We start from the raw sequence: 122,508 nt of genomic DNA on the forward strand, positions 1-122,508 counted from the left end.
TCCATGAAGGCAGTCATGACTTGTAGACCCAGGTCAGTAATGGAACCGTGTTTAGACAAGGCTGTATAAAACAACAATCTTTCCCTCAGCCGACATGTGGTCATATAAATGCACCTTTCAACCCTAGCGTCGCATTCACATTTTGAGTTGCATTGTCTTTCAAGAACTAAGAACTCATTGGGGAAAAAAGCTTTCCCAAGATTAAGATCAACTGGAAGATATTGAAGTGCTGGAACACTAACTGTGTGCATAATTTAACCATGTGAATCGCCAGTTTCATGTGAGGAACTTTTGACTAGTCCAACAAGCTCGCCGGACCGTGATTCTTGTCATCAACATCTCAGACCGAAAGGCAGCTTTGCAGCACATGGAGGTCAATGTCAACTGAGCAGCATAGAACATCAAAGGTTCATTCTGCCGTCTTTTACAAGTCTGCACAAGAGCATGTTTGTCCAGCACAGTGAATTGTACAACAACACAATAGCCTCCAGAGCAAAGACTCTTAATGCATCAGTGCAGAAGAGAAGTCTGGGCTTCAAGCGCAATAGGCATCAGTCGTCTCTGCGTATAGTAGTAAAGACAGACAAATACCAAGGAGAAAGGGAAGAAATAAATGCCTATTGGTTAGATTCTCTTTTAAACCTTTCTTCTTTAAATGCTGAAGCTTAGCATGTAATTACCTAATGTCCAGTTGGTGGAGCTTTGATGTGCTTGTGTAAAAGACCATGAACTTGTGTGCTTAAACGGGTTGTTTCCAAAAAAAATTATTTGGTGCAGTGGAGGCTGGTGGGAGGAGCTATAGGAGGACAGCCTTTTTGTAATGGCTGGAATGGAATGAATGTAACAGAGTAAAACATGTGGTTTCCATGTGTTGGATGTGTTTTATACCACTCCATATATTCCATTCCAGCCATTACAATGAGTACATCAAAGCTCCACCAACTGGACACTTCCTCCTATAGCTTCTCCCACCAGCTTTGGTGATAATGGTTACCAGCACTATTGTACTCATTGCTGACCAGGTTGGATGCTGTCCAGCTTGATGTTGCCTGAGGACAGAGAGCTTGTATCTGGAAGGGATGTTTTCAACCCCCCAGTGCAGAACATGAAAAACAAGAAAAACCATTGGAGGGAAATGTTTACTACCAATGTTATTCACAATTCTGCCCAAGTAAGTCAAAGGAAAGTATGGTTAAAAAAACCAGGGACTGCTTCATAGAGTGATTCCTTAAGCGTGACATGGATCAAAAAGACTGTGTGGGGACTTATTGCAATACCTAATTTAGCTTGACAACTAGAATTCCTCATGTGTCACAACGACAAAAGACGAAAATTCTCCCAAAGCACTTCAGATTCAACAGAACAAACACACACACAAATAGTACAACTATCAGATCAGGCCTGAGCGAACAAAAAAGTCCCGCACAACAACAGCACACATCAGCAGGGAGTCAGCAGCAGTGTTTTGTCCTGCTAACTTGTGTAACGTATGTTATTAATCCTGTCTACTTCGCCGGATTGTTTACGTAGAGCAGGAAGTTGACCTGTGCTGGTGCAGTGTTAATAAATATTATCTGACACATCCCTTCACGTAAGTCATCTCAATATGAAGCTTGGACACAGTCCATACAATATGTTCAACATACAAAAGCACACACGCACACACACACACACACACACACACACACACACACACACACACACACACAGTAAAGAGGCAGTGCAGTGACCAGTCTGCTCCAGTGGCAGTAACATGTGAGAGTTCAGGTTACCCACCTACACCTGTGGAAGAGAACATGTTCAGGCACACATACACACTTACACAAGCCAGACAGTGTCGTCGTAAGCAGCTTGTATCCCGATGCTCTTATAACACCACTTACACAATACCGTATCTCACACACACAGACACACACACCAGGTAGCTGAGACCACTGGGCTTTGATGCGTGTCCTGAATGGAGGGGCCAATAAGAGTTAAACTCACAGGACGTCTGCTTTTACACTGAGAACAACCACCGAATGTATATACAGTATACTTCTATAAGGGCTCATGTTACATGAATGATAAACAGCTGAAGAACAGATGTTGTGTCAACCCTTGCATGCTAAATAGGCATTAGGGTCTCTTGGTGCAGTGTTCTGAAAGCACACACACATACACACAAACATGGGCACAAATAGACACATTTCGGGTTTTTTAATACATGGAGGGTCACCATTGAGACCAGGATCTCATTTGCAAGGGAGCCTTGTGAACATGAAAATACAATAAATATGCTGTTTTCACTTTTAATCACAGGTCATTGACAGTAACACAGTGTCAGGCGGGTTCTGAATGTCCCTGTCTATTTCAGAATGTTCAAGATCCCACTATCACAGTTCATATCCAGACGACATTCCAGCGTTTCTGATATGATAGGATCTCAGACAGAAAGATCAGCAGGGAGAGGGAAGGAGGACTGAATAAACACGCACGTTGCCGTCTTTGTGTGCATTGCAATAGCAGCAAGACCCAGTGATGTCATCGTCCACAATGTGGACGTGAACAGTGATTTAAAGAAGAGAGAGAGGCGTGTGATTTTGATTTGATTGGATGTTAAATGGGTCATCATAAAGGTCAACCTACCTTAACACTACGAAGTCGGAATTTCTGCCAAAACATTGACCAAGCAGTCTGTCCATGCCACCAGAACCAAGAAGCTCAATCCTATTCATCTCCTTTATTCATCACTACGTGGCTAGAGAGAACCGTCCCACCTTACATTTCAACCTTCCGTCATCTGAAGAAGAACCCAGATGACACAGGTGAGTGTGTAACTAACATGTCTGTCTGTTTTACAGGTGACCTCACCTGGGGAATGTTTCCCTCCAACGGTGATATGATGTCTGTGGTGGATGTGGAGATAACATTCCCAGCAGCTGCAATACGTGTCTGAAATGATCTGCAGTGTTGCACACTGATACGACGATTGTAGCAGAGGTGGTTTGGTGAGCTATGCTCGCATGATGAATCAACTTGCCGGTAGACCTGAAGATTCTTGTTAGCTCCCATTGCTGATGCCTAGCTTTGTGTTAAAGCAATCTGGGGTCATGCAGATAACCCAAGTTGCATAACCAGTCAATCATACAAAAATATATTTAAATATATATGCAAATATATGCAGGTAAATGTAAAATAGACAGAAACCCACTGGGCACAGGCGCCAATTCAACGTCTATTCCATATTGGTTCCACGCAATTGCATTGAAATGACGTGGAAAGAAACGTTGATTCAACCAGTGTGTGCCCAGTGGGAAGTAAACACGACGACAACATGTTTGGCTCAGGCTTTAATTGTTCCTGTTCGCAATAAAAAAACATTTAAAAAAGATCAACCCAGACAGGAGATGCAATGAGCAAATGTCACTGATAAGTCAATTCCCTTTACATAAACCAACTGTCTGTGGCATCAGCCAGAGTCCTCCATGTCCTCATGTCAATCCTTGTCCTTATCTCCTTAGCAACAGTCTTGTCGGACAATGGTCCTATTCTCTATGCATCTTAAAGCCTCCTTGTCAGGCAGGGCCAGACACACAAAGACACTACAGGAAGTTGCAGAGGGGAGGAGATAAGGAGGTTAGGAGGACGATATTGTTACAGACACAGACATAAACACACAAACACACACACACAAACACACAGTGTATTGGGCCCCTATCAGATGAGGCTCAGTGGAGGGCTAGTATGCTGGGTGTGTTTGCACCACTGCCGTCCTCCACAGGGTAACGAGGGCATCCTGTCTGATGAAGCATCCTGTCTTTTCCTCTTTATCTGACTGTCCCAGGGAAAGATACGGAGATGTTTACAGGAGGTAGATGTTGTGTGAACTGAATTGAATCATGTCATGGAGCATGATACACTACATTTTCTATTTTCAAGTTGCAGTCTATTTGTTTTAGAGCAGTCTTGCCATTTGAAAAGATTATACCCTGTGTGTTTTTCCTCCAGAAGTGGAGTGGAAGAGCTGTTTTAGTCAGAGAGGAGGCTTTTCTTTCTGTGAACGTGGTGTACTGGATTAGTCAGTGAGTGCATCGCTTGGTGTCGGTTAGATGAGTGGACTCTCCTTCTGTCTCTGACAGTCAAACTGTCCTTGACTCATAAGTCGGGTCGGGTGTAAAAGGGGGGGGGCAACAATTCTTTCTTTTTACTACTTGTCCATCACCAACAGTATAAAAACCACATGAAACCAAATCTTTTTCTGGGCAGCTGTCGCGTGCAGCTGGTAACCGGAGACGCAGAGCTCTGAGAGTCCCTTAATGTCCCACATGTGGCGTTACCTGTCCTGCAGGGATTGAAGGATTTCACGCAAGTGGGGCAGCTGCTGCAGCCCTTAAGACTGAAAAGGAGAAAAGAGCGAGGGAGCGAGGGAGGGAGGGGAAAACTGTAAAAATGCCCCTCTGAGACCCATATCATGCAACATCCATCCATCCACTGCTGGTGATTAGCACCATCCCATTGGGCAAAAACTGGTTGAATCAATGTAGGTCTTTTCGACCCCAAAATGCAATGTGATGATGTTGAATCATCGTGGAAAACTGATTGGATTTGAAAAAAATCATCAACGTAAGGGAAGTTTGTATTTTCTTCACCAAACCTTTAACCTAAATCCAATGACACGTTAGTTAACAACTCAGCCAAATGTAAATCAAAACTACACGTTGAACTGACGTTTCTGCCCAGTGGGATGTGTCTAGCCATGTCAAGGCCAGGCCAGAAGAGTAAGGGGAAGCTGTCACCTCCAGAGTTTTTGTGTTTATGAAACATAACGACTCGCTACGCACTCAAGGGCTTTGGAGACAGACAACACGGGACAAAAGCCTATGGGGCAGAGGGGTGGGGTAGAGTCATTTTGGAACAATTTCCTGGTGGTGAAAATGTTCCTGCAACGGCCCCTGCAAATTGATTGTGTGTAACATTGTAACACCAAATCAAATCAAATTTTATTGGTCACATGCACATGGTTAGCAGATGTTATTAATGTGAATGTAGCAAAGTGCTTGCGCTTCTAGTTCCGACAGTGCAGTAATATCTAACAAGTAATCTAACAATTCCCCAACAACTACCCAATGCACACAAACCTAAAGGGATGGAATAAGAATATGTACATATAAATATATGGATAAGCGATGGCCAAGCGGCATAGGCAATATGCAATAGATGGTATAAGATATAGTATATACATAGGAGATGAGTAATGTAAGATATGTAAACATTATTAAAGTGGCATTGTGTAAAGTGACTAGTGAGTCTCTATGTAGGCAGCAGTCTCTCTGAGTTAGTGATTGCTGATTAGCAGTCTGATGGCCTTGAGATAGAAGCTGTTCTTCAGTCTCTCGGTCCCAGCTTTGATGCAGCAGTGGCTCGGGTGGTTGTTGTCCTTGATGATCCTTTTGGCCTTCCTGTGACATCGGGTGCCGTAGGTGTCCTGGGGGCGTCCCGTCAGAAAGTCCAGGACCCAATTGCACAGGGTGGGGTTGAGACCCAGGGCATCCAGCTTAATGATGAGCATGGAGGGTACTATGGTGTTGAATGCTGAGCTGTAGTCAATGAACAACATTCTTACATAGGTATTCCTCTTGTCCAGAAGGGATAGGGCAGTGTGCAGTGTGATGGCGATTGCATCGTTTGTGGACCTGTTGGGGTGGTATGCAAACTGAAGTGGGTCTGGGTTGGCAGGTAAGGTGGAGGTGATATGATCCTTGACTAGTCTCTCAGTGAGTCCTTGACTAGTCTCTCAGTGCTACAGGGTGATAGTCATTTAGTTCAGTTATCTTGGGTACAGGGGACAGCAGACTGGGATAGGGAGCGATTGAATATGTCCGTAAACACACCAGCCAGCTGGTCTACGCTTGCTCTGAGGACATGGCTAGGGATGGTAGGTTTTAATAGTCAGAGTGGGTACAACATCTCCAGTGCACTTCCTTATAAACTCACTCACCGAGTCAGCGTATAGATCGATGTTATTCTCTGAAGCTGTCCGGAACATTTCCCAATCCGCGTGATCAAAACCATCTTGAAGCGTGATTCCGATTGGTTAGACCAGCGTTGAATGGTTCCAGTCAAGGGCACATCCTGTTTGAGTTTCTTCATGTAGGATGGTAGGAGCAAGATGGAGTCGTGGTTGGATTTGCCAAAGGGAGGGCGAGGGAGGGCCTTGTATGCATTGCGGAAGTTAGAGTAACAGTGGTCCAGTGTTTTGCCTGCGCGAGTGCTGCAATCAATATGCTGATAGAATTTAGGTAACCTTGTTCTCAAATTGGCTTACTTAAAATCCACAGCTACAATAAATGCAGCCTCAGGATATATGGTTTCAGTTTACATAGAGTCCAGTGAAGTTCCTTGAGGGCCGTCATGGTATCTGGTTGTGGGGATATATAAACAGCTGTGAGGATAACTGACAAGAATTTGCTTGGGAGATAATATGGTCAGCATTTGATTGTAAGGAATCATAGGTCAGGTGACCAGAAGTACTTGAGTTCCTGTGTGTTGTTATGGTTACCCCATGAGTCGTTAATCATGAAGCATACACCCCTGTCCTTCTTCTTCCCAGTGAGACTTTTATTTCTGTTGGCACGACGCATGAAGAAACCCGGTGGCTGTACCGACTCCAACAACATATCCCGAGAGAGCCATGTTTCTGTGAAACAGAGAATGTTACAATTCTGAAGTCTCTCTGGAATTCTCTCCCTAATTTGGTCCACCTTGTTGTATGGACATTGGCGAGTAGTATACTCGGAAGTGGTGGGCGGTGTGCACACCTTCGAAGCCTGACCAGGAGGCCACACCGTCTACCTCTTCTGCAGCGACACTGTTTTGGGTTGGCCTATATCCACTGTCCTGGGTGGTGGTCCGAAGAAAGGATCCGCTTCGGGAAAGTCATATTCCTGGTCGTAATGTTGGTAAGTTAACATCGCTCTTATATCCAATAGTTCTTCCCGGCTGAATGTAATAAGACTTAAGATTTTCTGGACTAACAATGTAAGAAATAATACATAAAAAAAAAAAAATACTGCATCGTTTCCTAAGGACTCGAAGCGAGGCGACCATCTCTGTTGGCGCCATCTACATCTACCACGTATATGTAGACTACGTGTTTGTGTTTGTGTGTGTTTGACTATGTGGTTGTTGTTTGCGTGTGTACATAAGTGTATTCGTACGCGTACTTGTTCGTATGCTTGTGTCTTTGTGTGTGGGGTGCGTGTTGGCATGCATTTGTTTTACTAAATGCTTGAGTATTAGAGAGAGGGTGTGTATGTGTAACTGTGTTTGGCCTCAGTAGTGTGCAGCTGGTATAGTATGTATTCAGCTGGGCTGAGAAAGGCACTCTGCTCTCACCCACACCTCCAGTACTCTCCTCTCTTCTCTTTTTGCTTCGCTGGCTCTGGTCTTGCAGCTAGGGAGAGACCAAGTCTATCCGTTCTTCTCACAGCCCAGGAGAGAGGGGGGAGAAGACATAGAGGGAGAAAGAAAGATCGAGAGAGCGAGAGAGGTTGGGAGAAAGAGAGAACAAGTGAGACAGAGAGAGAGTCACCTGTTGTTTTTGATGTGGTTATTCAACTCAGTATACAGACGGTAGTGGACCCTGTGAACCCCAGTCTATCCTAGTCAGCAACAGGCAGGTTCCCAGGCCTTCTCCAGTCCCGGACAGCCGGATGTACATGCTCTTTCTTGAGAGAGTTGGCAAGCTGAATATAACAGGAACTGACCTAACCCTTCTCTGCTGATGCAGGCTTTACATCAAGGGTCTCTGGGTTAAACACACACACACATTGAAATGTTCAAGTGGTTATGATATCAAAGAGTTGATTCCTTGAAGTAATTAAGTGGTCTCATTTCTTTAAACCTTGTCCTTTTGATGTGTTTTAAAATGTCTCCATTCAGTGGCACAGCAGACAGCAAAATCTGAATATGAAGTGTAATGAAGTGTAATGACACCGATCTAAGGCCGGTTTTGCATCCCCCCACCCCAATGGTTAAATCAAATCAAATACAACATTGAAATCCTTACTTACGAGCCCCTGACCAACAATGCAGTTTAAAAATATATGGATAAGAATAAGAAATATCAGTAACAAGTAATTCAAGAGCAGCAGTAAAATAACAGTAGCGAGACTATATACAAGGGGGTACCGGTACAGAGCCAATGAGTGGGGGCACCGGTTAGTTGTGGTAATATGCCCAAGTAAGTAGAGTTATTATTAAAGTGACTATGCATAGATGAAAACAACAGAGAGTAGCAGCGGTGTAAAAGAGGGGAGGTGGGGGGGAGGGCAAGGCAAATAGACTGGGTAGCCATTTTAGATGTTCAGGAGTCTTATAGCTTGGGCGTAGAAGCTGTTTAGAAACCTTTTGGACCAAGACTCTGCTACTGCTTGCCGTGCGGTAGAGGAGAGAACTGGGGTGGCTGGAGTCTTTGACAATCTTTTGGGACTTCCTCTGACACCGCCTGGTATAGAGGTGCTGGATGGCAGGAAGCTTGGCCCAAGTGATGTACTGGGCCGTTGGCACTACCCTCTGTGCCTTGCGGTCGGAGGCCATGCAGTTGCAATACCAGGCAGTTATGTAACCAGTCAGGATGCTCTCGATGGTGCAGCTGAAGAACCTTTTGAGGTCTGAGGACCCATGTCAAATCTTTTCAGTCTTCTGAGGGGGAATAGGTTTTGTTGTGCCCTCTTCACGACTGTCTTGGTGTGCTTGGACCATATTAGTTTGTTGGTGATGTGGACACCAAGGAACTTGGTCCACTGCAGCTCTGTAGATGAGAATAGGGGCGCACTCGTCCTATCCTTCCTGTAGTGCACAATCATCTCCTTTGTCTTGATCACATTGAGGGAGGGATTGTTGTCCTCGCACCACACGGCTAGGTCTCTGACCTCCTCCCTAAAGGCTGTCTCATCGTTGTCGGTGATCAGGCCTACCACTGTGTCATCGGCAAACTTAATTAATGTGTTGGAGTTGTACCTGGCCGTGCAGTCATGAGTGATCAGGGAGTACAGGAGGGGACTGAGCACGCACCCCTGAAGGGGCCCTGTGTTGAGGATCAGCGTGGCGGATGAGATTGAATCATCTGTGGATCTGTTGGGGCGGTATGCAAATTGGAGTGGGTCTAGGGTTTCTGAGATAACAGTGGTAAAACATGTTGGTATTACAGACTCGAATAGAAAGAGGTTTAAATGTTAATGAATGTTGACCTGTTTAAAGGTCTTACTCACATCAGCTGTGGAGAGTGTGATCAAACAGTCTTCCGGAACAGCTGGTGCTCTCATGCATGTTTCAGTGTTATTTGCCTTGAAGCGAGCATAGAAGTAGTTTAGTTCGTCTGGTAGTCTAGTGTCACTGGGCAGCTCTTGGCTGTGCTTCCCTTTCTAGTCTGTAATGGTTTGTAAGCCCTACTCACATCCGACGAGCGTCAGAGCCGGTGTAGTACGAATCGATCTTAGTCCTGTATTGACACTTTGCCTGTTTCTTATAAGCTTCAGGGTTAGAGTCCCACTCCTTGAATGTGGCACCTCTAGCCTTTAGCTCAGTGAGGATGTTGCCTGTAGTCCATGGCTTCTGGTTGGGGTATGTTTGTACAGTCACTGTGGGACGACGTCATCGATACACTTATTGATGAAGCCAATAACTGATGTGGTGTACTCCTCAATTACATTGGAGGAATCCCGGAACATATTCCAGTCTGTGAAAACAAAACAGTCCTGTAGTTTAGCATCTGCTTCATCTGATCACTTTTTTATTGATCTAGTCACTGGTGCTTCCTGCTTTAATTGTTGCTTGTAGGCAGGAATTAGGAGGATATAATTATGGTCAGATTTGACAAATGGAGGGCTCGGGAGAACTTTGTATGCATCTCTGTGTGTGGAATAAAGGTAAAGGAATAAAGTTTTTTTCCCTCTGGTTGCACATGCTGATAGAAATTTTGTAAAACAGATTTTGGAGGAATGAGCGACTTCTGGATCCCAGCAACATTATAAACTTAGATTAGAACAGTATTCCTCTCAGCCATAACATTATCTTGAATTCTTTCTGTCAGGAAATCTGATGTTCAAATGTGACTCACTAAAAATATCACACTAACTACTGTATGTGCAGTGTAGACTTAAATGACATCAGACCACTTAAGTGAGTCTCAATCATCTCTCCGTCTCACAAAGGGAAAGGCTCCCCTGAAACAAACATGAAAGGGTCTGTTGTGGATCTTAAGATAATGTTTTCTGACTCAAAGACTCTTCAAAGACATCTACTGTGTTTCTAAAAAAAGACAACGACAGAGAGGTGAAAGCTTACATGAACATGACTGATAATATCTCTCTCTCTTCCCCGCTCTCTCTTTTTTCTTTCTTCTTTTTCTTTAACTAGGCAAGTCTTTTCAGAACAAATTCTTATTGACAGTGACGGCCTACCACGGATGACGCTGGGCCAATTGTGCGCTGCCGTATGGGACTCCCAATCACGGCCACATGTGACACAGCCTGATACCTCTTGCAGTGCCTTAGACCACTGCACCACACAAGGAGTCTCTCTCTGTTTCGCTCTCTCTCTCTGTTTCTCTCTGTTTCTCTCTCTCTCTCTCTCTCTCTCTCTCTCTCTCTCGCTTTCTCTCAGATTCTGTTCAATTGATGCCTTGCTCTGCAGTTGAAACTGAGTTTGAGTATGACAGCATGGTGAGTCATCCTGGACTTTCCAGAATCTTCTCTGATCTCTCTGGAACTCACCTTCAAACAAGACCCTTTTCATCTGCTGCACACACATATACACACACACAAAGCCACACACTTCAGATCGCACCTAAGGCAGAATCACTTGGGTTAAAATAATTGAACACAGGGGTACTTAGTCTACCTCTCACGTTTGAAGCTATGTTGAAAACATGGAGCTGTGTTTTCGACGTGGTGTGAGAGTGTGCCACGGTAGAGGCAGGTTTCACACTCATTGTAACATCGACCTGAGACATGGTGAGTCGCTCTCAAATATGACCCCTCCTCGGTGCACTGGTGAAAGGACTGTGAAACACCTATGCCCCTTACTTTAAACCTCTCTTACCCAATTCCCTCAGGTAAGGGGAAATCTAAGCAGTTTGATGCAACTGGTATCAGGATCCAATAGGTGGATGTTTTTCTCCGTGTTGGATCCCAGAGGCGTGTCTTACCGGAGTGATGTGATAAAGCCTTCATACACATGAGTGTTTGCTCAAGACGCCGGCACACATACACAGAGCTGACACACTCCCTCACTCCATAGACTCAGTGGTCAGATGTGGAGATACAGTGCCTTGCGAAAGTATTCGGCCCCCTTGAACTTTGCGACCTTTTGCCACATTTCAGGCTTCAAACATAAAGATATAAAACTGTATTTTGTTGTGAAGAATCAACAACAAGTGGGACACAATCATGAAGTGGAACGACATTTATTGGATATTTCAAACTTTTTTAACAAATCAAAAACTGAAAATTTGGGCGTGCAAAATTATTCAGCCCCTTTACTTTCAGTGCAGCAAACTCTCTCCAGAAGTTCAGTGAGGATCTCTGAATGATCCAATGTTGACCTAAATGACTTATGATGATAAATACAATCCACCTGTGTGTAATCAAGTCTCCGTATAAATGCACCTGCACTGTGATAGTCTCAGAGGTCCGTTAAAAGCGCAGAGAGCATCATGAAGAACAAGGAACACACCAGGCAGGTCCGAGATACTGTTGTGAAGAAGTTTAAAGCCGGATTTGGATACAAAAAGATTTCCCAAGCTTTAAACATCCCAAGGAGCACTGTGCAAGCGATAATATTGAAATGGAAGGAGTATCAGACCACTGCAAATCTACCAAGACCTGGCCGTCCCTCTAAACTTTCAGCTCATACAAGGAGAAGACTGATCAGAGATGCAGCCAAGAGGCCCATGATCACTCTGGATGAACTGCAGAGATCTACAGCTGAGGTGGGAGACTCTGTCCATAGGACAACAATCTATATTGCACAAATCTGGCCTTTATGGAAGAGTGGCAAGAAGAAAGCCATTTCTTAAAGATATCCATAAAAAGTGTTGTTTAAAGTTTGCCACAAGCCACCTGGGAGACACACCAAACATGTGGAAGAAGGTGCTCTGGTCAGATGAAACCAAAATTGAACTTTTTGGCAACAATGCAAAACGTTATGTTTGGCGTAAAAGCAACACAGCTGAACACACCATCCCCACTGTCAAACATGGTGGTGGTAGCATCATGGTTTGGGCCTGCTTTTCTTCAGCAGGGACAGGGAAGATGGTTCAAATTGATGGGAAGATGGATGGAGCCAAATACAGGACCATTCTGGAAGAAAACCTGATGGAGTCTGCAAAAGACCTGAGACTGGGACGGAGATTTGTCTTCCAACAAGACAATGATCCAAAACATAAAGCAAAATCTACAATGGAATGGTTAAAAAAAAAACATATCCAGGTGTTAGAATGGCCAAGTCAAAGTCCAGACCTGAATCCAATCGAGAATCTGTGGAAAGAACTGAAAACTCTTGTTCACAAATGCTCTCCATCCAACCTCACTGAGCTTGAGCTGTTTTGCAAGGAGGAATGGGAAAAAATGTCAGTCTCTCGATGTGCAAAACTGATAGAGACATACCCCAAGCAACTTACAGCTGTAATCGCAGCAAAAGGTGGCGCTACAAAGTATTAACTTAAGGGGGCTGAATAATTTTGCATGCCCAATTTTTCAGTTTTTGATTTGTTCAAAAAGTTTGAAATATCCAATAAATGTCGTTCCACTTCATGATTGTGTCCCACTTGTTGTTGATTCTTCACAAAAACATACAGTTTTATATCTTTATGTTTGAAGCCTGAAATGTGGCAAAAGGTCGCAAAGTTCAAGGGGGCCGAACACTTTCGCAAGGCACTGTATAATTCCGCCCTCTCAAAGAAAGCATATGGGCATATGGTCCTGTCATGCAACTCCCTGATATTCATTCATTATTCAAGTCATTAAAACTAATGTACATTGTGTATGAACACACACACACTGAACTGCTATGATAAGAGAAACCATTAGCTACGTAAACCTGGGCATATGGTGCTGTTTACACTGTATGAACACGCACGCACTCGCACTCGCACACACACACACGCGCACGCACGCACGCACACACACGCACACACACACTCGCGCACACACACACACACACACAGACAGACAGACAATCTCTCTGTCTCCTCAGCCCAATGTGTACAAGCAAAATGTGACTGTTTCAGAGAGCCACTGTTAACAATCAGTTCTCCTGTCTCCTCTCAAAGTTTTTCATTGTTCAATAAGAAAGTAATGAGTGACATCCCCGCCCAGATGGTTATCTTTTTAAAGTTGTAAATATTTAACTGTTTGGTGTTTTATGGACTTTCTGACACTAAATTATATTATGTATTCTGAACTGCAACGATTAAAGTTACTTGTTGTAGTGAACACAAATGTAGGGTCCCTTAAATTATTAACCTTAAAAGAAAATGCCAGTGGTTGTGTCTTAATGTTTAACATTGTTTTATGCATTTAAAGGTTTGTCAATTTAACCCACCTTAACAGTCATTGTTGAGCACAGTACTCATACCTCTAGCAGTAACTGGGGGTAGAGCTGTAACCAGTCATTGTTGAGCACAGTGCTCATTCCTCTAGCAGTAACTGGGGGTAGAGCTATAACCAGTCATTGTTGAGCACAGTGCTCATTCTTCTAGCAGTAACCGGGGGTAGAGCTGTAACCAGTCATTGTTGAGCACAGTACTCATACCTCTAGCAGTAACTGGGGGTAGAGCTGTAACAAGTCATTGTTGAGCACAGTGCTCATTCCTCTAGCAGTAACTGGGGGTAGAGCTGTAACCAGTCATTGTTGAGCACAGTGCTCATTCCACTAGCAGTAACTGGGGGTAAAGCTGTAACCAGTCATTGTTGAGCACAGTGCTAATTGCTCTAGCAGTAACTGGGGATAGAGCTGTAACCAGTCATTGTTGAGCACAGTGCTCATTCCTCTAGCAGTAACTGGGGTAGAGCTGTAACCAGTCATTGTTGAGCACAGTGCTCATTCCTCTAGCAATAACTGGGGGTAGAGCTGTAAACAGTCATTGTTGAGCACAGTGCTCATTCATCTAGCAGTAACTGGGGGTAGAGCTGTAACAAGTCATTGTTGAGCACAGTAATCATTCCTCTAGCAGTAACTTGGGTTAGAGCTGTAACAAGTCATTGTTGAGCACAGTGCTCATTCTTCTAGCAGTAACTGGGGATAGAGCTGTAACCAGTCATTGTTGAGCACAGTGCTCATACCTCTAGCAGTAACTGGGGGTAGAGCTATAACCAGTAATTGTTGAGCACAGTGCTCATTCCTCTAGCAGTAACTGGGGGTAGAGCTGTAACAAGTCATTGTTGAGCACAGTGCTCATTCCTCTAGCAGTAACCGGGGGTAGAGCTGTAACCAGTCATTGTTGAGCACAGTGCTCATACCTCTAGCAGTAATTGGGGGTAGAGTTGTAACAAGTCATTATTGAGCACAATGCTCATTCCTCTAGCAGTAACTGGGGGTAGAGCTATAACCAGTAATTGTTGAGCACAGTGCTCATTCCTCTAGCAGTAACTGGGGGTAGAGCTGTAACAAGTCATTGTTGAGCACAGTGCTCATTCCTCTAGCAGTAACCGGGGGTAGAGCTGTAACCAGTCATTGTTGAGCACAGTGCTCATACCTCTAGCAGTAATTGGGGGTAGAGTTGTAACAAGTCATTATTGAGCACAATGCTCATTCCTCTAGCAGTAACTGGGGGTAGAGCTGTAACCAGTCATTGTTGAGCACAGTGCTCATTCCTCTAGCAGTAACTGGGTGTAAAAGCTGTAACCAGTCATTGTTGAGCACAGTGCTAATTGCTCTAGCAGTAACTGGGGATAGAGCTGTAACCAGTCATTGTTGAGCACAGTGCTCATTCTTCTAGCAGTAACTGGAGGTAGAGCTGTAAGCATTACAGACAGCTGCATTAATCTCTGTCATTAAGGGTCGTGCACATTACCTTGTTGACGGTGGGAATGGCTTGTCTCATTATTGTACGTCAATTTGCCCAACGGATTTGATATTCGTTCACCATGATCAATTAGGGACAGATCAAAATGTACTGGGGGACGGTCCAAAATAAGTGAAGGTTGTGAAACTTTTCTTTTTGCCTCGGGGAGGGTTGTGTTGTTGTTTTTGGGGGCAGAGGGGAGGGTATTGCGTTTTTCCCTGGTTTACGTTTGCTCTTCTGCTCGTATTTTCCCTATAAACAATGGCTTGACTTTACTTTTGACGTTACCCTGGTAAAGTTTAGAAACGCTTGTGAAGGTTTGGTGTGGTGTGGCTATTATTAAGCTCTAGCTACTGCAGGCCTAAAATACGAAGGCAGTGCGCCCTGGAGCTTCAACGGACGCCGACAGTTGAACTTGAGGTATGGAAGAATGTTTCAGCTGTATCAGTTACTCCTATAATCTAACACTATAATGCTAATCTTTATACAAAATATTCTGATCGAAAATGAACGAATTACCCTCCTTCTGTACGTCTATATCTATACAGCAGACTCAGTAGCCATCGGACATAAAGAAATGCATGTCTCTAGCTCCCTCTATCTCGCTGGGATTAGGCCTAAGCTTCTCTTCCTTTATATAGACTATATGTATCTATAAATTAAAATGTCAATATCATTCAGTGGACACCTAAGCCTACAGGCCTATAGGCATGCAATGCCCTGATACATGTACTGTAGTGCTCAAATCTCTGACAGCTGAACCGTGAGGTGGACAATTATTGTTTTAGGAAAGTAGCCTAAAAAACTCAACAACAAAAAATAGGCAAAAAATATGTTTTTATGAACAAAAGAGTGAGGTCTACACTCTTAGAAAAAAAGGTGATATCTAGAACCTAAATGGGTTCTTCGGCTGTCCCCATCGGAGAGCCCTTTGAAGAATCCCTTATTGGTTCCATGTAGAACCCTCTGTGTAAAGGGTTCTACATGGAACCCAAAATGGTTCTACCTGAAACAAAAAAAAAGGTTCAACCTGGAACCAAAAACATGTTCCCTTATGGGGACAGCCAAATAACCCTTTTTGGAAGCCTTTTTTCAAAGAGTGTAGGGAAGCTAGGAAGGGATGCTAAGATTCAACCTCCATATTGTGACACATTAGTAGAGGAGGGGAGATACCCCCTTACAAAAGTGCAAAAGTGCCATAAATGAAACTCATTCAAAATGATGACTAAATCAAAACCACTTTGATCTGTTTCAGCAAAGTAAATAGTGTTTAAGCACACAAAATGTGTTGAAAGCGCAAAGAGAGCGAAGAACCAACGGATGTAGCACTCCGACCTCATACTCCTACTGCCAAGGTTTTAAACATTCACACAAATCTACAGATGTGTTAAAAGGTGCAATGAAGTTTGGCATCTCACGCTCTGGTCCGGTGCAGGAAACCTCAAACATTTACTGGACTGCCAGGCAGAAAAATCCAGCCACGAACACGCAGACATCAGAGACACACACATGAGCACACACACTCACCCAAGCACGCGCGCCCAAACACACACACACCTTCTACAGGGTTTTTTCAGGTGACTGAGGCCACCGCAACCCAAACCTTATTTATTTAGCTGTAATGCTTTGAGATACAAGTTCTGTTATTTAGGTGAACACATTAACATATATTATGTCCTGTTTACTTGGTCATTTCCTGCTTAATAGTCTAGTTTCTGGTTAGGTATACTGTATGTGCCAAAGGAGCAGAAGAAAGGTCCATGTCATTTTGGATGGATTAGAGTACAGAGGAAAGTTTCAGATGAGAGATTAGCAGTTAATGAAACATTGCTGATACTAGAATACAACTCAACAGCTTGAGACTTGACACGGCCAGAAAATTAATGAACAGTCTATCCCACTCGCATATAACAGTGTGTGCGGTTATTGTTCTGTGACATGTTAAATACCTTGCACCTTTAGGGGAAAACATATAGAATACAGTAAGTCCTTGTCAACACATAACAATCACAAGCAGTTACTGTAACTGGGCTCACATGACTCCTAAAACCATCCTGGACTTAACTTCATTTATTTTTTCGATGCTCAGACTATCAACAAACAAGACATTTGATGTACAATGTCAGCTGTACTTTAAGCCACCCTAATAGTACAAATAGTTGTTAAATAGAGCCAAAACATAAATCTTAAGTTGGCTTGTCATACATGTCAGACACTGTGTAATTACAGTAGTTTAACCCTTCAGATAATTTAGATGTTGCCAGGCTGTTGTGTTTTATAAACAGGTAAGTAGACTGGTGCTTTCTAGAACCACACAGCCTGACCACATTAAACAGACGTACAGTATGCTTTGGAACGTAAATGTGTTCTCCTCCATTTAGTATGATATGTTACATTATGCTGCAAATGCAATAACAGTCTGGTTACTTGAGGCCTACAAACCTGACTCAGAGTCTAAAATAGGGAGGTTGGTCGGGGAGGATGGCTGGGCGTATACTGGGACCATCTAGCAATCCAAAGATTGGATGTTCGAGTCGCGCCTGGGACAGCTGGACCATTTTAGCTAACTCTTCCCCTAAACTAACCATTTCCTAACCTTAATCTAATTCTCCAAACCTGCTCCGTAAATTCTCCTAACCTGTGTCGTTAGTTCTCCTAACTAATGTAAATTATCCTAACCTTTGCTGTTAGGACGGAACAAGCAGCCTGGTCTCAGAACAAGACCTACAATACTATATGTCCTTCAAGATGTATGGTATGTAATGTATTCCAATTAGTATGATATTGTCTGACCGGGTAAGACGTATGAAACTATACAGTTGAAGTCGGAAGTTTACATACACTTAGGTTGGAGTTATTAAAACTTATTTTTCAACCACTCCACAAATTTTCTGTTAACAAACTATGGTTATGGCAAGTCGGTTAGGACATCTACTTTGTGCATGACACAAGTCATTTTTCCAACAATTATTTCACTGTATCACAATTCCAGTGGGTAAGAAGTTTACATACACTAAGTTGACTGTGCCTTTAAACAGCTTGGAAAATTCCAGAAAATTATGTCATAGCTTTACAAGCTTCTGGTAGGCTAATTGACATCATTTGAGTCAATTGGAGGTATACCTGTGGATGTATTTCAAGGCCTACCTTCAAACTCAGTGCCTCTTTGCTTGACATCATGGGAAAATCAAAAGAAATCAGCCAAGACCTCAGAAAGAAAATTGTAGAACTCCACAAGTCTGATCATCCTTGGGAGCAATTTCCAAATGCCTGAAGGTACCACGTTCATCTGTACAAACAATAGTGCGCAAGTATAAACACCTTGGGACCACGCAGCCGTCACACTGCTCAGGAAGGAGACGCGTTCTGTCTCCTAGAGATGAACGTACTTTGGTGCAAAAAGTGCAAATCAATCTCAGAACAACAGCAAAGGACCTTGTGAAGGAAACAGGTACAAAAGTATGTACATCCACAGTAAAACTAGTCCTATATTGACATAACCTGAAAGGCTGCTCAGCAAGGACGAAGCCACTGCTCCAAAACCGACATAAAAAAAGCCGGTCTACGGTTTGCAACTGCACATGGGGACAAAGATCGTACTTTTTGGAGAAATATCCTATGGTGTAATGAAACAAAAATAGAACTGTTTGGCACTAATGACCATCGCTATGTTTGGAGGAAAGGGGGAGGCTTGCAAGCCGAAGAACACCACCATAACCGCGAAGCACGGGGGGGGGGGGGGGGGGGCAGAATCATGTTGTGGGGGTACATTGCTGTAAGAGGGACTGGTGTACTTCACAAAATAGATGGCATCATGAGAGGGGAAAATTATGTGGATATATTGAAGCAACATCTCAAGACATCAGTTGGGAAGTTAAAGCTTGGCCGCAAGCATACTTGGCCACAAGCATACTTCCAAAGTTGTGGCAAAATGGCTTAAGGACATCAAAGTCAAGGTATTGGAGTGGCCATCACAAAGCCCTGACCTCAATCCTATCGAACATTTGTGGGCAGAACTGAAAAAGCGTGTGCGATCGGAGGCCTACATACCTGACTCAGTTACACCAGCTCTGTCAGGAGGAATGGGCCAAAATTCACTCAATTTATTGTGGGAAGCTTGTGGAAGGGTACCCGAAACATTTGCCCAAGTCAAACAATTTAAAGGCAATGCTACCAAATACTAATTGAGTGTATGTAAACTTCTCACCCACTGCGAATGTGATGAAATAAATAAAAGCTTAAATAAATCCTTCTCTCTTACTATTATTCTGACATTTCACATTCTTAAAATAAAGTGGTGATCCTAAACTGACCTAAAACAGGGAATCTTTACTAGTGTTAAATGTCAGGAATTGTGAAAAACTGAGTTTAAATGTATTTGGCTAAGATGTATGTAAACTTCCGACTTCAACTGTAGGTCCTTTAAACTTAAAGGTCGCTCCACCATTTCCTACTTGCGAAAATTCTTATTGTTCGCCTAATTTCAGTTTACGTGACTAAACCGCTGTGAAATATATTTTCCATATCCCAAAATATTTGATTTTCAGCTGTTAAAGCTGGTGTAGAAAATCGAAAGTATAACGAAACTTAAGAACAGGGAGCATAGAAATAGCGAAAAATAGAACAGATCTACCACATCTTAGAATTTCTTCCAATGAGAATTACATATCTATAACTCATATTTATATGTGAATTTGATCGGGGTGCCCAAAAAGTTACATATAGTAGAATATTGTGCCTTCAGACAGTATTCACAGCCCTTGGTATTTTCCAAATGTAGCTGTTTTACAGCGTGAATTTAAAATTGATTAAATGAAGATTTTTAAAAAATCTACACATTCATATAGAATGAAAAGCTTAAATGTCTTGAGTCACTGAGTATTCAACCCCTTTGTTATGACAAGCCAAATAAGTTCAGGAGTGCACATTACCTTAACAAGTCACATAATGTGTTCCATGGACTCAATCTGTGTGCAATAATAGTGTTTAACATGATTTTTGAATGACTACCTCATCTCTGTACCCCACACATACAATTATCCGTTTGGTCCTTTAGTCGAGCAGTGAATTTCAAACACAGATTCAACCACAAAGACCAGGGAGGTTTTCCAATGCCTCGTAAAGAATTGCACCTATTAGTAATATGGGTAAGAATAAAAAAGCAGACATTGAATATCTCTTTGAGCATGGTGAACATATTAATTACACTTTGGAGGATATATTAATACACCCAGTCACTACAAAGTTACAGGCGTCCTTCCTTACTCAGTTACCGGAGAGGAAGGAAACCGCTCAGGGATTTCACAATGAGGCCAATGGTGACAGTTACAGAGTTTAATGGCTGTGATCAGAGAAAACTGAGGATGGATCAACAACATTGTAGTTATGCAACAATACTAGCCTAAATGATAGAGTGAAAAGTAGGAAGCCTGTACAGAATAAAGATATTCCAAAACATGCATCCTGTTTGCAACAAGGCACTAAAGTAATCGTTGAAAAATGTGGCAAAGACATAATATTTTTGTCCTGAATACAAAGTGTTATGTTTGGGGCAAATCCAATACAACACATTACTCAGTATCACTCTCCATATTTTCAAGCATAGTGGTGGCTGCATCATGTTATGGGTATGCTTGTAATCATTAAGGACTGGGGAGTTTTTCAGGATAAAAATAAATGGAATGGAGCTAAGCTGGGAGCTGGGAGCTAACACTGGGAGATTGATTCACCTTTCACCATGACAATAACCTAGAACACAATGCCATATCTACACTGGAGTTGCTTACCAGTGAATGTTCCTGAGTGGCCGAGTTACAGTTTTGCCTTAAATCTGCTCGAAAATCTATGGCAAGTTGTGGAAATAGTTGTCTAGCAATGATCAACAACCAATTTCATAGACCCTGAAGAGTTTTGAAATTGAATAATGGGCAAATGTTGCACAATCCAGGTGTGTACAGCTCTTGGAGACTTACCCAGAAAGACTCACAGCAGTAATCGCATCCAAAGGTGCTTCTACAATGTATTGACTCAGGGGTGTGAATACTCACGTAAATGAGATATTTCTGTACTTACCTTTTAGTAAATTAGCAACATTTTCTAATAACATATTTTACCCTGTCATTATGGAATACTGTGTGTAGATGGGTGAGATTTATATTTGATTTAATCCATTTTGAATTTGAGGCTGTAACACAACAAAATGTGGAATAAGTCAAGGGGTGTGAATACATTCTGACGGCACTGTTTCATTCTAAAGGGAGACAAATATATCTCCATAATCTTACGAATTTCCCTGAGGCCATGTTGGATCACAACACTCCATCACCCTGCTGTATGTTTTTGTATTGCTAATTTACCCATGGCTTGGAGGGCGGACCATATCTGACCATTGTTTACTGTTGTTATAAATGTTGTTAAACTGCTGTTAGTGTAGGGTCAAACACTGTCAATAGTGACTGACTACATGGATAAAAACGCTTTAAAAATGTTGACTGCATTTCAAATCAGATGCATTGTACGTGTCCCTCTCTGACTGTGCAAAAGAGAACAGTCAGTCACAGAATTAGCATCACTAAAGTGTAGAAAAGAATCATCAACAAATACCAGTTCTCATTCTACTGCATAACTCTGCTGATTCAGAGATTAAGAGAGAGACAAAGAGACAGAGTTAGACAAAAGGTCTGAAAGAATCAACCGCCATTTGAGTTATTGGAGCATCTTTTACACTAATTAGACGGTTGCTGTCACGAGAGACAATGTCAACCTCAATGGAACTGTCAGTGTGCATCAGACTGAAGCATTGCCGTGAAAACAAGGCTGGGAATAGAGAGCGGGATTTTTGGAGAAACGTTGGGAATGAGGAAAGAAGAAGAGGAGCAGGAGGGAGAGATTAGGCGGAAAAGGAAGATGAGATAAAGTGAGAGAAGGAGAACAAGTAAGAGATGGAGTTGGAGGAACATGTAGCTGAGGGCAACATGCATCCAACCACATACACCATACACAAACACTCAAGGCCAAATCAGTGACAATGGGTCTAACTTGAGAAACACACATAAATGTTTTGCATCAATCAACATTTCCCTGGAAATTACGATTCCAATTACTCTATCATAGATAGATAAATTCGTCGCCAAACCCACTGGCTCCAGGTCATCTATAAGTCTTTGCTAGGTAAAGCCCAGCCTTATCTCAGCTCACTGGTCACCATAGCAACACCCATCCGTAGCACGCGCCCCAGCAGGTATATTTCACTGGTCATCCCCAAAGCCAAAACCTCCTTTGGCCGCCTTTCCTTCCAGTTTCCTGCTGCCAATGACTGGTACGAATTGCAAAAATCACTGAAGCTGGAGACTTATATCTCACTCTCTAACTTTAAGCATCAGCTGTCAGAGCAGCTTACCGATCACTGTACCTGTACACAGCCCATCTGTAAATAGCACACTCAACCACCTACCTACCTCATTCCCATATTGTTATTTTTATTTTTTTGCTCTTTTGCACCCCAATATCTCTACTTGCACATCATCATCTGCACATCTATCACTCCAGTTTTTAATTGCTAAATTGTAATTATTTCACCACTACGGCCTATTTATTGCCTTGCCTCCCTAATCTTACTACATTTGCACACACTGTATATAGATTTTTCTATTGTGTTATTGACTGTTTGTTTATTCCATGTGTAACTCTGTGTTGTTGTTTTTGTTGCACTGCTTTGCTTTATCTTGGCCAGGTTGCAGTTGTAAATGAGAACTTGTTCTCAACTGACCTACCTGGTTAAAGGTGAAATGCATTTTTTTTTTAAATAGCAAATAATGTTATGGCTCTAAAGCATTTACAATTTCTCTTAGCGTTTTCCATGCTCCATTGGCATCATAAACTAGAGTTTTCAAGCATGACATAGTGCTCTTTGAGCCTTTTAACCATCATCTCTGTATCCTTTATGAGATGTGTAGGAAAGTCAAACTGATTGTGTTTGACTGTGTTTGTGTTTGACGGCCAGATTACCATACGGCCCATTACCCTGTATTGCAGGGTAAATATCAGTAGCTGTTTTAAAGAACTCAATAACTCCTTTATGTCAACATCGACTCTGTTCAGGCATCCTTTTTTGTTTTAGCAGATTGACATGGACAAAAACAGCAACAGTGAACCATTGTTTATTTCTCAAGAAACGCAATGTGTTAAGTTTTTAAAGTTTTAGTAAATGTTCAAATGTAAAGCTGCTTTTTAAGTGTTTACATGGACTTGCTCCACAACCCTTAGGTAGTCAACTACTTTACTATCTACTGTATACTGTCTACTTTACTATCTCAAAGTCAACAGTGAAGAGGCGACTCCGGGATGCTGGCCTTCTAGGCAGAGTTGCAAAGAAAAAGCCCTATCTCAGACTGGCCAATAAAAATTAAAGATTAAGATGGGCAAAAGAACACAGACACTAGGACAGAGGAACTCTGTCTAGAAGGCCAGCATCCCAGAGTCGCCTCTTCACTGTTGACGTTGAGACTGGTGTTTTGTGGGTACTATCTAATGAAGCTGCCAGTTGAGGACTTGTGAGGCATCGATCTCAAACTAGACACTCAAATGTATTTGCCCTCTTGCTCAGTTCTGCACCGGGGCCTCCCACTCCTCTTTCTATTCTGGTTAGAGCCAGTTTGCACTGTTCTGTGAAGGGAGTACAGCATTGTACAGGACAGGTCTTCTGGCCATTTTGAGCCTGCAATCGAACCCACAAATGCTGATGCTCCTGATACCCAACTAGTCTAAAGAAGTCCAGTTTTATTGCTTCTTTAATCAGGACAGTTTTCAGCTGTGCTAACATAATTTCAAAAAGGGTTTTCTAATGATCAATTAGCCTTTTAAAATTATAAACTTGGATTAGCTAACATAACGTGCCATTGGAACACAGGAGCGATGGTTTCAGATAATGGACCTCTGTACGCCTATGTAGATATTCCATTAAAAATCTACCGTTTCCAGCTACAATAGTCATTTACAACATTAACAATGTCTACACTGTATTTCTGATCAATTTGATGTTATTTTAACGGACAATAACGTGCTTTTCTTTCAAAACCAAGGACATTTCTAAGTGACCCCAAACTTTTGAACGGTAGTGTATGTTTTGTTGTACATTGTCCCTTTTCGAATAAACTTAGGGATCTATTCAATCCGTATTACAGAAGTTCAGCGTTACAGCGGGATTTAAATTTAACGGCAATGTTAGCGGAAACTGCATTCACGGTAAACGCTGCATATGTCGGCTCAATCTGAGATTAGCTTTAAATTTCTATTGTGCAATCTGTAACACTTCAGCAATACAGATTGAATAGAGCCCTTAATAATAATGATAACACTAATAATAATAATAGTAACTCTTCTTTAGGTGGTGAAAGTCTTCCTCCCCCCTTCCCTTTCTCCATCCCTCCATCCCACCCTCGTCCAGAACACTCTTTTCATTAGTAAAAGAGACATTTATGTCTGTCCAGACCCACCCAAAACCCATTGTACCCAACCAAAACCCATCGCCTCATAACACACACACACACACACACATACGCACACCTCGCCCCTCTCTATCCCTCAGACCCTTGTATTTGTGAAAGGAACCGTCTCAAATATCTCTCTGCAGGAGTAACAGCTGCCACAAAGCCACCATGGCCCTCTCAGCACCCTACAGAGGCCCAACTCTCCTCTGTCTCCATCCCTCTATCCTCTAAGCCGCCTCTGTCCTGTCTATCTCCCTATCAACATCTATCTTCCTTCTATGCCTAATTCTCTTCATCTGTAAGGAGGAGAGAGAGAGAGAGAGAGAGAGAGAGAGAGAGAGAGAGAGAGAGAGAGAGAGAGAGAGAGAGAGAGAGAGAGAGAGATATTATGTTAATTGGGTTAATATTTTAAATCTCCAAGTAAGCTTTGGCAATATGTACATTCTTACATCACGCCAATAAAGCAAATTTAATTGAATTGAGAGAGAAAGAAAAAAAGAAAGAAAGAAAGAAAGAATGAAAGAAAGAAAGAGTGAAGAGAGTGAAAGAGAGAAAAATAGAGAGGGATAAGGACTCCTCTTCCATTCATCCATTGTTTGTCTCCAGAACAGGCAGCACGTGCCCTCAGCCCTCTAATCTGCACTGTTCAGCCCTGAGGCCTGGGGCAGTGGCAGCTGCTATTAACACTGCCAGACACCCAGCTCTCCTTACACACAAGCAGAACCTCCTATACACACACATACGTACACAAACACTGAATCTCATCAAGCAGACACACACCTACCTATACACCCACTCCTCAATATCGTGCGTGCACACTCACACACACACACCCCTCCACCCCCTCATCCTATTCATGAGGGACAATGGAGCCAGGATAGGGGGGGGGGTTGCTGTCAGAGTGTGCCGTGGCCAGGGGGGTCATTTCACAGTCAGTAAAATGGTTTTATGTTAGCTGAGTTTCAGCAACTGTTGGCAGCACGTGTCTCAATGATACGCCTCCCTCTCATATTGTTTACCAAGACAGTGGTTGAAACACACAAAGAAACACAAACACACACACACAGACATAGCCACTCATGCATACACACACATGCACATGCATACATAGACATTATAAAACATTTTTACACTCATGATCATTTGGAAGCTGTATTTTGGTCTTTAGCACTCAAACAATCGACTCTTAATAAGGTACACAATACCACTCAATCTTTCTCTCCTCCCTCTCTCTCTCTCTCTCTCTCTCTCTCTCTCTCTCTCTCTCTCTCTCTCTCTCTCTCTGGTCAGATACTCATGCTGCAACTGCAAAGAAATCCTCACTGATTGGCTCTTTCCTTTGTTGGTTATCGCAGTTTGGTTCACAGAATGCTCTGCCTCAATCTCTAGCTGCCTAGGGCTGCTGCTGGCTCCGTCATTGGTTAGCTCTACCCCTCTCTTATTGGCTCAACTTCCAATAGGCTGTGTCTGTGATTGGTTATTTGATTGTGTCTCTGGTAGCGTGTGTGTATCCTGAATGGTAGAGGAGCTGAACACTGTATACTGAACTCAACAGCAGCTATGGAGACTGGAAGAGTGGCTGATGAAAGTGTGAGTGGGTGAGCAAGCGCGTGGTTGTGTGCTGTGGGCTCGTGGGTGTGTGTGATAGAGGGTGAGGTGTGTGAGGGGGTCAGGACAAGTGGGCCATATGGCTGATGACTAAAGTACACACACACACACACACACACACACATCTTACTGCAGCTTCGCACCTGCCACGCTGTCTATGGATGACTAAGTTACAGATTAAAGCCAACAAGCCCTGAGGGATCTTGTGTGCGCGCCTGTGTTATGTGAAGTCTGTCTGCGGCCTGCGTGCCTAAACAGTGCACAGTTCATTATTGTATATTTCAATTGTCATATTAGTGCTGCATAACACAGGGTATGGCTATATATCCATGTTTCTGTGTGTTTCTGTTGGATGCTCTGAATCCCAGCCAGTTGTGTGTGTCTATGTCTCTTTGAAGATGGCACATGTCTGATTGAGGCCTCTTCAAGATGAGTAGCCTGTTAAGCTGAATGGAGACATTGGGGATGGCTGCCCCAAGCTGCAGACAGACTACACACTCACACACACACACACACACACACACACACACACACACACACACACACACACACACACACACACACACACACACACACACACACACACACACACACACACACACACACACACACACACACACACACACATACACACACACACACACACACACATTCCAGTCAGAGACAGAAACCCAGATCTGGCACACTTACATAGACAGTCAGTCATGGACAGGGTGTTCAGGAGGTGTGGTACACAAGATGGAGGGAGATGGAGGGAGAGGGGTTTCATTGGGTCGGGGTGAGGGTGTTGCAGAGTGGATATGCAATGAGTGTGTCAGGGGGTTGGTGGGGATTCAAGTGTCTGTTAGAGTGAGCCATGTGGTAGGTACCCTCCATGACTGAAGGGTACAAGTTATCACCTATAGAGAAAGATGAACCTGGAGAAGAGTCCCCTAAGCAAGATGGTGCTGGGGCTCTGTTCACAAACACAAACAGACCTCCCCAGAGCCCATGGATAGCAACATAATTAGACCCAACCAAATGAGAAAACAAAAAGATAATTACTTGACATATTGGAAATAATTAACAAAAAAACAGAGCAAACTAGAATACTATTTGGCCCTAAACAGAGTGTACACAGTGGAAGAATACCTGACCACTGTGATTGACCCAAAATTAAGGAAAGCTTTGACCATGTACAGACTCAGTGAGCATAGCCTTGCAATTGAGAGAGGCCGTCGTAGACAGACCTGGCTCTCAAGTGAAGACAGGCTATGTGCACACTGCCTACAAAATGAGGTGGAAACTGAGCTACACTTCCTTACCTCCTGCCAAATGTATGACTATATTAGAGACACATATTTCCCTCAGATTACACAGACCCACAAAAAAATTTAAAACAAATCCAATTTTGATAAACTTTCATATCTATTGGGTGAAATACCACAGTGTGTAATCACAGCAGCTAGATTTGTGACCTGTTGCTACAAGAAAAGGGCAACCAGTGAAAAACAAACACCATGGTAAATACAATCCATATTTATGTTAAATCATTTTCCATTTGGTACTTTAACTATTTGTACATCGTTACAACACAGTGTATAGCCATAATATGACATTTGAAATGCCTCTATATTCCTTTGGAACTTTTGTGTAATGTTTTATATAGTGTATTTCACTTTTGTTTATTATCTATTTCATTTGCTTTGGCAATGTAAACATATGTTCCCCATGTGAATAAAGTCCATTGAAGAGAGAGAGAAAGAGAGAGAGAGAGAGAGAGAGAAGAGAGAGAGAGAGAGAGAGAGAGAGAGAGAGAGAGAGAGAGAGAGAGAGAGAGAGAGAGAGAGAGAGGGAGTAAGATGGAGCACTGTTGCTAGGGACCCCTTGGTGTGTTAGTAGGGCAAATGAAAGAAAGATAGACAGAGAAACAGAGAGAGAGAGAGCGAGAGAAAGAGAGCGAGAGAGAAGGCAAGAGAGAAGGCGAGAGAGACCCTGGTCAATTAGGTCGCCCACTGAGGACCTTGGGGCAACAAGCAGACTCCTTGTGCTTCCCTGTTGGACCTCAATGAAAGTTGCCTTGTGCTGCGATTATCCATTCAGCTCACCCACAAGAGCGCGCACGCACACAAGAACACCCACCATATACGCTATCCCCGTATACCCACACACAACCCCCATCAAACACACATACGGCTCATCATAAACACACAAGAACATCACACCGCCCATCTATACACACACACACGCACAGACACACAGACACACATACACACGCACCCACACACGCAGTCCTTTTCTCTGTTCCTTTGTGTTGTGCAGCAGATGGAGAGGAGTGGAGTGTGGTTGCTGGGTAGACTAAGTGGCCCAGGAGTCACCCAGCCAGTGGTTGGCTTTCATGAACTGTCAGAGGACAAAGAGCCAAGCCAGGCTGTAAACTTCGATTACTTATTCGATTACTACTGCCCTCCTTTTCCTCTCCTGCCTCTGCTGTTTGTTTCTATCTGTCAGGCACACTTTGAGTAAAAGTTTTAGGTGGATGACAAGATAGCATAGAGTGGGGCTTAGAGAGAGAACACAAACAACACAAACAAGCAAGCAATTTACATTTGAAGAAACACAAAAGGCCCCATGGAGACACATACAAACACACCCTCTCCAACTGCATCTGCAGCTGCATCCTACATGGCTGAATGCACAGGGCTCTCTTGTCATAGACACACACAAAGGTCTTTGTACGCACACACTGCATGTTTAAACCTGTTACCCCTCAAAAGGGAAAGAAATGTAAAAAAAAATTAAACAGCCAAGACAACTGCCAAGAAGCAGCAGACACAAACCACAGACACAAACCACAGACACAAAGGCATCATGATGAAAGTTATGAAACTTCATTTGATTGATAGGTAATCATGAATTAGCTCGGACGTCAAAGAAAATCTCCACACATGAAAGCCTCAGTTGTAGATGATCCTTTGTCTGGCTGATCCCAAGTCTTTTTAATCTTCGTGTAATCTGAGCAGATGATAACATCCTGTTTGATTACCATGTGTCAGATTAATAATCCACTCTGCCCGTCAGGAAGTGTTGCTGCCTGTTTGAATAACGGGGTTTTACACTGCAGAGTATCCTCTAATTTTATGCAGAATAAATACGAAGGCTTTTACACGTGATAAACAGACAATATGCAGGCAGTTAGCGAGGGCAGTTAGCGAGGACAGTTAGCGAGGGCAGTTAGCGAGGACAGTTACTGTAAAGTAACTGAGGGACAGGTGTACAGTTGAAGTCGGAAGTTTACATACACTTAGGTTGGAGTCATTAAAACTCGTTTTTCAACCACTCCACAAATTTCTTGTTAACAAACTATCGTTTTGGCAAGACGGTTAGGACATCTACTTTGTGCATGACACAAGTCATTTTTCCAACAATTTATAGACAGATTTACAGACAGATTATTTCACTTATCACTGTATCACAATTCCAGTGGGTCAGAAGTTTATATACACTAAGTTGACTGTGCCTTTAAACAGCTTGGAAAATTCCAGAAAATTATGTCATGGCTTTACAAGCTTTTGATAGGCTAATTGACATCATTTGAGTCAATTGGAGGTGTACCTGTGGATGCATTTCAAGACCTACCTTCAAACTCAGTGCCTCTTTGCTTGACATCATGGGAAAATCAAAAGAAATCAGCCAAGACCTCAGAAAGAAAATTGTAGAACTCCACAAGTTCATCCTTGTGAGCAATTTCCAAATGCCTGAAGGTACCACGTTCATCTGTACAAACAATAGTACGCAAGTATAAACACCATGGGACCACGCAACCGTCATATCGCTCAGGAAGGAGACGCGTTCTGTCTCCTAGAGATGAACGTACTTTGGTGTGAAAAGTGCAAATCAATCCCAGAACAATAGCAAAGGACTTTGTGAAGATGCTGGAGGAAACAGGTACAAAAGTATCTATATCCACAGTAAAACGAGTCCTATATCGACATAACCTGAAAGGCCACTCAGCAAGGAAAAAGCCACTGCTCCAAAACCACCATAAAAAAAAATGACTACGGATTGCACATGGGGACAAAGATTGTACTTTTTGGAGAAATGTCCACTGGTCTGATGAAACAAAAAATAAACTGTTTAGCCATAATGACCATCGTTTGGAGGAATAAGAGGGAGGCTTGCAAGCCGAAGAACCCCATCCCAACTGTGAAGCACAGGGGTGGCACCATCATGTTGTGGGGGTGTTTTGCTGCAGGAGAGACTGGTGAACTTCACAAAATAGATGGCATCATGAGGCAGGAAAATGATGTGTATTGAAGCAACATCTCAAGACATCAGTCATGAATTTAAAGCTTGGTCGCAAATGGGTCTTCCAAATGGACCATGACCCTAAGCATATTTCCAAAGTTGTAGCAAAATGGCATTAGGACAACAAAGTCAAGGTATTGGAGTGGCCATCACAAAGCCCTGACCTCACTCCTCATAATGTTTGGGCAGAACTGATAAAGCGTGTGCAAGCAAGGAGGCCTACAAACCTTCCTCAATTACACCAGCCTTGTCAGGAGGAATGAGCCAAATTCACCCAACTTATTGTGGGAAGCTTGTGGAAGGCTACCCAAGGTAAACAATGTAAAGGCAATTCTACCAAATACTAATGTGTATGTAAACTTCTGACCCACTGGGAATGTGATGAAAGAAAGAAAAGCTGAAATAAATCATTCTCTCTACTATTATTCTGACATTTCACATTCTTAAAATAAAGTGGGGATCCTAACTGACCTAAGACAGTTTTACTAGGATTTAGGAATTGTGAAATACTGAGTTTAAATGTATTTGGCTAAAGTGTATGTAAACTTCTGACTTCAACTGTAAGTAAGATACCAGATACTGAGACGATACTAACAACAACATTGATATACTACAACTTTGTAAGGAGAGTGACAAACGTTTGTGAGACACAAACACACACACAGCCACACACACACACATAACCACACACACATAACCACACACACTTCTAGCTGACCCTTGATGCCAAGATTAAATCAGAACCAAAGACAACTGAGTTGCCACATTCAGTAACAATAACAATTGTATTAAAACACACACTCACTCACTACCTAACCCCTGATGTCCAGATTATGACTACGGTATTTAATTGGCTTAGCAGCGTTTGTTTATTTGATTCTCGTTCTTATTCCCCGCTGTGCATTCTTCCTTGAGTGAGCAGATTTTAAAAAATCACCTTCTGTCAACATGCTGTTTGATAGCGCTGTTTGATTCACACACACTCATTATAATCCTCTCTGCCCATTGGCCGCTGTCAGAGCCCTGTCTCCAAAGCAACATCGGAATGCCGGGTGAAGCTCCGCCCCTTTGAGGAAGGAACGGTACGTAAACATGTCAACAAACAGTGCATGTGTCAATCCCAGCGTGTGTCAGCGCTGTCTTTGAGGGGTCAACAGAGTGTTGCTCACACCTGGGTTGACCTCTAGGATTGATCTACTGCTCTAGGATCAGTGAGATTATGATGGTTTCACGCTGGACATCTCATGCTTGGAAAACAGAGCTCTCCAGAGGCTCCAATAGTCCAATAACATGTTGATCCGATATGAATCCGTCCCATCCATGCAGAACAGAGATGGGGAAATGGAGATATGAATAATAGAGTTTAGAGGGAGGCCCCATGCCACATGACCTTGTGCTGCAGAGGGACGAAAAGTACATCGTGGTCATAAGTCAGTAGTGGTATACGGGAGATGCACACAAACACCCACACACTCTTTCCCACATGAACACTCACACACATGCGGACAAAGCTTTAGAAATCAAATTATCTTCACTGTACCGTCACATCCTCCTCTGTGAGAGATAAAAACACAGAGAGAGAGAGAGAGAGAGAGAGAGAGAACATGTAAGAGAAAAAATAATTACAAGGTTATTAAACACCAGTGGACTAGGTTAACACAATCATAACAGTGCTCAAAATACCACCATGCTCTGGGACACCTATCCAATTGTGCAAGACCAGCGTCAGCCAATCACATCTCTGTTACCAACAGCAACAATCCCTGTTTGAGCTTGTGATCTGATTGGCCACTGCCACCCCAGCCCCTAAGCAGAGGGCCCCACCCCCTCTCTATATTTCACTGTGCTCTTCCCTCCATCCCTACAGATTAAGTTACACCACCAAAACAAAAAGAGATTATTTTTGTTTTTCATTAATGGCAGAGCACCCATAAACACCGGGCTTGTTTTGCTTGAACTTGCTGATATCTGAAGGCATGAGAGAGAGAGAGAGAGAGAGAGAGAGAGAGAGAGAGAGGGAATAAGATGGAGCACTGTTGCTAGGGACCCCTTGGTGTGTTAGTAGGGCAAATGTGACGTGTTGCTATGGAAAAAGCCCATGTGCAACCAAGAGGGGACAATTGCATCAGTTCCTTCAAAAACCTTACTGCACCCTATGAGCAAAATGCAACTGTTATCCTCAGTTCTTCCTTTGAGTGATAATGGATGGAATTCTAAACGTTTCACATGCGTCTCCATGCAGACTCAAAACACTTTGTTACTCAGTCAGGCGTGGGAGAAAATGCTAAGTTTATTGTTATTGTTGACCGCCACTGTGCACATGTTAGTGATGATAACGGTAGTGCATTGTTCTCCCTAGGGATGGAGAATGTGCGAGTATGAACACAGCTGCTGTTTGCTTGTCCTCTCACAGTACTGAGTTAGTCCGCAGACTGTTCTGAAAGTTCATGGACCTGTAGATAAGATGACGGTGCAGGTGGCCAGTGGGACTTTACAACAATAAGTAATGTAGACATGGTTCAGGAGGCATGGCTTCAGCGTATTCTGAAGATCATACCCTTCCACCCGACATTCCCTACCCTACGCAACAACATGTTATGGCCCAGTATTACATCAGTCTATCTTGCATGTTTTTACATTCTCATCACACTTTCGAGGGGAAATAAGCTGTGTTTGTGTAAGGAGCCAGTGCATCATCATTCCCCTAATAACCCTGACCTTGGACACACAGCGACCTGAACACAAACAAGGCCTCTCTCTTTCTCTCTCTCTCTCCCCCTCTCTATCTCATCTCTCTCTCTCTCTCTCTCTCTCTCTCTCTCTCTCTCTCTCTCTCTCTCTCTCTCTCTCTCTCTCTCTGTTCACTCAACGTCCTTCTGGGTTTCTCATTAACATGGTTGGAGGGGCTACTGAAGAAGAGAGAGCGAGAGAGAGAGAGAGAGAGAGAGAGAGAAAGAGAGAGGGAGAGAGAGAGAGAGAGAGGGAGGGAGGGAGAGAGAGAGAGATTGAGAAAGAGAGAGTACTCTAGTCATGCTGTTTACTCTTTTAAGTGTGCTGGCCATTCTGTTTTTGTGTTACTCACCAGCCAAAACAACATGCCTGCCTTGACCACCTTACCCTCACAGAACTCTCACCCCAGATCTAGCCTGGTCCCAGATATTGTGTTAGCATCAATAGATGCAGAATGAGAACCACATGGGGAATCTGGAAAACAGTGAGGCTCTTTACAGATAATAGCATTACCGGCTTCCTTTGATACTTTCTAAAGGATAATCTCATTGTATCTAAGGAGCAACTTATTACAACAGTGTGTGTGTGTGTGTGTGTGTGTGTGTGTGTGTGTGTGTGTGTGTGCGTGTGCGTGTGTGTGTGTGTGTGTGCATGTGCGTGGTATGTGTGTTTGTTTGGAGGGGTGGGGGGGAGGGGGGGGGGGGGTTATAAGAGTCCGCATTGCCTTTTCGGATAGTCTCCAAATAGATCCTTTAGCCTGACGCAGCCTTTCCCATCAGATTTACACCTTCTAAACAGGCATGCTCTCATTTCTCTCTCTCTCCTTTCCCTCGCACCTCTCTCTCCTTCTACCTATCCTTTCTTCCATCCATCCATCCATCCCACCAAATTGTACACCAGCCAATATGCCTGTAAGTCTGAATACCCAGGCACCAGAGCCTGTCATCAAATGAATATGCAAATGAAGCAACAGACTGCAACGGCAGGGCAGCTGTCTCCTACAGCATGTGGATGAGCCCATTGATGGGTCAACCGTTGCAATAGCATTTTCACTTCCGTGTGTCGTACTGGCATTCAGTAGCATCCATGAATCAAATGATCATGAAGGCATAACTGCATGAAAGTCATGTGTTCTTATTGTAAATGTATGTAATTCTGTGATGTACTTGTCTATTAATGTTATGTCTCATGTCATGTTTTATGTTTTGTGTGGACCCCAGGAAGAGTAGCTGCTACTTTAGCAGTAGCTAATGGGGATCCTAATAAATAACTAAAAAAATATATATATGTATATACGTATATGACATCGCTCCCCAGAACCTACATCTAAAGGCTATGAGTGGCTGGGGCCTGGGGATTCCTGGCATGGCCTAGAGACTTGTTCCTGATGGGCTAGGCTGAACTATGTCAGTAATGTGTGAGGCTTCATTCTGAGTGTTGAGGCTGCACTGCACCCCATATCTGGGCAAACACTTAGCATTTCCTCGCCAGTGCAAGACTGGCATCCACGATAAACTGGCAAAAATGGATGGCATGTGGGGAGAGTTGGAGGGTGGAGGGAAAAGAAAGCACTTTCTCCTTTAAAACCAGAACTGCTTGCTCCCACTACATGTTGGCACCATACCACTCCGTGTTCAAACATTTCACGCGTCATTCATCTCAAACTATATGCATGTCTTTGCTCAGTTTTCCCTCCCCTCTCCATACTTCCGCTGCCAAGCTGTCTGTCTATACCAGGAGGTGCAGGCCAGGCATGGCTGTGTGGCCTCCCTAGGCTATTTAAGGAGCCCTTTCTCATTTACACTGATCTCATGTCGGCTTACGTAAGGGGACAGGCCTGAACCCTCAGCCTAATTTGATCAACAGGAGGGGAATGTGTTTGGCTTGACAGCATCTTACTGTATGTACTAAGACCCTGCATAAACTAGATTGGGTTCAGTTAATGAAATGTCACTTTTCAACGTTTCACATTTTATTGTGTTACAAATCATTCTGTTTTTTGTTTTATGTGCTTAAGATTTTTACAATTGCGTGAGTAAAATGCACTAACCTGAAATGTGATACGCCTGGTCTTAGTAGTTGGCTTGCGAGGTTGTTTGAGGTTGTTATGCCTTGTGCATTCTTGGTGCGTCTCACCGTTTGCCTGTCCCACATCAGTTTGCCTGTTTGATATTTTCCTCATTTGCATTTGATAAACCCACAAACGTTATTGTTTGACATAAACTTTGGTTGGTGTTCTTAAAGTAAGGGGTGTACAACGACAACACGTACAGTACGTCTACAAAACAGTGTATTTTCATGGAAATAGGGACTAGGCGTTTATTCACCAAGAATATCACACGTTTCATCCATTTCAAAACGTGATTACCATATGAAGAAGCCCCTGATGCAATGACTATGCAATGTTAAATAAATCCCCGTTGATGATTTTCATCAAGTTGAGAATGAACATCAGTTCTTGCATGATTAAACAACGTCAAATGTGGGATTTTGCATTTAAACCAAATTAGCATGACAATAGACCTACAGTCTCATGTGGATTTTCAGGTCTTGCTTAGCAAATCAGGTACGTTATTGCAGGGCTGGGAGACAATACTGCAGAACCACCGTTTTGTGACCACTAATGAACACTAGACCAAAAGACCTAGAGTATGTGTCCTCCTACCCAGGGGCCACAGTGAGGCTGTTAACTAATGGTCAAGTGAATGAGTGACTGTTGATCTTGGTCATCCTCCCTTCAGGTCAGAGACAGCTGTCTTACTGTGGCTGATCACAGGGCACTGAGCAAGCTACAGTCAGTCACTCTACAAAGAGTTTCAGTGGAGGTGAACTCATCGCTGCCTGTTACTGACCTCCCCCAACCCAGGTGTGCTGGGTCCATCCACCTCTACCTCTACTTATCCCCAGAGCCAGAGAGTGACACTGAAGCAAACTCTCCACCATGTTAACAGTGACACCAGGAAATCATTATTCCTTATCCAAAACAGGTAGCAGTGTGGCGGGCCAGAGCCCATATAAGTGATCTGTCAGTAAGCAGAAGCACCAGAGTAAAGCAGCTTCAGTCCAGTTTGAGACACATGCTTAGATTAGCAGCACATAACCAGCCCCAGCCAGCATGGAGCATGAGCTCATGGCATTAAACTAGGGGACAGGGGACAGTTGGAGGCACGTTGGCTGGCTTGGTGTCATCTGTCTGTTTGTGGTTAGTGTCAGGAAGGAGGAGCAGGGAGTGGGAAACTCTCTGTTCCTCTAGCCTGCCTGTCTGCCTGCCTGCCTGCCTGTCTGTATCTCTGTCTGTCTGTCTGTCTGTCTGTCTGTCTGTCTGTCTGTCTGTCTGTCTGTCTGTCTGTCTGTCTGTCTGTCTGTCTGTCTGTCTGTCTGTCTGTCTGTCTGTCTGCCTGCCTGCCTGCCTGCTCCCAGATCTCTGTGTACTTTAGCCTAACTGATCTCACATGAATAGCATGACAACAGCAGTCAGTGAAGTTGGCTGAAGCACACATGGGAAAAACTGGTGCTGATCCTCTACCTTAACCAGGCTTACATATCGGTATTACAGTTGGCCCAAGTTGTGTGGAATGGTTTGGGATTGTTCTGAATACTAAACTCGAGCATGTTACATGTCCAAAGCATGCAGAATGAACTTTTTTGAATTGGGACCGGTGAAATTGAGGATAAGCTTCCACACGGGGAGGGAGAACAGTGTCTGGGCTAGCCGTCTAACTGATAAACTCTCCATCTCCGGTTTACTCTCTCTCTCTCTCTCTCTGGATCACACTTTCATTTTCCCTCTTTGTCTATCTGAGCACAGATCTCAGCATAGACAGTCAGTATGTCTCTCTTAAGCCTTGTTTATACCTGTTGCTAACATGTGTCCTTTATCTTGATCTTATCCACATTCTAATCGTGCCCACATTGTAGCCATTGCATTTACACATGGTAGTAAAATGTGTCTCTTATCCGTACACTGTGTCCACATTGTCACCAGATATCCTGGTCCCTCCCTGCAAATGATTTAACAAATATTCTTTCAAAATAATATTTATTTATATTAAGACATGTTGACGCCACACGTCTCCTGTCAATGACTTTAGACCTTTAGATAATGATGATTTAAATGGTTTCACTGTCCAGATCTGTCTACACTTGTAAGATATCCAGACACAATGCGTTTCTGACTACCTCCAGAGGTGGTCAGGAACATCTGATCACAATCAGATCACAATGTGTCTTTTAATCGTCTACACATGCCTAGAAATGTGGGCACAGTCAGAATGTGGACAAGTTCAGGACAAAGGACTTTAGGAGCAGGTATAAACAGGCTTCTGATGAGGTCTGTTGCTGCAGGGAGCTTCGAGTGGAAGAGAACATCAGGCAACACGAGGAGGTGAACCTGTTAGTAAACCACGAACACAGCATGTCTTTCTGTTTTCCAGCTGGAGCTCTATATTCAAACCAGAATAAACTTCTTCCCTCTCCACACTGGCCCCATGGTGCACCTGTAAAGAGAGGGTAAACAGACACGTTGTTTTTGTTCTGGGTACAAAGTTAAACTGGGTCGACTCGTGTAGAGAGACTCCATGCAGTTTCTCCACACATCCAGTAGCAGTGATCCTTTGTCTTCATTTCACATTGGTTTAGGTCAGTCTTGTTGAGATACAATCTCATTTCCGAGGAAGGTAGCTTATTGACCTAGGATCTGACATTTCATATTCTTTAGAGTCTAAAAAGTTAGGGGAGGGGGGGCCATAGACAAACATGGAATTGTTTTAAGATGGTCATGCTATGGATTGTTTAGCTATTTGATTTAGAATTTTAGGACCCCTTTAGGAATCCCAAAAATATATTGTAAAAATGATTTGATAGAATGTTGATTTTGGCCATTACTACTAAAGCCCAAATAAACATGTCCCGTGACACTTGTGGGAGCAAAATAGAGCAAAATGGAGAACACCATGGTGTTCGTGAGAATCTCCCCTTTCCACAGTGGGGTCCCATTAGTTTGTAGCCAAGTTGATTCGGATGCTCCAAACAGAAGTTGGCACATCGATGGTACCGACTTCAGACAAGTCTCCTTTGTGGGTGTCGTAGAGCAAAACAGGACTCTCCCCTTTCCATAGAGGAGTCATTAATAGCTTGTAAGCCAAACCGTTCGGACGCTACAGACGTTTACGTGAGAAGACCGATTTTCGGGATGTCTTAAGGTCTGACAAACACCGCTCTAGCTCTGCCACCTTTCACCGCAGATGCAGAAGTGCGACACTGGCAGATGTGATGGATTGAGATGCATCCAATGCACAAAACAAAAAGCTGATATCTCTAGCTGACAGATTTTAATAGGTTTTTTGTTGTTGTTGTTATGGTGCGTCACCGGTGCGTCAATCGACTCAATTGTATAGGGCCCCATGTAAACTAGGGCAAGGAGCTATCCAACAATTACCAATGAAATGCTACTGACCGAGGCAATGTTTAACTAACATACATTCAACATTTATATTTCTCCAAGATATGAGATTTATTTTATCTGGGGCATGACTTGAAATAGTGATTTTCATTTTGTTTGAAAGAAATGGGTCAAGTGTGAGCAGTCAAGGAGCTGCTATGTCTGCTTATTTCTATATGGTGTTAAAAGTTCAGACAAGTTGACTAAAGTCAAGGACTGGTGTGCTAGACTTTTGGCTTTAGTAATTATTGGCTTCAGGGCAAGTGCAAAAGAAAGAAGGAAAAACCCTACATTCACTGGAAATAGTCTTGATAGAACACATTATGGGGAGCAATTTGTTGCCAAGACTATTTCAAGGGAGAGTGTTTTTTTAATCAGATAGGGACCTGCACAGCAAGACACAACCAGCATCAGCAATATAGTCTGATTCTGCTTACATGAACACATGAAGACACTTCTTTGTTTTATGGACTCACTGAGTTATTTTGGGGAGAATGTCTTTCAGTCATTGGTTTACACAGCATGATTATTTAGATGAACATAAATCATTTTTGACCTCAAAACATATTGTATTTTCAGTCTAGCAAAGAAATGTTGTGCTATAGTTGTTTCACCCTGTCACGACTTCTACCGAGGGTGACTTCTCTCCCTGTTCGGGCGGCGCTCGGCGCTCGGCGTCGCCGGTCTACTAGCCACTACCGATCCCTTTTTCTTTTTCTGGTTGTTTTGTCTGTGTTCCTTTTCACACCTGGTTTTCAATTGCTTTGATTTCTGTGGGTATATAGGGCAGCTGTTACCTGCCGTAATTCGTGCAGGATTAGACTTGTGTGTATTGCGTTCGATGGTATTTGATGTTTGTTGTTTTTTTCGCATTTACGCACGTGTATGTAAAGTGTCGGAACTGTGTTAGTTCCTCCGTGTGTTTGCACGATTATTCGAGAGCGTAGTTTGGGGATTTTTGTTCTGTGCCATTTGCATTGCTGGACTATTATTAAACACGCTCCTCAGACATCCCTGCTCTCCTGCGCCTGACTCCTACACCTCTCACCAAGACGCATGTTATCACAGAATCCTGCACCAATATAATTATGGAGTCAGCAGGAGCGGACGCACTTCCAGGGTCCGTGGAGGAACGAGTTCAACACCACACGGCAGTGTTACACCGACTGGGGACCGCCATGGATCAGGTGATGGCGACGATGGAGAGATGGGAGAGAGGTGGCCTTCCCACACCGTTATCAGCTACACCCCAACCAGTACCACTACCCTCTCCTTCATTGCCTGAGCACAGTGGAATTCGACTCGCCCTCCCGAGGGAGTATGATGGGACGGCGGCCGGGTGCCAGGGTTTCTTACTCCAGATGGACCTATACCTGGCGACCGTTCGTCCGGCTCCTTCGGGGGGTGAGAGCGTGAACGCCCTCGTCTCCTGCCTCGCAGGTAAAGCCCTGGAGTGGGCCAACGCGGTGTGGAACGATCCTGACTCGGCGAGGGACCACTACCCAGAGTTCACCCGCCGCTTTCGGGCCGTGTTTGATCACCCACCTGAGGGTCGAGCGGCGGGTGAACGGCTGTTCCATCTGAGGCAGGAGAGGAGGAGTGCTCAGGACTTTGCTCTAGAGTTCCGGACCTTGGCCGCTGGCGCGGGATGGAACGACAGGGCCTTGATCGATCACTATAGGTGTAGTTTGCGTGAGGACGTCCGTAGGGAGCTGGCCTGTAGAGACACCACCCTGTCCTTGGACCAATTGATCGACATGTCCATTCGGTTGGACAACTTGCTGGCGACCCGTGGACGTCCAGATCGGGCTCTGTCAGTTCCATCTCCCAGCTCCACCACTCCAACACCCATGGAGCTAGGAGGTGCTTCAGCGAGGGCGACCGGAGGAGGGGGCCTTTCCTGTGCCAGCTGTGGTCGCAGAGGGCACACTGCTGACCGGTGCTGGGGGGGCCCCCCCGGGAGTCGAGACGCCAGGCCGAGCACTGCCCGGACACCTCAGGTGAGTCGGCACCAGGCTCACCCAGAGCCCCCTGTTGGTCACGTGTATGTATGGATTGTTTTTCCTAAATTTTCCCCTCTTTCCCGGCATAAGGCGCTAGTAGATTCAGGCGCGGCGGGGAATTTTATTGACCGCGGTTTAGCGAACAGGTTAGGGATTCCCCTTGTTCAGCTGGATAAACCCTTCCCAGTGCACGCCTTAGATAGCCGACCATTAGGGTCAGGGCTAGTCAGGGAGGCCACGGCTCCACTGGATATGGTTACGCAGGAGGGTCATGAGGAGAGAATTAGTCTCTTCCTCATTGATTCTCCTGCGTTTCCGGTGGTGTTGGGGATCCCCTGGTTGGCCCGTCACAACCCCAGGATTTCGTGGCAACAGAGGGCTCTACAGGGGTGGTCGGAGGAGTGCTCAGGCAGGTGTGTAGGAGTTTCCATCGGTGCTACAACGGTGGAGAGTCCAGACCAAGTCTCCACCGTGCACATTCCCTCAGAATATGCCGATTTGGCTATCGCCTTCTGTAAAAAGAAGGCGACCCAATTACCACCCCATCGACGAGGGGATTGTGCGATAAATCTCCTGGTAGGCGCTGCACTTCCCAGGAGTCACGTGTATCCCCTGTCACAGGAGGAGACGGTGGCTATGGAGACATACATATCGGAATCTCTGGGGCAGGGGTTCATTCAGCCCTCCATCTCACCTGCCTCCTCGAGTTTCTTTTTTGTGAAGAAGAAGGAGGGTGGTCTGCGTCCGTGCATTGACTATAGAGGTCTAAATTCCATCACGGTGGGGTATAGTTACCCGCTACCTCTCATTGCCACGGCGATTGAGTCATTTCACGGAGCACGGTTTTTCACAAAACTGGATCTCAGGAGTGCATATAACTTGGTGCGTATCCGGAAGGGAGATGAGTGGAAGACGGCGTTTAGTACCACATCCGGCCATTATGAGTACCTCGTCATGCCGTACGGTTTGAAGAATGCTCCAGCAGTCTTCCAATCTTTTGTGGATGAGATTCTCAGGGATCTGCACGGTCAGGGTGTGGTGGTTTACATCGATGATATTCTGGTCTATTCCGCTACACGGGCCGCGCATGTGTCTCTGGTGCGCAGGGTACTTGGGAGACTGTTGGAGCATGACCTGTACGTCAAGGCTGAGAAATGCTCGTTCTTCCAACAGGCCGTCTCCTTCCTTGGATATCGCATTTCCACATCGGGGTTGGTGATGGAGGATGACCGCATTGCAGCCGTGAGTAATTGGCCGACTCCAACCACGGTAAAGGAGGTGCAGCGGTTCTTAGGGTTTGCCAACTACTACCGGAGGTTTATCCGGGGTTTTGGGCAGGTGGCTGCGCCCATTACGTCACTGCTGAAGGGGGGGCCGACGCGTCTGGGGTGGTCGGCTGAGGCGGACAGGGCTTTTGGTCGCCTGAAGGCTCTTTTTACCTCGGCTCCCGTGCTGGCGCATCCGGACCCCTCTTTGGCATTTATAGTGGAGGTGGACGCATCCGAGGCTGGGGTTGGAGCCGTGCTCTCCCAGCGCTCGGGTGCGCCACCGAAGCTCCGCCCCTGTGCTTTCTTTTCTCAGAAGCTCAGCCCGGCGGAGCGAAACTATGACGTGGGGGATCGGGAGCTGCTAGCTGTTGTCAGAGCCCTGAAGGTGTGGAGACATTGGCTTGAGGGGGCCCAGCACCCTTTCCTCATCTGGACTGACCACCGTAATCTAGAGTACATTCGGGCAGCGAGGAGACTGAACCCTCGTCAGGCAAGGTGGGCCATGTTTTTCACCCGATTTAGGTTTACCATCTCCTATAGACCAGGCTCCCAGAACACTAAGGCAGACGCACTGTCCCGACTATATGATACGGAGGAGCGGGCCATTGATCCTGCGCCCATCCTCCCGGCTTCTTGTTTAGTGGCACCTGTAAGGTGGGAGGTGGACGCAGACATTGAGCGAGCATCGCGTGTTGAGCCCACTCCACCACAATGTCCAGCGGGACGGGTGTATGTTCCGCTGGAGGTTAGAGACAGGTTAATTTGGTGGGCTCACACATCCCCCTCCTCTGGTCATCCGGGGATTGGGAGGACGGTGCGATGTCTTAGTGGGAAGTACTGGTGGACCACTTTAGCCAAGGACGTGAGGGTTTATGTGTCCTCCTGCTCAGTGTGCGCTCAGTGCAAGGCTCCTAGGCACCTGCCCAGAGGGAAGTTACAACCCCTTCCCGTTCCACAGCGGCCTTGGTCACACCTGTCGGTTGACTTCTTGACCGATCTGCCACCGTCACAGGGCAACACCACAATCCTGGTCGTTGTGGATCGGTTTTCTAAGTCCTGTCGTCTCCTCCCTTTGCCCGGTCTCCCTACGGCCCTACGGACGGCGGAGGCCCTGTTTACTCACGTCTTCCGGCACTACGGGGTGCCTGAGGATATTGTTTCTGATCGGGGTCCCCAGTTCACGTCCAGGGTGTGGAAGGCATTCATGGAACGTTTGGGGGTCTCGGTCAGCCTGACCTCTGGGTTTCACCCCGAGAGTAATGGGCAGGTGGAAAGAGTGAACCAGGATGTGGGTAGGTTTCTGCGGTCGTATTGCCAGGACCGGCCAGGGGAGTGGGCGAAGTACATCCCCTGGGCGGAGATGGCCCAGAACTCACTCCCCCACTCCTCTACGAACCTGTCGCCCTTCCAATGTGTGTTGGGCTATCAGCCGGTCCTGGTACCATGGCATCAGAGCCAGACCGAGGCTCCTGCGGTGGACGATTGGGTGAAACGCTCAAGGGAAACCTGGGAGGCCGCCCATGGGTACCTTAAACGGGCCGAAGCACGGCAGAAGGCCAGTGCCGACCGCCATCGCAGCGAGGCCCCGGTGTACACACCGGGGGACCGGGTCTGGCTCTCGACCCGAAACCTGCCCCTCCACCTGCCCTGCCGGAAGCTGGGTCCGCGGTTTGTGGGGCCATTCAAAGTCCTGAGGAGAATAAACGAGGTGTGTTATAGGTTACAGCTCCCCCCGTATTACCGTATTAACCCCTCGTTTCATGTGTCTCTCCTCAGGCCGGTGGTGGCTGGTCCGCTTCAAGAAGATGAGGTGCGGGAGGTCCCTCCGCCCCCCCTGGACATCGGGGGGGCGCCGGCGTATGCAGTTCGGTCCATACTGGACTCGAGGCGTCGGGTGGGGGGTCTTCAGTACCTCGTGGACTGGGAGGGGTACGGTCCGGAGGAGAGATGCTGGGTGCCGGTGGAGGACGTACTGGATCCTCCTATGCTAAGGGAGTTTCACCGCCTCCATCCGGATCGCCCTGCGCCTCGTCCTCCGGGTCGTCCTCGAGGCCGGCGTCGTCGCGCTGCGGGAGCCGCGCGTCAGGGGGGGGGTACTGTCACGACTTCTACCGAGGGTGACTTCTCTCCCTGTTCGGGCGGCGCTCGGCGTCGCCGGTCTACTAGCCACTACCGATCCCTTTTTCTTTTTCTGGTTGTTTTGTCTGTGTTCCTTTTCACACCTGGTTTTCAATTGCTTTGATTTCTGTGGGTATATAGGGCAGCTGTTACCTGCCGTAATTCGTGCAGGATTAGACTTGTGTGTATTGCGTTCGATGGTATTTGATGTTTGTTGTTTTTTTCGCATTTACGCACGTGTATGTAAAGTGTCGGAACTGTGTTAGTTCCTCCGTGTGTTTGCACGATTATTCGAGAGCGTAGTTTGGGGATTTTTGTTCTGTGCCATTTGCATTGCTGGACTATTATTAAACACGCTCCTCAGACATCCCTGCTCTCCTGCGCCTGACTCCTACACCTCTCACCAAGACGCATGTTATCACACACCCCCTTTACCTGAATGCACTTTCTGTAAATTGCTCTAGACAATGCAGTGCAAATGTACAAGTAATAATCCTACACATTGGAGGGATTGCAGTGGCTGCCCAGTGCCTTCTAGTCCAGTGACTAGGGGGAATTCCTATTGACTAGACTTCTATTAATCTCAACTCAGTTTAGCGGTCTTCTTCTCATAGAATAGCACGATGAGTGTTTACAGGAAGAGTGTGTGCGTGTGTGTGTTCCCCTTAACTCAGACTCTTTGATGTGGACGTGTTGACTGTCAGCTTAGGGCTACACCACATCCACCTTTCCTCTGACCGCGTGAGCCCCTTTCCAACTCACAGCCCCCAGCCCGGACTTTCAAGACCATGTCAAGGCGTGTGGTTGTGCATGTGTTACTGGAAAGACCACATGCATACACATGGTAATTACTCATAGCTGTGCTCACTTTCCCTTTTGAATAAGTTTGAATCTGTCCTTGGTTTGTGTAATGCTTTACGATAGTGTTTGTGCGCAAGAGCTATAGCATCTCGGAAACCTGTCACTCAGGATGTGCAAGTGTGCATTGCTGTTTCCTAACAGCGTGTAATCCCCTCCAGTGAAACAAAATGTGTGCAACTGTACTTCATGATTTATTAAGAAAATCCAGTTAGCACACTTCCCCGGTTACACACACACCACCAGCCCCCCCCCCCCCCCCCCCCCCCCCTTGCTGACAGTGCAGAAGCCATGCTCTGGAGACAAAGAGAGCCCTCTAAAGCACAGGCTCCTAGCCTCTCTTCTCCAGCCCGCCCCCGTCTCTGGCCCCCCCAGCCCTGGTTGCGGTTGTGCAAGCTGTTGCAGTAAGCAGCTGGTGTATGGGTGAGGAAAGGTCACTGCTTGCCTGCCTGAAAAAGCTTGTGTCTGAACCGCTAGTGTTGCAACTACCTCCTCCTACCTGTCACCCAGTTATTCTTACTCTCTCCATCAACCCCCCGCAACCCCCCCCCCCCCCCCTTTGGGGTTCTTTGTGCCACACTTCCTGCCTCACCTATCTCTGTCCAATCAGATGCCACTCTGCAGCAGGTTCATCCTATCAGATTCCACTCCATCAGAGACAGGGTCAAGTGAGTGCAAACTGCACATCACTGGAGATTGCTGCACAGAACAATATATATTTTTTCAAATCACAGCATAGAACTTGGGTAAAGTTTAAAGCATTTATTAAGAAATTGTGTAAAATGTGTTTACAGTTTCATAACAAACAGAATGGCAGTAAAATAATCAATACAATTCATAGTCCAACAAATTGATGTTTGCCAAGTTCATTCAGTGGTAGGCCATAAGAACAGCTTGCATCATTTTAAGAAAGTTATTGTCTCTGAGTTTCAATCCGAGCACTCCCCAGTGTCTTTGTAAAACTTAAAAAATTAAGTCCAATATTTTCCTTTCTCTTCTGAGAACCTTCTGAAGTCCGTCTTCTTCCACAACTCTTTCTGCTACAACAAAACCACCTCACATCCAGCCATGTTTCATATTTTCACAAGTCCACCTCCTCCTCCTCCTCTCTCTTTCTCTGACCATCCCCTCAGTTCACCCCTAACTCTTGACCTTAGCCAGGGCAGCTATAGGGTCATGACCTGTCTCTGTGTACTGCAGAGTCCATTCCAGTTCAAGTCCCTATCCTGATCTGGGATTTCATGACATGACATGGGCCCAGTCCACATACACCTGGGCCAGTCCACATGAGTAATCCAGAACCACACTGCCTTCCCACACTGCACTCTGGGTCCTTGGTTACAGCCACAGCCTTATATTCCAATAGACAGGCAGGCTTCAAACCCTGAGGTTTCCGATTTATTTGATGCTTTCTTCGTCATCTTCATCATCGTCAAATGAAGCATGCAGAGGGTGTAGTTGTTCAGCGTTCAGGGAGGGTGATGGTGGGAACCCAGTCATACACACTGCGGCTCTCCTCACAGAACAGATGCAGTTTGTCCAAAGCAGGGTCTTTCCACGACTCAGCACCAGGGCTCTGTGAGGACGAGAGAGGGAGCAGGAATTAGAATCATGAAAAACACATCAGATAGACAGCTACTCTATATCATATAGAATGAGATTGAATGAGTGGCATGCTTATTGCTTTGTCAGCGCTCAGGGCGACCACTATCAGCAAGAACTATGGGTAAAACATGCTGACTGGATGACTCGTGATCAAGCATATAGACCAGGACGTACCGTGACAAGAATGCAATGTGCGTCCTTGGGTTCCCCAGTTTCGTCCGTGCCCACGAGGTCAGCCAGGCGCTCGATATCGTTTACGCGCACCACGTTGATGTCGTTGTCGAAGCAGAAAGCCTGGATGAGGGTGAAGTGGATCTGGAGCGCGATGTCGCATTCGTACTCCTCGTCTGTCGCCAGAACGCAGAATGCCACATTGTCTGCGTCACTGTTGAAATAAACATGAGAGGCAGTTTAGAAGCGGGTCCTATTCTGTAATTGTACACTACGCCATACATCGGAGCATGAATACTTAGTGCATGACAAAAACCATTAGGAGTGTACTTACACATTCATAACTTTGGCAGACTCGTAGACTCCCACCGTAAGATAGTCCTGCTTCTTTGCAGACACCAACAGCTCCTCCAGGGCTGTGCCTGCAATTTGCACTCTGAAGAGAAAAATATATATTATTCATCTCTGCACACTGTCATTACATAGTAACACAGTATCAAAAGGTTCCAACTGCAGTAGGTTTGCATTCGTTTGTAAAATGTGTAGGCTATTTACCTATCGGTGGTATCGAGTGCGCTCTCCTGTCCACGGATCTCTTCCAGTTCCAGAGTCATGATTATAATCCAAGTGTATATCGGGCTTGCTTAATAATTGATAGATACAGGCTTACAATTCACCGGCAGCTCTTGCGTTATTCTGGGCTCTCGCAGCGTTACAGTCGTTATATAGCAGGTCAGCGGAGTTTCTCGGCAAGAGGCGTGGTTTTCCCCTGCTGACGGTCGTGATTGGCTTTGGGTATGTGCGGAGCCAAATGTCCCTGTGTGTTACAGTTGCGCTTGTTGACAACCCCACGTGGGACAGGATTACAATATTACAAGAAATCCCCCCACCTTCATTGACTTTTGCCTTGGCTCGCTGCCAACATCCAACATCAGCACTGTGCAAAACTGAAATTTCCCCTTTTATATCAATTTGAAAACACCTCACAGAAAAGAGGCTATGGGGCACAGACTTGAAACGAATGAAACTTGCAGAACTGAATAAAGCTCCCAACCTGTACTCTTTGTTCAATTACGGTATTAAAATTGACATGCACTCACAGGGCATGTGAAGCCTACATTTTATTGTCTCTTATAAGACAAAATGGAGGTCATGCATAATTCGTTTCTTTAGGGCTGTTTAGTATTGATAGGTAATAATGCCTTATTGGTTTGCAATTGAACCAATACCAAAAGTTGTAAAGGCTTTTGGTATCTGGGCTACTTGCAGCAACGTTAAACATAAAATGTGTGCCTTATCTATTTTCCCAAAGTTGTTATTGGTTCCAATACGTATCTGAGCAGCCAAGTGAAATACGTTTTTTTTTTTTTTACGGAGAAATGACAAGCGGAAGAGAACAGCTTGCACGCGGCACACGCCAGTGTTTTGCATCTGAGGCGCAAGAACATAATTGCCCGTCTTGGCGCGTGGCGATTTATCGCCAAGACAACAGCCGCTGTCAGAATAATGGCGCGTGCCCCACCTGCCTCCTGTTCTTTCAGGATGAGATTGAGGCCGGGGGGGAGTCAGGGTGTGTGTGCAACTGCAACAGCTACTGCAACAGCTGCGGACAGATGCACGTGCTCACTAAAGCCTCGTTCTTACCTGGTTCTAAACATGCTTCCTTTGTTCTTAACTTGTCCACATTCTGATTGTGCCCACATTTTCAGAAAAATGTGCACATGGTACTAAAATGTGTCTCTTATCCGTACATTGTGCCCACATTGTGACCACATTGTGACCCACATCCTGGTCCCTCCCTGTATGGAAATGATTTGACAGCTTTTCTTACAAAATAATATGTATTTATTTATTTTAAGACACCTATTGATGCCATAAGTCAATGGTGCCACCCGTCAATGATTGTAGAAGGTGGATAATGATTATTTAAATGGTTTCACTGTCCATATCCGTCTTCACTTGTAAGGTATCCAGACACAATGCATGCCGAACTACCTCCGAAGGTGGTCAGGCAAGATCTAATCACAATCAGACCACAGTGTGTTTTTTTAATTGCACAATGTGTCTTTTAATTGTCTAAACCTGTCTGGACATGTGGGAAAAATCAGAATGCAAACAAGATCAGGACAAAGGATGCATGTTAGAACCAGGTATAAACAGGGATTTAGAGTGGCACAGGCTGGCCCTCTCACTCTTTTATCATTCTGATGAATGGGTTTGATTGATACGTCTGATAGCTCGTTGAAAGATTTGACATACTAGCTCTTTAACAGTTATCAACTATTTGTCTGCTATCCACACTCCCTTTTTACTCATCTGTCAGAGTCGCCTATGAATAACGACTTGATAGGCCATCTCATGAACTATTAGCTCTGGCCTAGGCTACTCAGCACTGAAATTGGAATACAATTCATGGCCAATCCTATAGGTACTTCACTCTACTAGGACTAACAATAGAAAGTTAGATAATACATATGATTGTGAAACTTGTTATAATACAATGACTATTACTAGATCTGATATAGGCCTACAATAGGCCTACATAGGCAGGCATCATTTAAAACAGTGTTGCCCCTTAGTCAAAGGATGGCTAAAACAGTTGAGCCCTACACGGGCATGAATTTTAAGCCCTACCCATGCCCGTGACGTTAAGGCCCTACCCTACCAAGGCCGGATTGCTTCTGCCAAATTTAAGGCCTGGCCCTGCCCTGCCAGACGCTCTAAATCAGAAATAACTTCCTCCATGAGTATATCCATAAGCTGCTCCGATCTGTCTGTCACTCGCTCCCTTCGCACAACTCACTCTGCATGCACTCTGCTCATGGCTGCTCTGAGTCTGTGAGTTTCCATAGCAACAGGATCTGCTTGGGCTGCTCTGCTCAATGAAGAGAGATGAGATGGCAGTTAGCTGTCAGCTACTTTTCGTCACCCTAAACTCTGACAAAGCTCAAGGAACATTATTATTTTCTGTGAAATAATCTCTCCTGTTGTGTATTTGACGAGGTTAAAGTACGTCTGACACCATGTTATGATCTTAGTCAGATATCACTGTACTACACAGCAAAGCACAAGCAAATGGCTCAACTACAAAATGTTAGCGATCAATTTAGTGATACCCGAGCCCTGCATGTAGCCTAGTTATTGATGAAATTAACTGGCCCTACCAGGCCCTAAACCTCATATGTCAGGGCTGTCAGGCTCCAACCGGGTAGCAGAGCTCTACAAAACTGTGCAGACGTCGCCACCCGGTGGTAGTAAATGAGAATGACCTTTACCCTACATTGCCAGACATAGTTGTTGAATAACAAAGACTCATGATGACTCTATTATGAGTCATTTATTCCTTATAGAAGAAGGTGGTGATCATGTGCTGTTATTCACTCTTCTGTTGTAAGTGATGAATCAATGATGCTATCACACACTATCCTATACTTCCATCCACCCCTCCAACCTCCTCTCATCCTTCCATCCACTCAAACATTCCAGCATCTATCATCATACCTTCTTCACTCCATCCCTTTCTACATGCATCCCATCTTTAAAACATGTGTCTAGGGAAGTACAATTGTTTAAAATGAGGGGCCCAGATCTGCTAGCCTGGCCCCAGATCTGTTTGTGCTCTTGCACTCTACAGTCAAAGTGCACTAAAACTTGCTCAATTTTGGTATGACAATGAGTGACAGGGATTTTTTGGCATGATAGCACAGACTGGCACTCAAGCTAACAATTTGCAGATGTCTGAACACATTTATACTATGCAAAAATAAGTAATTGTAGTATGCAGAGAGGACTATTGGAGGTGGAATTGAATGTCTAACTATTAGGCCCAATGGCTGTCAATTCCCTATTTACTAAAACAAAAACTTAACCAACTTATAAGAGGAAGTCGTCAATGTTAGTTAAAAACCCTCATTTATTTAGAAGACATTTGACATTGAGCTTTGCAGCCCGGGTGTCTCCTTACTGCCTCCACACAGGCTTGTGCTGCTGCGGACTGGGTGGGCTGAGAAGCCTCTACCTCTACCATTTTGATAGATGATACCAAATGAGCATCTTGCTCAGCTTCTATAGCTTCCAGTGGCCATGACTTTCATAACATTTCCATGATGACCTAATAATGTAGCCTATATTTTAACAAACCTATCTCATGAGACGGAAATAACCTCATACCTCAAGTAATTGTCTTCCAACAAGAAACCATTTCTATGAGCATTTTGTATTGAAGATTGCCAACTAAACTTGAGCAAAACATGGTTTACACAACTAGACCATTTCATTATTTTTGATTTAACCGATTTGGAAGACCAGGTGTGATGAATTTAGTCCATCACTGGCCTAAGTGCGACACTTCAGGAACAGGGTTGCCAACCTATGAACTAGACCTTGGGAAAATCCCCAGAAAAACGTATAGCTAGATCTAACAAACTGTGGTAACACCAATTTCTGCACAAAGAAACAGCACACGTGTAAGCAATATTTGAGCACCATGGACAGTAGCACCAAACTCATGACAATCCTTAATAAAAAACATTTAAAAAAAGGGACTTTTAATAGTGAAGTTTAATGTCATACATTAATTGTTAAAAATGAACATTACAATCATTCCAGCCTATTTACATTCCAATTTCGGACTATGGCATATCAGTGCTTCTTTTCAACATGATTAAGCTACATCTAAATCTCTTCTTTGACATATCAAAAATAACAAAGAGTTCCAATACCATTTAGATTTCATAATTCACTGAACTGAAGAAAAAGAAGAAAAGACAACAAAAATGCCTCACTGAATGAACTGACAGGTCATTACACTTGAGTATAGTTATACTGCAACACTGAATTAACATAGCTAATAGATTAAAACAAATTGTTCACCTCTCCATATGACATACACTTAAAAATATGTCCAGAGGTTTACAGGGGTAAACATACTGTAGGTCCAGAGAGAGAACCACTGGATAAAGGACTCACAGCTCCTCCCTAAAAAGGTCAAAACTAGTCACAGTTCCGCCACTGGCACTGGAAAATGGGGACTAATTCCAGAGCACTCCCATTTTCAGTCGTTTAAATTTGTCAACAAGCTAAAAGCAAAACAAAGAAAACACAAAAGAAAGCATGAAAACCCTTGTTACAAGGAAAATACCAAGAGATGTCCACAAAATCCAAATGGCCAAATGTCCTGCAATGTCTAAAGCAGAGTATACAGACAGATCAACCACTAAGCTAGCATCATGAGTACACATTTACACTATGGATGCTGAATGTGCAAAGTAAACTAGCAGAGGACTAGACATGCGCTATGGAAGGAATTGGTCATTCGCTAGCAAAGTGCTTAGCAACAAGACCTGTTGGAGACACGAAAACACAGATGGCAAGAACTAATCATTTTGTTTTTCAAGAGAGAATTTGTGTTTTAAAGTCTTCAGCAGTCAAGTGATTTCAACAGATGACTATTCCCTTTCATAGTGTACTTCACCCCCCCCCCCCCTGATGAGAGGCTAACGCATAACAATGGAAATCTCAGTAGTCCATTCTACCACTGGAACGGAACATCAGAACAAAGTGCTCAAAGAGGAACAGTAGTATCACCAGGAGAAGGAGGAACAGATAGAGGAATACTGTCATAACAGAACATCTACTACCCTTTTCCCACCGGGTTTCAATCAACATTATCAATAACAACTGAAACCTTTGATTCGCCCCCTTCATCCTAGCCCGCTTCCTCCCTCTGTTAGTTGATTCAAATCTGGCTCTTATCTGTCTACATCTCATCCGAGCGGTGTTGCTGTATAATGATGGACGTTGGCTTCCTGTCGATCCAGTTTTCCTTGGTCCCTGGAACCTCGTAGGCCACAGGCGTTCCCACTGGATCTCTGGATCCCTCCTGCAGGCCCCCGGGCCCAGCCCCCGGCTTCAGCTCGTTTTGACCTGGTTTGGGGAAGTCTGCAGACGAGTTGCTGTTGACTCCGCTTTCTGTTTCCGACTGCTCCACCTTCTGGTAGTCCGGTGTGTGGTTCTGGCCTCCAGTGAACATTGCCTTGGGGTTCTCTACCTTGGCCACTAGGAGGAGGCTGAGAGGGGGCGGCTCAGCGCTGTCAGTTTCCTCCACAGGCTCAGAGTAAGCCAGGGGCAAGGGGTCTGGGGTGTCATCAACAGCCACGGAACGCAAGGTCCTGGACACAACTACAGTTCAAAGGGAAAAGGCTTGTTAACGTATTCTGCATTCTTACACAATGTTTCATACAGCACCTTAACTGGAAGAGACAGGAAATATTTGTGAACAATTTTAGATGTGGTTTATTGTTGTATACATAGCTATTCTTTGAATGTTGTTTTCAACAGAAGAACATGCTATTCATAGTTTAGACATAGCCTTAGCATTTCAGACGACACTTCTCTCCTGACTTACCGGAAGAGGGGGTGTATATCTCCTTCTGTCCAGGGCTGCGGCCAAACGGGTTGACAGAGGGGAAGATGATGAGGCAGAAAGACAGCAGGAACACCTGAGCAGAGAAGGAAAAAAAACATAAGAAAGTTGTTAAAAATGTGGTGTGTGCGACCCAGATTTACAAACCCAGTAGATGAGGTACATCGGTCAACAAAGATGAACGCAAAAAGTATTTTACTGTGTAATAAAAAAAAAAAAAATCTTCCATTTGTTTTTCTATGCTAAAGTAACCTTGTTTTGTATAAGAAATATAATTCTCATCATTACGGACCCAAGCAGCACTCGTCTTCTGTTAACCGAAGCGGAAGTACTTGTTGGTTTATGTTTCCAACATACCATTGTTTGGCAGTGGGACAAAATAATGGGTAGTCAAAGTTGCGTTGGCCTCAATAGAACACTTACATAAAATACACTAGTACAGTACAGGCAGGCACTCCTTGAGCACCATATGAAACCACAAGCAAGCCTCAATCAGGGTTGGGCTATCATGTCCCAAAACAGTTGAAGCTATACAAACAGTTGAAGCTATACTCTTTCAGGCTGAGCTGGCAACCTGAAAGAGCAGGATGTAGCACCCACCATGTTAAAGTTAACTTCAATTTGAAAAAGGTTGACAAACAAAATGTCAACAAGATACATCTGCAGACGTAAACTTGTATGTGAGAGTCCTTCAGTACTAGTTTTGCTACTAGATCTACTCTGTGTTAGTCCTCTTACCATGACACAGGTGCTGGTGGTGGTTGTCTTCATGGTTGACATCTTCATCATGGACTGCAATTTCCTCAGCTGCTCTATCAGAGACCTAGACAGGGGGAGAATAATAACACCCATTGGACATTTTCTCAATGTTAGTCTACAAACGTTCATTCTCTGATACTCATCATAACAACATTCACTCCATAATCATGATAACAGCAGTGGTGTCTTACATGTTTTGTTTCTGCAGTTGTTGGACCTTCTTCTGCAGCTCCTGGTTGTGAGCGGTGCAGATGGAAACCCTAGGCACCAATCAGCAATAACTCAAGTCAATCAACCAATCAAACTCTACTTAACACAGACACACAAACACCTTTTGACCCAACGAAGACATAACAAACAGGCTAAACATTGGTGAAGTGAAATGGTGAAAATCAATCATACGATGACTAATACTTTATTAGTAGTGTGTGCTGGCTTTCAATTCATTTTCAGAGATCCCGCCATTCTTTCTCTCACCTGTTCTCCAGGCCGTCCACGTACACCTTCTTCTTCTTCCTACTCTCCTGGGCCGACTGCTTGTTGCGGATCTTCCTCCTCACCCTCTTCAGGGTCCTCTCCTCCGCCTGCGACAAAGACAGAGGAGGAATGGTTACCCATCACATGCTTGACATGATTGAGCGGATAGTACACAGTGCTGAGGAGCAGTCTGCCGTCACACTGCTGGAGCCAAACAAGCTATCTGGGACGGTTTCTCATTTGGTTTGATTGGAAGTGATTCTGCAGGGTTTTATTTATTTTTTCTCATTTTGAAAAAAAGGGTCAACAAATAATTACGCTGTAGTCAAACGTGCGTGCAGGAGAGATGTCTATTATTTAATAGACATTTTCTGTCCGCTGGCCAAATATGAAACATAGATTAGAGGAGGCTGGTGAGAATGGGCTCATTGTAATGGAATAGAGTCAAACGTGTTTCCATATGTTTGATACCATTCCATTTATTCCATTTCAGCCATTACAATGAGCCCATCCTCCTATGGCTCCTCCCACCAGCCTCATATGATAGATTTTGCCTTCATAATAGCAAGCTCAACACTCTAAAGTAGCAACAAATTGGGTAGATTGTGTCACACCCTCCCTGGCTGTCATTTTTAAGGGGTGCTCCCTGAATGCCAATTAGATCAATGTTTACAATGGTTTCTAGGTTGGTCTCCAGCGCGTCAACAAGTATTTGGAATAAATCAATGGAGAAAATGATGACCTTAGTAAGAGGCATGCAGGACGGTATGGTTGCTCCTTCCTTAGCGAGAAGTCTCCTTTCCTCATCAGTCAGAACAATCTCCTTGAACTGGAACTAAAAGGGAAGAAAAACATGTTTATTTGTTTTATGAGATGTGCTGAAGATCTGCTCAAGGCCACACGTACACCACTTTGCCACAAAGATTAGGTCTTGTGAGATTACATTTTGTTCATGTACTCCAGGGATCATAACTAGTAGCCGCGGGCCGATTATGTTCTTGAGCGGCTGGTCAGGGGGCCAGAACATAATTACAAATAATTTGCTGAATCTACTAGTTAATGATGCCTGGAGTACATTAACAAAATGTTCGCACACATTATCTTATTATTTGACCCTGCTGGTCATCTATGAACATTTGAACACTTTGGGCTTAATGGTCATGTACTCTTATAAAATCGGAATCCGGCACAGCCAGAAGAGGACTGTCCACCCCTCAGTGCCTGGTTCCTCTAGATTTCTTCCTAGGTTCCTGCCTTTCTAGGGAGTTTTTCTTAGCCACCGTTCTCTCTACATCTGCATTGCTTGCTTGATGTTTGGGGTTTTAGGCTGGGTTTCTGGCTAAGCACAAATAAAACCACCCGGAGGCCAAATTCATCCAGCCAGTTGGGGAACCCTGGTGTACTCAAATAATGTACAATGCCATTCTTACTAAAACAATGAGTTTGGAAGTAAGTTTAATGGAGAAACTGCCACTTCCATTTGCGATACTACATCAAAGAAGTTACTGCAAACAACAGACATGCGATACAACAGGATATGTACTGCCATTGTTTTTTGTACCACATTGGGCGACGCTCCTCACCTCCTCTTCGTCAACAAAACAAAAACAGCCTTTCCGGATGACATCTTCCGAGACTTGATCATCTTGTTTCCTCGTCTATAATATATTCATTTGATTATGTGAAACTCACCAGATCAGCTTTGTTGTTCTGTGAAGAGTCCTCTATGGCGAGAGAACAGGGAAGTTCTTCACTGGAATAGATCTGTTCCACTTCCATCCCCTCACTGTCCAGGTCGTCTGATGAACAGGAGAGCACAAACATATTCATTTTTTTATGTTCACATGAACAGTAAAGTTCTCAAACCTTACTAGGTTATTCTTTTGAAATCTTCTAGCCCAAGGACACAAGTCTAGTGACTGGACTCAAATCTGCTAGACTTAATACCCAAAACATAGAAGAGATAGCTGGAATTAGGTGGTGCGAGTCTAACTGATCTTTATAGTTTTAATGGGAATATTTAAGATGAATAAAGTTCATATTCAGTAAAGAGTGATTAACACAATACTTAACATATTTAAGTTTTCGCTTGCTGTAATACACATGATTTCCAGTGTTCTGTTCAAGTAAGGTTCTGTTGATAGGGATAGACACCAGACTGGAGGTACAAGGACCAAGGACACGGATTATTATTGTATTCTTGTGAAACTGTGATTCTGTAGCAGCTGACAACATTACTGCATTCGATTTTGACTTCCAAAAAAGGCTCTCAGCTGGCGCTTACAGATCACTTGGTACCGTCTGATTACAATTAAAAATGGCATGTCTCCAAGAGGCCAGCTAGACATTTTCTCTGCTTCTGTTCTGGAGGTGTCTCCCTGCCTGTTGCAACTTGTAATAAACCAGATTGATTTCGGATAGATTTGATCAACGACTGCTCTGTTTCACCTGGAAATTCCCCATTACAATAGTTGATTGGGTGGTGTGCTACATTATTCATGATTCATGACCAGCTGGGCTAGTGTGTGTGTGTTGTGTACGGTCACACCTGGGAACCTCTTCATTTGCAAAGCCCCCTAAAGTTAGTCTGTAGACGCTCAAACTACCAACAAACTATCCAATTAGTTGAATTGTCAAGAGCCAATTTGATGTCATGCAACTATTCATACCACCCAAAGCTATGAACCTGCTAGACAAGTATAAAGGTCTAGATCAACATTTACCCAGATCAATAAAGACATCCATGTCAGGCTTCTCAGCCCTCACACTCTGTAGAGCATTCATGTCTCCTCCCTGAAGTAGAGAGTAGCTGTGGTCCGTTTGCACAGCCAGGGCTTCAGGGCTCTCAGCCTCGAGCTCCAGGGCCATCAGGGGACTGTCGGAGTAGCCCGGGCTGGGCTGGGAGTACCCTGGGCTGGGTGCGGTATCACTGTCACTCCCCTGGGGGCTGGGGCAGGCCAGGAAGTTCTGTCCAACTACGCCCCCAGTGCTGCTGTCATCAGAGATGCCGCTGTCGCTGCCCAGTGGAGAGTGTGAAGCACACGAGGCAGCCATGTTGTCTTCTCCCTCCAGCAGGCTGGACAGGAAGTCCTCAGTGTCCATGCCTGTCAGCATCTACAACAAACACAGCAGGATGTTGGTGTCCATTCAATGACTGTTTATTCTACAAAGACAAAATGTGAAAAATTGTTATTCTGCTTTAAAGTAAGGAAGTAGTGCTGAGCAATTAGTGCTTTTCGAAGTCGTTTCGGTCGATTATAAAAAGATAATCAGGGTTTTCGATTTTGATATTTTTTTTAGATATTAAATGCACTTTGCATTATGTGGGTTGAATGTTTATTAATTTATAAAATAATGAATAAAAGTCCCATGATGGTAGTGGTTGCCCATTACTGCTTATCACATATGAATCCATCATTTAGTCAAATGACTTTACATTAATAAAATATTTTTTAAATTACTATTATTTCATTCCAAGTCATCATCTCATCTCTATAGCGCTGCTGCCTATGCTGTCTGACAAAATCACTATTTTAGTAGATCAAAGAAAATATGACTTCTGAATACCAACTGTCAATTACTAAGATAATGTATTTTCAGGCTCATGAAGCAACTGCTTTCTATCCCTGTTGATCGCACGTTCTCTCAGTCTCCGTGTCTGCTCCGTTCAGACCGGACAAGTTTAAGCAGGCGCGCAATGGATTATGGTTATTGTAGTTAATTACCACGCTTTCTGCACTAAACTATGTAGAATATTGGCCTGCTGGAAACGACAACTGCCTACTACATCGCACAGTTCAGGCTTCATCTGATTTATCTCTAGAGGAAAATATTGAACCAACGTCAGTAGTTAGTTTAAAAAAAAATCTAAAAAATAACTGATATTTCAGTTAATCGCTCAGCACTATAAGGAAGTTTATCACATTATTGATGTAAAACAATAAAATAAATTATTCTGCTTTACTAGATACCATTAAATTAATGGTTCGTTCCCTGACAATTACTAAATTCTATTAGCCTATTGGTTAGCAAACATAAAACAGTGTTATTCCTAAGTGGGAGACATACATCTTGCTCGGCGAGCCAGTTTTCTAGCCCATTTCCATCTGTGAAGAAGGGATCGTCGGCTCCAGTCTCTCCATACTGGCACAGGATCCCCAGAAGATCGACTCCATCCATATCAGGAAGATCCTCAGTGACTGACATCTGGGAAAACAGAATCAGCAATGTCACCATTACAATCAGGAAATATAAGACTTTGGTTTGGGGGCAGGTTCAGTTCAATGATGTGTGATAAGAGAATTTTGACTGAACTCATTCTTGTTCAAATAAAAAGGCAAATATATAGGAATATCCTACCCAATAACTGTATCTTTAATTTTAAATTCTCTAACATGTAAATTCTGGACATGAGAAATTCTGGAGAGAGACTAAAGTGAGAATTGACACAAGTCACTAGTGTTCGGCAGCCCCCACACAGTATACAGCTGCGCGCTCCCATCAATGACCTCATTCTTATACATCGCCCCGCCCACTTCCCCCTTTGTCACATGAGAAGCAACAAAACAAGCCAGTCTACCTGCCGCGTTCATATGCAAGTCGGAACTAAGAAACTCGGAAAGGTCGACTTGCTGATTCGTTGAACGCGGAAGGCGAATATATACAACCAGTTAGCAAGTCGGGGGTTTCCGAGTTTCCTAATTCAGACTAGTACATGAACGCGGCATAAAATGTTCGTGATAATATTGCACTTCAAATCTGTATGAAGTACTCACATTTGATATGAACTGCTGCTGCGAAAAATCTAGCTCACAAATAAATGTAAACCAGTTTGTGCTCAGTAGGCCGATGGTTAGTTAGCAAGCTAGCTAGGTAACGTTAGCCAGATACATTGTTGCCGGCCTAGTTCATCTAGCTTTCGTTAACTACAATAAATAGCATTGTTAGCATAGAAATATAATGTACTGACAGTGCAGACACAAGGGTTAGTAGGTAACGTTAGGCTAGTTAGTTAGCTAATCAAGAGTTTGCTTGCCATACTCAACACAACTGCATAGTTGACCAGCCAATGCATGTTCCATGACCTACTAAATTTGACAAATAACTGAACATAGCATTTCCATAAAATATAAAGAATCGATGGTCATAAACTGCACACCACGGCTTTACACATGTTTAAACTGACAGCAGCTAACGTTATAACGTTAATAATGTGCCAGCACGACAGATTCATCTGTGGAAATATTGCTGAGGGCGTGGTCGTTGTTGTATGTGTTCGTTTATTAATAAAATAAATAGCATTCATTTATCATGTCTCAAATATACTTACCTTTCTCAGTATACTGCCTGACAAGTTACAATAGCATTCGAGTGAATCAGTGAAGCTATTTTCGTTTTCTATTCCCCGTTACTGTATGTAGAGTACACTCTCAAGTATGACTACTCTCTTCCTGATGAAATCACCTTGCAGTTCCAACAAGACAGAAATTGCGTCATCACGTATCGACGAGTCAGCATGCGCAATATTAGTCCGTTATGGGAAATGTAGTATAGTGTGTGCAATACAGTATGATCACAGTACACAGACTCAAACTATACTAAACCATGAATCAAAGGCATCACAAATGGATGAGGTTTACTGCTTGTGAAAATGTACTCTTAATAGGATATAATGGCATTTTCTCTCATACATTTCTCGTACATCTTTGATATTTTTGTTTCTTCAGAAAATATTGAGCTGCACGAAGAGAGACATACTGAGACGAGGGCACGACAAAGCCTATTTCGCCTCAGGAGACTGAAAAGATTTGGCATGGGTCCCCAGATCCTCAAAAGGTTCTACAGGTGCATCATCGAGAGCATCACTGGTTGCATCACTGCCTGGTATGGCAACTGCTCGGCCTCCGTCCGCAAGGCACTACAAAGGGTAGTGCGTACAGCCCAGTACATCACTGGGGCCAAGCTTCCTGCCATCCAGGACCTCTATATCATGCGGTGTCAGAGGAAGGCCCTAAAAATTGTCAAATACTCCGGCCACCATAGTTATCGACTGTTCTCTCTGCTACCACACGGCAAGCGGTACCGGAGCGCCAAGTCTAGGTCCAAAAGCCTTAACAGCTTCTACCCCCAAGCCATAAGATTCCTGAACAGCTAATCAAAGGTCTACCCAGACCCCTCTTTTATGCTGCTGCTACTCTCTGTTTATAATCTATGCATAGTCACTTTAACTCTACCTACATGTACATATTACCTCGACTAACCAGCACCCCTTGTATATAGCCTTGCTTGTTTTTTACTGCTGCTGTTGAATTATTTGTTACTTTATATAAATATATATATACTTTTTCAAATGTATTTTTATTAACTTCTTAAAGCATTGTTGGTTAAGGGCTTGTAAGTAAGCGTTTCACTGTAATTAATACCTGTTGTATTCGGTGCATGTGACAAATAGAATTTGATTTGATACTGTACATTAGGCAAATGCATCATGCCCCCCTTCAGTTTCATCCACAGCTTAGAGTCTACATATGCCGATAAGCCTGATGTGTAGGCTAGTTACTGTTTCTGTACTGCAAGTAAGACATTAGGGTTGTTTCTTGTCAGATACGGTCACCATTTATTGTCCATAATATAAACCCATTAACCCTAGATGAGAAAAAATATGTTTTGTAATGAACATTGACATGTGACGTTTATCAAAACATTACAGGACAACAAAGTATTTCAGCATTTTATTTAATATTTTGAAAATATATATTGGGCAGTAATATGGCATCATAACAATTGAAAATCAAATTATTGGCGTTGACAGGTAAGGTGTACAAATAACCGTCAACCCAACCAGGCCAATAAGGCCAATGTGTTCCTTTCAACCAGTTACCTGCTGATATCTAGCCTGGTCCCAGATCTGTTTGTGCTCTTGCCAACTCCATTGCTTATTGTCAAGCCAAACATGTTTTGCATGACAAGGAGTGAGAAGGAGTTAGCATGATAGCACAAAAAGCAAAAACAGACTGGCTCTCGGGCTAAGAGATATAGACATCCCAAACCTCTCCTCGAGTACCCCCAGCCACCCCAGTTATTTTATGTATACCAGAACTAGCACTGCTGATTCAACAAATGAAGGGCTTGATGATTAGGTAATTATTTGAATCAGCTATGCTAGTTCTGAAATACATCAAAGAAGAAGTGGACTGGCTGGGGGTACTCAAGGAGAAGTTTGGGAAGCACTGTGATAGGATATCATATGGAAAATGAATAAAAAATAACATGCATTTATGAAATAGGAGATGAAAATGTCTAGAATCATGATGGCATGTAACTGGACAAAAAAAATGTCTCTCAAAAACAGTGCAATAAAACATTCGAGAGATAATCATCTCCTGATTTCTAATTCAAATCATCACATTCTTCATTCTCATTAGCCTGGATGCTTGACTCTTTCTGCATTCCACAATGCTACATCTGGTTTTACCAAGCCTCAGTCGCTATACACCAGAGTTGTATAGGATTTATTGCTGCTTGAGGTCATATGAATATACGTATGCGTTAACAGTATATCACTTTGGAGAAAAGCGTCTGCTGGATGACCGTATGAACAATTTTTGCCTTGTCTGGTAAGATAAAGTCGAAGAAGACAGGCACCCAGGCTAAAGTATATTCTCACAGAGACTGATTTAAAAAATAAAACAAATCCTAACATCAATCCCAACTTTAGGATTTAAATAAAAACATTTATCAGCGGTTAACATTTTGTCGATAAACATTCAAGACAGACGTTGTACTGATTTAAAATTCACCACCTCATTCCTCATTCACAGTCACATAAATGTTTACTTTATTGACAAAAAAAACTACAACAAAAGTTCAACTATAGGAGCGAAGGCTTTTCGTCACAGAATCACACAGAGCTTGGAGGTGTGCCGTAAGCTGTGGTACGCCTTTAGCCGGTCCTTTTTACTCACGCTGGACCCGACCACATGTGTAACCACAGGCATGCTCTCCACCGCCCGCCTCTTGTGCGCACGGTGCAACAGAATCCTATAAACGCCCGTAACAGAACTCCTACAGTCCTTCCCCTGATTATTTAAGATATGCTCCGGGGTGATCCCTAGTATCTCCAGCGCCTCCCTCACCTCCGCCTCATCCTCCTCCAACTCTGAAGGCGTGCTCTCGGCCAGATAGGACGGGTCCAGTTTAAAGGGCTCCATGGCCCGAGGGAAGTCTATAGGCAGCAGCCACTCACAGCCCATCATCTGCTCCACACTGCAGCGGTCTGAGGGCTGGGGCTGGAGGATGCCTCTGATCAGCCTCTGGCAGGGCTCCTGTACCCAGGAGGGCAGCACATAGGCCCCCTCTAGAATGCAGCGCTTCAGTTTGGCCACCGTGTCCGCCCTGAAGGGCATGGTTCCTGTCACCATGAAGAACAGCATGACGCCCAGGGCCCAGATGTCTACGAAGACGCCTAGGTAGTGTTCGTCCCTGAAGAGTTCAGGCGCGGCGTAGGGCGGGGAGCCGCAGAACGTGTTGAGGGTCTCATCGCGGCGGCTCAGCGTGCTGAAACCGAAGTCTCCCACCTTGACGCAGGTGCTGCAGGTGTAGAACACGTTCTCTGCCTTCAGGTCACGGTGGATGATGCTGTTGTCATGCTTTGGAGTGGGTCAAATATTTATCTGGTTAACATACCGATATGTACCTTAAATACATCTCATACTCTTTAAATTACATTCAATGTTGCACAACGGAAAAGAAAAGAGACTGCATAATATTTATTTGGGTGGGCTCTGATGATTACACTGAAAAGTGTATGTAAGCAGGACTTCAGCCCTGGGCCATACCATGTGTTTGACAGCCGAGAGGATCTGAGAGAAGACGATCTTGCTGTCGATGTCCGACAGTTTCCCCTCCATGCTAATCTTGGTGTAGAGCTCTCCTCCACCAGCATACTCCATCACCAGGTGTAACCGTGACAATGTCTCCACCACCTGTCACCCGGCAGGAAGGCAGAGAGAGGATGGTCAAGTTGTCTTCTGATAAACTCTGTTTAAGTGCATTGCACTGATGATCTTAGCTTCTGACCAGGCTTTGTGTAACTCATTCCTTATCAACAGTGTGTGTGTGTGTGTGTGTGTGTGTGTGTGCGTGCGTGCGTCTGACCTCGTAGAGACGTATGATGTTGGGGTGGTGTAGTCTCTCCATGCTGGAGATCTCTCTGGACAGTAGCCTCTGGGTCTTCTGGTCCAGCTTGGTCTTATCCAGGATCTTAATGGCCACCTTGTCTGAAGGAGAACAGACAGAGGGACATGTTCATTAAACATAGAAGTTAGTATCAAAAAGAAGAGGCTGAGAGAAGGAGTAAGGCTATTTTAGCTTTTGGTGTTTTATTCTCTATTGAAAAGACTGTGCAATACTTTGTCGATGTCAACACACACTTCATTAGCATATCTGTATTCATAAGCAAGTTATGTGGCCGATGAAATGAGTGCATTCTACATTCTATTCCAAGCTAGGTGGCTTTCCCAAGTATGATGTCATGATAAGGACTGACATTTTTCATACTTTTCGGTTTCATTCTGTCACTATGATAATGGGATATTTATATTCAATATCAGTTGTGGAATGTGGTTCAATATTCCGGGAAATGCCCAAGTCCTGACTTAACACCTGTGGCAAAAGGATGTGTTTTACAGCGATCTAACCAAAGCGATTCAAAACGCATAGCTAGCTAGCCTATCCAAAGGCGACTATCTGCAGATTTTTCTCGAAGTAGCTTGCTTGTTCTGCTGCATTGGCCATCAGTGTGTGCTTGGTGCTAGCTTCCTTCCTGCATGAATCAGGAGAACCTGCAGGAGTTGACCTCAAGGAGAGCTATCTGATGTCTGGGGTTCAGTTCATTCCGTTGTCCCCCAGCATTCTCCTTTACCTCCATGGCTATAATTGAATGAGCTGGAAACACAGAAAACTAATCGCAAACTTCCTAACTAAATGTAACACTGCTAGGCATCTCCACCCATTATCTGGGGGTGCACCAGAGCAAGCAGCTAAAGCCTATGACTGTCTCCGGGACCAAATCCCAGTACGTAGTTTTAAAAGAGCTGTAGAAGCCTAGACAAATCTGCAAACAGTTAGATATAGGCTTATGATATTGCTTTCTTGTATGCTATTCATGGAAACCCATTTTCTTGATTATGGCCTATTCTAAAACAATCAAATATAAGTATTACTCGTTTCAACAAGTACTTTCTTGAAAAGTCGTATTCGACTATTGATGAGACGACAGGAAGGAGCAGAAATAACCAAACGGAAATTATGATCACACATACTGTGTAGGTTGTAGAGAACAAAAAGAACATGAAAACATCCAATTGAACCTATTTAGGAGAAGGGTGAAGCTGGTTCAGATTTGGCTTTGGGGAGGATAAGCTCCTCAGAGGAGGAAAGGGAGGACCATCCTCCTCAGTGAATTTAATACAATTAAAAATAGTGAAACAATAAAAAAAAGTTATCCTTTTTAGAAAAATGTTATACTAAATATACAAAAGTATGTGGACATCCCTTCAAATGAGTGGATTTGGATATTTCAGCCACACCCGTTGCTGCCTGGTGTATAAAATTGAGCACACAGCCATGCAATCTCCATAGACAAACATTGGCAGTAGAATGGCCTTACTGAAGTGGTCAGTGACTTTCAACGTGGCACCGTCATAGGATGCCACCTTTCCAACAAATTCCAACAAGTTCATCAAATTTCTGCCCTACTAGAGCTGCCTCAGTCAACTGTAAGTGCTGCTATTGTGAAGTGAAAACGATTTTTATATTTATTTTTATTTCACCTTTATTTAACCAGGTAGACTAGTTGAGAACAAGTTCTCAATTACAACTGCGACCTGGCCAAGATAAAGCAAAGCAGTGCAACACAAACAACAACAGAGTTACACAAGGAATAAACAAACATACAGTCAATAATACAATAGAAAAAGTCTATATACAGTGTGTACAAATGAGGTAGGATAAGGAAGGTAAGGCAATAAATAGTCCACAGTGGCAAAATAATTACAATATAGCAATTAAACACTGAAGTGATAGATGTGCAGAAGATGAGTGTGCAAGTAGAGATACTGGGGTGCAAAGGAGCAAAATAAATAAAATAAATAACAATATGGGAATGAGGTAGTAGGATGGGCGATTTACATACGGGCTATGTACAGGTGCAGTGATCTGTGAGCTGCTCTGACAGCTGGTGCTTAAAGTTAGTGAGGGAGATAGGAGTGTCCAGCTTCAGTGAATTTTGCAGTTCATTCTAGTCATTGGCAGCAGAGAACTGGAAGGAAAGGCGGCCAAATGAGTAATTGGCTATGGGGGTGACCAGTGAAATATACCTGCTGGAGCGCGTGCTGCTATGGTGACCAGTGAGCTGAGATAAGGCGGGGCTTTACCTAGCAAAGACTTATAGATGACCTGGAGCCAGTGGGTTTGGCGACAAATATGAAGCGAGGGCTAGCCAACGAGAGCATACAGGTTGCAGTGGTGGGTAGTATATGGGGCTTTGGTGACAAAACGGATGGCACTGTGACTGCATCCAATTTGCTGAGTAGAGTGTTGGAGGCTATTTTGTAAATTACATTGCCGAAGTCAAGGATCAGTAGGATAGTATGTTTGGCAGCATGATCGAAGGATGCTTTGTTGCGAAATAGGAAGCCGATTCTAGATTTAATTTTGGATTGGAGATGCTTAATGTGAGTCTGGAAGGAGAGTTTACAGTCTAACCAGATACCTAGGTATTTGTAGTTGTCCACATAAGTCAGAAGCCTCCAGAGTAGGGACGCTGGACAGGCGGGCAGGTGTGGCCAGCGATCGGTTGAAGAGCATGCATTTAGTTTTACTTTTAAGAGCAGTTGGAGGCCACGGAAGGAGAGTTGTAAGGCATTGAGGCTCGTCTGGAGGTTAGTTAACACAGTGTCCAAAGAGGGGCCAGAAGTATACAGAATGGTGTCATCTGCGTAGAGGTGGATCAGAGAATCAACAGCAGCAAGAGCGACATCATTGACGTATACAGAGAAAAGAGTCAGCCTGAAGATTGAACCCTGTGGTACCAACATAGAGACTGCCAGAGGTCCGGACAATAGGCCCTCCGATTTGACACGCTGAACTCTGTCTGAGAAGTAGTTGGTGAAACAGGCAAGGCAGTCCTTTGAGAAACCAAGGCTGTTGAGTCTGCCGATAAGAATGTGGTGATTGCCAGAGTCGAAAGCCTTGGACAGGTCGATGAAGACAGCTGCACAGTATTGTCTTTTATCGATAGCGGTTATGATATCGTTTAGAATCTTGAGCATGGCTGAGGTGCACCCATGACCAGCTCGGAAACCAGATTGCATAGTGGAGAAGGTACGGTGGGATTCGAAATGGTCAGTGATCTGTTTGTTAACTTGGCTTTCGAAAACCTTAGAAAGGCAGGGTAGGATAGATATAGGTCTGTAGCAGTTTGGGTCTAGAGTGTCTCCCCCTTTGAAGAGGGGGATGACCGTGGCAGCTTTCCAAACTTTTGGGATCTCAGACGATACGAAAGAGAGGTTCAACAGGCTGGTAATAGGGGTTGCAACAATTGCGGTGGATAATTTTAGAAAGAGAGGGTCCAGATTGTCTAGCCCGGTTGATTTGTAGGAATTTTGCAGATATTTCAGAACATCAGCTATCTGGATTTGGGTGAAGGAGAAATGGGGGAGGCTTGGGAAAGTTGCTGTGGGGGGTGCAGGGCTGTTGACTGGGGTAGGGATAGCAAGGTGGAAAGCATGGCCAGCCATAGAGAAATGTATTGAAATCATCAATTATCGTGGATTTATCGGTGGTGACAGTGTTTCCTAGCCTCAGTGCAGTGGGCAGCTGGGAGGAGGTGCTCTTATTCTCCATGGACTTTAGAGTGTCCCAGAACTTTTTGGAGTTTGTGCTACAGGATGCAAATTTCTGTTTGAAAAAGGTAGACTATGCTTTCCTAACTGCCTGTGTATATTGGTTCCTAACTTCCCTGAAAAGTTGCATATCGCGGGGGCTATTTGATGCTAATCCAGTACGCCACAGGATGTTTTTGTGTTGGTCAAGGGCAGTCAGGTCTGGAGTGAAACCAGGTCTATATCTGTTCCTAGTTCTAAATATTTTGAATGGGGCATGCTTATTTAAGATGGTGAGGAAAGCAATTTTAAAGAATAACCAGGTATCCTCTACTGACAGAATGAGGTCAATATCCTTCCAGGATACCCGGGCCAGGTCGATTAGACCCATTATGGACGCAGGCAATGAGACAGTGATCGCTGAGATCCTGGTTGGCCGGGGTGTTAAGCATGTCCCAGCATGTCCCAGTTTAGGTCACCTAACAGCATGAGCTCTGAAGATAGCTGGGGGGCAATCAATTCACATATGGGTCCAGGGCACAGCTGGGAGCAGAAGGTGGTCTATAGCAATTGGCAACGGTGAGAGACTTGTTTCTGGAAAGGTGGATTTTTAAAAGTAGAAGCTCAAATTGTTTGGGCACAGACGTCAAGGAGCAACTACGGCTCAGCCGCTAAGTTGTAGGCCACACAACCTCATAGAACGGGACCGCTGAGTGCTGAAGTGCGTAGCGTGTACAAATCGTCTGTCCTCGGTAGCAACACTAACTTCAGCACAAGAGCTGTTCGTCGGGAGCTTCATGAAATGTGTTTCCATAGCCGAACAGCCGCACACAAGCCTAAGATCACCATGCGCAATACCAAGTGTCGGCTGGAGTGGCGTAAAGCTCGCCACCATTGGACTCTGGAGCAGTGGAAATGCGTTCTCTGGAGGGATTAATCACGCTTCACCATCTGGAATCTGGGTCTGGCGGATGCCAGGAGAACTCTACATTCCCCAATGCATAGTGCCAACTGTAAAGTTTGTTGGAGGAGGAATAATGGTCTGAGGATTTTTTCATGGTTCGGGCTAGGCCCCTTATTTCCAGTGAAGGGAAATCTTAATGCAAACAGCATAAAATAATATTCAAGACGATTCTGTGCTTACAAATTTGTGGCAACAGTTTGAGGAAGGCCCTTTCCTGTTTCAGCATGACAATGTATCCACGCACAAAGCGAGGTAAATACAGAAATGGTTTGTCGAGATTGGTGTGGAAGAACTTGACTGGCCTGCACAGAGCCCTGACCTCAACTCCATTGAGTTGGTGGTCAGATGGAACGCCATCTGTGAGCCAGGCCTAATCGCCCAACATACGTGCCCAACCTTACTAATGTGCTCTCTCTCTCTCTCGATTTTATTTAATTTGAGAGCTAGCTTTATTTTGATTTTATTTTCTTCTCACTTTCACTTACTTGGCTAGCGAATGCAGCTAGCTAGTTTAGCCGATTCAAACACCTGACTCTAACAGAGAGGGATGCTATGTTAGCTAGCTGGCTATGGCTATCCAACACTGGAACTCTTCAGGGTAAGGTCAAGGTAAGGTTTTGATTTTATTATTTTATTGCCACCGGGGCTCGCCGGTGTAACTGTTTTATCTGCCGGCACTGTACAGCATGATTGTAGTTGGTTTATTAACATGTTAGTTCTAGTAGCTAGCTATGTTGACTATGACGTTAGCTAATATGTCGACAATGATGTAGGCTGTGTGTGTAGTGGTTAGCGATTATGGTGTGAAGGTTTGGCTTGGAAAGGTTTTGTCACCTGGTCACAGGCACTGAAGTCCACAAGCGAAGGAAAAAGTTGAGAGCGAGTAAATGCAAGAAGAAATTACACAACGAGCAACCATACTATTTGTATGTGGCTTCTATGAAAGTGAACTGTGTTTGCGGTGATCAAATCGGTTGATTAACTTTTCTTAAACAGAAGCAAACAGAACAAAACGGGGATAACATACCTGCATTTGTCCAACAGAAACTCTTGTTTGCAACTGCTGGACTGATAATTACACCCTAGGTCAGCTAGATACACGCAAGAGTGTTCAAGGCGGTATTGAATGTGTCACTGTCTGCCTTTGATTACTCTAATTTGTATCTACGTCTACGTTGCACACGTTATCTAATCTACGTTGTAAACTTTCATTCATAGGCTAGAATGTATCAACCTCATGATGGGTTCAAGGAACATTTGAATATCATGTAGTAGCCTAAACCTATCAATGTTACATTGAGCCGGGTGAATGGATTATGAATGACAGTCATCCAATATGCTGTAATAGAAATAAGGCCATGCTCATCTTAAACAGCTCTGACCACCCTGACCTCACCTGCAGCACCCATACTTGATATCAATAGCATAAATGAATTAATAATATAAAGGTCCCTAAGCGGTGTGATGGTGCTGAGATATCTAATTGTGCTTTGACATGCATAATTAATTAAGACTGGTATTAGTCTCTCTTTCTGCTCTGCCACAGCTTTCAGTGACAGCCTTTAAAAAAGCCCCGGAGCTCATTTTGCTTTGTCGGACTAAGCAAGCGATACCACACACGCACACTCACTCACACTACATACAGTCTTTGATGAAGCATGCAGCAATTCCAGCCGTCGCTAGGGAAACACGAGATCTCTAATCAATCCATCTTTTCAAGGGCAGCAGACAAGCTGTCTCGCTGTGGCTGATTCCGACCACAGGCCCAAACCACTGGCTCATTAGCAAACAGCTATCTAAGGATACGGTATTATTAGCTCATTGATGAAAACAGCAAGTCAGTCATCACTGTGGTTTGAGACTTTGCTGGAGCAGAGGATCTGGGATTTTCCGAGAACTATTCAACTCAAGCCAGCATATTTAGTGAAGATTGGCCAGGCCTAAATATATATTCTCACTTTTACTGGTCAATGAATTGAATAATTTAAAAGATTCAAAGGTTTGGTGAGCATCTACAGTACAGCAGGGCTGTGTCTGTTATGTTAAACATCAGCTAATGTGTTTGCTGCTTGGCAGGGGTCTTCCTTACCGTTGGTGAGGGCGTGGATCCCCAGTTTGACATGGGAGAAGTTTCCACAGCCGATCTCCCCGCGGACCTTGTAGAAGCCGATACGTCGGCCCACTGTGAGCTCACGGACCACCCTGTCAGTAGGGTTACCAGAGGGGTTGCCAAATAATCATCATTAACAAAGGATTCAGAAAAACAATACATGATAATTAATTTTCTTTCTTGTTGTGTTCTAAGAGAGTGTTGGGCGTCCTGGTTCTACCTGTCGTCCTGGCACATGTCGAGGTTGAGCCTCTCCAGGGGGGTGAGTTGGCGGGCAGGAACCCCCTCATCATCTGTAGCGATGTCTGAGCTGTCCTGACGGCTCCAGCGGGCATATCTCCTGTCCTGACCGCCTGTACTCCCAGAGCCCCTGGAGCTCCCCACCGTAGCCCCAGCAGGGACTACCCCAGAGGGGCACACGGCCGTCATCCTACCCAGGATGCCTAGGATGGGGGTAGCTCATGGCTGGAGGGGGTTCTGATGCAAGGCACCACCTGTGGGAGAACACACAGAACAGAACGTTATCATGAGGGAAATACCCAGAGCCCTGTTCAATCCAGTCTATAAAACCCATTTTCTGGGCTGCAAAAACACAGACTTCTTTTATTTTATTCATGATCTCACCAAAACCAAACTAAAAGCGAAGAGCAAAGTGTGAATCTCACCTTTATACATAGGGTCCATGTAGAGAACTTTTCTGTTGACCGAATGTCCAGACGACCGCAGATCTAAGCCAGCGAGACAAAACAGAGGCTACTATTCTATTCCTCAAGTGCGTCTCTCCAGACCTTCGATGGACTGCAGTTTGAACACTCCCTTAACCAAGATGGTTGATGACAGTTTCTGACCCATAGCTCAAGGAAGTTAACCCCAGACCGTTTGTAAGCCCAACTTGTTGCTCTAGATCATTCTTTGAAACAGAGGATGGCTTAGAGTGAACAACAGTTCACCTCAGTCTGCTGGCTCTCTCATTAGTGCAGCTGCGTTTTAATTGGCTCTTTGATTCCCTGAGATATAAATAGCCCACAGGTGGTGGAGGAGGGGGGAGGGAGGAAAGGAATATGGCTGAACGTTAAGGTGCTGCCATGGGGTACTTCCTTAAACGCCCCACAAAGTTGTCCATCTCTTGGGGGGGCAGGTAGCCTAGTGGTCAATAACCGAAAGGTTGTTGAATTGAATCCCTCAGCTGACAAGGTAAAAATCTGTTGTTCTGCCCCTGAACAAGGCAGTTAACCCACTGTTCCCAGGTAGGCTGTCATTGTAAATAAGAATGTTGTTAATTAACTGACTTGCCTAGCTAAATAAAGATAAACAAATGTAAATTGGAACAATTAACTCAGTTGAAACATTAACTCTTCTCCCATTCTCTCGTCTCTTCTCTCTAAAACACTGGTGCAGGGATTAATGAAGACAGTTGCTACATCTTTTAATCCCGGCTTTATTCATTGTGTGTGTGAGCATGTGTGTGTGTGTGTGTGTGTGTGTGTGTGTGAGGGTAGTATACAGAATATGTGTACATACTTGTGGACAAGTGTTAATAAATGTCTGCTTACCTGTGTGAACACTCAAACACACTCACAAACTGATTAGAACATATTTTGTTTTCAGGAGATGATTAGGTGACAAGTGTGTGTGTGTGTGTGTGTGTGTGCAGGCGAATTTGTACACGTGTGTCTGTGCTAGTTCATTCACACGTGTGCATCTGTACGTGTGTGTGATTAGGTGATAACTCCTTGTTCTGAAAGCTCTAACAATGTCCCTGGAGTAGATGCGGAGGTAGCTTTACACTCATTAATGTGTTTATTATGGATGGTAAAGGGAAACAAGGTTTTCTAACCTAGCACTAACTCACTTAGCACCACTGTCATGTGTCATGTCCAAGGGTCTAACCTATGCTCATAGGGCCAGTTTGCCGGACACAGATTAGCCTTCCCAATTAAGAACTTTTAATTGAGATTCTCCATTGATAATGCTTTTTTAGTCCAAGACTAGGCCTAATATGTGTCTGGGAAATGCCAAACAGATTATAGGGCCTACTTTGTGATTATTAAGAATGAATCACAACGCACTCTTCAGCTGACGTATCAGAGGGATGCACTAAACAGACAGAGAGAGAGCGAGAGGAGTAAAGAGGGTTTGAATCTTTGAAGGTGAGCACACTTGAGTTCATCGGTCTGAGAACCCACCCACACTATAATAACCTGTAATGCAGCATGATCCTCTCCATCATAGCAAAGGGTTAGGTCCTTTATCCTCAGCCCAAACACCAGACCCACTACTGTTCTCACACAACCACACTGCTCTCTAATCCTACACCGATGTATCTCAGACATGACCGGCCAATAGCCATACACCATCACCGACAGACAAACGTCAACAGAGGAGGGACGCCTGTGTATGCAGGTTTTCAGTCCAATTCCAGGCATTTGCTATCTACATTTGCTTTTCCAGAATATACAACTATAGTACATTTCTACAAATACCGATTGATCGATTCCGCAGCAAGTACCAATCTAAATGTGCATAATCATGATCTTATATAAACACCTCATTAAGACACATGATCTCTCAAAACAGAATATCCCTCGTCTTGCCAGGAGCTCCCCTATTCAATGTCTATTAAGGGGAAGCAGTGGAGGTGGAGCGTAGCAAATCAAAGAGATTCCCCTTTGTGACCTCTCCCATCTGTCCAGCCTTCAAACACCTTTCTGCCTTTCTGTGTCTCTCTAGCATGAATATCTAACGATTGATCTGAGGCCGACTAAAAAGGACTCGCCAAGAGAGAAGAGGGCTCCGCTTTTACAGCACAAAGCGAACACTGCTCCGCAAAGTATAATTATGCTATAACAAGCACTGCACCTGCTATAACATCTGCTAAACTGAGCAATAAACTTTGATTTGATATTAGCCATTTATGTGAGCGTGCAGACACACACACACGAAAGGTGTTGTTTGTGAATTGTAATTGGCAGCTGATACACCTGAGTGTATAGAGTACCTAAAAGGTGACATCAGTAAATCGATGGATTCCCGAGTGGCACAGTGGTCTAAGGCACTGCAACTCAGCGCAAGAGGCGTCACTACAGTGCCTGGTTCGAATTCAGGCTGTATCACATCCGGCCGTGATTGGGTGTCCCATAGGGCGGCGCACAATTGGCCCAGTGTTGTCCAGGTTCGGCCGGGGTAAGCCGTCATTGTAAATAAGAATAATTTGTTCTTAACTGACTTGCCTAGTTAAATAAAGGTTAAATAAAATGGGAAATGTTTGTGTTTAGGGTCAGGTTGACAACTCCACTTGGTTGCTTGGCAATGGACAGTGAGCATATTTGTGTGCATCTCTATTCTGGATTAGGTATTAACTGGTGAATGTGAAGAGAGAGCAGAGCACTGTGTTCACAATTACACATTGCTTCATTGAGTTTAAATCACACACACCACAGGAGGTTGGTGGCACCTTAATTGGGGAGGATGGGCTTGTGGTTATGGCTGGAGCGGAACAGGTGGAATGGTATCAAATACATCAAACACATGGTTAGATGCCATTCCATTTGCTCCGTTCCAGCCATTATTATGAGCCGTCCTCCCCTCAGCAGCCTACACTGACACACACATACATACATTCATACACACACACTAGCTAAATGACGCTACCTTTCTGTATGGTGTAGGCAATATCAAATTAGAACTACATGGTAAAAATACTTATTCACGAGCCTGTAAAAGAGATTCAACTCACCAGTCAAATAGCAGCAGACAGGGGCTAAGGATCCATTAGGATGGTTGGTGGTGGAGGGCTGGTCCAAGCTCTGGTGATCCTCTTCGTTTACTCTGCAATAACAATGGCGAAAACAATAATGGAAGAATCCATCCACAACACGTAACGCAGGTCTGAAGTGCACTCCACTCTCCCTACATGTAGGCTACCAGTTGTATGAAAGGATGTATTTTCCTTGAGAGAAGCACTGGTACTGCAGCTCACAACACCAGGTAGCTTTGGGGAAATGCTTTCTATGAAAGGGATCCTCCTCTTCCTTTGACTAAAACTCTCTCTCACTCCCACTGTCTTTTTCTCTCTCCCTCTCTGAATTCTCTCTCTTAGTCTTGGTCTGCTTGTGTGTGTGTGTGTCTGTAATTTTCTCTCTTTTACACACACACACACACACACACACACACACACACACACACACACACACACACACACACACACACACACACACACACGGAGGGAGGGCTCTGGCCACACAAAGCTCCCCTGTGTGATAATTGAGATGTGCGGTTGTGGAGAATAAAGAGCTGAGCGGTGAAAGGACAGGGACAATAGCGGCTGTGGGCCTTAGTAACAGAGAGACAGGCCTCTCTAGAATCTGTGGGACAAACATTTCACATTTCCAAAAAGGACTGACCCAAATCTCCCCACTGCTATAACCCCTCTTGTGCACGCACACGCACACCAGAAATTGTCTCTAGCATTTTCCACACACTGGCCTATTACATTATTTGAGATAATAATAATTTTGCAAGAGAAAAACAAGTGAGACAGGCACTCTGGGCTAAAAATGGACCAGCCCATCTGGCATTTGCCCGAAACACCAGATCACCAGTCCGCCTCTGCGCACACACACACAAATGTTCCCTTGCTCTGAGTCATGGAGCCCCAGCCAAAGAAACATAATCTGGGCATTTCTACAGGCCTGGTTAGGTACATGAGTGGGTCTGCTTTAAAAGCACACATGGGATGTGACCAGTGCTGTTTTTACAGCTTGGCAAAAAAAAGATTACAAAAAGAAAACCAGCCCTGTCGCGGACCAGGATGTCCTGCTCCCAGGCAGACTAAAAAACTTCTTTGCTCTCTTTGAGGACAATACAGTGCCACTGACATGGCCCGCTACCAGAACCTGCAGACTCTCCTTCACTGCAGCCGACGTGAGTAAAACATTTAAACGTGTTAACCCTCGCAGGGCTGCAGGCCCAGACGGCATCCCCAGCCGCGTCCTCAGAGCATGCGCAGACCAGCTGGCTGGTGTGTTTACGGACATATTCAATCAATCCTTATCTATGTCTGCTGTTCCCACATGCTTCAAGAGGGCCACCATTGTTCCTGTTCCCAAGAAAGCTAAGGTAACCGAGCTAAATGACTACCGCCCCGTAGCACTCACTTCTGTCATCATGAAGTGCTTTGAGAGACTAGTCAAGGATCATATCACCTCCACCCTACCTGACACCCACTCTAATTTGCTTACCGCCCCAATCGGTCCACAGACGACGCAATCGCAACCACACTGCCCTAACCCATCTGGACAAGAGAAATACCTATGTGAGAATGCTGTTCATCGACTACAGCTCAGCATTTAGCACCATAGTACCCTCCAAACTCGTCATCAAGCTCGAGACCCTGGGTCTCGACCCCGCCCTGTGCAACTGGGTACTGGACTTCCTGACGGGCCGTCCCCAGGTGGTGAGGGTAGGTAAACAACATCTCCGCCCTGCTGATCCTCAACACTGGGGCCCCACAAGGGAGCGTTCTGAGCCCTCTCCTGTACTCCCTGTTCACCCACGACTGCGTGGCCATGCACGCCTCCAACTCAATCATCAAGTTTTCAGACGACACTACAGTGGTAGGCTTGATTACCAACAACAACAAGACGGCCTACAGGGAGGAGGTGAGGACCCTCGGAGTGTGGTGTCAGGAAAATAACCTCACACTCAACAAAACAAAGGAGATGATCGTGGACTTCAGGAAACAGCAGAGAGAGCACCCCCCCATCCACATCGACGGGACAGTAGTGGAGAGGGTAGTAAGTTAAGTTCCTCGGCTTACACATCACGGACAAACTTAATTGGTCCACCCACACAGACAGCGTTGTGAAGAAGGCGCAGCAGCGCCTTTTCAACCTCAGGAGTCTGGAGAAATTTGGCTTGTCACCAAAAGCACTCAAACTTCTACAGATGCACAATCGAGAGCATCCTGTCGGGCTGTATCACCGCCTGGTACGGCAACTGCTCCGCCCATAACCGTAAGGCTCTCCAGAAGGTAGTGAGGTCTGCACAATGCATCAACGGGGGAAAACTACCTGCCCTCCAGGACACCTACACCACCCGATATCACAGGAAGAACATAAAGATCATCAAGGACAACAACCACCCAAGCCACTGCCTGTTCACCCCGATATCATCCAGAAGGCGAGGTCAGTATAGGTGCATCAAAGCAGGGACCGAGAGAATGAAAAACAGCTTCTATCTCAAGGCCATCAGACTGTTAAACAGCCACCACTAACATTGAGTGGCTGCTGCCAACATACTGACTCAATCTCTAGCCACTTTAATAATGGAAAAATGGATGTAAAAAATGTATCACTAGCCACTTTAAACAATGCCAATTAATATAATGTTTACATACCCTACATTACTCATCTCATACAGTGGGGCAAAAAAGTATTTAGTCAGCCACCAATTGTGCAAGTTCTCCCACTTAAAAAGATGAGAGAGGCCTGTAATTTTCATCATAGGTACACTTCAACTATGACAGACAAAATGAGGAAAAAAAATCCAGAAAATCACATTGTATGATTTCTAATGAATTTATTTGCAAATTATGGTGGAAAATAAGTATTTAGTCACCTACAAACAAGCAAGATTTCTGGCTCTCACAGACCTGCAACTTCATCTTTATGAGGCTCCTCTGTCCTCCACTCGTTACCTGTATTAATGGCACCTGTTTGAACTTGTTATCAGTATAAAAGACACCTGTCCACAACCTCAAACAGTCACACTCCAAACTCCACTATGGCCAAGACCAAAGAGCTGTCAAAGGACACCAGAAACAAAATTGTAGACCTGCACCAGGCTGGGAAGACTGAATCTTATTAGTAAATGGAAGACATACAAGACAACTGATAATCTCCCTCGAACTGGGGCTCCACGCAAGATCTCACCCCATGTGGTCAAAATGATCACAAGAACGGTGAGCAAAAATCCCAGAACCACACAGGGGAACCTAGTGAATGACCTGCAGAGAGCTGGGACCAAAGTAACAAAGCCTACCATCAGCAAGGGCATTGAAGATGAAACGTGGCTGGGTCTTTGAGCATGACAATGATCCCAAACACACCGCCCGGGCAACGAAAGAGTGGCTTCGTAAGAAGCATTTCAAGGTCCTGGAGTGGCCTAGCCAATCTCTAGATCTCAACCCCATAGAAAATCTTTGGAGGGAGCTGAAAGTCCGTGTTGCCCAGCAACAGCCCCAAAACATCACTGCTCTAGAGGAGATCTGCATGGAGGAATGGGCCAAAATACCAGCAACAGTGTGTGAAAACCTTGTGAAGACTTACAGAAAACGTTTGACCTCTGTCATTGCCAACAAAGGGTATATAACAAAGTATTGAGATAAACTTTTGTTATTGACCAAATACTTATTTTCCACCATAATTTGCAAATAAATTCATTAAAAATCCTACAAATGTGATTTTCTGGATTTTTTTTGTCATTATGTCTGTTGAAGTGTACCTATGATGAAAATTACAGGCCTCTCATCTTTTAAGTGGGAGAACTTGCACAATTGGTGGCTGACTAAATACTTTCTTGCCCCACTGTATGTATATACTGTACTCAATACCATCTATTGCATCTTGTCTATGCCGTTCTGTACCATCACTCATTCATATATCTTTATGTACATATTCTTTATACCTTTACACTTGTGTGTATAAGGTAGTAGTTCTGGAACTGTTAGGTTAGATTACTTGTTGGTTATTACTGCATTGTCGGAACTATAAGCACAAGCATTTTGCTACACTCGCATTAACATCTGCTAACCATGTGTATGTGACAAATAAAATTTGATTTGATTTGAGAGTACAGTCGTCCCCTGGGCGGTGTGGTGCCTGGGAAAAGGTTGATCCGGCAGTCATAGGGTCGGTGTGGAGGAAGTGAAGTGGCCCGGGCCTTACTGAAAACCTCCGGAGGTCCTGGTACAGCGCGGGAATGGCGGAGAGGTCCGGAGCAACTTCCGAGCCCACCGGACGATGTCCCGGGGCAGGCTGCGCTGACTTCAGGCAATGGGAGTGGTAAAAACAGGCTCCGACCCATGATGGCACCAACAGTACAATCAATAATGGGATAGTGTCACTGGAACCAAGGGAATCCCAAAACCACGGCACCTGAGGAAACTTATTGTGGGTGACCCGGCCTATAGAGCGTCCGTCCAGTGCTCTAATGTCCATGGGAATGGAGAGGGGCTGAGTGGGGAAGCCCAGCTTGGACACCAGGGTAGCGTCCATAAAACTCTTATTGGAGAGTCAATGAGTACCCTGAGAGATTACGACAGGTTCCCCCACAGCAGGATGGCGTGGAAAGCGGTGCGAGTAAGGGGAGAGGAAAAGTTATCCGTATTGCCCACCAGAGTACTCACCCCTACTGGTGAGCCTGGTCTTTTAGTGGACAGGAGGACATGAAATGACCAGTGGTCCCTCAATATAGGCAACTCTTCGTGTGAAGCCTGTGTAGACGTTCAGGTAGGGACAGCCTTGCTCTGCCTAGTTGCATCCGCTGAGGAAGAGGTGATTCAGCAGACTTCAGAGACTTTCGGGGAACTCAAGAGTCCTCTCGGCAACGGAGACGTCGGGGACTTCTGGGATGCCTCGGAGGCGAGGTGGAATCCTTGGGTGGGTAAGTGGAATCGGATCCCCTCTCCTTCCTGCGTTCCTGTAGCCATCCATTGATCCGGATGGTAAAGATCCGTCGGTAGTTCACAGGCTGCTAGTTCATCCTTAACCTCCACCGATACTCCATGCAGGAACGTGTCCAACAGCGATTCCGGGTTCCAGGCACTCTCAGTTGCCAACGTGTTGAAATCCACTGCATAGGTTGCCACACTGCGGGAGTCTTGCTGAATCTGGAGTAACTTCCAGGTAGTCTCTCTCCTGGACCATGGAGAATCGAAAACCTTCTTCACCTCTGCCACAAACTCCTCTAACAGTCAGCATACGGCTGACTGTTGTTCCCACACGGCCGTAGCCCAGGCGAGAGCCCTCCAAGACATCGGCGTGATGAGATACTCTATCTTCGAGCAATCTTCGAGCAGTCTGAGGGGAAAGAGGAGGGCTGCAGCTCGATGATGAGAGAACACAAATTCCCAACTCTCCAGGAAACGGTTCCAGGGGTGGTAAGCGGAGCTCCCGGGAATCCAGGGTGGCCGGTGAGGCCACGCTGCTAACAACTGGGTCACTGAGGGGCTGGGAGGTTACCGTCGCGGTAGGCTGTCTGACAGACAACCCGCGGATTTGCTCCAGCAAACAATGCAAATAGTTTGGATAGCCATTTGATTACCTTTTCATAAGTCTTATGGCTTGGGGGCTTGGGGGAAAAACTGTTGAGAAGCCTTTTGGTCCTAGACTTGGTGCTCCAGTACCGCTTGCCATGCAGTGGTAGAGAGAACAGTTTATGACTGGGGTGGCTGGGGTCGTGCCTTCCAATAGTGGCTCCTTGGGAGTAGATGGTGTTGGAAAGCTGGTCTGCTGGGTCCGTCAAGGCCAGTTTGTACTGTCAAGGCTCAGGAAAAGACCCAGATGCAGATTGTTACTTCGAAACTAAAGTTTATTACAAAAACAGGGGGGCAGGCAAATGACAGGTCAAGGGCACGCAGAGGTTAGTAGTCCAGAGCAGAGTCTGAAAGGTACAGAATGGCAGGAAGGTTCAGGGTCAGGGCAGGTAGAGGTCAGTGATTCAGGGTGGTGTGACAAGGTACAGAATGACAGGCAGGCTCAGGGTAGGCAGAATGGTCAAAAAATGGGAAAGCTAAAAAAAACAGGAACTAGAGACAGAAAGTAGCATGGGAAAAAACGCTGGTAGGCTTGACGAAACAAAACGAACTGGCAACAGACAAACAGAGAACACAGGTATAAATACACTGGGGATAATGAGGAAGATGGGCGACACCTGGAGGGGGGTGGAGACATGCACAAAGACAGGTGAACCAGATCAGGGTGTGACAATACTGGTACTACCAGGCTTGAAGTTAGTCTCAGAAATTGTCCATCAAACACTAAGGTAAATGCCAGACTGTAAAATTAAGCATTACTGACAAATGAACATGGAGATATAATGCATTCGGAAAGTATTCGGACCCCTTTGACTTTTTCCACATTTTGTTACACTACAGCCTTATTCTGAAATTGATTAAATAGATTTTTCCCCTCATCAATCTATACACAATTCTCCATAATGACAAAGCAAAAACAGTTTTTTAGAAAGTTTTGCTCATTTATTCAAATAAAAAACTGAAATATCAAATTTACATAAGTATTCTGAACCTTTACTCAGTACTTTGTTGAATCACCTTTGGTAGCGATTACAGCCTTGAGTCTTCTTGGGAATGACACTACAATCTTGGCACATCTGTATTTGGGGAGTTTCTCCCATTCTTCTATGCAGATCCTCTCAAGCCCTGTCAGGATGGATGGAGAGCGTTGCTGCACAGCTATTTTCAGGTCTCTCCAGAGATGTTCGATTGGGTTCAAGTCCGGGCTCTGGCTGTGCCACTCAAGGACATTCAGAGACTTGTCCCAAAGCCACTTCTGCATTGTCTTGGCTGTGTGCAAAGGGTTGTCGTCTGTTGGAGGGGTACCTTCGCCCCCAGTCTGAGGTCCTGAGCGCTCTGGAGCAAGTTTTCATCAAGGATCTCTCTGTACGTTGCTCTGTTCATCTCTTCCTCGATCCTGACTAGTCTCTCAGTCCCTGCCGCTGAAAAACATCTCCACAGCATGATGCTGCCACCACCATTCTTCACCATAGGGATGGTGCCAGGTTTCCTCCAGAAATGTTACTTGGCATTCAGGCCAAAGAGTTCAAATCGGTTTCATCAGACCCGAGAATCTTGTTTCTCATGGTCTGGGAGTCCTTTATGTGCCTTTTAGCAAACTGCAAGCGGGCTGTCATGTGCCTGTTACTGAGGAGTGGCTTCGGTCTGGCCACTCTACCATAAAGGCCTGATTGGTTGTCCTTCTGAAAGGTACTCCCATCTCCACAGAGGAACTCTGGAGCTCTGTCAGAGTGACCATCAGGTTCTTGGTTCCCTCCTTCCCTCCAAGGCCCTTCTCACCCGATTGCTCAGTTTGGTTGGGCGGCAGCTCTAGGAAGTGTCTTGGTGGTTACAAACATATTTAATTTAAGAATGATGGCCACTGTGTTGTTGGGGACCTTCAATGCTGCAGACAGTTTTTGGTACCCTTCCAGATCTGTGCCTCGACACAATCCTGTCTCAGAGCTCGAAATCAAATCAAATTTGTCACGTGCGCCGAATATAACAGGTGTAGAGACCTTACAGTGATATGCTTACTTGCAGGCTATAACAATAATGCAAAAAAGGTATTAGGTGAACAATAGGTAAGTAAAGAAATGAAACAACAGTAAAAAGACAGGCTATATACAGTAGCGAGGCTATAAAAGTAGCGAGGCTACATACAGACACCGGTTAGTCAGGCTGATTGAGGTAGTATGTACATGTAGATATGGTTAAAGTGACTATGCATATATGATGAACAGAGAGTAGCAGTAGCGTAAAAGAGGGGTTGGTGGGTGGCGGGACACAATGCAGATAGCCCAGTTAGCCAATGTGCGGGAGCACTGGTTGGTCGGCCCAATTGAGGTGAAAAAAAAAGTAAAGGGAGTGTGAATACTTTCCGAATGCACTGTATAGCCTTGGCCTAGTAATCACTCATGGGCCTCCCCACCCTAAGAATGACATTCTGTGAACACTAGGTAAAGAACATACGATTCAAACAAGAAACCCAGCAGACTTGATTAGACCAATCATATAAAACGCCTTCAGAAGGGAGAGGAGTTTGATTACGTAGACAGCATCAGCAATTTGTCGGTGTAGGCAGAACAACAATCAGGAGAGAGAGCGAGAGAGAGAGAGAGAGAGAGAGAGAGAGAGAGAGAGCGAGAGAGAGAGAGAGGTTCATCTGATCAGAATAACTCAACTTCAATCAGTGAACACATTGAGTGACCACCGCTTACCAAGATCAAGTAGAGCTGGAAACAGATCAAAGAGAATCTTCCTTTGAGACTAGTTCTAAATAGATCTATCTTATATAGTACAAGGTATGTGTTTTGTGCCCTGTTTGTGACGGGAGATAAAGGAAGCTGTATGAGGAGTGACTTCCAGGTCACACACACACACACATCCCCAGCGGTCTGATGAAGTTACCATGACACTGTACAGAGGGAGAGAGGTGTTTTCACACTGCTGTAAGCACTCGGGGGAACACATGCACACCAGCTAAAATGATGGCTTGGACGAGGTATCACCAGTGACTCATTGATTGTACCAACTCACTGAGCAAGTGCTATCCTATCCATGCCACATCAACAGAAACACATAAGGTGTTAGGTAGAGAACAGTCCCAGGTCAGTGAGAACAGAGTGAATTGTATGATATTCTACATTATATTTAGCCTACACCTGTTCTATTCAACTCTATGGTCTCTACATCCTAATGAATCTCTTTGGGACATATCTTTAATTTGTGAGCAATTTGGCAATGATCTACAAAATAGAAAAGAGAAAAAGTGTTAAGAAGTTATGAGGTGCCTTGACCAGTGACAAGAGCCATTTCCGCTGCATTGTATCTCAATAACCTATTCACTTTCTTGTATTCTCTAATCAGAACACTTTAAAGCAGCTTTTATCTTATAAAATCCGATTCATGTGTAATGTGCTCCGTGTGATGGAGCATCGGAGGCAAAGGAAACAGACAGTCTGTCTAACAGCCACACAACAGTAGCCTATAGGCTCCCCACATTTGAGTGTTTCTAGAATTGTAATGGAAGTGGTCAGAATAATATGTTTAGCCCTCAGACCTAATCACTAAGCATTAGCTCAATGGGATAAGGCATTCCTGAATTTCTCAGACAACCCAGGTTTGATAGCAGGTTAGTTGCAAATTCTGGTTCACATTACAGGGAGCATGGTATAAAGACCTCACAACTAATTTACCCTATCCATCCTACGAAACTAGGCAGCTTTGACTCAGGTATTCCATGCATCATTCTTGACACATCACACACAGAGAGAGAGAGAGAGAGAGAGAGAGAGAGAGAGAGAGAGAGAGAGATACACAGACACACCTGTGTGTGGTCTCCCTCCACATTGGTGCTTCAGTCTCTAAACATCTAAACTTTAATGCTCAGTTAATCCCCTTTATCTATAGCAGTGTATCTCAAGTCAATGCTATTACATGATTTCCGACTATAGTGGCCTATAACCAACCTCTGCCCATTTCATCTGTCCACGAGAGAGTACTGCCCACTATGCTACCCCTAGACGCTGCTCATATGATCGATCTGTTGAATTAATAATAGGCCAACACTGTTCTTATAAGTTTCAGTGATGTTCACAACATGTCATGTACCTGGTCTGTTTCAACCACAGCCACAAGGTAGCCTAAACGTGACAATAAAACGACATCGAGAACAGCAAGAACAGAACAGAACAGATTGACACAGGGTAGGCTACAATAACATTCAGGACGTCAGAAGCGGCGTCACCTACACATAAACATCATGAGAACGCAGCCATCCAGCAGAACATTGCTATTCATTTTACTTGGCCAGCCTGTCAGCTATGCACAACACATGAAACACCCATGTCGCCTTACCTTTCTGTATTACACGCAGACGCCGATTCAAAAGGCAAAATTACCGACAGAATTTATTCGGGGGACAACTATTTTACCCTGTAGTGTTGTCACTGATGGCAATTGCCACTTTGCTTCGCAACCAGCCAGCTTGCGACAGAGGGAATCCCTTTGAGTGACAGTTTCTTTGGCCAATTAGGTACGGCAGGGAGTGTTATCTGCCTCTCTTTAGCCAATGCATAAACGCGTTTGATAGCCTTGGCTGGAGTCCATGGGCATAGACAGAGGATTCGTTCAGCACCACTGAGCTCTCCGTACACTGAGCTAGTCCTGTCTAAATTCTTTCTGCTTGCGGTTCAATTGTCAGTTCAAACAGGAGGGGGAGCGGGGAAATCCCTGTCTTGTGCCCCATTCTAAAGCAATTTCATCAGATAATGTATTATTTGTGTACATTTTTTGCTATATTTTTATTAAACATATTATTTCAGCTGGAAAGTTGAAAGCTTCCAAAGTTTTGAAAATAAAAAGGCCATTCAAGATGTTAAAAGTCTTTGCAGCATCAACAGCCATTATTGAAACATCTCTATCTTTTTGTTGTTGTATTGTACTAAACTGAAACATGTTCTTGTATTTGTTTTGTATTTCATTTGAATAAACCCTGTTTGATATGTAGAAAGAAGAGGAAGGGAAGCGCTACAAAGGTACAAGGGGTGAATTGGTCATCAAATAGAAAGGAGGACCAAGGCCCTCTTCTTATGATTAATTAAAATGCCTTTATTTGTAAGGCATGCTCAATAGAAACAAAAGTTTTAAAACCTGACGCGTTTCGGCTGCATGGCCTTCCTCAGGGAGTACAAAGAAATAATACAGTGTCCTCTTTTGAACAGCTTTTGAACAATTGGAAAAGCTGTTGGAAAAGCTGTTCAAAAGAGGACATTTTATTATTTCTTTGTACTCCCTGACAAAGGCCATGCTGCCAAAACGCGTCGGGTTTAAAAAAAAATTGTTTCTATTGAACATGCCATACAAATAAAAGCATTTTAATAAATTGTATGAAGAGGGCCTTGGTCCTCCTTTCTTCCTGTTTGATATGTATCAAGTCTGGTAAGACCTTTTCCATTCTATTGCTTATAAGCTTTGTTATTATTTTATTGTCACAATTTATTAAACTTGTTGGTCCAATCAGCAGGGGACTCTTCAGATTTTCCTGGTTTTAATACAATTGAAATAACAGTTTGGTACATGGAACTAGGAAGTACTGATTTTGATTTGGGTGACATGTGTGTTGTCATTTGCGTAAATAGGGGTGGCTACTTTGTCACCAAAATGTTGAAAGGAATTCTATGGGAAAGCCATCCATTCCTGATTTCATTCATTTGGACTTAACATAATTCAACAAAAAAATATTCCATTCTATTGTTTTGAAAATACATTTTTATTTTGTTTCTTAGGACCTGCCTAAACAAATGAGTAATGGATTTATTTTTGAGGGTGTCTATTCAAGAATGTATTAAAATAGACACCCACCCACATCTGCACACCACTCCTACCACTCTTCCCTGCACGGGAGGTATTCAAAGCCATATGAAGGGAAGAATGTGGTAAAAATGGGCCAAATAAAATTTCAAGCAAAATACCTACGTATTCTACGTGAAATACCTACGAATTCTACGTGAAAGCAGTATTGTAGTGTATTTGAGGTTTAAAAGGCTTCGGGAAGTTTGTAATTTCCACTTATAGTAGACATTTCAGACTGTATTTTCCCTTATAAAAAAATCTTTCAACCTCTTAAAAAATGTCCATTAATTATAACCCACTTAATAATTCACATTTCCTGTTGCTGCAGGATTATCTTCCAGCTGTAGCAAAGTGGCTCAAATTAAGATCCTACATCTGTACCTACTGTAAAATATTGTGGTGGATCTTTGATGTTATGGGCCTATTTCACTGCTTTCACTGGTCCTGGGGCCAAAAAACCTGGTTGGCGCTGGCAGGAGGCTGAAACTTGGCTGTAAGTGTATCTTCCAGCACGACCATAACCCCAAGCACACGTCAAAATTCACACAAAAAAATATGTTAATAGGCCACAAAATCAACTTTTTGCAATGGCCATCTGTCTCCGGACTCAGTCCCGTGTAACTGGTTTGAAATGGCTAGCTAGCCAGCGGTGCGCTCTACTAACGTTTCAATCGGTGACATCCCTTACTCAGACCTCGAAGTAGTTGTTTCCCCTTGGCTCTGCAAAGGCTGTGGCTATCGTGGAGCGATGGCTAACGATGCTTCGAGGGTGACTGTTGCCGGTGTGTGCTAGAGGATTCCAGGTTCAAGCCCTGGTTGGGATGAGAAGAGGGACAGGAGCAGTACTGTTACGTAGTTCAGCATTTTTACAATTGATTTGATAGTCTCGTTTGTTTATCAAGGGTGACAATATTTTTGGACCCGACTTTCACGAAACAAATGTGCAGGTTTCCTTAAATGTGACAAAAAGTCTGCAGCCTTTATCACTGTGAATAGTGGACTGGACAACCATCCTCATCTGTTGCATACGGTGGCTTTACAGGACTTCTTGTTAATGAACATTTGAGATGCTCCTGCAGTCAGAGCAGCCCAGGAAACCCTCATTGGGTATGTTGCCCTCTCAAGGGCCTTCTGCTGTGGTGGCAAGAAGAGCACCAAAGCAGTAAATGGCAGCAACAGTGGTTGACAGTCAGAACCAATGTGGTTTAAGTCAACCTTTTATTCACAAGCATATATAAAACATTTTTAAATTGCATTTAGTCCCAGCAGGTTGTTCGTCCATTCTTGATGACTAGTAACCTAAACTTCCACATCTCCGTCTGACACATTTGAAAGCGGCACATTCGAAAGCATTGTAAGAAATGTAATTGCAAAGTGTGAACACATTTTGAGGATTCAATGTGTATTGATTACGCCACTCCCTCTTAATTGATCTGGACAAAGAAAACAATGCAATTATGAACATTTGTTAAAAATAAAAAAAACGTGTTAGCTTTTAATACTTTCTCACTTCTGTTTCTTAACAGCGTAACTCATAACAGTGTCGTGCATAAACCCCAATGTCTTGTGGGTACAGGGCTGTGCTGGAGGCAGAACAGGAAAGAGGTAGACGAGCAGGGGAATTGGTGGGCAGAAACCAGAAAACATACGTACACTAATTGCCATTATCTTTTTATTCAAATATTAAAGCATCCCCCCCCCCATCAGTTAGGACATGCGCACCATCAAAAACATGCTCTTTAGTCAAGTGCTGAACAATTTATCAACAGATCTGTGCTTCAGATGGATTCCAACTGGGCAACAGCAGTGAGGCACATCCTTAATATGTCTGCAGCTGTATGACAGTGAAACAGACTGTGCATTCCAATCAATAACTGGCGTCTGCTAGTGAAACCATTCAACGGAGTAGGGACCTTCACGGATCGCATACCGTCTTGGCAAATTCATTTTGATCATCTCAAATGGACATGCTAAAATGTTTTTTAAAAAACAAAGAAAGCAAAAAAGAAAGAAAGCTTTTGATCGGTCTGTGACAAAACCTTGAACAGGGTCAGTGTAAGTGCATTCAGCAGGTATATCTCTGCCACAGACACACAGAGAGAAGACAGAAACATGCTGACAGCAGGTTCTAAAAAATATATAAATCTAAAAATGTGAGCAACTTCAAATACTTGTCTCTGTCCGTTACCCTATTAGTCAACAGGGTGAGGAGGTGGAGCTTTTCCAGTTTGACCATAACCAGCAGGCACATCTCAAATAAAACCCTTTTCCTCATACAGTGCACTACTTCTGGTCAAAGTCAAGGTACTGTATTTATGGGTAACAGGGTACGATTTTAGATGGAGCTCCGCTCCTGCTTCATACATCCACAGTGTGTTGTGATTCCTCCTCCACCTGGATGTCAGAGTTCACCTGCCCCTCCGCTGACACCTGCACCACCCGGATCTCCACTCCTGCCTCCTTCAGTCTCTGCACGTCCTCCTCACACATCTCCGTCACCTCTTCCACCACCATGTCCGTTTCCTCCATGACTACCACGTCTACGGGCTCCACGGTAACATGCTCCACCCTCATCCCGTCCTCCAGTAAGAGGGTCTCTCTCTCGCCTCCCTCCTCGTCCTCCTCCCCGGCCACTTCCTCTTGCGTTGCCATGGCACCGATGTCCAGTTCCTGGGTCATTAGCGTGTCGTCTGTGACGCTGTGCAGTTCGCGGAGGTGTCGTCGCAGGTCGTGGGGCTGGGTGAACCAGATGTCACACATGGTGCAGTGGTTGGGCTTCTCTCCTGTGTGGGTCGTCAGGTGGTCTTTAAAAAGGTCCCAGCTGTTGAACACACTGCTGCACACCTAGAGAAAGCGAGATCATTTTAGAACCTCAGCAAGTGCACTAGTCAAGGGGTGTGATCGGCACCTCATCAGCACAAAAACAGTACATTTTGACTCCTGATTAAATCAGGCAAAAAAAAAAGGACTGTTCTCCGTACCTGACATTCGTAGACTTTTTTGCGTCCCTTCTTGGCCCCGACGCCGTTTTGACAGGCAGCCATGTGACATTTCAACGTGCTGTTCCTGGCAAAGCGCTCATGGCAGTCTGGACACTCAAACGGCTTCTCACCTACACACAAGGACCAAAAAAACTCATTTCATCCAATGCATAACTCAGGAGATCCTATTGAGGTGGTCGCATTCACATGAACCGGTCACACGGTCATCAACGCACATGATCAGTCATAGAGGAGAGACAAAAAGATGTTGAAGTGAAGTCTTGCAAATAATTGCAATGGAATGCTGTGGATGCCGTTATAGCCTGCCCAGGAACTGCACTTTGACACAGATGAACTCGAACCCCTAAATCACATGTCAAACTTGGAGGGCTGAGTGTCTGCGGGTTTTTACTCCACCCTTGTACATGATTGAAGAATCGAGGTCGCTAATTAGTAAGGAACTCCCCTCACCTGTTTGTCTAGGTCTTAATTGAAAGGAAAAAAACTAAAAATCTGCAGGACACTTGGCCCTCCATGGAATGAGTTTGACGCCCCTACCCTAAATGAACCCCTCTGGGTATTATCATTCTCACCGGTGTGTTTACGTAAGTGCTCCTTGAAGTGTCCAAAGTGGTCAAACTGCTTGTCACAGTAATCACACAGGTGCATCTTCTTCTTCTGGGACTGGCTGCGCGACAGCTCCTCTGCCTCGTAATGTAACGTGTTCAGGTGCTGCTTCAGCGCCGCCTCCCGCATGTACGCCTTACCGCAGTGGCAACACACATGCGGCTTGTCCAGGGCGGCCACGTGCGCGCGCATGTGCTGTTTGAGGTGGTAGTAGAGGCGGAAGCTGCGGTCACATTTGTTGCAGCGGAACATCTTGTCCAGCTGAGAGATCTGGACCTCGACCACCTCCAGGCCCTCAAGAGTCTTGGGAGCTGTCACTGTCTCCTCCTGAGACACCACCTCCTGGATCTCCTACACACACACACGCACGCACACACAACTTGTTTTAAGAAAGATTGGAAATGTCACCAAAAAGAATAGTCTCCTTATAATATTAAAATGAATGCTTTGAATCAAGGTTGGTCACTGTCCAAGTCTGTGGTTTTTTACATGCACATTAGAGAGGGCGAGTGCTTTGTTCACCTCCTCCAGTCCTTCCTTCTTCAGCACGTGCAGCATTGGCCCCCTCTGCTGGTACTTGCTGGTGATGTCAGCGAGCAGTGCCAGGGCCGAGTCGTCCGAGGCAGCCTGGGCGTTCCGAGCAGCATCCACCACCTCCTCCTCCATAGCAGTCTCTTCCACCTCGATGGCCCCCTCCCCGATCTCCACCTCAATCTCCACCTGCAAAGGACAGACTGGGGTCAGCACAGCAACACATATTAGGAGGAAAGGACCGAGGATTAGGATGATGATGAGGAGGATTTGGGACACCTTTTTTTTTAGAACTTTATGCAGGTCATAATTCCATGCCATAATAACTCAACCATAATGTGCCATTGTAGACCTCTAACCTGCTCCCCCACCACTGACGGAAGAGTCTCCGCGATCCCGCTAAAAGTCTCCGCTGGCTTCCTCTTTTTGCTCTCGCTCTTCCCCGCCGCCAGGGCCTGGTCCTGGGCCGGACTGACGGGAGTGCCATCACTCATCCTATGGAGAGAGAGAGAGAGAGAGAGAGAGAAAGTTTTTAATTCCATCAAAGTGCTCTACGTTCAAATACACAGGGATAAAATATCAGCTAAACAAAAAAAGATGACAACCAAACAAGACAACACCAAAAAGGGACTAGCCTATATTGGTGGTAAGGGACTATAAGGAGTACGGGGCTATATTAGTAGTAAGGGGGTCCAGATGTTCTAATGGCAGGCTAACCTGATGGTGAGGGCCTTGATGGCCTCCTGCATCTGGAGGTACTCTGCTGCCTTCCACACGTCATTGACCTCCTCTATCCCATTGACGGCAAGTGTAGCCGTGTACGTAAACTCCATCAGCTGGCGGAAGGCTGAGTTACTCACTCCTGGAGAACAAACAGAGGATTGATGGGTGCACCTTTTCTCGGGGGCTATAGAGCTCTTTCTGCAATTGTTTATTTTCTTGATATGACAGTAAGACAGAGGATGTGTCATTGGTTCAGCAGTACCAGGGTTTCTGCGCCGGACAACATGACCAGGAAGATTTTAATTTACTGGCCAATAGAACATGACATAGCGGTGGGAATACACTACACTAGAAATACACTTGCCAAAATTATAGAATTACTTCTGTCTATATAGAAATAAATAAAATAGTCTTGCAGAAATCATGACTTAGTCAAAGAGGAATCGAGGATCATTATACTTTTTTACAGCAGTGGATTGTTTCAAATCACAAGCTTGTAGGTTTCAAATCACAAGCCCGTAGGTCTATGCCTATTTGGGAAGCCGGCAATTTGGGCAGCGTGCGTGGCAATAGGCCTAGCTGATTATTGAGTAGTGGCGGTCAGTGAAAAGCTCTAAAATATGTTTGAAGATAATGCATCTTGAGTATAATTTTAAAATGTTGAGTGAAGAAGAGGGGTGTGTGGCAAAGATACTGTATAGGCGAGACTCTCTCCAGAACGGCTTAGCTGTCTCCCGTCGATTCTTGCGCATTCATTGTTTCATTGTGTGAATTGTTTTCCATTAGATCATTTTTTGGATCAATTCCCCATTACATATGTCACCAGTAGTAAATGTACTGTTAATCCCCGCCATTTGGTTACATTAATTTCTGTTAATGAATGTATTAATTTGTCATTTATCGTTCTCATTCTCAGAGTGAAAACGTTGTTTGCAGAGTTCACAAACTGCTACACTTGTGAGAAACAAGTTTTGGTTTATTTCATAACCATCATTTACAAGATTTATACATTTTTCATTGTCTTTTGTTTGGAGTGCTCCATGAGAACAATGAAATATAGGAAAATTTTATTTCATTTTTTAAAATCCATTGCGAATGATAATATATTAAAACTATGGTCCCTCACAGTAAGCTATTTGAAAAATATTTACAACAATCTCCCCCTTGATAATCACCAATCTTCAGTGTGAAAGAGCAATGGAAGTTATAGGCCTACTGCGGCATTGGCCTATAGGCTATGAGTTCCATGCGCTAATTTCTTTAGCCGCCAATGGACCAAGGTGTATCAATGTGTCCATATGGCAGAGGCTGGTGATTAGTCACATTAGTTCATTTATTTTTTATATATAAATCATTTTAATTCAGATTTTTATGATAATGAGCATTTGAAAATCATAACTGGCATGCAGAACAGTAGAAATGGTAGGATAAATTAGCGCCGGCTATGAAGTCTTTATAAAATAATTGCCTCCACGTTTCCATGGTCGGATTTTGCTAATAGGCTACTCTGAAACAATGCAAGACATACCTCATAATAGGAAATACTTTTTTAAAACCTGAATGTTTTAAGTATGTTTTCAAAATGTATACTGCCTCCAGTTCACAATGTACAGTGGTGGGTGACTCGCTGATAGCTTGCACTTGAATTGTGAATGGGAGGCACGCTTTAATTACCAGCTGAGAAATAAAAATAGTAGCTCTTTTTAATCCTGTACCAAAACTGTTTTTTTAACACACAATTGCATTTTGAAATGTTGCGCAATGAATGGCTTATAAAAGCACGTTTACTCCAGCAGCAACCAACTGTGGGGCTGCAGGAAAAATAATGCTCAAAATAGGCTCTATATGCTGTCCGTGTGTGATAGTTGTTTTGGATAAGATGCACGATGACTAATGAAAATACATAATTTAGTGGAATTAAATTGGCCTGTGTGTAAATGAACCTATAGACATGGTGGTCAAATGTATTTCCATCGACTGATATTTCCATAAATGAATAAAAAGCATTATTTTGCACAACTTTTTGGCCGGCAACAGTTTATTTTATAAAAAATTCATTCATATTTTTTTTAAAATCACTTTTGCCGGCTAACGGAAACCCTGAGCAATACACACCTTCAATCTCCACTAGTGGCTCTTGTGTGAAGTCCTGGAAGAACTTGTGGAAAAACTGACTGCATGCTGCCAACACTGCCTTATGAGCCCTGAACTGGTGCCCTACGGACCAGAGTAAGATGAGCCCATAAATGGTACAGCACAGAACATAATTAAATTGAATACTTCACACAAAGTGGACACTTGTCTTGAACACAGTGATATTGAAACAGAAATGGTTTATTCTGAAGAAAATATACAACCTTAAACTGCACCTCCACTTTCTGCAATACAACAAGTGTCATTGAGGATGAGCTTACCATCCACTATGAGAGTGATGTCTGTGAACTGGTCCAACTGTCTCTGTTCGTTCAGTTTGTCCAGCATGACTTTATAGAGGGCTGGGAACTCATTGCCACAATCCACCTCGTCTGCCATGGCTCAGCCCCTCACCTAGGCACAAGGAAGAAATCCATGCAAAGATGGCACACTGTACAGATGATTACATCACCAGTAATGGTCTGTGTCTGTACAGTTACATGTGGGAAAACACGTTTGTTAAATATGACCAACATGCTCACAGCATGATGGACAGTACTGTGATTTTAACATTTTGATTTCAATAACATTTTATCATTGGGCATTTTGTAGCCTACTGAATATATGTTCATCATTATCTGCCAATGTGGGTTTATGTGAAGGAAAAAAAACGCTGTGTCGGACTGATTTCTCAACATTACATTATCAATTATATCTGGGGTCTATGGGACGTCCATACCCTAACCACTTAGCTACCTAACCACTTAGCTACCTAACCACTTAGCTACCTAACCACTTAGCTACCTAACCACTTAGCTACCTAACCACGTCCCAAGGATTCCCGAAACTTCATGGTGGTCCGTGCTATCATAAGGATGTTCGAGGAGGGGAAAACGCGTCAATCTCATGTATTATCCAATATAATAGTATCAATGCAAAGGAAAGAGGTCGAATTCAGCCAATCATGCGTTTGACAGCAAAGATAATCGTATTAAATTGGCCAATGGCAATGGAAGACGGTGACGCGATCGACATTGCAGTAGAATTTAAAAGGCGAGGCAGATCTACAAATCACCTTGGTTCGTAAATAACTACTCAATATTATTTGTAGGTTAGTTCGTCAGTTAATTTACCCATGATACATCACGGTTTTGATACTCTCAAACGCTAGCTAAATAGCTTAGTTACAGCGGAAGGCCTCTAGCTCTACTCTGGCTATAATTCAGAACGCAAAATCAAACTAACGATCAACATGTAATCATAATGTGTATCTAATCATACCAACGCTTTATGATGCAGAATCCCATTAACGTTAGCTAGGTAATCACTTCAAATAGGCCCGTGAAGGCTCGCCATGTCGAGTTTGACCATCGCCATTACGTCATCAAATCGCGCATTAAAATACACTTTTTCCAGAGACATTTCCCAATTTAGACCTCATTTGGCCGAAATATTTCAACTCATGCATCAGAAAACATACCTCAAGTTAGGTTCCGCAGCTTTAATGAGTTGTTTTCGCGTATATATCTCTCCCGACTCTAGCAGCGTTGCTCTACTTTCGTTTGTCTAAAAAGGGCGGTCACTCAATCGGGCCTCAGATTCCCGCAAGCCACTGCAAACACCAGAGGACGCCGAGGCGTGTTGCTAGGCAACATACGGCCCTCCCCTTTCGATTCTCTGCATTTAGGTTGTCACTAGTTAACACCAAAGATTGCCTATTATATTGACAAGATAATCGATAAACCGCGCTAATATGAAAAATACGTCCTCAAAGATGGAAGGCAGGCAGGAGGAAGCCATTTCAAGTGGGACCCTATCTAGCCAATGAGAGGGCAGATACACGTGTGAAAAACAGGTAACAGAGATTTTTATTTAACTAGGCAAGTCAGATAAAATAACAAATTCTTATTTACAATGACGCCCTACCAAAAGGTCTCCTGCGGGGTCGGGGCCTGGGATATAAAATAAAAATACAATGTCAATATAGGACAATACACACATCACAACAAGAGAGACAACACAACACTACATAAAGAGAGACCTAAGACAACAACATAGCAAGGCAACAACACATGACAACACAGCATGGTAGCAACACAACATAACAACAACATGGTAGCAACACAACATGGTACAAACATTGGGCACAGTCAACAACACAAAGGCCAAGAAGGTAGAGACAACAATACATCACACAAAGCAGCCACAACTGTCAGCAAGAGTGTCCATGTTCGAGTCTTTGAAGGAAGAGATTGAGATGAAACTGTCCATTTTGAGTGTTTGTTGCAGCTCTTTCCAGTCGGGACCCAGGGATGTGTGTGCTTTGGGGACTTTTAACAGAATGTGACTTGCAGAACGGGTGTTGTATGTGGAGGATGAGGGCTGCAGTAGATATCTTAAATAGGGGGGAGTGAGGCCTAAGAGGGTTTTATAAATAATCATCAACCAGTGGGTCTTGCGACGGGTATACAGAGTTTACAGGGGAGTATAAAGTGCAGTGATGTGTCCTATAAGGAGCATTGGTGGCAAATCTGATGGCCGAATGGTAAAGAACATCTAGCCGCTCGAGAGCACCCTTACCTGCCGATCTATAATTTATGTCTCCGTAATCTAGCATGGGTTGGATGGTCATCTGAATCAGGGTTCGTTTACGATAGAGGAAACCAAGTCTAGATTTAACTTTAGCCTGCAGCTTTGATATGTGCTGAGAGAAGAACAGTGCACTGTCTAGCCATTCTCCCAAGTACTTGTATGAGGTGACTACCTCAACCTCTAAACCCTCAGAGGGAGGGGCCAGCTGCGTATAAGACTGTATCATCTGCATATAAATGGATGAGAGAGCTTCCTACTGCCTGAGCTATGTTGTTGATGTATTTTGAGAAGAGCGTGGGGCCTAGGATCAAGCCTTGGATGGGGTACTGTCTTGGTGACAGGCATTGGCTTAGACAGCTGATTTTCTGACTTTATAGACTGCACTCTTTGAGAGAGGTAGTTAGCAAACCAGGCCAAAGACCCCTCAGAGACACCAATACTCATTAGCCGGACCACAAGAATGGAATGGTCTACTGTATCAAAAGCTTTGGCCAAGTCAATAAAAATAGCAGCACAATATTGCTTACAATCAAGGGCAATGGTGACATCTTTGAGGACCTTTAAGGTTGCAGTGACACATCCATAACCTGAGCAGAAACCAGATTGCATACCAGAGAGAATACTATAGACATCAAGAAAGCCAATCAGTTGATTATTGACAAGTTTTCCAACACTTGTGATAAACAGGGAAAATAGAAATAGGCCTATAACAGTTAGGATCAGCTTGATCTCCCCCTTTAAATAAAATATGAACTGTGGCTGCCTTCCAAGCAATGGGAACCTCCCCAGAAAGAGAGAGAGGCTTGGCAATGATGGGGGCAGCAACCTTGAAGAAGAAAGGGTCTAAACCATCTGACCCAGATGTTTTTTTGGGGTCAAGTTTAAGGAGCTCCTTAAGTACCTCAGACTCAGTGACTGCCTGCAGGGAGAAACTTTGTAGTGGGACAGGGGAAAAAGAGGGAGAAGTATTGGGGATAGTCACATAAGAAGGGATGGGAGATGAGGAAATGTTGGACAGGCAACGAGGCATGGCTGAGTCAAATAGGAATCCTGACTTAATGAAGTGGTGATTAAAGAGCTCAGCCATGTGCTTGTTGTCAGTAACAACCACATCATCAGCATTAAGGGACATGGGCAGCTGTGAGAAGGAGGGTTTATTCTCCAGGTCTTTGACCTTTTTTTGTTGTTGTTGTGATTTTTACCCCTTTTTCTCCCCAATTTCATGGTATCCAATTGTTTTAGTAGTTACTATCTTATCTCATCGCTACAACTCCCGTACGGGCTCGGGAGAGACGAAGGTTGAAAGTCAGGCGTCCTCCGATACACAACCCAACCAAGCCGCACTGCTTCTTAACACAGTGCGCATCCAACCCAGAAGCCAGCCGCACCAATGTGTCGGAGGAAACACCGTGCACCTGGCAACCTTGGTTAGCGCGCACTGCGCCTGGCCCGCCACAGGAGTCGCTGGTGTGCGATGAGACACGCTCTAAAGAACAACATATACTTAGTTTTACCTGCATTCAATACTAATTTCAGGTTAATAAAGTTTTTTCTGTAACAAAATGAAGGCAGACCGTAGTTCAGATAGAGCCTGTTCAACCATGTGGGCAATAGCATACGCAACAGTATCATCGGCATACAAGTGCAGGTTACATATTTTGACAGAGAAGTCGATATTGTCAATGTAAACAGTACAAAGTTCAGTACCCAAAATTGACCGCTGCAGGACACCTTTCGTAATATCCAGGAAACCTGATTTAACACCATCAGTAGATATACAGTACATTGAGTTCTATCTGTCAAGTAATTTTAAAACCAGTTACATGCAGCGTGTTCTAGGCCAATTAAATAAAACCTCTGAATTAGTAGTAACAGTATCGAAATCATTTGACAGGTCAATGAAGAGGGTAGCACAATGTTGCCTTTTATCCATACATTTATAACTAGGAATGCAGCAGAGACAGTGCTATTGTAACAGTATAACTTTAGACCGTCCCCTCGCCCATACCCGGGCGCGAACCAGGGACCCTCTGCACACATCAACAACAGTCACCCACGAAGCATCGTTACCCATCGCTCCACAAAAGCCGCAGCCCTTGCAGAGCAAGGGGAAATACTACTTCAAGGTAGTATTACTTCAAGGTCTCAGAGCAAGTGACGTCACCGATTGACACGCTATTTAGCGCGCACCGCTAACTAAGCTAGCCGTTTCACATCCGTTACACTATGACCTGGTCTAAAACCCGACTGGTGTACATTTAGAATGCATTTAAAAAATACAAAATATCTTTGCTGAGAATTCATCAAGGATTCTAATATTTTAGCAATCTAAATACACTATCAGACGTCAATGTCTTTATCAGAGACAGAACCATTTAACCATGTTTCCAAGAGAACCAGAATGTCAGGACATGAGTCCTGCACCCGCATGTAAATCGTATAATTAAAAATATATATACTTAGGACATTTCGGTGCATTAGACCAAGCCTCTACGAGATTTAAAGTCAGAGCAGGTATTAAGCTCATTCCCATAAGATCTAACAGGCATAGGGTCATCTGCAGCGATTTGTAGAGTGAGTGGAGACATTTCCAAGGTCCCGTGAGAACTATGTGAGAGCGGAGCAGACTGAACATTTGTTAGACCTCCCTCAAGTTTCTGGATGCAGGGGCTGGAGCGAGATCTAGGAGAGTAGTGTTGGCAGAGCTCAGTACACCCGGATGAAGTTCCCGCCAAACGAGGGGAGCTGCTGCAGGGGACCAGGGTTGTTGCCAATGCTCCATTCTGGGTGTGCACAGGAGGTCTTGGTGTCTCTCCTGTTGCAGGGTTGGGGATACCATTGGGGGGCAGGAGTGTCCCAGACCTGTCCTGGGGATGGGAGTAGGGGGGGGGTATCTAAAACTAGCCTGGGAGGGAGGTTGTGGGGGAGTTGAGGAGGGTGGTGTGGCTGACAAAGCCAAGGGGGGGGGGGGGGGTGTTGGATAACACCAAAGGTCTGTGGTTGACACAGACTAATATTGTAGTTCAATTTCTCTGACAGTTAGCAAATGACTTATTTTGAGGAATTAAAGGCTTCATAATTCATAAAGGTCATGATAACCATCCCCCCTAAGAACGGTGTTCAATTACTGACACAAAAATAGCTAAGTTTGGTAACTTGACCCTGAAGATTTGTGTGTTAAAATCTATTTTATACATTTTGTTTGGACATTTTTGAGTAATTCACTTTTAAAAGCTAAATTAAAAAGCTTATTTTAATTAAATCAATCAAAAATTGAAACACAATGGCATTGCACATCTCACTATTAATACCCTCACAATGATGATGTTTTGATCTAAGGTCCCTCTTTTAATTTTCCCACCAAATCATGTCCAAATCATCCTAAATTATCTAAATGCTATATAACTTGTAGACGATTTGAACATGATTTGGGGGGGGGGGGGGGTAGTTACTCCATTGGAGGGGGGGCATTTGCCCCCAACACACTGAGCTTCAATTTGACTGCTTAATTAAAAACATATTACATTTTGTTTTCTAAACAAGTGGATTATTTATCTTTAGGCTCAGCTAATGGTATATGTATAAAACATTTATAGATCTAACTTAATGGGATTATATATAACACTTTTAATAAATGCCTAAATATTAGATCAACTTACCTCAGAGTAACTTAACATGTTTAGATAATCAAGAGTAGTGGAAGGCACAAATAGTGTTTGACATTTTTTTGTGTGACATACAGTAAGTGTCACAGGTCAGAGGTCACCTTTGAGTGTACTCCCTGAGGGTGCCACCGGAGGGCATCCTTATGTTTTCTAGTGTCCAGGTGAGCCTCCCCTGGCTTATTGGGTTCATCTGGTGTATGACTATTTAGGTCCTCTGTGAAAACAGGTCTCTTGTTTTGTTTAGTGATTCATGTGGCAGTGTGTTGTTGTTTTTGCTGTTTAAGCGCCAGTAAATGTTCTGGATTTGTGCTCACCTCTGCCTGCTGTGTTTCTCTGCTCCTGGGTCCAAGTTTATATGAGGCTTACTGTCACAGTAAGTGGTTTCTGTGAGAATTACAGTTACAGAAAGTTAACCTGGGGGGCTAGTTACCCCACATTAACCTATTATATCATAGAATAAAACGTAGATCTCCTAAACCTGTGTTAACCTCCGACCTTGTTTTCTGTGTATATCCCATAACTCAAATTATTTTCCCCATTGAACCAGAAGTGGAAAATGTTAACTAATTTCTGCTTTTAGGGCTACAAGCTGATGAGCTCTGTAGCGAGGAATAGTAATGCTGTCTTTTTGTAGGCACTAACAGAGGCTAACTCCGCCATGGCTCCTTGGCCAAAGCTTATGGGGAAATTCATGTTTTTTTGGGTATGGTTTTTGGTATAAATGCTGAAAATAACATATGTTGTAAACACAGGCGTAGGATATCTTATCTTATGTGTGATCTACTGTATGAGAATCTTCATCGGCTAACATCACTTTTTGTGAATTTGTCTATGTCATCAAAATAAGCACATACAGGTTTCATAATCATGTTAACAGACTGATATTCTCATAGAACAAAACGTATATCTCCTAAGCCTGTGTTAACCTCACGTTATTTTTGGTGTGCAGTATATCCCAAAACACCGTTCTTTACCCATGAATTTCCTGCTTAAAGCAGGTTGATGTTTATTGTCATGAATCTTGCCCTGGAGCCAGAACTAAGCGATTTCTGCTAGATGGGCCAGCTGTCAAAATGTGTTATCTTAAAAATTCATAAAAACAAAAATGAGCTTTTTGGTCTTAATTTAAGGTTACGTTTATGCATTAGGGTTAGCAGTGTGGTTAAGGTTAGGTTTAAAATAATATTTTATGACTTTGTGGCTGTGCCCGCTAGAGACACTCGACAGAGCTGCCTCCAGGGCAAGATTTGTGACAATAAATGCCAACCTGCCCATAGCAATGGCCAATGAACCAGATGAACTACAAGCTGGTATGGGGCCTCAGCATTTTCTTGAGTTTATTTTTACAGGGACAGTGCATATTAATCAACGTTTTAGTAAAAGTTCTGGTTTCAGCCAGCTGGAACATTTTTAAACTGCAGTCCCTGGGCAGGTTGTGGATAGAAGCATTACATTTGGTACAAACATTCCGTAGGTTTGTAACAAATTGGTTGTGACTAGATGGAGTACATCTGACTGAAAGTGACTTTTCATAGCCGGTTAGGAGAACATTTTAGCTAACCCTTTCCTTAATCTTAACATTAACCTAACTCTCCTAACCGGCTATGTTAATTCTCCTAACCTGCTGGGTAAGTTCTCCTAACCTGCGACAACAAAAGTCACATCTGGTCATAGCTGTAAACCACCAGGTCAAAACCATTCAAACTTAACCTGGAAGCGAGTTTTTTTTTAAATGGCTGCCATAAAAGCTGTTATCTGACAGATAAAAGAGGAACTAATTAATTATTTTCACCAGGAAGCTGAATTCAAAATGGCCACCAATGTAGATGAATGAATGAATCCACAGTAATGAATCCACAGTAATTTTTAAAACACCTTTTAAAGTGACATTTTCATTTAAAAATAATGAAATAAACTACTAATACATCAAATGTCTTAAGTTCTGATTAGTGTAGAAAATAAAGTACGTAGGGCTCTGATTCGCTTGTGCCACAATGGCACAATGTAGTGCATGATAATCCAGGATCCTAGCATCGACACTTCTGAGAACATACATGATCACTTTTTCAGCCACACCTCCGGTGTTCTCTGCAAGCTTTGGCAGCGTCTTGGAAGAGTGTCCAAAAAGGAGTCCAGTAATCAATTGTTTTAGCGCATCCATATATTTCTGGTGAAGGGCACCAGAAAGATTTCAGAATTGTCTTGTCATAAAGAACACAGCTGGTGTATCTCTCAAGCAATGTTAAGCAGCAGATTGCTTACAGCTGGACTAGGGTCGGACAGGTTTCCTGTGTAGATTAAGACACAGCGGAGGCGGCAAGAGAAAAAGGTACCCAATAGAGGGATGAGAAATGCGTTGTACTCCCAATTGTTCCATTATCCCAACCGTTAAACGAGAAGATTGAATGACTGCTAGCTTTTCTGAAAAACTGCAGTTTTCATCCTCATGCTAGCAAGCAGTAGCCACAACAGCCATTATGGAATGGCACATACCATTGAACAAAAAAGGGGCTGATTGGCTGACTCTGCCATTCCAAAATGATCAGGGACCCACGGTGTAATTCCGTTTCCGTAATTCTGTTACCGTATGTAAATCCACTTCACCAAAATCTTTTTTTTTTTAAACTCAAGGTGTCATGTCAAAGCTGACACCCCATTTTCTCTACAGACATCTTTGATTCTTAATTCGGAGCAGATATTTAAGTCTTTGGAAAACATGGTTGCATGAGAAACTGAGATTTTACCGTAATTCTGTTTTCAAACTTTGCATCTGCACAGTTCTTCCAGTAAATGCATTTGATTTAATTATGTATTTACTGACTAAATAATAACACAGAATTTACATACACACTTACATGAGACAAAAGTCCCTAGTGGACTGATAAGATACGACGGCTATTTACACAATGGAGAGCCGGTGGGGAAAGAGATAAAGGGACATTTATCGTGTATAGATTCTATAACTATGCTCACATTAATCATATACCTTGCACATGAACCACCACCTGTCTGTGTAAGAAATGTAATGTATTTACAGTGCCTTGCGTAAGTATTCGGCCCCCTTGAACTTTGCGACCTTTTGCCACATTTCAGGCTTCAAACATAAAGATATAAAACTGTATTTTTTTGTGAAGAATCAACAACAAGTGGGACACAATCATGAAGTGGAACGACATTTATTGGATATTTCAAACTTTTTTAACAAATCAAAAACTGAAAAATTGGGCGTGCAAAATTATTCAGCCCCTTTACTTTCAGTGCAGCAAACTCTCTCCAGAAGTTCAGTGAGGATCTCTGAATGATCCAATGTTGACCTAAATGACTAATGATGATAAATACAATCCACCTGTGTGTAATCAAGTCTCCGTATAAATGCACCTGCATTGTGATAGTCTCAGAGGTCCGTTAAAAGCGCAGAGAGCATCATGAAGAACAAGGAACACACCAGGCAGGTCCGAGATACTGTTGTGAAGAAGTTTAAAGCCGGATTTGGATACAAAAAGATTTCCCAAGCTTTAAACATCCCAAGGAGCACTGTGCAAGCGATAATATTGAAATGGAAGGAGTATCAGACCACTGCAAATCTACCAAGACCTGGCCGTCCCTCTAAACTTTCAGCTCATACAAGGAGAAGACTGATCAGAGATGCAGCCAAGAGGCCCATGATCACTCTGGATGAACTGCAGAAATCTACAGCTGAGGTGGGAGACTCTGTCCATAGGACAACAATCAGTTGTATATTGCACAAATCTGGTCTTTATGGAAGAGTTGCAAGAAGAAAGCCATTTCTTAAAGATATCCATAAAAAGTGTTGTTTAAAGTTTGCCACAAGCCACCTGGAAGACACACCAAACATGTGGAAGAAGGTGCTCTGGTCAGATGAAACCAAAATTGAACTTTTTGGCAACAATGCAAAACGTTATGTTTGGTGTAAAAGCAACACAGCTCATCACCCTGAACACACCATCCCCACTGTCAAACATGGTGGTGGCAGCATCATGGTTTGGGCCTGCTTTTCTTCAGCAGGGACAAGGAAGATGGTTAAAATTGATGGGAAGATGGATGGAGCCAAATACAGGACCATTCTGGAAGAAAACCCGATGGAGTCTGCAAAAGACCTGAGACTGGGACAGAGATTTGTCTTCCAACAAGACAATGATCCAAAACATAAAGCAAAATCTACAATGGAATGGTTCAAAAATAAACATATCCAGGTGTTAGAATGGCCAAGTCAAAGTCCAGACCTGAATCCAATCGAGAATCTGTGGAAAGAACTGAAAACTGCTGTTCACAAATGCTCTCCATCCAACCTCACTGAGCTCGAGCTGTTTTGCAAGGAGGAATGGGAAAAAAATTCAGTCTCTCGATGTGCAAAACTGATAGAGACATACCCCAAGCGACTTACAGCTGTAATCGCAGCAAAAGGTGGCGCTACAAAGTATTAACTTAAGGGGGCTGAATAATTTTGCACGCCCAATTTTTCAGTTTTTGATTTGTTAAAAAATTTAGAAATATCCAATAAATGTCGTTCCACTTCATGATTGTGTCCCACTTGTTGTTGATTCTTCACAAAAAAAAACAGTTTTATATCTTTATGTTTGAAGCCTGAAATGTGGCAAAAGGTCGCAAAGTTCAAGGGGGCCGAATACTTTCGCAAGGCACTGTATGTGTAGATGTCTTTGTTCGTCTCTCTGTTGCAACCAATCAAGCCTTCTATGGGAAGGGCTTGATGGGTGTAAGGCTCTAGTTGTCCACCAGAGGTCACAATGTCCTTAGTTGTCCGTGCCTTCAATGATGTACCAGTGATAGTCTGAGGTGAGCTTCTCGCCTCTTTTCTTCCTTGGGTAGGTAGTCAAAGTTCTACCCCTTTACATGCACAACTGCAGACTGTCAATGTTTTGGTTTAGAGAGGTTATCATCTTCACCTAATGTTGAGCGTTTAAGAGTTTCTAACCATTTCAACGAGTAGCCACAGCTGCACGCTTTCTGGTCTGGGAGTTTCAACCATTTGTAATGTTTAGCTAACACTGCTGGTCTGAAGATGTTAATTCTTAGCAAGTCCTTTTAAGCACTCTGGTCAGAAAGGGTGGTTGCGTCACACTGACACGTTCTTCTGGCCTCATTCGGGGCGTGGCTTAGTTGATGTCTAACGGACATGAAAAAACATTCATTAGAAAACCAAAATCACATTCCTATCATAACAGAAATAGTTTAATCTTTCTTCACATTGCATTAACATCATATTGGATAGAAACTTGAAAGCCGAAGGGGGTTTTCTTCCTAAGTTACAGTATTTGGTTTTTAATAACCTCACAAAATGAAAAGCAATATGACATGATTATTTCCACTGACCATTCTTAACATTCCTATCTTAGAAATATTGTTCCAATATTAACTGTTTGGGTGTTATAGTTTTGGCTGCAAAGGCATTCCTTTGGTTGTTACTGAAGAGCAGAGAGAGAGAGAGAGAGGGAGTTTCCCTCCGCCATCAGCCATACTACTCGTTCTGTGTGCGATTTCCTGCAAGACCGGAATGTCAGTGTTCTGCAAAGGCCAGCGACGAGCCCGGATCTCAATCCCAATGAGCACGTCTGGGACCTGTTGGATCAGAGGGTGAAGGCTAGGGCAATTCCCCCCCAGAAATGTCCGGGAACTTGCAGATGCCTTGGTGGAAGAGTGGGGTAACCTCTCACAGCAAGAACTGGCAAATCTGGTGCAGTCCATAAGGAGGAGATGCACTGCAGTACTTTGCTGGTGGCAACGCCAGATACTGACTGTTACTTTTGATTTTGACCCCCCCCCTCCTTTGTTCAGGGACACATTATTCCATTTCTGTTTTGTGGAAATTGTTCAGTTTGTCTCAGTTGTTGAATCTTGTTATGTTCATACAAATATTTACACGTTAAGTTTGCTGAAAATAAACGCAGTTGACAGTGAGAGGACGTTTCTTTTTTGCTGAGTATATATTATTCGTAGCCGTCTATTTACCACCACAGACCGATGCTGGCACTAAGACCACACTCAACCCACTCTATACAGCCATAAGCAAACAAGAAAATGCTCATCCAGAAGACCTACCAGTGAAGCATCACAGGCTAGTATGAGCGGAAGCTCCAGGTTGCAGTGAACTAACACCTGGCTAGTAAGTAGATGTCTCTTAGCTTCCTCGAAAGCACTTTGGCTTTTCTGTGACCATTTCCATTTGACATCTTTCTGCAGTAGAGCAGTCATAGGCTTAACTATGATAGACAGATTTTGAATGAATTTGCCATAATAGTTAAGTAACGAAAGAAAAGACCTGAGCTCAGTGGTGTTTGTAGGAATGGGAGCCTTCTCAATAGCTTCAGTTTTCTGTTTCATGGGGTGTATTCCCTCTGCTTCTATCACATGACCTAGATAGGCTATGCTGTTCTGGAAGAAATACAATTTCTCTCTTTTAACCTTGATTGCACTTTCAGCCTTTTTAGCACATCAAGATTTATCATGTGCTCAACTGTGTCACACACTGTGATAAGTATATCATCAATATAGCAGATTACCCCATCTATACCTTGTAGTATCTGATCCACAGGCGACACCATGAGGACGCCTCTTGACCTTAAACAACCCCTTATGCATATTAATGGTGAGATAGTGCTTGGAGCTAACTGTACTTGCTGGTATGCCTGATGAAAAATCCAGCTTTGCGAACTTCTCACCCCGTGCCAGCTTTGTGAACAAGTCCTGAGTACTTCCAGCCACGGAATGATAGTTACCTTGTAATCTGCTAATATTCTTACAGTATTTTCTGTTTTTGGTATACACACAATTTGGAGCAGCCCACTCACAGGAGTAAGAAACCCTTCTGACTCCAACGTGACTAGCTGTTTTTCAACAGCTTCTGTTAGTGCATACGGCACTGGGCGAGGCTTGCAGAACGTAGGTGCCGCCCCCTTAGTTACATGTATCTTGGCTGTGATGCCTTTTAGCATTCCCAACTCTGGCTGAAACACAGAGGAATGTTTTTCACACAAGCCCTCTAATGTCTCTACAGCTGTTACTCTGTGTACATGTGACCAGTCTAGCTTCAACTGACTGATCCAGTCTCTACTCAGCAGGGCAGGACCATTTCCAGCAAGTCTATCATTTTTTGTGCTCCCATTACACTTGACGTTGACTGAGATTTTCCCTCTTAGAACTAGTGACTGTTTACTATATGTTTTTTTTAAACAGTTTGCAGGGCTTTTGCCTTTTTGAATGTGCGGTTGTACAACCTCTCTGATATCACAGAAACTGCTGCACCTGTATCAACTTCCATTTTGAGTCTCACATCATCTACCCTTACGTACACACAGTATGGTTTAGTCATGTCTTTACCTGTATCTAATGTAAACAGTTCAGTTCCATTTACGTTACCCGACTCATATTCAGTGAAGAAAACGGCTGATCTCCCTTTTATCAGACGTCTGGCTCTCATTTGAGATGTAATGCTCATCACTCTGGCGCTTGAGTGCGACGCAATGCTCGTCTCTGTTGCGATGACATTCTTGTCCGCTCTCTCGCTGGTGTGCGTTGGCCTGGTGCTAATCAATCAATCAATCAAATTTATGAAGCCCTTCTTACATCAGCTGATGTCACAGAAACCCAGCCTAAAACCCCAAACAGCAAGAGTAAATGTCAGTTGGCTTTTCATAGCCTATCATTCAGAGTATCTACCGCTCCTGCTGTCTCTAGAGAGTTGAAAACAGCATGTCTGGGACAAGGTAGCACGTCCGGTGAACAGGTCAGGGTTCCATAGCCGCAGGCAGAACAGTTGAAACTGGAGCAGCAGCCAGGTGGACTGGGGACAGCAAGGAGTCATCGGGCCAGGTAGTCCTGAGACATGGTCCTAGGGCTCAGGTCCTCCTCCTCCTCCGAGAGAGCATACTTAAATTCACACAGGACACCGGATAAGACAGGAGAAATACTCCAGATATAGCCGACTGACCCTAGCCCCCCGACACAAACTATTGCAGCATAAATAGTGGAGGCTGAGACAGGAGGGATCAGGAGACACTGTGGCCCCGTCTGACGATACCCCCGGACAGGGCCAAACAGGAAGGATATAACCCCACCCACTTTGCCAAAGCACAGCCCCCACACCACTAGAGGAATATCTTCAACCACCAACTTATTATCCGGAGACAAGGCCGAGTATAGCTCATGAAGATCTCCCCCATGGCACGAACCCAAGGGGGGCGCCAACCCGAACAGGAAGATCACGTCAGTGACTCAACCCACTCAAGTGGCGCACCCCTCCTAGGGATGGCATGGAAGATCACCAGTAAGCCAGTGACTCAGCCCCTGTAATAGGGCCAGACTACACTCAATCATAGGACCTACTGAAGAGATGAGTCTTCAATAAAGACTTAAAGGTCGAGACCGAGTCTGCATCTCTCACATGGATAGGCAGACCATTCCATAAAAATGTTGCTCTAACTGTTTGCTTAGACATTCTAGGGACAGTAAGAAGGCCTGTGTCTTGTGACCATAGCGTACATGTAGGTATGTACGGCAGGACCAAATCGGAAAGATAGGTAGGAGCAAGCCCATGTAATGCTTTGTAGGTTAGCAGTAAAACTTTGAAATCAGCCCTAGCCTTAACAGGAAGCCAGTGTAGTGAGGCTAGCACTGGAGTAATATGATCACATTTTTTGGTTGTAGTCAAGATTCTAGCAGCCGTGTTTAGCACTAACTGAAGTTTATTTAGTGCTTTATCCGGGTAGCCGGAAAGTAAAGCATTGCAGTAGTCTAACCTAGAAGTGACAAAATAATGGATTAATTTTGGGGGGGAAAGAAAGTTTCGGATTTTTGCAATGTTACGTAGATGGAAAAAAGCTGTCCTTGAAACAGTCTTGATATATTCGTCAAAAGAGAGCTCAGGGTCCAGAGTAACGCCGAGGTCCTTCCCAGTTTTATTTGAGACAACTGTACAACCATCAAGATTAATTGTCAGATTCAACAGAAGATCTCTTTGTTTCTTGGAACCTTGAACTAGCATCTGTATTTTGTCTGAGTTTAAAAGTAGAACATTTGTCGCCATCCAATTCCTTATGTCTGCAACACAGGCTTCCAGGGAGGGCAATCAAAATGTACAGCTGTGTGTCATCTGCATAGCAGTGAAAGTTAACATTATGTTTCTGAATGACATCACCAAGAGGTAAAAATATATAGTGAAAACAATAGTGGTCCTAAAACGGAGCCTCGAGGAACACCGAAATTTACAGTTGATTTGTTAGAGGACAAACCATCTACAGACACAAACTGATATCTTTCCGACAGATAAGATCTAAACCAGGCCAGAACTTGTCCGTCTTGACTAATTTGGGTTTCCAATCTCTCCAAAAGAATGTGGTGAGCGATGGTATCAAAAGCAGCACTAAAGTCTAGGAGCACGAGGACAGATGCAGAGCCTCAGTCTGACGCCATTAAAATGTAATTTACCACCTTCACAAGTGCAGTCTCAGTGCTATGATGGGGTCTAAAACCAGACTGAAAAGTTTCGTATAAAAATGTTTGTCTACAGGAAGGCAGTGAGTTGCAGCGCAACAGCTTTTTCAAAAATGTTTGCGAGGAATGGGAGATTCGATATAGGCCGATAGTTTTTTAAATATTTTCTGGGTCAAGGTTTGGCTTTTTCAGGAGTGGCTATTACTGCCACTTTTCGTGAGTTTGGTACACATCCGGTGGATAGAGAGCCATTTATTATGTTCAAAATAGGAGGGCCAAGCACAGGAAGCAGCTCTTTCAGTAGTTTAGTTGGAATAGGGTTTAGTATGCACCTTGAAGGTTTAGAGGCCATGATTATTTTCATCAATGTGTCAAGAGATATAGTATTAAAAAACTTGAGTGTCTCCCTTGATCCTAGGTCCTGGCAGTGTTGTGCAGACTCAGGACAACTGAGCTTTGGAGGAATACGCAGATTTAAAGAGGAGTCCGTAATTTGCTTTCTAATGATTATGGTCTTTTCGTCAAAGAAGTTCATGAATTTATCACTGCTGAAGTGAAAGCCATCCTCTCTTGGGGAATGCTGCTTTCTAGTTAACTTTGCAACAGTATCAAAAATAAATTTAGGATTGTTCTTATTTTCCTCAATTAAGTTGGAAAAATAGGATGATCGCGCAGCAGTGAGGGCTCTTCGATACTGCATGGTATTGTCTTTCCAAGCTAGTCGGAAGACTTCCAGTTTGGTGTGGCGCCATTTCTGCTCTGACTTTCTGGAAGCTTGCTTCAGAGCTCGGGTATTTTCTGTATACCAGGGAGCTAGTATCTCATGACAAATGTTTTTTGTTTTTAGGGGTGCGACTGCATCTAGGGTATTACGCAAGGTTAAATTGAGTTCCTCAGTTAAGTGGTTAACTGATTTTTGTACTCTGACGTCCTCGGGTAGGTGGAGGGAGTCGGTAGGGCATCTAGGAATCTTTGGGTTGTCCGAGAATTTATAACACGGCTTTTGATGATCCTTGGTTGGGGTCTGAGCAGATTATTTGTTGCGATTGCAAATGTAATAAAATGGTGGTCCGATAGTCCAGGATTATGAGAAAAAACATTAAGATCCACAACATTTATTCCACAGGAAAAACTAGGTCCAGAGTATGACTGTGGCAGTGACTATGTCCAGAGACATGTTGGAAAAAACCCACTGAGTTGATGATGGCTCCGAAAGCCTTTTGGAGTGGTCTGTGGACTTTTCCATGTGAATATTAAAGTCACCAAAAATTAGAATATTATCTGCCATGACTACAAGGTCTGATAGGAATTCAGGGAACTCAGTGAGGAACGCTGTATATGGCCCAGGAGGCCTGTAAACAGTAACTATAAAAAGTGATTAGGTAGGCAGTATAGATTTCATGACTAGAAACTCAAAAGACAAAAACTCAGTCGCTTTTTTTTGTGTAAATTGAAATTTGCTATTGTGAATTTTAGCATCACCTCCGCCTTTGCGGGATGCGCGGGGGATATGGTCACTAATCTAACCAGGAGATGAGGCCTCATTTAACACAGTAAATTCGTCAGGCTTAAGCCATGTTTCAGTCAGGCCAATCACATCAAGATTATGATCAGTGATTAGTTCATTGTCTATAACTGCCTTGGAAGTGAGGGATCTAATATTAAGTAGCCCTATTTTGAGATGTGAGATATCACAATCTCTTTCAATAATGACAGGAATGGAGGAGGCCTTTGTTCCAGTGAGATTGCTAAGGCAAACACCACCATGTTAAGTTTTGCCCAACTTAGATCGAGGCACAGACACTGTCTCAATGGGGATAGCTGTGCTGGCCACACTGACTGTGCTAGTGGCAGACTCCACTAAACTGTCAGGCTGGCTAACAGCCTGCTGCCTGGCCTGCACCATATCTCATTGTGGAGCTAGGGGAGTTAGAGCCCTGTCTATGTTTGTAGATAAGATGAGAGCACCCCTCCAGCTAGGATGGAGTCCGTCACTCCTCAGCAGGCCAGGATTGGTCCCAGAAAGAGGGCCAATTATCTACAAATTCTATCTTTTGGGAGGGGCAGAAAACAGTTTTCAACCAGCGATTGAGTTGTGCGACTCTGCTGTGGAGCTCAACACTCCCCCTAACTGGGAGGGGGCCAGAGACAATTACTTGATGCTGACATCTTTCCAGCTGATTTACACACTGAAGCTATGTTGTGCTTGGTGACCTCTGACTGTTTCATCCTAACATCGCTGGTGCCGACGTGGATAACAATATCCCTATACTCTCTACACTCGCCAGTTTTAGCCTTAGCCAGCACCATCTCCAGATTAGCCTTAACATCGGAAGCCCTGCCCCTTTGTAAACAGTGTATGATCGCTGGATGATTCGTTTTAAGTCTAATACTGTGGGTAATGGAGTTGCCAATGACTAGGGTTTTCAATTTGTCAGAGCTAATGGTGGGAGGCTTCGGCGTCTCAGACCCCGTAACGGGAGGAGGAGAGACCAGGGAAGGCTCGGCCTCTGACTCCGACCCGTTGCATAGTGGGGAGAAACGGTTGAAAGTTTCTGTCGGCTGAATTAGAGACACCGGTTAAGCAATTCCTACAGCATTTTCCTCCAGAAGTCATGAGAAAATTGTCCGGTTGTGGTGACTGTGCGAGGGGATTTATACTACTATCTGTACTTATTGGTGGCACAGACGCTGTTTCATCCTTTCCTACACTTAAATTACCCTTGGCGAGTGATTGCGTCTGAAGCTGGGCTTGCAGCACAGCTATCCTTGCCATAAGGCAATCGTTCTCCTGAATATTATGAGTACAGTGACTGCAATTAGAAGGCATAATGTTAATGTTACTACTTAGCTTCGGTTGGTGGAGGTCCTGACCAATCACGTCCGGTGTGAAAAAGTTTCATGAAAAAAGTTGAGTGAGAGGGGGGGGGGGGGAGACACACGTGTGTATATATAAAACGGTCATTAAAAAGTTAAAACCATAAGGTTAGCAACAAACCGCACAGCAGCACCTAAACAAGTCTACAAGTTGTGACCGGAAATGACATTGTTGCTCTCATCTTCCTACAGTTGCAGTAAGTAGGCTTCTCTTTCAGTAGCATCCAGATGCTTGTTCCAATTCGCTTGCTTCGTGTCATTGTTTCCCACTTGACGCGAGCGGCATGCCCTGGCTATGTGTCATTTCTTCTTGCAATCCCGACGCTCAAAATCTTTGTAGTGGCACTATTCTGGGTTGTGCCCTTTTCCAGCGCAATGGTAACATGGTTTACCTGTTGCTTCCATTTTCTTGGCAATGGTTTTCTTCTCAACTGCATTTGCTTTAAAAGTATTTTGTGAAAACTGCTGTGCACTTTTCTTCGTTATTTCAAAAGAAAAATTGCATATCCACAGCAAGTGCTAATGTTACTTTTTTTTGTGTGAGCTACGTTCAGTAAACGGTCTCTCAGCTATGCACTTTTAAACACTGCACACAAATCTATCAAGTAATGACTCTTCAAGAAAGTGACCGAATGTGGCTGATAGCTAGTTTAAGAAAACTAAGTACTCACTTATCGACTCCCTCTCAGTTAACTCCTTGCATGAAACTTGCATCTTTCAGCAATAAAATGAATATTTTCAACAGCATTTTTTCACTTGGTTCTGTGGCGCACATAAGTCCATTAACAAATTGTGAGTCTTTCTGCCAACAATCGTCAGAAAAATGGCTTTAGACTTGAGCCCATTAGCTTCAAAATACTGTTCCAACCATTCCAAATAGGCTTCTAAACTTTCCTCACTTTCCTCAAAATGAAAATCCTCGGCCTTGCCGAACGCCATCTTCGGTGCTAGCTTTTCTACACAGACTGTGTCGATGGAGCTAAAGTTCTTGCTCGCTCTGTTCCCCTTCGGACAAAAACTCCATTACCTCTGTTGCCAATCTGTTGCATCCCTTGTTAAAGGAAGCAGGGTTATTTTTAGTTATTGCAAAGAGAAACTCAATAGTATAAAGCATTAACATCCCAAAGAGGTTTATTTCCAACATGACAGCAGATACAACATAGCCGGTTTCAAGTCCATCCTAACCTGCTCAAAGGAAGCACACTAGAATACCTTGGCAAACAACCAATGAGGGCCTGCCAATAAAACTATGCGCATCCAATCAGATACATATTTCCAATATCATGCACTGAACATGTGCATACCATTTTAACCAGGTGTGCTGCTTATCTCTCAAACACTATAGAAATGATTACTTTTAGGTCACTGTGCTCGAAGATAAGCCTTTTGGTTGCTAAAACCTCTTCATCATTGCCTTTCTCTGTGCATGCTGCCAGACAGTTCATAGGACAACTTTGGGGTTTGTCTTGCATTTATTTACAACACAGTGTAGCTTTCACGGGCAGCAAGTCCATACATGTTTTTTTTCCATTTTACCTGTGTACTCTCCTCACTTTAATACAAACACACACACTTTCTCCTCTGTGTTAGAGTTCTCTGTTTTGTGTCTGTGTCCAGTTAGGCAATCAGCCAATGCATTTGTGTTGGCCTGCATAACGTGCTGGACACTGGCCAACCCCCACTCTCTCCCCTCACTCCCTTTTTTCACTTTTCCCCTCCAGAGAAAAACAGTCAGAATGTTTTGTTGTTTAACCATTCTGTTTCAGGCCAATGAATGAGACAGAGGTGATCATGCAGTAGTGAAAAAATCGAATTAAGGGGAAAATATTGGGCAATTACGTTTTAGTCATGTCTTTATTTTCCTAATGCAATGGCAGACAACAGACAACTATAAAGCTGTCACGAGAGAGTTGACTTTCTTTCCATGTAACCCTTTCACACGCTCGAGTTGCTCGCGCTTTGACTTGACTTTCAATCAAGTCCGGTTCGGAGGCGCTGTGAAACCAGAAAGTTCGACAGACAGAGAGCTGGCTGGTGGCCGAGATTACTTTCCATGTGTTCTGTGTACTCCCTTCATAAACACTTTTCAATTCAAATGTGATGACCATAAACTATTAACTACAGTATGATGGTATTACAAAAAAGTTACTTATTAAACTGCTGTAGTGCAGGAATCTGCACAGACCCCTTGTTGAACTTTGTCCTCCTTTCGGGCAGGCAGGAAAACAACACTGCTAGCATAAAAGGGAGAGCAGAGCGAGTTGAGGGTTGTTGTTCTTCCAGAAGCTACTGCTAGACCGAGCTGAGCCGACCGAGGGACTTTTTACTAGACAGTAAGTGACTGCAAAATCATTTCCTAACTTTTTGTGCATGTTGATAAGACCGAGCTTAATTAACTCGCTCTCTTTTTGACGTATATAACCCTGTGATACCCGATCACTTGAACAAATTGAGACAAAGTGTTTTTCTACTTCTTTAGCTTTGCTGTTTTGCTTGTGTTGTCTCCATATGGCATATAGGCTGTATTTGATCATTTCCAGTTGATTGGCAATTGTGTGTTTCTAAAATATGAATACGCGGAGAGCGAAAGAGAACTTTCTGCACTTACCCAGCCTCACCGAACTTTGATTTTCTGCCGTTCATCAGTATGCCTTTGGTTGTGCAATATACTTTCTAAAATAACAAAAAACAACAATATCTATCCCTATAATAAGTCTAGAAATGTAAAACATTTCATACTAATCCCTCATTACCTTTTCATGTCAGCAAATAAATACCCTTCTGTCTTTTTTTTTTAATGCCATTGATACAACTGATTTCCAGGCAGCATTGCTTTTAATTAATACGTCTGATAAGGGAAAGAGACGAAATTTAGGAAGATTGGGACGCAAGCCAAAATTGAGTTGATCTTTAACTATCTTGTGTCCTACTACCAGGCACAGTATTGGGACACAGAAAATTGTGACATGGCATTGAACTACTCTACAAACCCTGTCCTCATTACCTGAGCAGACTCGTACCTGACTTGCTTTATATATATATATGCACCCCCTCAGCAGATCAAGCCTGCGGTGCAGCACCGTGATGTGGGTGGGACTAAGCCTGCTCCTGGCTCTCTGCCTGCTCCCTGGGGGCGGAACAGAGAGTGAGGGGGAAGGGACCCGCTGTAAGCAGCCACCTGGTTGGAGTATTGGGGAGGTGGAGCCTATGAAGGAGGTCATGGGCCAGGTCACGGTGGTGGCCCTACTCCAGGCCAGTTGATTGTTCTGCTTGGTGCAGGCATCCTTGTAAGTGAACCAGATAGGGCTCGGTTCCATTTTGGACCCTTAGCCACTTTCCTACCTATAGTGGAGTGTGGTTGTTATGCCTGTTCTTTTTGTTATTTGGTGATTACTTTTGACCATCTCTCCGTATCCTCACGTTTCACTTCCCTGTCGTGTTCCTCTGAGCAGATTGGATGGGCTGCGCCTGAAGCTGGAGGGTCAGGGTCTGGAGAATGTGACCTATATGGTGGTGAACCACCAGGGGGAGCAGGCCCAGCGCCTACACACCCTGCTGAGGCAGAAACTGTCTGAGAACATCACGCTATACAAACAACAGCCCAAACAGGAAGATGTGTGGCAGACCCTGGCCGGAGAGAAGGATGACTTCCTCATCTATGACAGGTCAGCTCCAGACTGTGGTCTCTCTGTCTGTCTGCGGTCAGTCTTCTCAGAAATACAAACCGTGCTCATCATGCTGTCTGTTCCCCTAACAATTATCCTTCTCTCGCTCTCTTCTCTCTCTGTCTCTCACCCAGATGTGGTCGTCTGACCTACCATATCTCCCTGCCCTACTCCATCCTGGGTACTCCCTATGTAGAGAACGCCATCAAGGAGACCTACTGCACACGCGTCTGTGGGGACTGCACGTATGAGGTACACACACACACTGGGCGTGTCTGTGTTTGTATGTGAGAATTAGCTCTGAGTTATGGAAAACAAACCGAGACCCCTCTTTTCCCCACACAGAGCAAGGAGATCCCAGCAGAGTGCAACAGGACAGTAGAGGCAAAGCCTGAGGGAGAGGAGAAGCCAGTCACCGGAAGGGAGACAACTCATGGTGGACACGGCCATCATCACCATGGTCACGGTCACAATGGCAACCGCCATGGTCACAATGGCAACCGCCATGGTCACGATCACCATGGTGAGAGGGGGATGGGGCGCGGTCACGGTCGTGATCATGGGGCCGAGCAGCAGCACCAACATGACACTGAGGGGCTCCAACACGGCCAGGCCCATGGCCAGTTGCACGTTGGTCAGGAGCATATGGGTCAGCAGGCAGTGCAACTGGGCCAGATGCCCCAGGAAGGGCAGCGAGGCCATATTATGCAGAATCCCTGAGTGAAGGGGAAGTCCAGGTGAAAGGCGGAGCACAGCTGACAGTGGAAGGAGGGGTCTGATCTAAGTCCCTCTTCCAAGGCCAGCTGATGCTGACACTGACGGAGGCTGTTTGGCGATGGGGTGAGCAACGAGCCAATCGGGCTCTGACACTGTGATGAGGCGCTGCCCGCCTCCTGACAGTGACAGGGACTGATAGGCCTCAGGGAGACCTGACAGTGACGCTCGTCCCTCGCTGACTGACAGCAGCCTCAGCCAGTCATGTGAGCCTGACCCCTGGGTGTTGAGAGCTGAGGGTGAGGGCTGCTGTAAGCAGGGCCATGGCTCTGTGACAGTTACCTTGCTATACCTTATAGGCCTCAGATTAACATCTGTGAGACAAACACCCGGGGCGAACCGCTCTTATAACATCTTACCAACTAGTATTACCCTGGGACCGTGAAGCCACCCCTGACAGGGAGAGATGGGAGGACACACATTGGGTGTGGTAGGTGAATGCCAAGCCTAAACCCATTACGATATGGGGGAAAGGATTGCATTTGAGATGTGACCATAGTGATGGCAAGGTGGGTGTCCTCCACCATCTCTGTCAGTGCGTTGGTGTCACCCTCCCAGGAGTGTATGGGGTGATTATGTTAACGTTTCTCCTGCTCTGTTTTGCTCCCTCCATCCACAGTGAAGGCAGGCGCAGAAACTACGCTCTAGTGGCGTCTGTCTGATGTCCGGCTGGGGAGAGGGGAACGGGAGGGACTTATAATATGACCACCCCCTAAAGTTCAAAATATCGAGAGCTTTGGAAGGAGTATGTAGTAGTAGTTGCCTATGCTGAACAAACTGGCATGATGGCTGGGAGAGATAGACCTGAACCAAAGTTGTTATACTCAGTGTTAGCAAAACCAATTTGGTCCAAATACATTATTGATAGTTCAGATTTTTTTTATTAGGCCTCCAAAAAAATTGGGATCTCACTAACATTTTACTTTTGCAATTTAATTAACTCTCAGGTGTTTTGGAGCAGTAGTGTGTTATGTAGATAAAGCTTTCAAACGTCAGTATCCATTGCTTACAGCTGTGAGGATGTGTGTTTAGTTAGTCACTGAGTTATTTTAGTTTGGCAATATTGCACATATGTATAATGCACTCTTTGTGAACTAGCAAAACAGAGAACTGTTTTCAACTAACAAAATAGTGAACACTTTTTTTCGACTAACAAATGATCGGGAACACTTTTTAACTAGCAAAAGAAACCGTCTAGAATGAGAGGTGGGTAAACAGAAAAGATTGAACGATTGTTTGAATCCATTCTGTACTTAATGAAGGGCTCTAGGGGAAGACAACTGTCACCTAGAACACCTGATGCTTTGTACAGAACACGTTCATTCTGACTGTGGACTGTTAGGTGGTGTAGCATGTAAGAAATGCCGAATAAAGATGGTTGATGCACTCATATTGCAATGTTGTCTTGTTTATCTACTGTGTGTGTGTGTGTGTGTGTGTGTACAGAGGGAGACAAGGGAATATTTCGCCTTTTATAAGCCATGTTAATCTCTGGCCTGTCACCTGACAGACAGACTGATCTTTAGATTGATTTGTTGAAATGCAAACAAAACAAGTAGTGATTGACTGAAAATGTTACGCAATCATTTGAGAAGCTTTTTGGAGTGTTTTCACTGTCAAAGAATTTGGCACGTTGCCAACACGTGTCTGGCACTTCAACACGTGACTCACATGTTAGTCAAGTAGTGGGAGTGATATGACCACAAAAATGGGTAACACTTTAATTTTGATAGTCCAGTTGTACATCCTCAACAGACTATCAGTAACATTTCAACTAACCCTAGCTCTAACCCTAAACTTAACCCTGATCCTAACCCTCAACATTAACCCTTACCCTAGCCCTAACCCTTATTCAAAACCTAACCTTCACCTTAGCAAGCAGTTGCTTATCAACATATAGTATGACCATCTACAGATGGACGATCCAAATAAAGTGAGACCCCAAAAATGTATCGTAATAATCACGGGCAACTTTTAAGTAGTTTGTGTGTAAAGTTTGATGCATGGTTTTAACAGTACATTAAAGCACACAAGCGCTTTTATTATTCTACATTTAAAAAAACTTTGCCTGCAATTCAGAACAACCACCACCAGATAGAAGAGGAGATCTGTAAAAGGTTCTAGAGCTCTCCTGCCAGGGTGAATCATTTTGTAGGTGCAGCCTGTAGACTAGTTCTTCTTATCGGGAAATACAGGTTAAGAGTCAGTGTTGCTTTTCCTTTGCGCAGAATACTGGTATCACAAAATAAATTCCAGGGAGGAAAATTGCTTCAAAATGTCAGTTGGGTCATTCCACCAATTCAGTGCCTGGTTGAAAATACTTAATTTGAACATTCTGTCAGAAAGAGCACATGTTCAACTTCATAAGAGGTTAACTGATTTAAAAAAAAATACTATAGTAAGTGCCAAATAAAGTAACAGGGTTGACGATTTCTTCTTAAATCAGCCATAAATCTACTTGTGACCGGGGGAATGGGAGCTTGCTGTGTACGACCGGGAGTGGCAATTGAATCAAGATTCACAAAAAAATTGAAATTATAAAAACAATTCTAGCCTGTCTATGGGTAACAGGGTTGACATTTTCTAATCTACCCACTCAGTTTTCCACCACAAAACACCAAAAAATTTCCAAAAAGAGTAGAACCAGCTGACCTGCTTTTTTACTATTAAATGTTAAAATATTTTAAAAGGAATAGTTTCACCATAACAGGGTTGACCATAACAGGGTTGAATAGTTTCACGTAACAGGGTTGACCTTAATGAGGGACAGACGTAAATTAATCATTAATCACATTCAATAAATAATTTTCTTCAGAAATGACTGTCAAAGCAACAAAATAACTAGGACTTCACGATGAGGGTGAACTTGGATACATTTTGGGATTAAGTGGGTTAAAATCTTCCTAAAGTGATACAGGGTTGACGGAGGGACATGACAAAATGTTTAAAGGCTTGCTAAAGTGCCAAAATTCCTCATATAAAACATTCTCAGTATGATCTGTATTATAGGGAACTTCATTTATTATAACAAGCCTTTAAAATTCAATATTGGTGGACAACTTCTAATTAAAATATCAAAGGGACGCAAAAGGAACTTTTTGTGGAACAACCCAGTTATGACAATAGTCAACTCCCTCTCTGTCTGTCAGTGTAGGCTGCTGAGGGGAGGTTGGCTCATAATAATGGCTGGAATGGAGTGATATGTATGATACATTTCCAGCCACTATACTCCATTCAAGCCATTCAACACCATTCCAGGGGCTCCCGAGTGGTGCAGCGGTCTAAGGCACTGTATCTCAGTGCTAGAGGCGTCACTACAGACCGTGGTTCGATTCCAGGCTGTATCACAACTGGCTGTGATTGGGAGTCCCATAGGGCAGTGCACAATTGGCCCAGCATCGTTAGGGTTGGGCTGCGGTAGGCCGCTATTGTAAATAATAATTTGTTCTTAACTTGTCTAGTTAAATAAAGGTAAAAAATGAACATTTCCAGCTAGTCCAGCCATTACTATGAGCCGTCCTCCCCTGAGCGGCCTCCATTGGTGTCTATATAGTAGGCATAATATTGCTGCAGAACGCTAATAATAGTTGTGTTAATAAGATTGATGATACACTGAAATCCTTAGTTTAGCTACGTAAGTGTATGTAAACTTCCGACTTCAACTGTATATTTAAAAAACATTTTTTTTAAATCTTTTAGCTGATCCAAGATTTTCTCAGGTAAGGCCCTTGAGAGTCACATAGCTAGTCAACAAATCAAACAATCAAAACAGACCTTTTTACTGTGACCAGTAGGTTACCTTTGTGTGACCAAATGTGACAGACTCAGACCGATAGTGGTCAAGTTCCTAAGGTTCGAGGACAAAATGGCTGTTCTGGAGATTGCCAAAAACTTGAGAGGAACCAACATCTTCCTCAAAGAGGACTTCTCTGAAGATGTGTGCAAGAGGCAGAAGTAACCTATCCCAGCTATGCAAGCTGCCATAGATGTCCACGCTCCCTCCCAAAAGCTTGGGAGGAGTGAGAGAGCCAAGCTTCTGAGTCAGTAGCTTCAGCACAACGTCACACAAATGCAGCAAAAAGAAAGGAGGACCAAGGCACTCTTCGTATAATTAATTAAAATGCCTTTATTTGTATGGCATGTTCAATGGAAAGAAAGTTTCAAACACACACACACGCAGATATACCAACTGACACTCACAAGTGCCTGCCTGACTGATTGATCATATCTTCACTAACGCTGGAGAGCTTTGCTCCAAAGCAATATCAGTTCCCATTGGCTGTAGTGACCATTGTGAACATTGTGGCAATAACAAGGAAAGCCAAAGTGCTCAAGGTTGGGCCTAAAGTAATTTATAAGAGATCTTATATCTTCTTGTCGAAGATGTAAAAAATGTATGTTGGTCTGATGTGTACGAGGAATTGAATCCAGATACAGCACTGGACGTTTGAATAAAAATGAGTAATGCCAATTGTTGACAAGCATGTACCTGTTAATTAAGATAACTGTTTGACGCCCCCTGGATTGACAATTAATTGAAAAATTGTATGGTTTAAAGAAATTAGGTAAAAGAGTTGGCAAACAATCAATTGAGACATTTTGACATTTTACTGTCCCGTTGGGATTTTGTGACTAAACTTAACAAAAAATATTAAATTATATTACCAAACCAAGATAAACGACAAAACACAATGGGAAAAGACTTTGCAGTACCTTCAATTATATTATGGGCAGAAAAGTTGATGGGATCACTTATAACAAAACCTTCAGATAGTGCCAATCATTCCAATTACTATTTCACTAGTAGAACTCAGAAGTGAAATGCCAACATTGAATCATCATATTTGTGTATACAAGATCTACAGTAACAATGCTATTTTGAATTTGGTCAAGTTAGTGTTGCAGAGCTGGAAAATCGATTCTAACCCATCAACAGGGTTGGGGAGTAATGGATTACATGTAATTAATTACGTGTAAGGGATTACAAAAAACGGTAACGGTAAAATCGTTACGTTACCAGCAAAAATATTGTAATCAGATTACAGATACTTTTGAAAACTAGATTTTGCAACAGCTGCATAGTGCGGATCCAAGCCTATGGAATAAATTAGGGATTTTATTGCTCAATCTAATTGATGCTAATGAAAAAAAAATCCATATGTCTAATGGACACCAAATGGAAGCTTGCACACTTTTGATATACTTAAAAGGGGCAATCTGTAGTTGCTACATCCATACACACACACACACACACACACACACACACTTGAAGTTGGACGTTTACATACACTTTTGTTAGAGTCATTAAAACTCGTTTTTCAACCACTCCATGACCCCAAGCATACTTCACAGTTGTGGCAAAATGGCTTAAGGACAACAAGGTCAAGGTATTGGAGTGGCCATCACAAAGCCATGACCTCAATCCTATAGAACATTTGTGGGTAGAACTGAAAAAGCGTGTGCGAGCAAAGAGGCCTACAATCCTTATTCAGTTACACCAGCTCTGTCAGGAGGAATGGGACAAAATTCACCCAACTTATTGTAGGATGCTTGGGGAAGGCTACCTGAAACATTTGACCCAAGTCAAACAATTTAAGGCAATGCTACCAAATACTAATTGAGTGTATGTAAACTTTTGAACTACTGGGGAATGTGATGAAAGAAATAAAAGTTGAAATAAATAATTCTCTCTACTATTATTCTGACATTTCACATTCTAAAAATAAAGTGGTGATCCTAACTGACCTAAAACAGGGATTTCTTTTACGAGAATGTAATGTCAGGAATTGTGAAAAACAGTTTAAATGTATTTGGCTAAGGTGTATGTAAACCTCCGACTTCAACTGTAGACATTTCCAGTTACAATAGTAATTTACAACATTAACAATGGCAACACTGTATTTCTGATCAATTTTCTGTTATTTTAATGGGACAAATGTGATTTCCTTTCTAAAACCAGGACATTTCTAAGTGCCCCTAAACTTATGAACGTTAGTGTATATATCCATTGATTCTTGAAGAATATAAATGCCTCATGAGTTCAACTGTCACACTCCATGAGAACCAAAAATATAAGCTTGTTTTCCCCCAATGTTTGTAAACATTGTAAATGTAGCCTCATAACATGGTCAAAACAATCATTTTTAAATCATGGATGGTCAGTAATTGCATTCATAGCTCTGTCTTAATCTGAGAGTGGTTACATTTCTCCAGGCCCATTCCTCAGCTTTTTACCAAAACAGAGGTAGGACGACCGTTTTGTTATTGTTTCATCTTTGGATTTTCCCTTTAAACAGCTGCATATTATCAAGATATCAAAGTGTCACCAACAAAAAGGTAAACAATAGGCCTATAGCAAATGCAGCTTATGAAATTCATTTTTCACATGTAAATAGCACTTTTCAGTAGTGCTCAAAGCATGTCATTCCATGAGTGCAGCATTTATTTGTCAACTTGAATCACTGAGCCCAATCAGTCCTCCATGACAACAAAATCATAAACAACAGAATAGTGCTGGCTAATAAGTGCTTCGTTTTGGGTTAAACAATTTGGCTAATCTATACTTCCAAGTCCTATTCTTGAAGATCAAGGGGTATAACATTTTTTGGAATGGCTGGAATTCTAATACACTTTAGTTTTTAAGGTATATAATTTAATCACATGTAGTAGAAAGTGATGGTTTAGAAGACTGACTTAACCAACCCATAAAGTACATTTTAACATCCATATATGGCCAGCTATATAAACTTTGAACATTGATTTACCTTGCAATAGATGTCGTTCAATTGGTAACCATGTAAAAGTTTTAAAAAAAAATTGTGATCAATTCGTAGAGAGGTTAGAGAGGTTAGAAAAATGATCTAGATCCTCTGAGGCTGTGGAGGGATCCAAGTTGTGGATTTAAAAAAAACTATAATCAGCGTACAATGACACCTTTGTTTTTAGGGCCTGGATTTCTAATCCCTTGATATTATTGTTGGATCTAATTGTAATAGCTAAAATGTTGATGGCCATAGTAAATAGATGTGCTGATAGTGGACAACCTTGTTTTACTGCTCTTGACAGTTTAAAACTTTCT

The 122,508-nt window shown here is 43.8% G+C and overlaps 5 protein-coding genes across 11 annotated transcripts; 1 reads left to right on the forward strand and 4 right to left on the reverse strand.

Annotated features, from left to right (window-relative positions):
• Positions 1 to 45,596: 45,596 nt before the first annotated feature.
• On the reverse strand, positions 45,597 to 47,438 carry gadd45ga (growth arrest and DNA damage inducible gamma a). The gene is made up of 4 exons (XM_021606514.3): positions 47,181 to 47,438; positions 46,960 to 47,061; positions 46,629 to 46,839; positions 45,597 to 46,425 (listed from the first exon to the last, which is right to left on the reverse strand). The coding sequence occupies exons 1-4, from the start codon at positions 47,237 to 47,239 to the stop codon at positions 46,312 to 46,314; spliced, it is 486 nt and encodes a 161-aa protein (XP_021462189.1). The 5' UTR covers positions 47,240 to 47,438; the 3' UTR covers positions 45,597 to 46,311.
• A 3,729-nt stretch (positions 47,439 to 51,167) lies between these two features.
• creb3l3l (cAMP responsive element binding protein 3-like 3 like) lies at positions 51,168 to 59,759 on the reverse strand. The gene is made up of 10 exons (XM_021606513.3): positions 59,615 to 59,759; positions 58,354 to 58,491; positions 57,009 to 57,399; positions 55,978 to 56,084; positions 55,028 to 55,120; positions 54,286 to 54,392; positions 54,000 to 54,068; positions 53,788 to 53,872; positions 53,032 to 53,125; positions 51,168 to 52,805 (listed from the first exon to the last, which is right to left on the reverse strand). The coding sequence occupies exons 2-10, from the start codon at positions 58,489 to 58,491 to the stop codon at positions 52,384 to 52,386; spliced, it is 1,506 nt and encodes a 501-aa protein (XP_021462188.3). The 5' UTR covers positions 59,615 to 59,759; the 3' UTR covers positions 51,168 to 52,383.
• A 1,244-nt stretch (positions 59,760 to 61,003) lies between these two features.
• Positions 61,004 to 84,037, reverse strand: nim1ka (NIM1 serine/threonine protein kinase a). 3 transcript variants are annotated; one of them, XM_021606515.3, is made up of 8 exons: positions 83,898 to 84,037; positions 73,980 to 74,071; positions 70,909 to 70,971; positions 70,464 to 70,737; positions 70,223 to 70,335; positions 63,442 to 63,563; positions 63,123 to 63,269; positions 61,004 to 62,933 (listed from the first exon to the last, which is right to left on the reverse strand). In XM_021606515.3, the coding sequence occupies exons 4-8, from the start codon at positions 70,670 to 70,672 to the stop codon at positions 62,178 to 62,180; spliced, it is 1,347 nt and encodes a 448-aa protein (XP_021462190.2). In that variant the 5' UTR covers positions 70,673 to 70,737; positions 70,909 to 70,971; positions 73,980 to 74,071; positions 83,898 to 84,037; the 3' UTR covers positions 61,004 to 62,177. The 3 variants fall into 3 exon arrangements, with proteins under 3 accessions (XP_021462190.2, XP_021462191.2, XP_090094076.1); XM_021606516.3 differs by lacking the exon at positions 70,909 to 70,971 and having other exon boundaries at positions 83,898 to 84,035; XM_090237950.1 differs by lacking the exons at positions 70,909 to 70,971; positions 83,898 to 84,037 and having other exon boundaries at positions 73,980 to 74,363.
• A 3,015-nt stretch (positions 84,038 to 87,052) lies between these two features.
• On the reverse strand, positions 87,053 to 113,715 carry zbtb35 (zinc finger and BTB domain containing 35). 4 transcript variants are annotated; one of them, XM_021606520.3, is made up of 9 exons: positions 113,600 to 113,715; positions 92,671 to 92,803; positions 92,372 to 92,473; positions 90,251 to 90,395; positions 89,893 to 90,028; positions 89,525 to 89,722; positions 88,969 to 89,353; positions 88,376 to 88,506; positions 87,053 to 88,238 (listed from the first exon to the last, which is right to left on the reverse strand). In XM_021606520.3, the coding sequence occupies exons 2-9, from the start codon at positions 92,786 to 92,788 to the stop codon at positions 87,753 to 87,755; spliced, it is 1,701 nt and encodes a 566-aa protein (XP_021462195.1). In that variant the 5' UTR covers positions 92,789 to 92,803; positions 113,600 to 113,715; the 3' UTR covers positions 87,053 to 87,752. The 4 variants fall into 4 exon arrangements, with proteins under 4 accessions (XP_021462195.1, XP_021462192.1, XP_021462193.1 ...); XM_021606517.3 differs by lacking the exon at positions 113,600 to 113,715 and adding an exon at positions 93,870 to 94,196; XM_021606518.3 differs by lacking the exon at positions 113,600 to 113,715 and adding an exon at positions 93,870 to 93,995 and having other exon boundaries at positions 92,671 to 92,840.
• On the forward strand, positions 113,256 to 116,820 carry selenop (selenoprotein P). 2 transcript variants are annotated; one of them, XM_090237951.1, is made up of 5 exons: positions 113,256 to 113,324; positions 114,051 to 114,278; positions 114,444 to 114,656; positions 114,791 to 114,908; positions 115,002 to 116,820. In XM_090237951.1, the coding sequence occupies exons 2-5, from the start codon at positions 114,076 to 114,078 to the stop codon at positions 115,683 to 115,685; spliced, it is 1,218 nt and encodes a 405-aa protein (XP_090094077.1). In that variant the 5' UTR covers positions 113,256 to 113,324; positions 114,051 to 114,075; the 3' UTR covers positions 115,686 to 116,820. The 2 variants fall into 2 exon arrangements, with proteins under 2 accessions (XP_090094077.1, XP_021462197.1); XM_021606522.3 differs by lacking the exon at positions 113,256 to 113,324 and having other exon boundaries at positions 114,048 to 114,278.
• Positions 116,821 to 122,508: the final 5,688 nt, after the last annotated feature.

Source organism: Oncorhynchus mykiss, chromosome 6 (genome assembly GCF_057628025.1).
Source record: "Oncorhynchus mykiss isolate SJ-2025 chromosome 6, ASM5762802v1, whole genome shotgun sequence".
Taxonomy (NCBI): domain Eukaryota; kingdom Metazoa; phylum Chordata; class Actinopteri; order Salmoniformes; family Salmonidae; genus Oncorhynchus; species Oncorhynchus mykiss.

What these genes read in the sequence shown, in the direction of transcription:
- gadd45ga (XM_021606514.3), bottom strand. Translation starts at nt 47,239, where the DNA reads ATGACTCTGGAACTGGAAGAGATCCGTGGACAGGAGAGCGCACTCGAT. An exon ending in GCACTCGATACCACCGATAG is followed by an intron (nt 47,062 to 47,180) that starts GTAAATAGCCTA and finishes TTTTCTCTTCAG; the next exon opens with AGTGCAAATTGCAGGCACAG. An exon ending in TCTGCCAAAGTTATGAATGT is followed by an intron (nt 46,840 to 46,959) that starts GTAAGTACACTC and finishes TTATTTCAACAG; the next exon opens with TGACGCAGACAATGTGGCAT.
- creb3l3l (XM_021606513.3), bottom strand. Translation starts at nt 58,491, where the DNA reads ATGTCAGTCACTGAGGATCTTCCTGATATGGATGGAGTCGATCTTCTG. An exon ending in GGATGTCTTTATTGATCTGG is followed by an intron (nt 56,085 to 57,008) that starts GTAAATGTTGAT and finishes CCTGTTCATCAG; the next exon opens with ACGACCTGGACAGTGAGGGG. An exon ending in CCTGCATGCCTCTTACTAAG is followed by an intron (nt 54,393 to 55,027) that starts GTCATCATTTTC and finishes TCTTTGTCGCAG; the next exon opens with GCGGAGGAGAGGACCCTGAA.
- nim1ka (XM_021606515.3), bottom strand. Translation starts at nt 70,672, where the DNA reads ATGACGGCCGTGTGCCCCTCTGGGGTAGTCCCTGCTGGGGCTACGGTG. An exon ending in GACATGTGCCAGGACGACAG is followed by an intron (nt 70,336 to 70,463) that starts GTAGAACCAGGA and finishes CCCTACTGACAG; the next exon opens with GGTGGTCCGTGAGCTCACAG. An exon ending in GATCCACGCCCTCACCAACG is followed by an intron (nt 63,564 to 70,222) that starts GTAAGGAAGACC and finishes GTTCTCCTTCAG; the next exon opens with ACAAGGTGGCCATTAAGATC.
- zbtb35 (XM_021606520.3), bottom strand. Translation starts at nt 92,788, where the DNA reads ATGGCAGACGAGGTGGATTGTGGCAATGAGTTCCCAGCCCTCTATAAA. An exon ending in GCCACTAGTGGAGATTGAAG is followed by an intron (nt 90,396 to 92,371) that starts GTGTGTATTGCT and finishes TTTGTTCTCCAG; the next exon opens with GAGTGAGTAACTCAGCCTTC. An exon ending in AAAAAGTCTACGAATGTCAG is followed by an intron (nt 88,239 to 88,375) that starts GTACGGAGAACA and finishes CGCTTTCTCTAG; the next exon opens with GTGTGCAGCAGTGTGTTCAA.